At 40.9% G+C, this 144,179-nt stretch overlaps 5 protein-coding genes across 8 annotated transcripts in view; 4 read left to right on the forward strand and 1 right to left on the reverse strand.

Moving 5' to 3' along the window:
* The first annotated feature begins 574 nt into the window (after window positions 1-574).
* Window positions 575-23,153, forward strand: rif1 (replication timing regulatory factor 1). Its single transcript, XM_037109302.1, has 36 exons — window positions 575-754; window positions 1,352-1,400; window positions 2,163-2,299; window positions 2,382-2,460; window positions 2,584-2,680; window positions 2,794-2,924; window positions 3,032-3,126; window positions 3,465-3,654; window positions 3,896-3,988; window positions 5,123-5,261; window positions 5,388-5,539; window positions 5,682-5,796; window positions 5,948-6,124; window positions 6,878-6,988; window positions 7,608-7,670; window positions 8,569-8,669; window positions 8,988-9,074; window positions 9,184-9,257; window positions 9,864-10,044; window positions 10,823-10,930; window positions 11,066-11,215; window positions 11,308-11,407; window positions 11,492-11,781; window positions 11,873-12,075; window positions 12,302-12,395; window positions 12,505-12,636; window positions 13,966-14,108; window positions 14,201-14,290; window positions 14,415-14,469; window positions 15,509-18,895; window positions 19,021-19,149; window positions 19,249-19,335; window positions 20,423-20,538; window positions 20,638-20,788; window positions 20,918-21,044; window positions 22,183-23,153. Exons 3-36 carry the CDS (start codon window positions 2,184-2,186, stop codon window positions 22,464-22,466), a joined length of 7,647 nt encoding a protein of 2,548 aa, XP_036965197.1. The 5' UTR covers window positions 575-754; window positions 1,352-1,400; window positions 2,163-2,183; the 3' UTR covers window positions 22,467-23,153.
* A 3,333-nt stretch (window positions 23,154-26,486) lies between these two features.
* On the forward strand, window positions 26,487-35,469 carry LOC119025910 (macrophage receptor MARCO-like). 2 transcript variants are annotated; one of them, XM_037109934.1, is made up of 15 exons: window positions 26,487-26,645; window positions 27,783-27,869; window positions 28,340-28,452; window positions 28,623-28,664; window positions 28,762-28,788; window positions 28,880-28,951; window positions 29,578-29,643; window positions 30,688-30,714; window positions 30,798-30,842; window positions 30,925-30,960; window positions 31,038-31,118; window positions 31,489-31,585; window positions 32,491-32,600; window positions 33,301-33,420; window positions 34,479-35,469. In XM_037109934.1, exons 2-15 carry the CDS (start codon window positions 27,794-27,796, stop codon window positions 34,494-34,496), a joined length of 930 nt encoding a protein of 309 aa, XP_036965829.1. In that variant the 5' UTR covers window positions 26,487-26,645; window positions 27,783-27,793; the 3' UTR covers window positions 34,497-35,469. The 2 variants fall into 2 exon arrangements, with proteins under 2 accessions (XP_036965829.1, XP_036965830.1); XM_037109935.1 differs by lacking the exon at window positions 34,479-35,469 and adding an exon at window positions 32,713-32,778 and having other exon boundaries at window positions 33,301-33,408.
* Window positions 35,470-37,578: 2,109 nt separating this feature from the next.
* On the reverse strand, window positions 37,579-108,736 carry LOC119025839 (ras-associated and pleckstrin homology domains-containing protein 1-like). 2 transcript variants are annotated; one of them, XM_037109805.1, is made up of 20 exons: window positions 108,309-108,736; window positions 88,312-88,376; window positions 74,821-74,955; window positions 74,546-74,654; window positions 74,294-74,433; window positions 73,546-73,791; window positions 72,593-72,745; window positions 72,144-72,320; window positions 65,973-66,047; window positions 55,290-55,367; window positions 53,976-54,050; window positions 53,309-53,393; window positions 48,953-49,074; window positions 48,736-48,801; window positions 47,949-48,092; window positions 47,735-47,845; window positions 46,409-46,507; window positions 46,112-46,232; window positions 45,774-45,904; window positions 37,579-43,866 (listed from the first exon to the last, which is right to left on the reverse strand). In XM_037109805.1, the coding sequence occupies exons 3-20, from the start codon at window positions 74,953-74,955 to the stop codon at window positions 41,500-41,502; spliced, it is 4,434 nt and encodes a 1,477-aa protein (XP_036965700.1). In that variant the 5' UTR covers window positions 88,312-88,376; window positions 108,309-108,736; the 3' UTR covers window positions 37,579-41,499. The 2 variants fall into 2 exon arrangements, with proteins under 2 accessions (XP_036965700.1, XP_036965701.1); XM_037109806.1 differs by lacking the exon at window positions 65,973-66,047.
* A 6,492-nt stretch (window positions 108,737-115,228) lies between these two features.
* Window positions 115,229-131,367, forward strand: cd28 (CD28 molecule). 2 transcript variants are annotated; one of them, XM_037108600.1, is made up of 9 exons: window positions 115,229-115,480; window positions 117,337-117,476; window positions 119,556-119,697; window positions 119,814-119,962; window positions 126,300-126,612; window positions 128,718-128,932; window positions 129,633-129,789; window positions 129,892-130,055; window positions 130,218-131,367. In XM_037108600.1, exons 5-9 carry the CDS (start codon window positions 126,540-126,542, stop codon window positions 130,314-130,316), a joined length of 708 nt encoding a protein of 235 aa, XP_036964495.1. In that variant the 5' UTR covers window positions 115,229-115,480; window positions 117,337-117,476; window positions 119,556-119,697; window positions 119,814-119,962; window positions 126,300-126,539; the 3' UTR covers window positions 130,317-131,367. The 2 variants fall into 2 exon arrangements, with proteins under 2 accessions (XP_036964495.1, XP_036964496.1); XM_037108601.1 differs by lacking the exons at window positions 126,300-126,612; window positions 128,718-128,932; window positions 129,633-129,789; window positions 129,892-130,055; window positions 130,218-131,367 and adding an exon at window positions 120,246-121,667.
* An 8,136-nt stretch (window positions 131,368-139,503) lies between these two features.
* Window positions 139,504-144,179, forward strand: part of LOC119025260 — a 5,908-nt gene continuing 1,232 nt past the window's right edge. Inside the window, exons 1-4 of the mRNA XM_037108642.1 lie at window positions 139,504-139,806; window positions 140,402-140,522; window positions 141,790-141,998; window positions 142,257-142,396. Of these exons, the coding sequence (XP_036964537.1) occupies window positions 139,734-139,806; window positions 140,402-140,522; window positions 141,790-141,998; window positions 142,257-142,396 (543 nt within the window). The 5' untranslated portion in view covers window positions 139,504-139,733. The remainder of the gene's footprint in view (window positions 139,807-140,401; window positions 140,523-141,789; window positions 141,999-142,256; window positions 142,397-144,179) is intronic.

Below are 144,179 nucleotides of genomic sequence, written 5' to 3' on the forward strand. Positions count from 1 at the left end.
TTGTTCAGTAGATTATTTGAATAAATAAAAAACATCATTCATTTCTCTGGTTGTAGTTTCCCAAATGTAAGGATTTGCCTCTCTCCTCACGATTGTAAACTGAATATCTTTGGGTTTTGGACTGCTGATTGGACATAATAAGACATCTGAGGACATCTTGCTGGGCTTTAGGAATCTGTCACACACACATAGCATTATATTTCCACGGTAATTATTACCGTATATAAAGTTTAAAGTTTAATTGATCTCTACGCACAGGCATAATCACAAGCATAAGAGAAATAGAGACAGCCAATGCATCAGATTTCTTCATACAGTCATATTTCATACCTCTGTACTGGTAGGCCAACTGTATATTATTTTTCCTTTTTTTCTATTCTATGTAATTAATATTTCCCACTGTTTACCTGTCTATTGGTTTGAATGTTTCCTGACTGCCCTTACTGTCTTGTGAAAACACTTCAAATTGTTCTTGCTGTTATTTTCACTGTCCAAATGATTATTTCCTTATAAGGTAAAATGGGCGGACCTGGATGTGACGTACGCAGGGTCAAAGGTAATTTTGTACGTCGGCGTGGTGGTTTGGCGCCAGCGATTTCGCGGGGTAACAGCACAAGGAAGAGCGCAGCAGGACAAGGAAGCCCAAATATTGAGCATAAAGCTGTGCTGCACAGTTACAAACATCATAAAGTGTCGTGGGCGGCCGGTGTGTGTGTGTCATTACTGCTTCTAGCATCTCGTCCTGAACTCCGAGGTGAGCAGTCAGTGTGGTCAGCGGTGGGTGCTGTGTGTGTTGTGTCTGACAAGCAAGTAAATACTTGTTTGTTAGCCCTTTTAATTAGCTTGTCGGTGGGGCTAAGTGAACCCCTTTGTCGTGGACAGGTGAGCCAGGGGCCGAGGCAGTGTTACCGCGGTGCTAGAAGCCGTGGGGTCCACTATGACTGTGAGCATGAAACTTTGCTAGCTACAGGCTCTGCATGCTGGCTGCTAGCACTGCTAACTAGGTAAAGCTAGTTAACGTTAGCAGGCTGCTTGCTACATCAGCGCTGTCTAACAAGCTGCATGCAAGTGTTTAGTCCAGGAGTTGTCACACTTATGTAGTTCTGACTTGTCGAGCGTAAGTTCGTAAGTTCACTGGTTATTTACAGCAGGACACTGACGGACATGTTTTGGTTCCTCTGGGTGTTGAGAGGAAGTTGCTAAATAGGACTGCTGGCCTCTGGTAGCATCCAGCACACAAAGTGATCCCGTCAAATGATCATATCGAGACGATTAGCAGCTAATCCTTACGTGTTTACACACATTTGTATGGTCTTTATAACCGTTGTCTTCATTCATCCTGTGTCTGCAGATCTGGATACAGTGGAGGGTGAACGCAGCTCGACATAAAGCTCACCGAGGTATGTCCATGCATCTGTTTTCTGTCCCTGCTAATACATTCATTATGCCAGAGGTGACTATGGTGTATATCTCAGTCAGTTGAGGGAAAACAGGTCGAAACAAAATCATGCTTGATCATCAAATATATAGGATACACACATCAGTGTTTACATCAGGCCTGTGCCAACTGATACCTACAAGATATGTGGGATGGCAGTGAGTTTCTGTTCCTGTAATCCCTCTGTGAAACTTGATATGTGCAAGGTAATTTGAGTATTACCTAAAAGCGAACACAATCATATACACATCTTTTTAAGCTTGATCAAGTAGCTTAATATTTGTTGTCAGTAGGTTGTAATGTCAAGCTTTTTGTTCAGAGGTGCGCTACTTTTTTTTTATCTGCATCTGTTTAACATGTGAGGAGTTAATGTTTGATATTTGTCCTTGCAAGTGATCTAAATCTGAACTTTATCGACTGAATCATTGGTAATGTTAGCTGACCTGGGATGGCACTGTCAACACCCAGTTTCACAGTAATGGCCTACAGTTGTCTTCACATTTAAATGGCTCTGTTTAATGATTTGTGGTTGTTGATTTTCATCTGTCGATCTTTTTTTTTTTTTTTTTGGCCATAAGTGAGCAGATTGTAACGTGACATGAGATTTCTGGGGAATGCTTCCGCAAAGTCTGCAAGATTCAGTTGGAATCCCTTTTTTTCCCCAACATGGCTCCTGTGCTTTCTTTTTTTCGAGCTTTGCTTTCTGTGTCTCTTTTATCAAAAGGCCTTGAGGAGGTGAGTTATAATGATGGCGACGGCGGAGCCTCCGAGCAGCTCCAGCTTTCTTCCCCTGCTGGACTCTCTGGAGGACAGCGCCGCTGGACAGTCGGAACAGACAGATGCCTACCTCACCATCGCCAGGTATGTTACTACTTATAATCGATGGCGGTGTTGCCTCCCTGGAATATCAGTCGGGAACTAATTTTCGTTTTCCTTTTTGCAGCCGACTCAGCGGAGAGGAAAGCCGACAGTTCCTCCCTGCAGTAGAAAAGCACTTTTCTCGTTTGGGTAAAGCCACCTTGGTGAGTCGTTTGCACATCTTTGATAGACATAAAGCTGGAGGAACCTCTGAATATCCCATATTTATATTGAAGCGCATGATTTCTATGATCCTTAATTCTGTCCTTGTCTCTTGTTGTTTCCAGGCTCACGTAAGCAGTCCGAATACAGAGCTGAGCCAAGCTGCCTTGCAAGCTTTAGGGTTTTGTGTGTACCATTCTCGCGTTGTCTCTGGACTGCCTGGTACGTTACTTTGCATATTCTATACATCAGAGTTTCAGATGTGAGCTGCTGTAATTAAAGTCTGTGAAAATGTTACTGTTGCTAAAGGTGATTGTCTCTTGCCATTTATCCAGAAACATTTGTAGCAGAAATACTATCAGCACTTTGCTCCCTGGTGGTGAAGTCGACGGACAAGAACACATGCACCAGAGCATTATGGGTCATCTCCAAACAGAGCTTTCCTCAAGATATGGTTGCCAAAAAAGTGAGTATTAGCTGAGAATTTAAGCACAATTAAACACAGCTGAATATGGGGTGGTCGTAGTGCTTTTTTTGTTTTAAAAGTTGATCCATGCTACTTCATTGACTCAGGTGTCGTCTATACTGGACACACTGGAGAGCGTGTGGAGCAGAGAGGACATCCAGTCTGTGGTGATGGAACACGAAGCCTTAAATGTTGTCATCAGGTGAGAGAACAGTAGGTTATTTTCCTTGGTGTGTCATGATATTGTATGTCTCTTGTTAAAGGTTTAGGTCACTTTGAAACTCTTTAGTAATCACCTGTAGCAGTGTCATGTCTTCCACAAGCTGGAAAGTTTATTTTTGTTTTTCTTATCTGAAGATCATATGATCTGAAATAGTAGTTGGACAGCAGTCGTCTTTTTCCCTGAATTAACCCTGTGTTGGCACAAAGTTTGTTAATGGTAAATGGTTAATAAGTATTTCTTTTCTCCTTGTAATTTATCTTTTTAGTATATTGATTTTGTTTAGAAGAGCTGTTTCATTTTCTTCCTGGTGTTTACAGAATGCTGGAGCAAGTGCCGGCCCAGATGGGTGATGGAGTAGTACGGTGGGCGAAGCTCATCATCCCGCTAGTGGTCCACTCTGCCTCCAAGGTGCGTCTACGGGCTGCAGCAGCCATGGAGTTGGGTATGCCTCTTCTCCTGGAGAAACAGGTGGAGGTTGCTGCCATCATTGAACCAATGATGTCCACTGTGAGTATCGCTGTGTGTCATAGCCTATGTCCATAATGGTGACTCATTTTGTTCTAATGTTTAAGCATCATCATATTTTGACTGGTTACATTTTTGATCATAAGGATCTATGCATATTCAAGATGCAAGATTTAAGTGCAGCAATAATTGCCAACCTTTGTTGTATTGAACACCTGCCAAAATGAAAATGAGCTGAGCAGTGTAAGTAACTCTGCTGACATGCCTTTATTTGTCTTTCCAGAAACTGATCCCAGAGCTACAGAAGCTTTTCATGTCCAAGAATGAAACCAATGTCCTCAAGCTCTGGCCCTTATTTGTGAAACTACTCGGGAAGGTAATCATGTCTGCATGTTCTGTCTCTGAAATATTTGTGTATAAAAACGCAGGACATTGCTTCACAATATCAATGTATTGAGAAATAGGAATGCTAGTAAGGTACGCTGGACAGAAGAGCATCAGCATTTTAGCTCAGATTTAGTAGTTCATAGATTTTACACAAGCTATTTAACTGTTAAACATGTATAAACTGCTACTTGATGTAGATTCACTTAAAGGGTTATTCCGGTATTTTTAACCCTTGCCTTATATTTACATCATGATGTGTAAATAATTCATAATTGCCAAACATTTCAGAATCTATCCATGCCAATCAATTACACACCAGACCATGTAAATATATTATGATAATAAAGTAGGTGATTGCGTGAGTATTCACCCCCTAAAGTCAGTAGCCCCATTCAGACGGCCCCTTTTTTAATGCAAAATCATTCACCAATTGTTCCACGTCTATGTCTGTGTGAAAGTTCATTTCAGCTGGTGAAGCTTTTAGCTCCCTCAGCTTAGTCATAGGTGTCTTGGCGGCCTCCCTGACTAGTCCCCTTGCACGGTCACTCAGTTTGTAAGGACGGCCTGTTTTTGTGTGCATCCCCTGAGTTATACTTTTCAATAACCTTTTCACAGAGTTGCTTGGAGTGTCTTTTGTCTTCATGGTATAACTGTAGCCAGGAGTACTGATTAACCAGTGATTGGACCTTCAGACATAGGTGTCTTTATACTACAGTGACTTGAGCACATTCAGTGCACTCGGGTGATCTCCATTTCACTAATTGTGAGACTACTAGCACCAATTGGATGGTCCTCTGTTGAATTAGGTCAGTTAATTTAAAGGGGGTGAATACTTATGCAATCACCGTTTTAACATTATATATTTTTAATGAATTCACATTACATACTGGACATCAAAAGTTTTTGTATATTTTTGTATGTTGACAGTGATTCCATTCATAAAAGTGCTAAAATGGGGAAAACAATTAAGGGGGTGAATAATTTTTTTTATTGGCACTGTATATGCATAACTTTTTACATCAGCTTACCATTATCTTTTATCGTTTAGATTGCCTGAAAGTTCTCAATGGTCTGTATTTGCAAAGGACATCTTTTTCAGACAGATATAAATGTATGTCCACAGTTGCTGCACAGAGGAGGCCCCTTCATCAACTCTCTTCTGCATCTGGAGGAACTTGGTTTCCGCAGCTCGTCTCCCACCATCAAGAAAATTGCCTTCATTGCCTGGAAGAGCCTCATAGACAACTTTGCCCTCAATCCAGGTAAGCCACAGACTCTCACCACCATTTTTGATTTTCCCCTTCAGACTAATCCTGGTATTAAACTCTAAACCATAGCTAAGCACAGGGACTATGGCTGACTTTTGTTTTCCTCTGTCTCTCCTGAAGACATCTTGTGCAGCAGCAAACGTATGAAGCTCCTCATGCAGCCCCTCTCGTCCATCAACGTCAGGACAGAGGCCCTGCTGCTCACCAAGGTGGAGGTCTGGTGGTACCTGGTGGTCCAACTCGGGCCAAACCTGTTCCCTAACTTTGAGCAGGTTAGACATGACTCTTTTTTTCTCAACCACTGTAAAATCTCACTCAACTGTCCCAGCCAGTGCGTACCAGTAAAAACAAGATGTAGATGTCTTTTACAGAAGAACATTGCTGGGTGAGTGAACAGTGTTTGTCTCTCTCCAGGTGTCTGTCCCTCTGCTCCAGTGCACCATTGGTTCTGACTCCTCCTCAGTGCCAGGCACCCCTTCTAGAGCTATCAGTCAGAATGGTGCAGCTACACCTACCACACCCAAGACTGGTATGTTTATACACCCACCTCCTCCACACAGGCCTGTCAGTGTCCTACCGTGTGTGATGCACAAGACCAGCTAACGCAGAGACTGAAGTTGCAACAGAGTGAGAGAGTACATGGAGTCTGTAATTTGTAGTCTCTTTCACTCCTATTGCAGGCACCGCAGGCTTCAACGGCCCAGCCAATACATCTCGGATGAGCCTGAACGCCAGTTTACAGATGCCCACCACCTTCCCATCCATCCAGTTGCTGGGCCTGGAGATGTTGCTTCACTATTTTCTGGGACCAGAGGTTATTGCCACAGCAGCAAAGCACAAACTCATCCTGAGTCTTGGTGAGAGTCAGGGCTACGCATTAAATACTTGTAGACCTAACAGGCATTTATACATTTACACTGATCTGTTCTAACACTCTGGATATTAAACATCTTACTGTTATTTGAGTTAAAACTTCAACTGAAGCTGCAAAGGAAATCCTGCTGGGTATGATAAGTTCTTGTGGAGATTTTGACCACTGGTAATTCTATGAAGTTGGCTGTGTGTCCCAATTTTTGTTTGTAAAAGCATTCGGACAGTGCAGTTCACTTTCAGGTGTTGCTTCATACTGTTGCACTTATCAGTCGTTTGTGGTAGTATCACAGCAACAGAGACAAGGGAAAAAAACAGCTATCAAGCAAACTTGGATGTAAAGTGATTGTATGATTGAAATTTAATGAAGGGAAAACATTTTGGCAAATGTTTTATGAGTAAATAAATGAAGACTATTGCTGTTGTAGTTGTGCTTATTAAACAGGGTTGCCCAGGAAACAGACAACTGGGGCAGTAAAGTTGGATCAAAACAATGTTTATTTTTCCTGCCCTACATTATTCATTAACAAGCAGTAAATGGGTTGGAAACATGATGAGCCTTTTTCTAGATGTCTGAATCACTGTCTATATGTTAACTTTTTTGTTGATAAGTGATTTAAAAAAAAAAAAACGGAATAAATTCCCCAACATGATGTGACAACAACTGGAACTTCATTCTTACCATTTACTGCATGTTGATTAACATGTTTCTTATATGAGAAATTGTCTTTTCTCTCCAGAGCCCTTGAACCATCCATTCCTCTCCGGTGCTTCCTCTTTCACTAAACATGCTGCTGTGCTCACCTCCAACATCAGAGATGGATTCATCAGCATTGGCAAAGATGCTCCAGGTAAACAACAGCTTGACATGACTGAGCTGATTCGAATTAATCACATTATCTCTTCGGTCGTGTAACTGAGATGTCCTGTCTCTGAAGCAGTCTAGTCTAGGGGTTTCATAGGTTTTAAATAATTAAACGGGTTCTACCTCATCCTGTCAGCATTTTGTAGAATGTCTGTCTTTGTCACCAGAGTTGAATTGACACAGTTTCATTGTCAGGACCTCCAGATAAACTGTAGGAGCCCATGCTGACATCAATGCTTAGAGGTCACACATGGAAATGGCTGAAATACTTCATAATTAATGACTAAATATGATTGTTAAAGGGAACATATTGCAAAATCAGTCAAGATTTAGCAGTATCACTTTTTGAATGTCAAAATTCTGACTGTGGCTGAGATGTCCTAAGTATGTTTGTCCCCATAAAGCTCATGTTCATATAACTGAAACTGAAAGTATGCATGGGTTTGAAATTAAAGTTATCTATTGCAGAACAGCTGAATATAAAACATGTTTTACCGTAACAAAGTTATTTCAGTGCACATTCTGTTTTTGGCGTTTGCATCTCTAACCTGCTGTCTTGAGTTCATGTAACAGTTACGGTTCCACCTGTTCTGCTCCTCCTGCAGGATCTCTGTTGGCTATCCTATGGACCAGTCTTGTCCGTTGTGTCAACTCAACTATAGAGTCCGGTATGTACTTGGATGTTAAGCTGTCTTGATGACAATATGTATATTGTTTACACAAGCCGGGAAGAGCATTACTAAATAATTGCAAATTAATGTGGGGCTAATTTGTTCCATATTTTTATCGAATAGAATCTTATCTATTCATCTCTCCAAATCAGTCAGTAATTGGGTATTTTATACCTTTTTTATAAACAATTCATCAGAACTCCAAAGGTAGATTTTAGAATCAGACTTAGCATTTTGTTTGTAGAGCAGTAAACACAAAGGTGCATTCTGTTTTTGATTGACTCGCAAGATTATAAATTTGAGTACTGTAATATTTGACAAGAAGATGGCAATGCCTTTTTCATTTTATTTTCTTAAATAATAAAGACATTTGCAGGATATTTGTCTTATTTGTGTGGCGTTAATATCCGCTATCACTAATTACATGTAAATTACAGCACTGAACAAATAAAATGGGACAAATAAAAGTGGTCTTGCATAATGTTATCCCTGCTGCTTTTTCTTTAACTGTTTCAGTTGTCATTGTGGCTGCTGCTCAACATGGTGGGCTCTTAAAGTGGGTCCCACCTCGTAGCTCCACATAGAGCACATTGGGTCTGGGCTCAGTCTTTTGAGAGGAGGATTAGTGAGACCTCATCCTCTCCTCCTGCCCACCTCACTCACTGTCATCAGTTTAAGTCTGAGCGTTCAGAGCCTTGTGCTCTGGACTGCTGTGAAGAGAGAGAAACACTGAGGGGTCTGTCCCCAATGATGAATCTCCTCTTTTAAATTAGACACAATTTCTACTCTCAAGCAAAGCCTCAACAGAATTTAAGAAGTTGTTCCCTCATCCCCCCGTCCCTATTTGTATTTGACATTCTGTTTTGAGCTGAATCTCGTCCCTCACTGTCAACAGGCAGTAAGAAGGACCGTCAGGGCTGTGAGGTTCTGACTCTGATGCTTCAGGCTCTGCAGAGCATCGTCACCTCTGAAGCTCTGCCTGCAGACAAAGTCCTGGTAAGGGATCCAAAACTTTCTCATACATCACTGTATGTCACATTATGTCATGTTTCATTGAGACTTTGAAAAAAAGTAGAGAAGTTTGTGAAAATTCCTTTTTGTTTCACCATTTTTTTTTTTTGTTCCATCTTTGTTTCTTCATTGTTTTATTGTCCAGTGACTTTTAAGTGTCCTTGAACTGCAACGTTAAACTGACTGTGATTTGAATATCTCTGAAACATATTGCTCAGCTGCAGTTTTAAGACGACGTTGTGGCTAAGGTGGCTGAAATCCAAATGCTTCTGCTCCATTTAACTGTTGAATCTTTGACCTCAGATTCTCTTTGAGGCCACAGTGAAAGGTATTCCCCAGAGAGTTCTTGGCTCTGCCTCCTATCAAGTGGGCAAGATGGATGTGCTTAATGTGAGTATGACTTGGCCCAATTTTTTTGTTTTATTTTTTTAAACCCGTTCAGTATTCATGGAAAATGCTCATAAAAAGGATTAGTTCAACTCTGAATTTCATTCCTCAGGGAACACCAGCGCTGTTCCTCATTCTTCTCCTCTACAACAGCAGCATGCTCGCAGCATACATAGAGGATGAGAGGTTGGTCTAATGTTCATTATTCATTTATTTACATAAGATGTCAACTTAATTTGTGCCCACACCTGTAGATTACTTTGATCTTAGTCTAGACCAAAGCAAAACATAATCCCTAGTTGCCTTTTTTAGTTTCAGTCAAAATGACAATTGTGATATGACACTTTTCATTTTTTGCAGGAATAATCATTTTACAAGAGTTTACTGTTAATGTGCAATATATTAATATTTTTTACAGTATTTTACAGCCTCAGTTCATTATGTATCCATTAATACTACCTGGTATGACACATGATGTCATGATTACTAAACCTGTTTTAATCAGTTTTCCACCATTATAATTAAGTGATGTTTTAAGTACCAGTTAATGTACAGTGCTGCTGCAGTATTTAACCTGAGTAGAGTGTTGTTCCTATGGATGATGGTTTGCTGCCCCCTAGTAGTTAAAATGTAAGCTGCAGTTTGAATTAATCTTCCAGTGTGCCCCTTTTTCTGGTTAAAAAGATAGTTAATAGGCTTGTGCACTGGAGCTTTATGATTTATGAATTTAGTGCACACTCTCTGTGTTATTGTATGTCTTATGCATGTGTTACTGCATGTTTCTATCTACAGATTTTATCAGTGCCTTCAAACACTGGTGGGCTGTGGTTTGTCGGGCCCCACTTCCCCTCTGGCATTTGGGGAGGCAGTGCTGGGGGCCATCGGGCGCAGTGCTCCTTCTCTGCAGAACAAGGAGCAACTGTTGAGGATGTGGAGTGTGGTGGTCAGCCCGCTTACAGACACCATCACACAGGTAGGCAGCAGGGAATCAGTGGCATCACTCATGGGAGTGAGAATGATGACTGCAGTTGTCTTCAGTGGCTATGTGGATGTCAGCATATAGTAGAGGTTCACCGATTCATCGGCTGATAGGAGCTTTTGCAAACTATTGTTATCGGCTGAACTTAAACAAATTGACACAAAGTTAACTTCTGTATGTCAATGTAGATATGCAGCAGCCACACGTGTGATGGAATTGAACTGATGTCTTGTCTTTCAATGTTGACTAAGAGACTTTTCATGAAGTAATTCTCCACTCCATGACACACCTTCCATCCATATCTCTGGCCATAGGGTTAGGAAATACGGGTACTGTTAAATCTTTGTGGTTCCGGGGTAACGTTTAACATTGGAACAGCTGATTTTACCAGAGGGTGGCAACTGTGGCATTCAAGTCATATCTAGTCTTGCATAGCCTCTCTCATCTGACCCGTCTAAATGACCTGCAGTTTAAGTTAATGTTATCAACAGTGACACAGTGAAGAGATTGCTGTCTGCTAGCTGTTTTAAGCTGATTTCTGGTACCTTATTTTCGTAACAGTAATTTATCTTTGTGCTGACCAGTATACATGGAAGTAATACATAATGTATTACTAGATAATACACCTTCCATGATGTAAAGTAATTCTATATTTTTAAGGCAGAAATGACAGAATATTCACGTGATCACTGAACTTCAGGCTTTGATCATAGAGGAAGTGATCACAGGAACTCTCACGCGAGTAACGCTTTCAATCACGTCTTTTTTACAGTCTAATGAAGTCAACCAAGGTGACGCTCTGGAGCACAACTTCCGTGCCATGCACTCTGCCTTGTTGTTTCCAATTACACAGCTGCTACCTGGCACACCACTACAGCAGGTCTGTTTATCTTAAGATTGTATTTCACCTATAAGATGATTGTATCTTATACATGAAGCAACCAGAACGGTCTGAAATCCTGTTTTCAAAGGGAATGGCCTGATTGTGATCCTTGTTTTTTTTTTTTTAATTCAGGCGACCCAGAAGTCAATGTTGTCCACATGGTCCAAGTTGTACAGAGTGTTTGCTCGCTGCTCCTCCTTGGTGGTAACTGCTGAAGAGAACATCTGCTGCGAGGAGTTCTGTGCAAAGATGACAGCGGCAACAGACAGAGACGCCCTAATGGTGAGTAGAGGAGAGGAAAACTGCCATCATAGGGAAGCACAGATGACGATGTGTAATCCCTGGTTTGACATTTGTGCCATCTGATCCTCTAGGTTCCCTCAACATTAAATGTTGTTGCCAGTATTCTCCAAGTCATGGTGGAGTGTGTGGACTTCTCGCCGTACACTCCTCAGTTTCAGCAAAAGCTAAAGTGTAAGAGAACTTCAGCTAGCATTATGTCAGTCTCCACGCTAAGATTAAACAGAGAATTCACTTTTCAACTGTTGTTTCTTCTAGCTCCTCACACTCCAGGAAACTGGATGAAAAAGAGAAATAAGGTCTTGGGGAATCTGTCCACCTTCCAGTCCCTGCTGGTGCAGTGTCTAGAGGTTTACCTGGAGGGCCCTGAGGCTTCCTCTGAAGCCACAGGATTGGCCTTGGTCTCCACCCTGTCTGCTCTCTTTACCAACCTTGCTCTTCCCAACACCATCAAAGAAGCCCTGACTTCTCTGATTCAACCTCTCACCGTCCTTTGCAAACAAGCGAGCAGTGAACCACCCATATTCCCCCCTCATCTTCTGGGAAAGGTGGATTCTTTGTCAGACACACAGTTCATTATTTTCTCTTTTTTTTGCATTTTAAGCACTAACACTCTGCCTTTACCCTTTCTGCCTTCAGTTGGAGAAGCTTTACAGTGACGTTCTCGGCTGCCTGCAGACCCGCTCTGCTTTGGCGTACGATGGTGAACTCCTGGTTCTGCTTTCTCCTCTGCTTTGTGTGTTGTTTCCTCACAAGAACAAACAACTTCGCAACTCGGTCACCCAGTTCTGGAACTCCACCTTTGCCAACTCAACCAGCCTCACTTACCCCGATGAGATCAGGTGAAAATCTAACAGATATATTTGGGGCAAGAATGTTGCACCAGTTACAATTTTATTGCAGTGGTAGAAGGTAAAATGTACAACATGTTATTTTACATTAGTTGTCACTTTTTTTCTCCATGTGGGGATATGTGTATCAATATCACATCGCTACAGTGGGAAATATTTTTGGTCCAGTCAGGTTGGCTTACAGCATCTGATCGATGTTGTCATTATTTTTCCTCAGACCAATTTTGAGCCAAGTGAAGCAGAAGACCCCAATCATTCTTCCTTGTTTTGAGGTTGTCAGTGTTCCTGATGAGCTCAGTGGACAGTATTCAGTGAGTTACAACAAACACTAGATTTACCATAGTGCTTTGATTTTAGCAACATACACCGCTCTCTTTGTTCTCATTGTTATTATTTGTGACTGGTCTTGGTCTTTTTCAGAGTGAGAGTTCCCAGTTGGAGACCAAGCTTAGTGGGATACCGGTTTCATCTGTGGGGAAGAGGGACTCACTGCTGGGAAAGTCTGCTGAATTGAGGGACAAAAGCACCACAAAGACCTCCAAGCCAGTTTCTGTAAGTTTAGACTGAGACCAGACATGTTTCAGTGTGTGTGGGGCAACAGGCCATTGTCCTAAAGTTATTATATGCTGTGTGTCCACAATACAGATGTGTAGAAGACTTAAATCTGTGGTGGTTATCACACTGTCTCTAGGTCAGATTTGACCAGAAGTCTTTGCTGTATCTTTCTCCTCCAGATTTCCTTTCCACACAACTGTACTTTGATTTCAAAAAACAAAAAAATAACTTCATGTCTGTGTAAGTCAACATAAATGTATGTGTTAATTGATCATCTTGTCCATAAATGTATTTAGTTGAATTACTCAACATATTCTCAGGTGTTTTGTTGATTGGTTGTTCCAGCCTGCTGCTGTATGATATTTGCTGTTTGTTATGTAATTTGTTTATGAGCTGCAACCTTTGATAGTTATTAACTATTAAATTACTGCTTGGGTTTTTAAGATCGTAGAGATTACCAAGAGCAAACAAAATTTTTCAAAGTATCCAACTGCGAAATTCCACTCCCTCCCTTCAGTCCCCCATATAGATCCACTCCTCTGACTCAAATGAACGCTCACTGTTTGACTACATCGACATCATCTGCCCCATAGCTAATTTGATACGTTCAACTAGCTCTTAGATTTATGTACCTCCGTCTGAATCGGCTAACTGACATGACAGTGACTCCTTGCTGCTGTTGGTGTGTACTTTTGTGCCATCTTAAGCTACTGAAATAATCTGTCACTGCCTCACACTTGGTCTTTGGCTCAGGGTCTGTACTGTTCACACAAGGCATTATTATGATCACTAACCATGTCCAACAATGTCATATTGTACTGAGATTTAAGAAAATACTACTTATTATGATGGTAAGTAAACCACAATCATTGCTATTGTTAACAATCACTGCTATACTGCTAGCATAGTCATAGTTATTTTTGGGAAATTTCTAATTTACCACTGACCCCTTGGGAGGTTACCACTTCATTATTTGATTACAAAGACAAGATGATCAGCCATATATTAAAGGCAGATATATATGTTACACATGTACACTGAAATTCAGAATCCAAGATTTTGATTAATGGTAATTAATGCTGCTTTACCAGCTGTTCCATGGCAGTGTGAAATATTTTATTTTCCTTTTTAAAAACGGACTGCTTCAGAAGATGTTAATCTTGTTTATGTAAGGTGGGAAACCTTCCATTTTGCAACAAGAGTACACCGTGTGACCGTTCAAGGATGAGGCTACAGCTCCTATATGTTTTACTTACTTATCCTTTTGGATTTGGTTTGCTCAGGCCATTATTGCTCAACTTTCCTCATTTGTGTTCCCTTCATCAGACAAAACTGGATTTTGGCTCTCCCAAACCTCCTCGCAGAGAGGTTTTAGAGGAAGAGGCCTCCATTGACTTTGTCTTCATTCCTCCTGAGACAAAGGAACGAGTCCTGACTGAGCACCAGAAGGAGGTTAAAAGGACTAAAAGGTTACATTTGTCTGTTCATCTGTTTGCAAAATACATTTTATTTAAAAAATCCATGTTGTTAGTCTGGAGGGCTAAAGTTTTCTTTGACACAGGGTTGACATCCCTGCCATGTACAACAACCTTGATGCTTCTCTGGATACAACGGTTTTCAGCCAGTACACACAGAGCCAAGAAGAGTCTTTGTAAGTGTTGGGCATCTGCTACAATAATTATAAAAATAATAATAAAAATAATAACAAAAGAATAAACATAATTCTATATTATTTTTATTATATATTATATAATAAACCTTTTTTTTCTCCACAGGGACAAACTGCCTACTGAACAAGCTGACAGCATTAGTAAAGAGGCTCCCGGCAAGGTAATGAAAGACACATTCCCATCAGGGGGGCAAAAAGAAAAATCTACCCTGCCAGGAAAGACATCACTGGGGACTTGTTTTTCCCTTTTTCATTCTGCCAAAACACGTATAAATGAAACAAAAGCTCCTTGTACATTGTTACTTGCAGAGCTTTAAAGCCAACACAGCCCACATGTTCTTTCAGACTCGCAGTCTCAGTTTTAACTGATTAAACTGTAAAATCTGTAGGTTAAAAAGTGGTACTACAGAAATAATTAGAAGCATAAATCAGAGCAGTAGAAGAATTGTGCCATTTCTCAGACATTTTCAGTACAATCGGACTACCTAAGCTGTGGCTTTACACCAGTCTGCACACGTTAAAAGACTTTTCCAGGTAAAGGTGTGCCTTCATTGATTTATTAAAAAAAAAAAATGCTTTATCGTAGACTTGCTTCATCCTATTGGCAAACATGGTAATTTACATGAAACTTATCAAAAGCCATAAAAGATAATCCCTGAAACGGCAAAACACCTTTTCTAAAAGCAAAAATTAGATCACCCATCTATCAACTTCAGTTGCTTGTTATGGTATGGATTGGGGTGGCAGCAGGCAAACCAGGGTAGCCAAGATGTCCTCCCTCCCCAACAATATTCTCCTGCTCTTTCTTGGGGGTACTAGCATGAGCACATTAAAGTTTAAGTGTAAGCGAGGCCATACCTTAATATATTTTTGTATCGATTATTTGTCCCACTCTAAAATGTTCTATGCTTCTTTCTTGGAGCACTTAACAGCAATATCTGTCCTTGAGGATAGGAATAGCATTTCAGATTAGTTCTCAGCTCAAAGAAAATGCAAATCAACATTGTGTCACTATTGCTCAAAATGTCTGAAGAAGACTTCAAAAACACACTCCGATTTCTAGATTTACTTTTATAGTTTAGGCATCGAAGTTGCATTTTCTACATATTCATACTCGCAAAATATCTGTCTGGATTTAATATTTCTAAATTTTCTATATATCTTTGCAACAGATAATTACTTGAATTTGCTTTCCTTCAGGTTCCTCAGGAGACTGTGGACAAAGAGGAAGATGCTGAAATTCTAACAGAAGACACCCAAGACTATGCCAGCCCCAAAGCAGTGGAGAAAATGGCAGAGAACCGTGAGCAGCAGGAGATGTTCCCTGAATCAGCAGATCTGTCTATGGAGGCTGATGGCAAAAGTGATGATAGAGCAGAAGACTTGGACATGGAGTCCAAAGAAGGCACAAGTCCTAACATCTCTGGCACCTCAGACTTGGTCTCGGGGACTCCCCAGAAACCCAACAGTCGCCGTCAGTCCTTTATAACTCTGGAAAAGTATGCTGAGGGAAAGCCTGCCAGCCCCAGCAGTGCATCCACATTCACAGGTCCCCTCATAAAGACCTCCAACAGCCAAGAACGCACTAAAACCAACAAGACATCAACCTCTTCAGCTTCTCAGACATCCACTGGTCCAAACTCTCAGGATTCCCTGTCCACTCCGACAAGAAATGTGAACTCGCAGTGTCCTGTGAAAGATGCCCCTGAGTCCCCTCAAAGACCCAAAGACTCAGTGACAAAATGTGAGCCAGTAAGATTGACTGAGAGAATGCGTAGTGACACAACAGAGGATGAAGATGTTATTCCAGACACCCAGACTGAACTGGAGCAAAAGAAAAGTACAACGATGCCTTCCACTTTAGATGATCTTGAGCCATCAAGCCAGGAGGAGGAATCTGAACAGACTTTGGATGACTCTCAATCCTGTGTGACTCGGACTTCTCCAAGTGAACCAAGACGTTCTGGACGCTGCAGAGTCAAACCTCTGCTGCCTGGAGAGGACCCTAAGGAACGGGAAGAGAAAAACATGCAGGTTAAAAGGAGACGTTCTGGAGAGGAGCCTAAAAGTGATTCTGCAAACTCAATCTCAGTGCAAAGTAGACGAAGCACAAGAAGTCAGCAGGCTGCCGAGGAGGACAGTGGCAGGGACAGATTACGAACCAGGTCTCAGAGGGACAAGAGTGAGTCAAGCCAAACCGACTCTCAAGGTACAGCTCGCAAGAGAATCAAATTGTACAGCAGTTCACATGAGTTTCTTGATAAACCTGAATCCAAAAGGAGAAGCTCCAGAGGGCACGAGTCCAGCCAAACTGACTCACTGTCAGGCTCACAGGCCGGGTCTGAAAGCCAGTCTCAGAGTAGGCACAGTCGGCGGAGTAAATCCTCAGTGGATTCCAAGGAGGAGGTTGGAATTAAGAAAAAGGTTTTGCTTGATAAAAGAGAATCAAGCCAAATTACCACACATGAGATTGTAGAACAGAACAAAAAGGACGATAAACAAAAGAACGATTCTCAAGTGGGCACTCTTTCACCTCAAAGTAGTGGCAGATCCCAAGAGTTTGAACTACTAGAGCAGACAGAAAAGGATAAGCCAAACAAAGATTCACAAATGATCACTCAATCGAGTGTCAAATCCCAAGAGTTTGAGGTTGTAGAACAAACTGACGTGGATAGTAAGCCAGAAAAACATTCACAAGTGATCACTCCATCCCCTCAATCAAGTGTCAAATCCCAAGAGTTTGATCTTATAGAACAGAACGAAAAGGAAGATATTAAGCCAGGAAAAGACTCACAAATGATAACAGAGTTTGAGCTTGTAGAAGAGACCAAAAAGGATGATGAGATGACGAAAGATTCTCAAATGGCTGCTTCTTCTCTTCAAAGTAGTGGCCAGTACCAAGAGTTTGAGCTTATAGAAAATACAGACAAGGAGGACGATTCTCAGAAAATCACTTCTCCAAGTAATGACGAGTCCCAACATAGAACAAGCCCAACAAACAAGTGTGTGACTGAATCAGAGCTAAAAAATGATCACAAGATCATTGAAGGTACAAAAGACATGCTTAGCCAAGAGGGCCCTCAAGTGATTACACCATCTGATAGCCAGTCTACGCGTAGATCCAGAAGAAGCAAGGCATCGTCTGAGGCAGCGGAGTCTGAAGACAAAAATGAAAATAAGGGCTCCTTAGGAAGGGAAACCAGGTCCAATTCCCAGGCAGCATTATCAGTTGTCAGTCATGCAGAGGCCTCAATTGGAGGTAGGACCAGAAGGAGCAAGGTCCAAGAGGATCAGTCAAAATCAAGTCCATGCTCGACACCGGAGAGTTCTCAGTCACTAGATAGTGTTGGATCGACTGAGTCCTCCAAAGGCAGGGGCAGATACGCAAGACGAAAATCTTCTCAAGTATTAGTAACCAATGCAGGATCCTCAGAGTCTGAATCCTCAGAGGCCAGAGAAAATTCCCCTATGCTGAAAAAAAGAGGGAGGAAACCTCGGGCGTCCCTTCAAAGTCCTCTCACCCTTGAATGTAAGGACAAAATGAATAGTGATATGGTAAAGATTGATAGTGACACCTCAGATACACTAAGCAAAGAAGCTAAAAATGCAACTGATGTAGAGGAACCAGATTTACAGAATTCTGAATCACTTGAGCTGACTCCTCAAATTAAGCAGCAAATTAACGAATCCCTAGTAGAGGTGGAGGCTGATGCTGTTGTAGAAGAACCTGACAATGAAAACACAGTCAAGAGCAAATCACTCAGTGTTTCGCCTTGCAAGGAGAGGCAAAGACAAAAGGACCTTCAACACATTGATAGTGCTTCTTTGCAAGAAAGTGACACTGCGGACTTAAACTCTGCTGAAATCCTTGAATCGGTTGAGATCAGTACTGAACAGAGTCAAGAGAAGTTGCCCTCTGACACATCTGTGTCTCCTGCTGTGGACACACTGTCGGTGCCTGAGACAACAGGGAAGCTTCCGGCCTCAGGCTTGGCGGAAGAGAAAACTGAAAAAGTATCAGAGCTTGTTGCCAGTATTACTGAAAAACAGACGGATGATTCAGAATCACACCAACCAGTTGCTCCAGAGGTGGAGCTGACTGAAGACAGTCACATTTCCTCTTTTGGACAAAATAAGATGGAGTGTCCAAATGTCACTGATGAGGAACAGGCTGCCTCTATCAAAGAGGGCAATTCACCAAACCAGCCAACAGAGGCAAGTGCTGGTGATGACATCACACCTCTACAAGATGGCAGTGAAGATGGCAAAACCCAGGTGATGGAATGTCAGGATGAAGAGGAAACTCAGACCACCAACACTGAGAACGATGTTGCAAATTTGGATTCCGCTCTGCCTGATGTTTGTAATACTTCAGTGTCAGCAGACTCAACAAGCAAAGATACTTTCCAGGGATCTCCAGTGAAGCAGAGGGACCTGGAGGCTGTAATGGGGACAGATGTTGGCCAAAGCCCCAGCAGTGGCAGAACCAGAGGAACCTGGTCTCCTTCTGCCTCCCCATCAACCAGCATTCTTAAAAAGGGCCAGAAGAGACCACTAGAGGATGAGACTCCTTCACCTCTTGTCAAAGTAGGTGACAAGCTTGTGATATATTACGCAAAACGAAATGCAAATGTACACACACCAAAAACCCAAACTTGTATTTGTTTGTACTGTTGGTAAAAGTCACTTTATATTCTCCTTTAACCTTGCAGTCCAGGCGTGTGTCCTTTGCTGATCCAATCCAGCGGCAGGAAATGGCAGATGACATTGATCGTCGCAGCCCTGCTATCAGAACCAGCTCCCCCAGAAGATCCAAAATTAGCAATATCCCACAGCCTAAGGTAAGAATATGACCAGGGCTGTTCTGATCCAAACCAACCGATGTTTCTTCAAGTTATCTGGTTTGGTCTAAAGTAACGCCCTTCTTCTACCGATTCTAGTATGTCACCACCCCAACAAAGGCCTTGGTGATCCTGAGTCCCAGAAATCTACATAGTCCAGGTTACAAGAGCTCCAAGAAATGCCTGGTAAGCACACAAATGAGAAATCAGCATCCGTTACTTTCACCATTAGCTTTGAGGGGTTACATGTTACTTGTTAGCAAGAAATGCATAAAGCTGACACAGGGCAACATTCATTTGTGTATCTATCCACAAGTCAAAGTTGACAGTTCATCTAAATTGTTTTTCAAATTTGAGTACTGAAATCAAACATAATATAGGTGAAGATGTTTCAGACATCTTTTTTTTTATTGATTTCTTTACAAACAGGGTTTGCCTGGGACAGACTGTAGAAATGTGTTACTTTTCATAAAATTTCAATCTTTTGTTTGTTTTCAACCTGCAAAATAGTACCAAGATAAAGTCAAGTTGTTGTCATTATCAATTCCCTGTTTTTACAAAGTAAAACAATGTAAATCTATTGGACAGTTATCAGGGCTTAAAACCAAAGATTTGTTGATCTTAAAAAAAATGGCTATGTCTGTCTGTTAGTCCAGCACTTTGGTCCAGACTTGAAATCTTGTATAGACATTCATGTTTCCTTCAAAATGTTCCTATTACTAGGTCAAAATGTGTTTGTCCAAGAGTTTGGTTTGTGACCAAATACATGACACTCCCACCAGCCAACGAACATGGAACATTACAACCGCTTATCATTCGTCGTGCAAGCATCATCATTCTTCAGCTGAGCATTTACTTCAAATCACTGCCGTGCTTTAGTTCAGTTTCACAGAGCTATGTGTATGGCTCTAAGTGTTTAGTCTTGTTCAGAGCTTCGCTGTTGAAAGCAAGGTTGATCAGTTGACCAGTTAAAGGTGTTCTGCTGATTTGGCGTTGCTCTCCTGTAGCATGATCAGACTTTTGATTGACCCCAAATAAATCCTCATCTTTGCAGCAGAACCAGAGAGTCTAACACTCAAATATGTGCAGCTCCCACTGGAGCCACAAAAAGCTTTATTCATGTCTATGAAAAGCCTTCATAGAGCTGCAGAGTTGGAGGATAATTCTCTGCAGTATGTGATGCCTGCAATGAAGCACACAACCCAAACTAAAACAAGTAAAAGCTGAACTGAAGAGTTTTTATTCTAATGGTAACGGAAACCCTGAATTCCAGATTTCTGAGATGAGCCAAGAGCCGCGGCCGGTCTCCAGAGACTGTATCTACCCTGCCCTGGTTGGCTGCTCTACACCTGTAGAGGCTGTGCTGCCTCAGATATCCTCCAACATGTGGTGAGTACAGAATACAGATGATGAGAGGACAGATGTTTCATATTTGGTCATGTATTTTTCATTTTTAAATATGTTAATTCCGAAAAATTCTCCCCACAGGTCTCGTGGTTTTGGGCAGCTTGTCCGAGCCAGAAACATCAAAACAGTCGGTGACCTCAGTGCCCTTACTCCCAGTGAAATCAAGACTCTGCCAATTCGCTCCCCAAAGATCTCCAATGTCAAAAAGGCACTTAAAATCTATGAACAGCAGGTATGCCAGCAGGGAGAGGGCTGAAGTGGATTGAGATCACACAGCACAAACACAAATGATTTAACAAAAATATATAATGATGGAATTCTTTTTTTTTTTTAATTTGACATCTGAACAATTCTCCTCTAGCGTAAAGGACGAGGTGGAGATGAGCTGAAGAGTTTTGATGAAACAGAAATGTTGACCTCTGAACTGGAGGAGACCAGTGCTCCTGAGAACCAGGAAGAGGAGGATAAGACCTCAGCCGAGACTCTAGGTGTGTAAAAACTCTCTGTGTAGCGAAGCTCTCGGCCAGGGTTTTTTTTCCCCCCATAAAATGGAGAGTCCGCTGTATTTAGTGCTACAGGGATGTATACTGTGGCATTTCTTATCACAGAGTTTATTGAAAAATGTGCAATTTGTGCATGAATTTGTTTTCAACCAAAGACATATTTTTAGTTTTAGTTTATTTTCTTTCTTGCAGCAAGTTTGATGAGAACATTGAGCAAGCCAAGCTCTGTATTAGTCAACTGCCAGGACCCAGTTACTTTAAATAGGCCAGGATCACACTACAGGAGTGTCTGGCAGATTTAAGAGTAGATGACTGCGTCTCCACAAACATTTTCTCATCCAGACCTGGTTTTTCGTCTTTCTTTTTGCTCACTGCAAAGTATTGAGCCACTGTCTCCATTTATTTACATTTGCCGACTGCAGCTGTTGTATTGCTCCCTCCAGCACAATGATAATATCCTGTAGTGTGTTTGATGCGCCAGATCTTGTACTGTGAGCCTGTCTGAGATGAGAGAGATCATGTGTGATAGATCTACTTATGCGTGTGATGCAAGCTGATTTCACAGTTGTTGGGATTTTGTATCTCTTGTAGTGTTGAGCCCAGCCGTGGTATAAAGGCTGAAAACACAGGGAAAATGGTTTTGCTCAGTTCAGAGGTTACATAATCAGGCTACTTCTGAGGTTAACCAATTGTCATGTTATATCTAATTTATTTAATGTGTTAAAAAAGAAAAAAACATAGAATTGTGGTTGTACATGCAGGACTATTTCTCTAAGAAACTCTTTAACACTCTAAGAAGTTACAAACTTTCAGCTGTTTTCCAGGTTACTGGTCAAAGCCAAGAAATAGTTGGACAAGTAATGTTTATGTACAGACTAAATAAATCGGATATTAATGACTGGGCTTTAGAGTCGCTTATAGGTTGATTTTGTGACCTTTGGATGGATACAAGCGAGCTGCTCATCCCTTATTTTGGTACTGGAGCTAACCATCACTGGCTTCGTATTTACTACATCACCACAAAAGAGATAAAAACCCTGTTATCGATTTCTCCATTGATTAACTAATTCTCAAAATAAAAAACGATTCCTTAAGTATCTAAATGTCATCTTTCTATTTGCAGCAACCGAGCTGGTTGATGAGCCTGTCCCCGCAGATGGGAGGCCAGAGCAAGACGGCCCAGAGAATCAGGCCGCTGACACACTCGCCAAAGAGCGTGGACCTGAAGGGCTGCTGTCAGAGGTGCAGGCCCTGACCAGCAGGATGACGCCATCAGAACTCAGTTACTGTGCACCGGAGCAGCTCGTACAGATGCACGATCAGTTAGGAGGCATGATGAGGCGTGTGGTGGTCGAGCTGCAGACACGCCTGTGCCAGACAGATGACAAACGCTGCAGAGACTTCTGATGGATCACACAGCTGGACGGGTGCTGAAAGGCACAGATCATTCAGGTGGAATCTGGATTAAAGGATACTTACATTTTCTTTTACCCACCCAAGCTTTGTTTAGATACAAGTGTTAAATGACCTTTTACACCGGAGGATTTTACTGTTTTAACTGACAATGCTTTGTCCTTGTCCAACCTTTGATCTTTATAAATCAATGTTTTTTTATGAAACTGTTAGCAGCACTTTTATTTTTCCATTTCTAGCTGGATCTGTTGGGTAGTTTATACAATTTTAACAAACACTCAAAGGGAAGCACAGTCAATACTTTCTAAGCTGTGCCAAAAGAAGACGAATATTTTTAATAGTTAAAACCTTGACGTGGATGATTATTTTCTTATCGTCCTCGGTAGACTTTATTACCAAGGACAAACGTAAGACTGCAAATATATGTTGACACCTAATCAGCTTTGTAAATATCCTTTCCCTCATGTCACTACTTGCCCTCCATGTGCCTGTTTTTAGGCTGTTTACAATTCAACTCATCAGTCCTTTTGTACATTTTAAGAATTTCCTGCTGTAAACCTCTCATTTCTTTTCAATGTCTTATTGTGTTTTTAAAGTCATGAAACATTGTAGTTGATAGTAGACATTCTGCGCTTGTTTCTCATTTTAAATACTTCAATAAAAGATGGAACTGATCACCTATGTGCAGTTACATATCTTTGTACCTATGTGATGTAAGTTAGAAACACACATAAAGCGTCAGTGAGAGAAATCACTGATTGGCTGACCTAATCCCTACACTAGGTAAGAAACAAAAAAGAGAAAGTACCCTGAGCCGAAGGCTGTAGTATTCATACATTTATCCTTCTTTCCTGAGTCTTGTTGAAAGGCTGTTCTAGTAGCTGAATTTATAGACTGACTTGGCGATACTGAAAGGTACAAGTGAATTTAATAGATCTTCTGTCAACAAACGGTAGACACATCACAAGTTTGCAGTGTTCATGTGTGACAATTGTAGCTTTCCAATGGGAAGTCTTTCTGGAATTGTGAAACAATAGAATATATTAATTCAATCCAATGATGTAACTTTCTAGAACAGAATGTCCTACAGCTGAATGTTCTCTGTAGGAATGGAGTGTTCTCATCTACAATAACTGCTATTTACTTATTAAACAGTCGCTTCTAGAACAAAGAAATAGAATATCTAGATTATATTCCAAACACACGTTGTAGAATAGAATGTCCTGCAATGGAATGTTTGAACTCCAAAGGAATTCACTTTCACATTCTATTCTAGAATATTGAAAAATAATATCTTGGCGGTCTTCCTTTTTACAATTGATTTTTTGTATTCAGAGTGGAATGTTCCAAACAAAAATAAAATGACTAGTGAGAACTAGAGAGAAAATGTCAAGATTCAACAATAGAACAGAATGTTCTGGTCTAGAGTGACTTATTCTCTCAGAAGATTCTTTTCTAGAACACAGAGGTAAAACTTAATTTCTGTGTGCCATTTCAAAATACAACATTCACTAACAGAATGTTCTCCAGTGGAATGTTCTATTCCAGAACAGAATTTTCTAACCGATTGTTTTCTTAGTAAATATTTTATTCCAGCACGTACAAATGAACAATATGTAGATTCCATTCCAAAATGAAACAGCCAAGACTACAATGATATTATTGGTATTCTGACTCATCAAGACCAATCTAGACTGTATCTGTAACGAAACAATAAAATACATTAATTACAAGAATGTAATAAGTACACAGTTGGTAAGATGAATTTGCCTGCTGTCAGCTAACAGTTGTCACTACAGGCAACTTTGTCTACAGTGCTCAAGTCTGTGATGGCAACAAGTGTCATAAAATGGTCTTTTTGAGAAGACATGATGTTTTCTAATTCAGGATCCCATTCTAGAATATTGAAATGAGTAATGATATAACCATGATCCCAGATACACTCTAGAATAGAATGGTCTGCATGGAATGTTTGGAATGGAGTAATTTTCTTCAAGAATAATGAAATAGAATAGAATATCTAGATTCTCATCCTTCTTTTCAGGAATAGATCTAGATTATTTTCTGAAGTACAACATTGAATTAAGAGTACAACAAGTACAGGATTCTAGAGCAGAAAGTTCTGCAATAGTTTTGTTGTAGAATAGAACGATTGAGTCTAGAATGACTTGTTTTTTAAATGAAGGTTTCTATTCTAGAACATAGAAATACAACAACTAGATTCTATTTAAAATATATACTTTCAGTAAAGACTGTGAAAACATCCTTTTAGTTTCAAGCTCTTCATGCTGTACATCATTCTGCACAGGGAAGTTCAAACATTCAACTGGAGGAACAAGAGGGAGACACATTTGGACTTGAGGGGGTTCATGTGTTTTCTACGGAAGCCGAGAACGGCCATGGATTTTTCTGTTTTTAATTCACCGTTATCTCTTGATAACGACTTATCTGGTTATCTCGTTATTACAAAGGTTGTTTTCTCATGATAACAAATTAATTCATTTCATTATCTCCATACAACAAAGATTGTTTTCTCATGATAACGAATTAATTGATAATGTGTTCCATAATATTGAATTAATTAATAAACGTTTAATTATGTTTCGTATTCCATTTCTAAGTTAACGTTAGCCTTAGTTAGTTGAAGCAGCCAGATAGATGGGAGTTTGTCAGCCTCTCATCTGCTAACTGGTAGCCCCGAATTTCACATACGTGACAAAAGTGAGCACCTGTCATAGTCATAGTTCCAGTTACTTGACAGATAAAGTTTTTATAATTATAATTCATAATTTTATAAAGGAAACATTTAATGTCATAGTTTCACAGCTTTTATGTTTTGGCACAGGACCTGCTCTTTATTTTCAGATTGGATCCAGCCACTGTACGACATGTATAAGGTGTGTAATAGTCTAACTTGTTTACAGTCCTGTTGGTATTTTGTTTCCTTTGCCATAGGAGGGGTGAATTACTGACATAAATGACACATCTTCTTGAGTGCATAAAGATTTACTATGTAGGAAGGAAATGAAATTTCTTCTTGTATTTTTATGAAATTTTAATCAGTATAGAAAGATCTTCAGTGGCTGATTTTTTTTTTCTGCCTGAACAAACCAAATAAACAAACTCTCTTTGTTTTCATGACTGAATAAACTGAATTAACACGCTGACCTTAAAGGACAACACATTTTACATGTGGCGGACCCTGCCACCTTTCAAGCATCAAACAGTGTTCTGGGACCTTTTTTTCCCTCTGAGACATAGACATTTCTGAGTTTGTAATATAACCTCAGTGATACTGTAAATATTAAAATCAGAGTTTGAAATTCTTCTCCAAAACTACATAATGTCCCTTTAAGTAGCTATAAGTGGAAATCACGTCCAATCATCTCAAGCAGACAACTCGTCAGCGAGGTTTGAGATTGCAGCCTGTTGCACCTCTGGCTACACCAGATCGTGTTGTCACAGTGTCCTGACACAGCCCAGAGTGCACTGTACATTACTGCAGCATGGTGAGGGGCCAAACCACTGAGAGTCAGCAAGATCCAGGTTCCTGTTGATTAATCTTTCAGTTTGTGTGCGATAAGTGGAAAATATTTGGTGATATATTTCTAGGTATTTACTGCTTTTATCAGCTATACTTTCTTTAATAGTTCCTCTGATTCAATACATAAGGGATAAAGAGCAATATGATGAACCACCACTTATTTAGATGCGGCACTGACCTTAAACATTTTTGCCACTATTGGCTTGTCTCGGATATTTCCACCTCACTCTGAGGACTCAAATTCATAGAATTCAAGTCATATGACTGCTGTGAGGAACTTGGCAAAAAGCCTCAAACATAAGTGGAAATACAGTAATGATAATATGATACAATATGAGGTAAGATAAGGTGCCTCTGACTGCTCTCACCGCTTCACCCTCTACAGCATGGCCCGATGAGCAGGCTTCTCTTTGGCTCGGTGTGTAAGTAATTATCTGATTATTCCTGCAGAGAGCTGCCAGAGGCTGCGTTGCATTTCCACAGTTTATTGAGATCAGTCGGACTCAGCGTGCAAGCTTAGCAGATTGGGCTCTGCTGGACGATGACCAGGAAGAGAAGCAGCCCCAACCGACATCTCCACTGCAGGGACGACCGCCTCCACAGCACTGAGCAGAAGAGACGACACTGAGGTAAGACACACAACACACACCTTACAAAGCATGTGGACACGGTCATTTAACCTCCTCTCATATATTTATATATATACAGTACATTAGTGTCAATGTTGGCAGCTACATGTATTATGTGTCAGGATAAATGTGGTTGAGTTTTTTTGACAAGCATTCATATATTTCATGGATGTTTCAGAAGATTAACCATATTTGATTGTAGCGCACACCTTTAAGTCGCCTGTTGATGTGTGTATTCTTGAGGCTGATTGGCAGTGATGAACTGTCTCTGGATAACAACTCACCAGCTCAGTGTAAATTCAATGAGAATCAGTTTGGGTGAGGACTTTTCAAATCTACAGGTACCTTGTTGATATCAGTGGAGTGATCTGTGTTTTCTGCCTCATGTCAGGTTGAAATACGTTTCTGAAATTCTGATTTAAAAACTGTAAACAAGTGACACTGCATTTGAAGGCATAAAAGGCAAAAAGAAGCCCACTGCAGACTTTTATTCTTGTAAGTAAAAGAAGTAAGAATTAAAGCTGAAGGTTTTAGGGTCTTTATTTATCAAAGCATGAAGGAAACAAGCTCTAAATCTTTCTGAAAGCAAGGCTGTATGCAATAAGAAATGATACATCCCTCCAGTTCTTCTGCATTATAGATAAAATATAACATTAGAGGGAACCTGATTAAACACAGGATCATTTTCATCTTCACATTAAAGGGACACTACATGGTTTTGGGGAAGAAATTCAATCTCAGATTTCAATATTTACAATATCAATTAAGGAATAACAAAAACTCAGAGATGTGTATTTTTCCATAAGTGAGTTAACTAGCTGTTCTCAGAGGAGAATAAGGTCCCAGAACACGGTTTGAAGCTAGAAAGGTGGTAGGGTCCGCCATATATAAACAAAGTGAAACACTATGAAACTGTGTTGTTCTTAAAGGTCAGTTTGTCAATTAAGATCTTCCCCAAAACGTCACAGTGCAACTTTAACGTGCCTATCATACATGCAAATATTCACATTATGTATTTTATTGTGTGTGTGTGTGTGTGTGTGTGTGTGTGTGTGTGTGTGTGTGTGTGTGTGTGTGTGTGTGTGTGTGTATAGTTGTATGCATTTGTTTTAAACTGATTTTGAGCTGTTGCTGCAGGAGGAGCGGAGATGCTGACTCAGCTGCTTTTGGGATGGACTGCCTTGCTCGCTTGCCTCCAGCCAGCTGCTCCCTCTGTCACAACCAGTGAGTGCAAACATGAGGAAAAGAGGAAACCAGACACTGAGATCAAACTGTAACAGCCCACTGAAGGACATACGGCTGTAAACTGCTCGGAGGCTGTGGCTCATTTCACGGTGATGTAACAATGTGTTCCGTGGCGGTGTGGGGAGTGATGATGGACCTGACACCTCTCAACATTGTAAGAGGCGTCACCAGACGTGGTTGCTGAATTAATAACTTAAAACTGTATTGCCTCAGACTGAGGACCAACAGGTTTTACCGTCAAGAAAAAGCCGTCTCCTTTCAGAGCAGAGCCCACACGCGCAGTCATTATGCATCATGATTGTGGAGCTGATAAGGCGCAAAGAGCAAAATGTGTAGGGTCTGTTCAGAGTTTCAGAAAATGCCCAATGTCTGTCTGTCTGTCTGTCTGTCTGTCTGTCTGTCTGTCTGTCTGTCTGTCTGTCTGTCTGTCTGTCTGTCTGTCTGTTTAGGGTTTCCATCTAGCAGAAACAGCAGGTGGTCAGCTCGGAAATGTGAAGTCTTCATCCCTCCTCCTCTTCCACCACCTTTGTTTCCTCCAGTCAAACGAAAAGCAGAGCTGATGGTGATGAGACACACACACGCACGCACACACACTTTCACTTCGAGGAGGAGCAGGTGTATGAACGGAACAAACCCAACACACAGGGGCTTTGCATTTGAAATGAGTGTTGATCATTAAAACACATGCATGACGTAAAACTGAATTGCGCTGATTTGCTTTTCACTTTTCAGGTGGATATAACGGAACACATCACAGGAGCCAAAGGGGAAAAGGTAACGACAGACCTCAGACGGTAAACCATGACCAGTATAAATGTGAGAAGTGTCATTTAACCGCACACTAACACTTTCATGGTGTATATGTTTGAAGGGCTGCAGAGGACCCAGAGGACCTGAGGTACACTTAACACACTATGTTTTTCAGACATATGACGATGAAAGGAAACATCATATTGTGTCACAGATACATACTGTTATGTGTATTTTAGGGCCAGCCTGGTGTGAAGGGTCCAGAAGGAGATCCTGGAACACAAGGAGCGATGGGACAGCCAGGTCAAAAGGTCACAAGTATCATACGGTGGTCTCACATCTGAAAGTTAACTTTAAACACTAAGAACAATCTGTGGGAACCTGAAAAATACACTGAGAAAATCTAAATCAGTCACCCAGTTGTCAGTCCTTTCTCCAGTGTTGAGACGAGGGACTTGAGAACGCGCATATAGTCACATCCTTTCACAAAGAGGTCTTACAGTCCAGCAGCATTAAATGACTGAAATTAACCGTCCACAGGCTTGTATTGGCAAGGGAGACGGGGACGCTCTTATTTTTTAATCCACTCACATATGGCCAAATTGATACATAGAGCTCCTAAAAGTGGCCAGACCCTGAATAACACTGATGTCTGTCACACACTTCTGGACTTCTGCTGAGAAGAGAAACATCGAGCTATAAGAAAAGCCTCTTTAATACAGTGTAAACCAGATGTGTCACTAAATGTCGAAAGCCACTCATCCTGTCTGCGTCAACATAGAGAAATCCCGTCTGTCCTCTACATTAAGAGTTCCCTTTCACTACTTTTGTGATGAGTAACACGGAACACTACATGTTAATTAGTCACTAATGTTGTTAGTAACACTGTATGAATGCAGCGTAACAGTTTACATGCTGTGCCTCGATGTTTCCACAGGGAGAGAAGGGGGACAGAGGCTGGCGGGGCCTGTATGGAGACATAGGAACTCCTGGCATGATAAAGGTACCACGTGTTGTTCATTCATCCCTTTATGACATGTAGGCTGTTATATTTACACACATTATGACAGAGGAAATGAAGGTTATATGGATGTGTGTTGGATGTATTCAGATCATACAGAAGAACATGTTCAAATCCAGTGTCCCACAGTTTACCTGGAATATTTAAAGGTGCAATATGCAAGAACTTTGGTTGACTTCACTATATTTATCAACAGAAGGTGGAGGAAGAACAGTTTTTGTGTTATAACATGTTCTAATGTTTAGCATGCTAACCAGCTAGCCCTTCCAAGTCCAAAGCTCCTGGGATGTTGGTATAAGCAGAAACCCTTCCACAGTGCTCTGCGCTCCCAGAACAGGCCGCTAGCTGCACGGCTAACTAATCCAACTGGCTAATAGCAGCTACAGCTGGGCGCATTTAGAAGTAACTCTGGTGATATGCTACCCTGTATTTGTTGTGAGAATGAATTTAACTAGAGGCCAATTCTTACATATTGTACTACCTACTCATCACTACTCACATAGAGTCAGCAGCTGGAAAGCAGATGTGATTTTTGGCTTTAACAACAAAAGTGTCTAACGTGATTAAAAATTGTTCTGCAGCTGATCTTGTTTTGGGGGAATTCTACTTCCGAATTAACAAAATGAAAAAGAACGTATGGGAATTGGTGAGACTTTTTTCATACCAGTGGCGATATCAGTTCTGCTCATTGGTCTGATCATTTTTTGCCGTGTTGCCTGTATGATGTAGCAGCAGTCTGTGTGTAGTCATACTGGTATTCCTGGAACTAAACTCCATGCTGGCATTGATAAAAGGAACTGATGAGATTGGAAGCGTACCATTCCAACAGATTCCGGAAGATTTTGACGTGGTTCTTAATGGTTCTGTTTCTCCATTCAAATCCCTCATAAGGAGTTATGTTTATCCTGGGACAAACAGGATAACATCAGCATGAACAATACTGTGGCCTGGTCTGAGTGTAATGTAGTGTGAAAAAGAACTAATTAGATTTGTGTGTGTGTGTGTGTGTGTGTGTGTGTTTCTCAGGGCACTAAGGGACGAAAGGGATTCAGGGTAAGTAAGTCACGGTGCATGTCTTTTGTTTTTTTCTACACTATGAACACCACTGACATTTGGAATTTCTCTCTGTCCCTCAGGGTGATAAAGGTGCGAAAGGAAAGACAGGACCCCCTGGGGAGAAGGTGAGGACAGAGTTCCTTTTCTCTCATTTGCTGGAAATGCGACACATTTATGCAGATAACTCTAATGTGACTGTGTCATTAGGCTGAGCGGGGCACCACTGGACTGTCAGGAGAGAAGGTAGAAGACTGCCTGACATAATTACATGGATTCAAATTGAAAGGTAAATGAGTAAATGCTTTACTGTGCTGCCACAGGGTGACCCAGGTCTGCGGGGCGATGCAGGTCTGAGGGGTGAGCAAGGAACCAGAGGGGTGCCTGGAGGCAGAGGCACCATGGTAGGTATAAAGTGGATGTATTGGCAAGCCTTGTTCTTGGCGGCTGTGGCTCAGGCGATAGAATGGTCGTCCACAGTGTCTTTGGGCAAGACACTGAACCCAATATTGCTCCTGTGTGAGTGCCTATGAATGGTTATTGTTCCTGCATCTTGCATGGTAGCCACTGCCACCTGTGTGAATGCTGACTTGTGCTGCAAAGCTTTGAGTGGTTGATAAGATTAAAAAAGGTATACAAGTGGAATCCATGTACCATCTGAACTATTACTGATGCATTTGGCATGGACACAAATGGTCGTTACTGTTTACCTTCTAAACAGCTAACTGTCTGGCCAATCAAATAGTCAATGACTGAATCAATCACTGTGTGCAGGGGTTGAAGGGATCTCGTGGACCTACGGGAAAGTCAGGACGTCCTGGACCTGCAGGACTGCCTGGTCTGACTGGAGAGCCTGGACTACCCGGACAAGGTGCATGACAGCAGGTTACAGGTTAACCAAGGATTTTGCTCAGTGGAAGGTAGAAACAAACATGACACTTAATACAGCTCTGCTTCTGTGTGTGAAGTGGAAAAGTCCCCCAGTTTGGACTGACTACAGTCTTTGTCTTGTCTAACTCCTGACGCCTCACTGGAACATTATAAATGGGTGAGGGTTCACACTACATGGCCCACTTCCACAGCCTGCTAAACATATAACTATAGCAGGCCAATAAGTTTGGTCCAAATATGCTTGTTGACTCCAAATCATGGTGCTGGCAGTGTTGAAATCTTGGACATCATGTTTTACACTGACAGGCAGAGACCAAAGCAGCAAAACAGTAACCATAATCCCTCCACTTTCCTTGGTAGCTTTTAAAAAAATAACTATTGTGATCGAGCACATTCACGATAAACATGTTGTTGCATTAAAATGCTAGCAATCAAATCTATCTGTTACCATATTTACTGTGTAATTTCGTTTTTTGGGGGCAAATAAATTACCCTCAAAATATGCGTGTAATGCTGAGGACAGAGTGTCTGTAACCATTACTGGAAAATAAGTCTGCAAGAAGAAGAATTACTATCAGCTAGTCATTTACAAGTGAGAAGGCAACCAGGTGAAGTCATGAACCAAAGATGCACAAGGCTAAAAATCTATGCTCGATTATTGACAAGATATCAACATTTCATATTCAATATCATGCTTGTCCTGAATACTGTGCGACACAATGCTTACCCAGGGTAACAGTGTGTTTCATTAAGTCATCAAGAACAATAATAATCGATCAAGAACAGTATTTTAAAAGAGAAGCTCATTAAGTCAGAAGCGCAAATACTCCATTAATCTGCTGTGATACTGATGGTACTGATGGCTCTGTTGATCTTGTGGTGTAGTGTACATCCTACCTGGCCTGCAGGGAGACACAGGAGATCGAGGTCCATCAGCCAAATGCAACTGTTCACCGGTTCAACCCCCAGAACCAGTGCTGGACAGAGTCAAGACGGTCAGTGTCACACACACACACACACACACACACACTGTTAATGGAAAAATATTTCCTCATTTTGTAATTTGAACTCATCACTGCTTTGTTGTGAATGTTTTATAACCAACAGATCGTCTTGCATGATTGTTGATCTTAATGTCCACCCCAGTTCAGCTGTAATAAGATGGAACGACAGGTGATAAATAGACGGACAAAATAACAAAGGCACACATATACAAACTATGGAAGCCCCGAGGGGCAAGTGAGGGAATTTCTTTTTCTGGTGAGTCATTTTCAAGTCTGGTCTAAAAAAAAATGTTTTCACACACGAAAGAATACGTTTTCTCCTGACACAAAGAATTAGAGAGATTATCCTGGCAAAACTTTTCCCCCCACTAGTTAAGTTATGATCACAGGAGGGAAAACAATCTAGATCAGACTTAGAAAATGGGTCACCAGAAAAAAAATGCCTCACTTCTGTGTATGTCTGTGTACATAAAACTTGTGACGGGTGGCTCAGGTTTTAAACACTGCAGTGGCTGGTGATGTCCTCACCTGTAAGTGCTCAGGTGAGGTTCAGTGAGGACAATCATCTGTAGACTGCTAAACATCAGACTGTGGGGGCCTTAGAAGCTACTTCCACGCCTCGGCTGGATGGGAATGATTTTTGTCTCACGTGTTCACTGTGTAAATGAGTCTGGTGTCTGCCCCTCTGCAGGTCTATATTGCAGATGGAGAGAAACAGATGAGGAGGCTGCGGGGGGAGAACGTGATGGTGCTGAGGACAGACCGAAGAGCTCTGTACATCTACACCGAGTCTCAATGGATCAACGTTCTGGTAACTGGAAAAAAAAAAAAAAACACATGGAGGGAAACATCATGAAAACAACTAAAATATATGTATATGTGTACATACTGTTTAGGTATACAGTAATAGTTGGCTTATCAATTTTGATTCAATAATAACAGTGTTCCTCTTTAGTTGATACACAAAAACATTCATGAGTTGAGATGCATGGATAACATGCTGTTGATGAGCAGCAAGAATGTTTATACCATGATCTCCATATTTAGCTATCAAGCAATAAACACAGAGTGCGGTTTAGGCCGATGGGAATTGATTTTTCCAGGTGTCAAATTACGACACAAACTTGATTTTTAATCTGATGATGGAGAAAGATGAAAAGTCTGTAGATCTCCAAAGATATTCCACTTTATCCAGAGGGGCTCCAGAACAGCTGTTGAAACATTCCATTCAAAACCACTGAAGTCGACCTCATGGTGGCGCAAGAACAAAAGTCAGAGGCTCACCAGAGTTTTAATGATACATTACCTGGGATGTAAATGTGGAGATACTTCACAGGACGAGTGTGAAGTGAAAGGATCACCAAAGTCATAGAGAGCTGAAGTGGAACCAGAACTTCTGGGTTCTGCTCTGTAAGTAATTCAAAATGCTACTGACATTTGTGTCATGCTAATAACTACACATCTACACAGTGGAATTGAGCCTTCTCTACAGTGTGTTTCATGGCTCACTTTATATGGACGATTAAAAAAAAAAAGTCAAATACTGTTTTTATTTATTTATTATTCTGTGTTTAGAGACTTTGAACGATCACCATTCCCCAAAGGCTCTAGACCACCACGGGTGAAACATCAGTGTGAGACTCAGTGTGCCAGTAAAAGGACTGAACACCGCTGAAATGAGTGACAGAGTTGTGACACATTTTAAATTGTATCTGAATTTTTGAGCCATTTCCTTTGAATGTGCACAGAATATGGATGTAGAAACGCCAAAGTGAGTGTAACAGTAACACAGAAGAAGTAGCAGAGAATCAGATGTGTGGTGTCATCAGCTCTTCTTTCTGTTTACATGCTGCTTCCTGTTTGGACCAGGAGGACCCAAGACACTGACCCCTGTCCATTCAACACAGGCTCCAGTTCCCCTGAGCGAGACCCTTAACCCCACCTGCTCCAGTAGAGGTGCTATGTGACCGGCAGCTCAGACTGGTTACACTGGGAAGCTTCCAGGTGTGAATGTGTGTAACTTACTACTACAGTATATCTGCTCCTGTTAAATAACAGTTAGCCTGTCCTCTGTACAGCTCCTCAGAGATGTATTTTTACTAAACTGTAACAAGTCTGAACCCTTGCATTACCGTAATATGATTTACATGCATGTTCACTGTTCTAGGATTTGATTGCATTAACAATCCTCATCCATTTGGTTTATTTTCACTTATACAGTCCTTAACTGTATGCTTTTCCTCTTGTAAATAGTTTTATTTTGTGAACACATTGTTTATTTCATGTACCAACACAGTGCTGCAGTGACAAATACAGTTTGATTCCTGTCTCACACTGATATCAGACCATTGTTCAGTCTCCTCCTTGAGTGCCCAGTTGACTAAATGGAATCCTCTCACAGTTTATTAAATACGCCTATTGCTGCCCGTCTGTATGCAATCAAGTATCATTTTGCATTTTAACCACAAATATTGTTGCTACCCTGCACTGTTTTATTTCATGTATTGACCCTCAACCTTACAGTTCATTACACCTTCTCGCACTGTGAATTATGACCTGGCCTAACTGAACTGTTTGTCTTAACTTTATACAGCGACCTCGCTGCTTTATGTGAAAGTGTTTGTGGACAGTAGCGCTCTGTGCTCCCCGGATGCATGCCGGGTGTTGTGGGTACATCCGAGGCCGTCTGGCCAGCTGGATTGTTTTGGGAAAATCTCCCTTCCTCAAGGTATCTCAGAGCGTGCTGTAAACTGTGACTTTGTCTGTGACTCTTGGTCAGTCTCTGCCAGAGTTTGCCCGCTGGATGAGGCTGGCCTTTCAGCTGAAATTGGTTAACTCTGTTTGCTCTTTGCTTTTACCACTTTATTAAATTACACAAAGACAACCTTGTGAGAGTCATCTATTATTTGTTCACTTCTAAATAAGAATTTCCACTACATAAAGATATTGTGTTCAAATATTACTTTGGTTAAAGGGAAAGTCAACAGTACAGATGAAAACTTGAATACAAGTATATATTACATGATATTATATTGTATTGTGTTGTATTATATTATTATTATTATAAAATTTATATTGTATCATATTATTATATTATTATATTTTACATAATGCACATGTATATTCTGTCGACTCATTTCAGGCCTGACTCAGTTATCAGATCCAATACATTTTTCTGATCATCAGAATAAGAGGTATTTTGATCCGAGTGTCAACAAAATAAATTAATTTAATTCAAGTGCCACTTTGGCTTTGATGTAACATGCATAATATACATCTACAGAGTAACTAGTTACTAAAGTTACCCAATACATTTTGTAAGAAAAAGAACAGTATCTGGCTCCACAATGGAGGTGCAGTGAAAGTATAAATTAAAAGAAAAAGGAAATATTCAAGTAAAGTACAAGCACCTCAACATTTTACTGAAGTCCAGTTCTTAAGTAAATGTACTAAGTAACACGCCATCACTAACCTTAATGTTTCCAACAATGTTTAAACCGGGAGAAGTTTGATTGAGGGACTAGAGGCTGAGATGACATGCTGTGTTTTCAGTAACTTAACCAACATGACAAACAGCCAGCTCAGAACCCTGACCTGTTGTCTTGCCAACATCGGCTAATCACTCTCAGCATGGTAACACACTGCACACACACTTTTAAAAGCATCTGGTTTTCTTGAATTGGAAAACAAGCATCATTTAGAGTATGCCAGTAGTAGTTATTCATTCAGTGTTTCTGCTGGACTGGAGATGTTGGATGGATGGACTGTACCGCTGGCCAGCTGGCATCTCAACCAAATGTTTGTGACAGGTTATTAATATTATGAATGCAGGTTAACAAATATCACAAACTGATGCCCCAGCTAACCTTACAAAATTTTCATTCAAATTTCATTCCTATAACCTCTGTGAACTCCTTCAACAGACATGAACAGGTGGAGAGCTTTAGTGGAAAGTTTACTTCCTGTTAGAGAAAGGGGCCATGGGCCTGATTCTGATCCCTTTCCACTGTAAGTCTGGAACACATGGGCACCTGCAGCAAAGGCATGTTTGCATGGAAGGTCTGTGAACTACTCTGGCAACTACATAAAACACCTATAACTAATAACCAAGTAAAAAGTGATGAAAAGATTGGAGGCAATTGTTTATGCTGGCATACTGCTGTGATGTCATCTGCGTTTATGTTAGCTTTTTTTTTGTTCTCAACTTGGATTACTGTTCCATTGAATTTTTCCATGTTGAAAGTTGAATTTTCCAAGCTCACTGAAATACAACTTACTGGAAATTTTAGCACAGTTCATCCACATTCAGCACCAGAATATGCCCAGACAGGATTCAAGTATCCTCAAGACATCATCTTGTAAATTGTTTTCTAACAGTGTGTATACTTTCTCACAGGGGATATTTTCACTTGTCCCAGCGTAGCAGAAACTCAGGTGTTAATAATAAAATGAATGATGGTTAATTCCCGAACCATCGATGTTATCACACCTGCGCCCTTCCTGTTTTGAAGTCTCATTCTGATCTGCATCCAGATGTTGAGTGGACATTTCTCAACATTTTCTCTTCATCAATATGAAGATGATTTCCCACGTATGACACCACAGCTACACAACGTGGAGTTGGTTTAGATTTTTTATTTAACAAAAGCGTTTGGGCAAGTAAATAGGAGCGGATCCTTGTTTTTCTTAGTGCCTCACACGTGTCTCTTCTGAGAATTATGGACACAATGAGTCTGTCTGACCGCTGACCTTTCTAAAGTTTAACACTCATCTAACGGCGCCTTCAACTTATAGTGCATATAACATAAACAAGCCTTAAATATTGTATTCAGAACTATGTAACTTAATAATTTTTCATAGCTCACAGTAGTGATGTACACTTTTCAACCCACAGCCTCTCGAAACCAGGAAACTCTTCTTCACACTTTCAGTCCCCAGAGTCCTGGTGTAAAAACTTTACAATCTGCACTTCAGTTTGACTCCTTTATTTATAATGCAACAGCAGGTTTGACACCAATAACAGCCATGTGCTCTGCCAGGTGTCCTTGAGCAAGACATTTCAAGACATTGATCAGTTTGAAACTGTATGTTGTTCTTCAGTGTCAATACACCATGATGTAGGCCCTCGTGATTATTATCCTGCAGCGCAGCGGGCAGTGGAAGTACTTCTCTCAGGGGAATTCTCTCCTTTCAACAACATCACACAGACAAAGTTGATGTTTAAACTTACTGAAATAATCTGACCATAATTATACATTAACAGATAAAATAAAATTAGAGTACTTCAAAATCAAATGATTGCACATAAAAAAAAATCAAACTGGGGCAGTATAATATCACGTTTTTTGGCATCTGTGCTGTTGCACTGGTCTTGTCATGCAGATAAATTGAATCTAGTGACAGTACGGATGATTAAAAACAGGAAGGTAGAAACAGACCTAGGTTCAGCTGCGCACATAGAAAACTATGATCAGAAAATGTACTTAGCAAGCCATTATCAGCTCATCTGCACACAGATAAAAGTGACAGACTGTATTTCTGTAGCTATACGAGTGTGGAAGGATGCTTGGTTGGAGCAGCAGACTAACTAGTGAACTGACTGGGTTTATCCAGCAGGATATCTAATCTGATGTAGCCGCCTACTGACAGATACTACTGTGATTACCTACCTAACTGACAACAACATTTGCCTGAAGTAATGTACTATAGTTAACTGCCAAAGTGACTGGAGGTATCCATCTGGCATCTCTTCTAAATGCCACTGCTTTTAGAGTACTGGTACCAGATTCTGCTTTTTTTCTTAAGAGTGCTCTTTTGTGTTTTTTGTGGTGTGGTTATCTGCAAACACTTGATGTTAATGTCATTTGGCTCAAAATTCATGAACAATATGCATTACCATCCCAGAGCACAGGTTGTTTTATTTGAAATGATCATTTTGTCCAAATAACAGTCCAACCCCAAAGGTTGGACCCCAGAGACGACTACTGAAAAGCAGTAACTTTTAGTATTCGGGATGCTGCAACCAGTGATTAATTTCCTTCTGACTAATGAATCAGTTGATCACCTAATTTCAACTTCAAATTTCTTTCAATAGGGCATACATATTCACAGATATTCATTTAGACACCTGTCACAGTGGAGGAGTCACAACAAACAATTGTATTGTTTACCACAGCGGACACAGAGGCAAAACACAGAAATGACCCCAGGTAAGGAATGAAATAAAACTGGATATGAAGCTCATGAGGGCTGCGGCAGTAAAGAATGTGACAGGAGACTCCTGTAAATGTCTGGTGTACCTATTCTCAGAATCAGTGCTCCAATAATGACGATTAAGGCATACAAAGGGGTATTTATCAGTTGTCTCGGCCTTACTATTACTCATGTTAGTGCTCGATGTCCCACATCAGCTCCTCCCAGGCTCTCTTCTTTTTACACATACCGGTACTTGAATTTCCTGGCTGCAGTATCAGACAAAGATGGCTGTGTGTGGAAAACTCCTGGTTTCAAAATGTCAGAAGATTAATGATCGACATCATAGATGTTACAGTCAAGTCCGCAGCCCATGATGTCACCACACACCTGTGAGCAGTTTGAGTGTTTTGTTTTTCAGGCACTTGTTCCCCAGGGCAGTCCTTGGGATTTTCTCTGATCATTTCAGATGCTAAGTGGACACACACCTTTAATGACTAACCAGTGAAGGGATTGACCAGCTGTTAGGGTGTTGCTCAGGCTGAGCTCAGATCAGAGGAGGCGCTTGTTGACTATCCTAATAATAATGCACAACTGATGGATGTTAACATTTAAATCTGAATAGGTTATTTAGATGGTAGAGATGAGGAAACGGCAGGTCTGTATGAACAAATTTTCCTTCTTTAGGCTAAAGGCCAATAGATATGATTTACTCGACTGTCTTCTATGAGTATAAGGATAACACAATGTGCCTTAGGCAAACTTATGTAAGCATATTTTCTGGTTAAGATTGCAATTCCCAATGGAATCCTTACATGTTAATAGGTGAGTGATAAGTTACCTCACTTGATTTCATTAGTCTCCCAGGTCTGGTAAGGTTTAAATTCTCCTTTCAGATTTATTATGCCAAGTTTCCTGAACTGTCTTCAGTTACAAGTGGACCCATTCACATGAATTCCTTCACAAATTAGCATCACAAACAGGATCTAAACAACAACTGGAAGTGCAACATTTACTTTATATGACCTTGCCATGTCTGTCTTTGATCATAAACTAACTGACATTTTACCTTTAGCCTCAAGAAACAAAATTCCATCTCAGTCTTAATGCACAAGCTGTATGCTCATGGCCTTCAAAGCATCCAACTTTACAGCAGTAAGTACAGAACAACCTGTATATGTCCCTCTCGTGTTATAATTGTAATAATACTGTCTGATGCAAATTTGATTTTAAGACTGGTTAGGATGTCAAAACACCTGTAATCTGAGCAAAGCCTGACCTGTTCATTCTGTAGCTGATTTATGAGAATTATTTATCAGTATACATTTAGGTAGGTAGTCTTATCCACTGAGAGTCTCCAACCAATCAGCCACGAAGCTCTGAATTTAAAGAAATAGAATTTGATGAAATATAATATCAGTAAAAGTAGCTTCCTATGCCTTATTCTTGTCAGCTTTTACACAGGAGCACCCTGACTGGAAACATCACAAAGTGGCATGGTTCATCATGACCCACGACAGGAAGGCTCTACAGTGGCAAGACCCATCTACGGAACATCAGTGACATCTGTGAACTGAGATGTCTGCACAGAAATCAAAGATACTAAAAGACAACACCCCCCCAGCCACAGTCTGTTCAACCCGCTGCCATCTGACAACAGATACAGAAGTATCTGCTGCTGTACCACCAGACAAAAGAGCAGCTTCATCCCTCTGGGGCTTCTAAACATCCTTAGCTCCACCTTAAAAATCCTAATTAATTTTTAATCCTGATTATTATTCATTGATTAGTCTGAAGTGTTTTTTGTGTATGTATGTATGTATGTATGTATGTATGTATGTATGTATGTATGTATGTATGTATGTATGTATGTATGTATCTTGAGGAATTATGAACAGAAATTTCCTCATACAATCGTGTAATGCATGACAATTAAATTAATCTTGAATCTTGGTCACCCAGATCAACACTTTGACATATTTTGACAATATCGACCCATGTCCAGTCGAACTCCTTCTCTCGTGACACTTCTTAAAAACTTAAAATAATTATAATAACAATATCTTTCCAGTATTAAATAATCTTATATAAAAACACACACAAAAAAGTTTGAAATAAATGGCAACACTCCCAACCCCCTAGTTCACAACATACACACAAAAAACACCATTCCACTTTTGCATCTCTTTTTCCTTCCATTGATCCCTCCTTCCCTTCATCAGTAATGCTACTTCCATTGCCACGGCTCCATGCAGTACCAGTTATTTTGCAGCAAACTGTCTCTGTTGCCGTTGTCGTTCAAGTCTTGTCTTTGTATATTTCAATGCAAAGCTGCACAGACATTGTGAAAAAAGCTTGATAGGTGATTTTTCTGGCTTGCTTGTATACAGATATATATATATATATGTATATATATATACATATATATACTTTTACTCATGTCATTGGATTAAACATGTATCGGTAATGATAGTAATGATGAGGATGATATTAATAATGAGGATATTAGGAACAATCATAATCTGAGATTAAGAGTAGGAAAGACGTCTTGCTACTTGCTCGGAATCCAGGGGGGGGTGGTTTAGGATGAGGAGAGACGGACAAGTCAAGACAGACACTGATTACTTTTTCTCTGTTGGAACAATGAGGCCTAAATAGTCAGTTCAGTTCTTTAGGCTCCACTCAGGGTCTTTACACCCTACCAGTCACTGGTCAGTTTGGTGCTTTGGTCCCGTTTTGGAGGAGCGGGAGGTGGGCCTCGCCGCAGCGTTGCATAGCCTGAGATGTTGGCATGTTTGGTGGAGTGGGAGTGCGAGTGGTGGCGAGACAACGTTTGGGAGTGTCCTCGGACACCCTGCTGCTGCAGGAGCTCAGGGGGAGGTGGAGGAAGGAGTGCCATGTCGTCCATGGTGCCCACAGGCTCCATCTTAGAGGAGGGGATGAGGCTGGAGGAGGTGAGCGAGCCATGGCGGACTACAGACTTCCTCTTAAGGGTGCGGTTAAGGTCTTCCAGGAAGAGAGGCTTCAGTGCCAGGGAGCCCGGCCCTGCTGATTTTGGGGATGTGGGGGGGATAGGAGAAGAAGAGGAAGAGTAAGAGGACAGGGAGGGAGGTGGGGTCTGGGATAGAGGAGGTGGAGACAGGGGCATTGAAGTTGTATTGTCATACTGGGCTGTGGTACTGGTCCGCCGATTTAGTGTTGGAGGGGGAACTGCTACCCCCTTTTTCAGTGAGCCTTGTTTCCATGACGATGACGACAAGGAAGATGTTGCTGACTGTTGAGGCTGGGGGTTCACCACAGCAACCTTTGGTGGGTGATGGAACTCTGATGGGTGGGGAGGTGGAGGGAAAAGCTCAAAGTCACTAGGGGGAGGTGGGAAGTAATCAGGTGATGTATCAACATGAGGAGGCTGGGAGGGGGGAGGGGGGGGAGGAGGGGATGGGAACTCAGAGGACTGACGTTGTTGGCCTGTTTGCAGCCCCTGGAGTGCCAACGGTAGGTTCGCCAAGTTCAGCTTGCCTGGCTTAGGGAGTGGAGCAGCAGAAGAAGATTCTTTTGATGGAGACCCCGTCACTGATGAGGAGCTGGACGAAGTACCTGTTTGTGGAGCTTGACCAAATTTGTTGACCAGGCTCTCCACCTTCTTTGGCCTCTCATCCTGGGTATCACCTGAGCTGCCCCGGATGGAGGAAGCTCTCTGTGGGGTTGGCGGAGGCCCCCTTTTGCTTGATCCTGTGGAAGAGGTGGATGGTGACTTCTTTATGGGAGAGCCTGTCTTTGAGGAGGACGAAGTGGGAGGAGGAGGGAAATCTCCATGGGAGTTGTCAGCAGGGGGTGGAGGGAACTCTGGGGACTGTGGAGCCATGACGCCTCCTGGCTGCCACTTTGGCTTGGCCTTGACCGCTGGAGGGGACTGAGGAGCAGAGAATTTAGATCCTTCCATGGAGTTGGAGGCAGGCAGAGAGGAAGGGGCAGAGTTTCCAGGGAACTGATTGACAATCTGTTTGACCAAAGAGGAGGTAGCTGCTGCAATGGAGACTGAAGAAGAGGAGGAAGAGGGAGAGATGGCCAGGTTTTTGGAGGATAGGCTGTGCTGCTTTGGCAGAGTGGGAGGTGGCTGATTTGGGGAATGTCCTGTCGAGAAACTTTGCTGCTTTTTAACTGGCCCGTGGCTGCTCTGGGGCTGTGTTGGTGACACAGGTGAGAGGGCAATTGGAAGGGAAGAAGGACCAGAGGGTTTGGGGGCAGTTTGAGGTGGAAAAACACCAGTGAATGTTTTGGGAGGTGCAGGAGGGGGTGCATTGGGGGACAGAGGTTGGAGAACTTGTAGGGAGGTAGGAGGAGAGAGCTCAGCTGGAGGTGGTAGAGGAGGAGAATTATTGTCATCCACTGGTGGGCCGAAGTCGTACACCATGTTGGGAAATTTCTGTGCCAGGAACTGCTGGAGGCCACTGTTGGAGAGTTGAGCGCAGGGGTTGAGGATGGGTTCTGGTGGCGGGGGTGGAGGCAACCCATTGGCCTCCAGGCTCTCCGGTGGAGGAGGTGGGAGGTAGTGGATGTCCTGCACGTCCTCCTCAAGTGGGGGTGGAGGTGGGAGACCAGAGGGGCTTGGTGGACCAAATTTCAGTGCGGCCATAGCTGAGCCAGGAGCTGGCACCGTAGGTGGGGGAGGAGGTGGAGGAGATGGGGGTAGTGGAGGCGAGGTGCTGTAAGCAGCTGGGAGGGTATTGTAGTTGGGTTTGGAAAACTGTGTTGGAAGGCTAGGTGGGACAGCTCCTGCTGGCTGCGTCCTGGACTGGTTCTGGCTCTGCAGGCGTGCCAGCGTGCTGTACTTGATGTACGAGGAGGTAGGTGCTGACTGATGGGCCACACTCGCGACAGGTGGGGGAGGCGGCGGTGGAGGAGGCGACGGTGGCGATGGGGAGGAATCGTCAGATGGGATGAGGCCATCAGTGTAGCTGCTCCGGGAGGGAGGAGTCTGAGGCTGAGAGAGAGGGAGGGGCTGGGGCGAGAGGGAAGGTATCTGGAGAGGGATAGGCCTACTGATAGGGTCGATCCTCATCATCTGGAGAGAGAAATGGTGAAGAAGGAAGGAAAGAAAGAGAAAGTGACAAGAAAGTAAGGTAAACAAAGAGAGGAGGGAGAGGAACCGTGTGAGAAAGAGGAAGCATATAGGTAGAGAAGTTGAGAGAAAAGTAGAAAACATAAGAGAAAAAGGTGATGAGATGGAGGGAGAAAGACACAATTAGTAAAAACAGTAAAACAAGTAAAAAACAGTTTGACCAGTGTCATGTTTGTGAAACCAAACAATCCAAGACAAGATGCAATAAATCAGTCAACAGTCAACCAGTGCAGTTTGCAACTCCAAACATGTAAATAAGGTGAATTAGCAATCAGAACATGAAACCTTTCCACTCTACTGTCCTATTATCATTTATCAATAATCATCCTCACTTCATATTTCTCTTAGGACATTGTCAAATGTTCATTGGCAGCTTCAAGAAAACTAAAGAAGGTACTATGGATCAGCTGAAGTTAGTCCATCTATCCATCCATTTACTGAAATGTTTAACCAAGCTTAATGTTTAACTGATTTAAAATGTTGGCAAACACATTTTGAACAGATTCTAAACCAAAGAGGGATTTTGGCTGTTAGCTTAGCTGCACTTTATGCAGACTTAAACCCATGTTATGGGTCTCCACATCCCATAAATCCCATTGCTGTGCCCTTTTAATAATAATTAATCAGACAATTATCATGTTGTGTTCTCAGAAACCCTTCATTGGATCTCATGGCACCTTTATCATAGTTTTGATTTAGCTGCAGCTAGGATGCTAAATGACAGAGCACCAGCCTCTATCAGACTGTCTTTAACTGGTATCAAACAGGTTCTCAGCTATTTGGTGAACCGTCAAACAGTTTGTGAACAAGATGCCAAATAGCATTTAATTGGCTATAATCTGACTCAAACAGGCTGTGAACTGGATCTTGAATGTAACACAAGTTCACCTAACCATCCAAAGTTTTTGTTATATATCACTTCTTGGTTAGGACATTCATTCACACCACAGGGTTAGAGAAAATAAACAGTTCAGCTGCAGCCATTAAAAAGACCCACTACACCAGACAGCTCACACTACATATGTACAGACATCACCTCGGTGGTCATGACATGAAATCAAACCTGAAAAATACAGGTCAAATCTTTGTGACCAGAAGGGATAGGCTTTTGTTGTAAGAGCCGTAACTCCAGAATCCACTTCCTGTAGATATCTGTGTGTGTGTGTGTGTGTGTGTGCAACTATATATTAATTTGGATATAGCCAATATTTGCTTTTATTATATTCTTTTACTTTTCTTCTATTATACTGTCATTGATCATTTTTGTGCAGCTCAGTTTTAAGATAATTAGAACACCTGAAAGATCTAACAAAAATATCCCCACAAAGACAGGTTTTTAAAGTGAGTATTTTATCTAACTGTTCTAATGTAAACCGTAAAATAGGGATCTGTATGTCATATTCTTTAAAGAGAGTCAAAAGTTAATTTGCCTCTTGCAAACAGCTTGAACGGTTGGATGTGATCATAGCAGTGTTTTTGCTCAATGTGAAAATAAAGAATGACATTACTAGCCCCTGTGTTGCTACCTAAAGCACTAGACCATGAGCACATCTTACACAAACTGCCGATGGGAAAAAGTAGTGGTTAGGCAAACCCTGGTCACTTCAAAACATCGGCACAAACAGCTAAGCATTTCAAAGGAGCAGCCAAACTGTTATCATGCCTGTTACATCACTTCCTGTCTAACCTCCACTCCCTCCTCCTCCTCCTGCACAAAGAGGAACTGGCATACGTCCCTTCATCTTTGACCGCTGACAGGGAAGCAGAGGTGAAATATGGGAAATGTAGTCCACAAGTAAACAGGACAATGATAGGAAAGGATGGGACAGCGTGTGTGTGTGTGTTCACACCTCTCCTTGCGTCCCTCTCCTCCATGCATCGGAGAAGATGGAGCTAACGACACTCTGGGAGCGGGTGTGGCTTGACGATGTCATCTCTGAAACGCCACTGTCTGATTGGCTGGAGTGGTTGGACTGGGACTCTGGGGGTGTGAGGCAGAAGCTTCATTTGAATTTTTACTACTGATAATGCTTATTCATTTAAATTAATAAATAAATATAATTTATTTGAAAATGTACTGTGATTCATTTTTGTTTACATGTTTTTCTGTATAACCTGTAAAAAGTCTTCAAAAATCTAACTTGGCATTTGAACATAGATTTATCTCAACCAAAGCAGACAGACAGACCTGGAAGGCTGGAGGAGCTGGATCCTGACTTGATGGAGGATGAAGAGAGGGAGGACCAATCATAGGCCGCCTCTGTCCTTCTCATCGCCTCCTGGAAATTGATGTACAGCTGCTTCCCATACTGACAGACATAAGACAGACAGACAGACAGTAGGTTTTGACAGATAGATGGAACTTAATGAACTTAATGGAACTGCATGTTCACCACACTAAGCGTAGCGCGTTCCTACAGCGTCAGGCATTCACAGATGATACAAACAGCAGCGTTTCATGTTTTACCACTGGATGAGTTACTACCTTGGTGATGCGAATACTGTTGATCCACTGCTGGAGGGTTCTGATGTCATCACAGCAGAGGTACTTGATGTACTGAGACTTCTTCTGGATCTGAGGGTGCTACACACACGTGCAGAGTTTTACTTGAAAGAACACTTTGTTTATGAGTACTGTTATCACGACTGGCTCTGAATTGTGATTTAAATCTAAATATTTTACCTGACAGAATGGTTGTGTTTAATATCTTGGGACAAGTGTCATCTTGACTCCCCAACATAATGTTTAAGTGTGTAAATTTAAAATGGCATTAACCCATTTTGGATTTTGGTCCACAGTATGGCACCATAAGGAATAAAAAAGAGATGTGTTGTAATGTTGAAAGATGTAATGTTCCTTATTACAATATCTACATGGGGTGATTGTATAATGTTAAAGATGTTGATTATCAGTCACAGTAATTTTGCAGAATGTCATTCATTAAAGGATTCTGGAATAATAACTATTACTTTTGGAAGTACTGCTTGTACTGTTACTACAACACGTATCACCACTGATGCTGCAAACACTTTAGTAGTGTTTCTCAATGGGGGGCAGTGTGTTGACTTGTCTGAATACATAGGTCTATATGCATTATAAATATAAAGAAAGGTTTATTAGCAGACTAAATAGCAATATATAACAATATCAGAATAGGACAGTGTAAAAATCTCTGCACAGAGAACAGTTAGGGAAAGGAAAAGAGTCAAAATCTGGAACAGCCCACGTCTCCTCCTGCTTTTTCCCCCAGTGGTATCAGACTTTTTCTTGGTATGCTGTTCTGATTAACACGACTGCTCCTTGTTTGGCATTTCAGACTGGCTGCTGTTCTCGGTCACTGAGACCTACTTAAAAACATTCGTAAACAGAACTTCTATTCACATCACCATTTTAATCGCCGGACAACTAATGATGGGCCTAATGATACTCCAACTGTCTGCTTAAACCAAATCTGTTTCTGGTATTCAGTGACATGTTTTTTCAATTAAATAAACAGAATGACAACTAACATTATTTAGGGATAGACAACTAGCCTGCATTTTTAATGACAGGGGCGTAATGTGACTTGGATAATGTAGTGTAGGGGGAGTTTTACCATCTTTAATCAAAATCAAAACAAGGTCTATAACAGTTTTATCAAAAATATTATTGTACTACCTATTACCTTTTCTTTCAAAAACAAAGCTATCACTGCTCTGTCACACCACTAGGAGGCAGTGTGAGGACACAGTGCCACAAACCAGTCAGCAGTCATTCATCCCAAACCTCATTCCTCTGTGATGTGGTTTGGGCTTGTGTTTGAGAGCGTACCTTCAGCACCATGCAGTAGTCTGTAGGAGCCTTGTACTTGCTCTTGTAGTCCTGGCCAAGATACACATTGACATGATCCAACTGGAGGAAACACACCAGGTCTCTGGATGCCTATGCAAACACAACCATTCAATTGAATATTTTTTTTTTCAAACAATACACAAAATAACATCATATTGTTATATACACTCCTGACAGATTTCATAACACCCACCTTGGCTTTTCCTTTGGGGACATAGTAGATGCCAGAAGCCCTCAGCAGGAAGTAGCGTTTCTTCCACGACTTCTTCCCGTCCTCTTTAAGCCACAACACTCCCTCCATCTCCGGGACGGACACCGAGCTGCCGCCGAAACACTCCTGATCCATAAAGACGAACACACACACACACACACACACACACACACACACACACACACACACACACACACACACACATAGAGAAACAAGTTCAGCCTATACCACACAACACCAGCTGAAGAACATGTAGGCACCTTTTTTTGACAGGCTGACTTGTGCAACAGCACAGTGAATAAATGTTCACCACTGTGACACAAGTTTGCTTTCTAGATTTACTACTAATTCAGATAAACTCAGATAGAATTAATTGTACTGCTTTTCCTATATCCATACCAACAGCTCTGATTTTCCATATGGCTGTTAAGCAAATGCAGAGTGGCAGAAGTCAGAAGTCAGACCTTATTTTAGGAAACATATGCACGGAGTCAACAGCAAACAAGTTAACAGCATGATAGTGAAAGCTGAGGGCTGCAAGGCCAAATATGGTATGTTCGGCTCAGACAGAAGGTGTTACTAACAGATCTACTCCAGCATCTACATGATGAGTATGCTTGCTCAGGATGAAAGTGAATCCCGTCAGACACTGTGTGTGTGTTTGACTTGGACCTCCACTTCAGGAATATCAGCACTGGCTGCCATTCTCAACACTATGAGATGAGGATCTAAGGAAGCACCTGTGTGCAAGGGCAGAAAACAAACTGACCTCCAACAGAGCCTCTTTGTTTCTTTCAGCCATCTCACAGGTCTCCTTCCGCCCCAACAAATAGTTCTGTAGCAGACGGGGAGCAGGTATGAGACAGAAGGAACAGGACAGACAGACACACAGCTGGTTAGCAATATAAAAACATCTGTATTGGTTTTATTATACAAGCTGCCTTTTATCCCCCCCCTCCATATTAGTTTGTGTGCATCCATCTCACCTGTGGGTTTTTGAACACGGCATACTTCTCGATGCGTTCAGTGAACATCAGGCGATTCTGGCTGTCTCTGGTCCAGTTCAGAAGGTTCTCCACCAGGTTCTCGTGATCCTCAAAAATCCGCTCTGCAGACAGTGATTTGGATATTTTTGTTCATTTAGAGTTGAGTCAGTTAAACCAAGTTAATACACATAGAACAGTGAAATAAGTGTTACCTGGAACATACTGCCAGGTACAGTAATACATTAAAGTACATTTTTTTTCCACAGTTTACTCAACACTGCTCTGTAGACTACGTGCATATGTTTCAGCTAAACTTCAATTCCCTTCTGTTACAGACATTAACACTAGCAGGACTCTCAAACTGAAGTACCACCACATCAGCTATATCCAGGTTGTGTTAGTCAAATATGAAGATTGTACAAAACAAAAAGTTTAAATCCACAAATATCACTTTTGGCTTTGCAAAGGCTGATTTGATCTGTCTCTCCTTGCGTCTGTGTTTTCATATAATAACTTTAAAAATACGATAAAAGGAATTTATTTTTCGAACCACTATTTCTTATCAAAAAGTAACAGTACTACTATATGAGTGCAGATATTAAACACTACTATAGTGTCCACCAGTAAGAAGAGTTTTTGTTTCTAACAAAAAAAGCAAACGTGAATGTCTTCAGATGTTCTCAGATGTCTCGTCAGCAGCAAATAACTGCATCACATCCAAAATCTTACAATAAGCTGCTTTTAACTGTCAGCTGGGTTCAGTCTCTTACTAGAGTGGAGTCTGAGTCTTATTCGATGTTGCCAAAATGCATCCTGTGACTTTTGAGCACATATTCTAATTTGTTTGGGAATGAGAAAATGAGAAAAATGGAGAAGCCTGTTACTGCAGCGACCGTCACATCCCTGCATTACCGAGAGGCAACACTGCTTGCGGCAGTCTGCTGCCCTTATTCCCTCTCTTTAGAGCTCAGTGTCTCCCAGCCCAGCTGCCTCTCAGTAGCTTTCAGATGTTTTGCCTCTGAGGACTGAAGTGGACAAAAACCATGTCAGCTGTGACCTACATTCAGTTTGTGGATGACTGTGTTGACCTCACTAATAAAGAAGTACCTTTTTTAACTGGGGCAAGATGTATATAGTCAGTACCTGTGTAAGTATGATGTAGTGTCACTGTCGCAGAGCTCATTTATACAGATCTACACCTTAATGCATCTCAACATTTAAACACACAGTGACTGACAGAGGTTATTGTTTCTGACAGTTAACTAACCTGCTACCATACACCTGCTTTAGGCGGTTACACCACTTTCCTACTAATCATTACATCCAACTGCATCAACATCACCACATATTTCACAATAACAACTTATTTAAGATTGTGGCAGTGTGACAGAAATTATGGACATAATACACAATCATATATTTCTATGTAACCTTCAGCAAGTCATGCTGAAACAACTGGTTTTGCATTCTAGCAACACCATCCACTCCATCATGTTTTCTCTATTTTGAATGTCCCAAAAGCTATGGATCAGAACTTTGTAATATATATAATACAATGCATTGATCAATGAAAAAGAAAAAGAAAAGAATGGCTGGGATACCCAACAGAATACTGGGTATTTTGTATGATAAACACATCAATGGCACAGAATAAGAATATGTTTCCCTGATAAATTTTAATTTAATGTGACACATGTATCAGTTACAGGGGGTCATCATTTGTCACACAATATATACATCAGTCTGGGAGATTCACCACTTCATCTCAAGTACCACAAATAGGTTTAAAGGATAGGTTCACCCAAAAATGAAAATTCAGTCCCAATACCTATGGAAAGTCATATTTCTGGAGCCCCAAGATCTCAAATTGACTGAAAAGAACTCCTTTAACCCCTTTTTTTTAAGATGAATTTTCAACATTACCCACAACCCATCTGAAGCATGTTAACGGATTAAATGATGTATTTTCAAATCAATTTGGGTAACTGGTACCCTGTTCACTGGACAAACTGTATGGAGTATTTTTTTCAGTTGTTTAATAACATTTTGAACAAGTTCCCATCTACTTCAATTGTTTAGGAGAATGCTACCACGCTTTTTTTGCTGTGAAGCTCGTGAAATATTTTGTGGACTACAAAACTTTACCTGAATTGGAAAACATCAGGAATTGCTCCCTCTTTTAAATTTGAGCGAGTGTGGAGTGATTTTACCAGAGCTGAACGAAATTTTAGGTGAGTGGAGAGCGGTCTTCGAGTGGAGCTGTCTGATATAACTTCGAACGATGGAGCGAAGGAGTGAACACCCATGTAAGCAGGGAGCGGAAATTCTCGCCGCTCAGCTCCGCTCACATGCCCTGCTTCAAGTCATAAAATGCTATTACCTAGTTAACAACGCTAACCCCTGTCTATACGCCGATTGGTTATAGAAGCGGAGTGTGCTGCCATGTGATTTTTGTGCTTCTACCATGGGTGAATAGGCTACATACTTAAACATAAATGTAACTAAACGTTCGATGTAGTGAAGTGAAACAAGATCCCGAAATGGAGCAGCAAGTTTTATTTTGAAAATTGACCAGATGCACTATGCTGGTCCTGCATGTGACATCCTGCCTGGCACGGATCTGCTCTGCTCAGCTTGACGCGTCTTCGTCTGTCTACATAAAAAACAGGCTCGCTGCGTATATTCTCTGCAGAGCAGAGCAAAGAGCTTCTGGGACAATGCTGAGACATGTCGTAGCACAGCTGGTGGAAACATGAGCATGCCGTGACGCGGTCGTGACGTTCCCCGGTGGAACCTAGGGTTAATGTAACACTGAGGCAGTCCGCCTTCTACTGCAGGTACCAAAGAAGACATCAACGTGCTTTATAACTCAGTAATCATGAGGAATAAAACACCAGTTCTAACACTGATTAATGTGGTCATGTGGTCATGGATAGGCTTGAAATACTACCACACTATTACCAACAGTAAATAATGCAGCTTATGAAACTACTACAACTATCACTTCTACTCATAATACTGAAAGTATTAGTTCTTATTATGTTATTAGTAGACCTAATTCTAATGTTCCATTGTAATTTCCTGTAGGGTAGAGGTTAGCATCCGAGAGGAAGTCAGTCTCTTGCCAAAGGGCACTCAGCAGGGTGCTGGTAGTGCTGGTGGCACTGGTTTGTTCATGAGTGTATGTGAGTGCGGGGGGGCTGTCCGAAGGTTTTTCGGCCCTCTGCAGCTACAGACACAACTAATTCTCTTTATCAACACTTAGGCCGATCTAAATCTTGCCAAGGCCACATCCTGGCCGCCAGCCGAGGTTTCAGAAACACACGTGGAGCAGATTTGTGCAGATGACGAAAGGTTTACGTTTGGCCGATCGTGGCAGACCGAGCTACTCTTCACCTCCTCGCTCTCTCTTTCATAACGATGTGGACTGTGCCGTTCAGCAGAGGCCCTGAAGATGTAGGTTAGATCACACGCGTCACCGCACAGGACCTACATAAAGACTGTGTGTGTGTATGTGTGTGTGTGTCTGTGTGTATGCATGTGTCAAAGAGTGTTAAGTGGAGTTGAAGCTCGTAGTACAGTGTGTGTTGGCCAGCACACATCTCACTCCCCACAAGAGGTATGTGTGTGTGTGTGTGTGTGTGTGTGTGTGTGAATATCTGTGCTGTGTGATAGTTGCTGCTGGGCTCACTAGTTCTGACTACAAGAACCAGCGTGCTCAACAACGGCCTTCCCTCATCACACCTGGAAATGTGGAGAAGTTCGTGTTGACTAGGCTGCATCACAAAAAAACACTGCTGTCCTCGCAGGTTAAATGATCAGATATGACTTTGATCTGTTGTCACAAAACATCTTTTACAATATCAGAGCACGAGGCATCAACACCGTGAACACTGACATCACTTCAGCTGTTTGAGCTACAACTGCACTTCAGTGGAAGCTCACCGTCTCATTCTACACTTTACAAGCTTTCAAAAGATAGCCACTCATGTTACACATTAATTATTCATTTAATCAGCTGAAACATGCAGTCTGTTTGAACATTAACCTCCACTCTCTCTGAACCAGTGACATAAAGATTTCGGAATTATCGACGTAAAATAGTCTAAGTACGCCTCATTTGCTCAAAATCAGACTAAATTCCACAAACGTGTCCTGAAAACCTCTGCAACAGCTACTGTAATGCACTTTACTCTGGCCTACTCATGACAGCAACAAAGGTCCTCACCTGATCTATGAAGTTTGATTATATAAGACCAACACTTTGTACAATGGTTATCGGTTTACACAAGAGCTGATTTAAAAAAAAAAAAAAAAACCTCCTGTGTGTGTTCGTGTGTGAGTTTGTGCACTCACCCATCTGCAGCTCGCTGATGGTTTCCACCAGTGACCAGTCTGGACTGTAGCCACAGTGAGATTTCTCCAGCAGACTGTCCAAAACCTAAAAGAACAGGAGACTGTGAGCACAGCACTGAAATAGCAGCACTACTGTGAACGATGCTACGTGCTACCACTACTGCTAATAGAACTGGAACTACTGCTGACTAACGCAAATACTATTACTACTACAGCTTAGACACTACTTACTGTAAAACTGACAATAATTTTACTACTACTACTATTAATATTACTACTGCTACCGCCATTTATTAATACAACTGCTATTAACGATAAACCACTACTTCTCATAGTTTTTACTCCTTCTGCTTTTACTGCTGGTATTTCTACTACTGACAATGCAGCAATAGCTATTGCTAATGTACAGATACTTGTAAATTAGTTATTATATTAATACTACTGACAAAGCTGCTATTACTTCTGCTGCATTGTTTGTCAGTCCTGTTCCTGGCTGCCCTCCTGCCTGCTGATCATTTGAATCAGGCGTGTTGGGGGCAGGAGGCAGGAGGGCCTCCAGGATCACTGTCCTACTGTAATAACTACTACTACTACTACTACTACTACTGCTCAAGCCATATCAACATTGCTGCATCCCTGCTGTAAGTGTGATGTGAGTCAGTCGTACCTGTCTGACTGTCTGCCTCTCATCCACCATCATGGTTTTGGAGCTCTCGTCTGACAGATGGACGCGGATCACCAACTAAGAAGAGAGGAGACGGTCATTCAGATTGTTAAAGTTGAGTTGTGGCACATCAGTCCTCATTATGTGGCTACCTTGGTTTGTGCATATTTTGTGCATGTATTTATATGTACACACATACACACACACAGATATTGAGTAATTGTGCCTCAATGTATTGTGTATGATGTGCTAATTTTGAAGTGACTGTCCACATTATCACAACACATTGTGTTTTCGCAGCCTCCACACACCAGTCAAGTTGATATTTCTGAGCTGTGGTGTTGAATAGTGATCAGAACGGTTTTCGTTTGACCTTTTGGATATAAAATATTTTTTATCTCATTAGACGTGTGTTAAATATTTTTTTGTCATACTTGTGAATTGTTGAGTAATGGCCAAAACTGTGTGTTTTGTGAAGTCACAGTTCATCCTTGAGTGGACATTTCTTCCAAATTTGGAGATATCGCGTTCACAAGAATGGAACGGACAACCACAAAACATAAAGCCTCCTGCCAAGGCCATCGTTGGCGTGGAGGCATAAAAAATGTTGTATTTGTGATTTTTGCATCATCTATACATCCAGGACCTAAAAATGTAACAACTACAAGCATATCAAATTAAAGAATTTCTAATGTTGATAGTATAAATGAGGTTGTAGGTCGCATGATATTAATTCTAATATTACCTTTTGACCATAATATTGTTCATCCCTTAAATGTTTGTTTGTGTGTGAGAGAGACAGAGATAGAGAAGGTGCACACAGAGCCACTGTCACTTTTTGGGGGCTTATTCCAGGATCAACATAGAGACGATTAGACTTAACAGACAACACACAGACAGACAGACAGACAGACAGATGCAGACACAGACAGGTAGCTGAGTTCTGTCTCTCTGTTTGTGTAATAAATCCAGGTTGTTAATCCAGTCCCTCTCTCTCTCCCCCTCGCTCTCTCTCCGTGGGATAGGGACTTAACTTGCGATGGTCATTATGTTGAGTGCTCTGTGTGTGTGTGTGTGTGTGTGTGTGTGTGTGTGTGTGTGTGTGTGTGTGTGTGTGTGTTGACCCCAGCTGTTATTGACCAGGGCTTTCAATGTGGAGTAACACTGACCTGACCCAGAAAACTGAGTCCGCTGGGCACGTGCCAGGCGGACATGCATGCAGTTCACACACACATGCAACACATTTTTCTGCAGCCTCGCTCTCATGTGTGTGTGTGTGTGTGTGTGTGTGTGTGTGTGTGTGTGAACCACGCTCACCTTTTTCACCTGGGCCTCCTTGATCTTCTCAAGGGCGACTCGGATATTGTCTGCCTTCAGCTTGGCAGCTTGCTCCTCCTGCGCACACACACACACACACACACACACACACACACACACACACACACACACACACACACACACACACACACACACACACACACACACACACACACACACACACACACACACATTGATGACAACAACAGAGATGATACACCAGTCAGTCAATACGAACTGATAGCGTTGACTGGTACATTCCTACATTCCAGCACTCGCACGCTCTCAGTGTCTATTAAGGACACACATGCTGTCCTCTCACCCACCTGATTCTTCCAACAGGAATTCATTGTTTATTCTCAGTGGATTCCTCTCAAACAACCAACGCTTCTGTGTCTGCTATGCATCAAACAAAACCACAAATTTTGATTGAACAAAAAAAAAAAAAAAAAAAAAAGAAAGTCCAGAGAACCACAGTGTTTATATCAGCAGAGTTTGGACAAAGTATCAGTGCAGTATAGTCAGCTGGCTGTCCTAACTCATTACTCCTTTTTCTTCAGGCTTCTTCCAGGCAGATTGGTTTCCATCATACTAATAGTTTCCTGACAGCGAGGGAAGAGCTACGCGAGGATGATGTGAAAGCAGAGGTTATTCCCGTAGAACAGCAGTCTGAGGTTAGTCCCAACGAGACAGCGGTGCGCTGCCCGACGAGCCCCAACTGTGAGGAATCAACAGACACGTCTGGTTGGAAAATCTGCCACTCCTCCTCCTCCTCTTCATAATCATCATCATCTCCGTATTATTATGACTGCAGGGGAATGAGATTGGATTAAAGCTCGGACGCTACATGTTGAGAGATAGTTAATGTCTCTCTGAAGGAGGATTATCCAGATTTCCCAAACACACACAGACACTCAAACTGCAATCGGTGCCAGCGTTTGTCTGTCGCTGCCGACGGCGGACCGGAGGACGGATGGAGGCGTGGGAAAGTGAGAACGTCCAGTCCGTTTTCCTCCGAGCAGTGGGAAGCTCTGATCTGCAATGACAGCTTCTATCTCTTTCAGTTCAATTCCGCACAATCACAAAGCTTGTCAACCTTCAACGGGACAATGGAGCCAAGACAATCAGCTGGGGACAATAAAGAGTTGAGCGACGAGGCAGTGGAGGAAAGTAGTCAGATTCCAGCCTTAATTCCAGATGAGCAGAGCGCAGGCAAGAACACAAGATCTGCAGGCAAAGATGAGAGTAGAACTAGAAAGACAAGTAGATACAAACAGAGCAAGACTGCCTGAAAATTAAAAGAGAAATGCTGAGCAGACGACTCTCTGACTGACAGTCTACACTGTGACTGAGCTGCAGGTTGACTAATCTAGTTATCCACTGATTTACAGACTGACTGACTCGTGCCTTGACTGAGCACCAGGTTTGCTGGACTAATTAAACAGGAAACCAACAGACTGACCGGCTCACTAACTGACCCTGCGATTAGTGATGCAGCCGGCCGCTCGGGTTGGCGACCACCTCTCTAAACTCACTCGCAGACTGACTGACCGACTGATTCCCCGACTAGCTGGTAATTCAAAGTGAAAGATGCTACCTTGTCCTGTCACATCCTCCCTGGCCGAGCGAGACAGAGGCAATGCGAGGGAGAGCGAGGGAAGGAGAGATGGACGGGGGTGGGGGAGGGGCGCCGTTGCTGTGCCAACTTACATGCAGAGGCACTGATCTCTTTATCTCAAGCTCTCATGCCCCCTCCTCGCAGCCTCTCTATTCCTCTCTCGCTCCACGCAGCGCAGTCCTCTCGTCTTCCCACTTCTCTTATCAGATTTGTTTTTCCTCCCCGCTCTGTCCTCGCCTCACTCTATAATTCACTCGTCGTCGCTCGCTCAAACGACCCACGTTTTTAAGGGGGATCTTTTCCCAGTCACTTCACATGACTGTCTGTCTGAATGTCCGTGCGTGCCCTTGCGGAGGTGCTCCACTTTAGCCAGTCAGCTTACACATAACACACACACACACGCGCGCACACACACACACACAGAATCCGTATTGTGAACGAGTGAAAGGGCAGAATGAAATGAAGATGGTGGGGAGGAGGAAGGGGAGATTAGCAGCCAATCTCCTTATCGGCAACCCCCAAAAACCCCTCAAGTACGTACACACACGCACACACACACACACACACACACACACACACACACACACACTCTCAAGCAGCAGCAGCAGAGGATTCTACTGTATTAAGCTCATAAACAGCTTCTTAATGACGAGCCTATGTTTTGCTGGTTGGGGTTAACGCCTGCAGCTCAGGCTGATGGAGGTTTAGCTGGGGCTGAAATTATTGTGATGTATAGATTTTCACACAAAAGATGTCATGATCAGCTTTTTGTAGTCACTTTTATTATGATTTAGTATCATCATTATTCAGAGACGTTACATGGGATTTGTGTGGAAAAATAAATCACATTAATAATAAGTTAAAAAAAGTGTATCAAAGTATAATGTATAGATTTAAAATGGTCAATGTTGCCTTAATGATAGGATATAAATCTTACAGTTTTGTTGACAATAATACACGTTATAATAAAGATGAGAGACAATATATAATTTTACATTTTGGATATGGTTGTATGGCCACACGACATAAGCGTCGTTTTTTCCCAGGTTTTGAAAGCACCATTAGAGTAAAGTGATGTCATTTTCTGATCTTACTGAGTGCAACATCATTACCATTATGTTCTAAATAATTTGCTGGTATTTTTCATGGCTTTATTTGATAGTGTAGCTGAGAGTGACAGGACATGCAATGAGAAAGATGGAGGATGATATACAGCAAGGAGCCACCGGCAGGCTTTGGATACTGGACGGCTGTGGCGAGGACACAGCCTCTGTACATGGGGTGCACGCTCCACCAGCTGAGCTACAGGGGTGCACCGCAACATTATTTCAAAGCCATATCGGTCGGTCCAATATAGCAATAGCTGCCAGCAATGTCAACTACAATGTAATCTGACAAATACATGTACATGTATGTTTTGCCCTTGGCAATTTATGAGTGACTGTTAGAATTTACAATGGGGTAAAATGAAAAGACAGCAGGGGTAAAGGGAGACAATATTACAGTACTCAGTCTCAAACTTTTCCTGTTATTGTACGTCTACATTCATTTACATTACATAACACCGTCAATTTGCATTTGATAAAGTACTTGTGATGCAGGCATTTGACTTGCATAACACCCATTTGAGTTTAAACACATCTATAATTAAAATGTGGAGATTTGAATCCGACAAAGAACAAAAAGGCAGAGGATTAATTATGACAAAATATATTACACAATATCACCATCTGCTAGTGCTATTTAACATTTGAACTAAAGGACTTACTGTGAGAGGAAAGTCAACATTTTAATGACCCCTAAAAACATTTGTTAAATGTTACCATTAGCATTTTACGATGTAAATCAGATAATGGAGGTAGCTGGGGATTGTAAAGCACCAGTCTGTGAATTAGCATTGGCATTTTTAATGTTAGCTGACAATGACATTCAATGTTGTGTCAGTGATCATTTAAGCTTGCATTTGCAGTTCCTAATCAACAGAATATCATGTGCCTGAAGCAGCTAGATTAGGAGTGTCAGTTCTCATCATCATCACAGCCATCACAATCATTACTGTCCCCCTCATCTCTGCCTCCAACATGTTCACCATCACTCACAGAGCCGCTAATGCAAGGCACTGACCAGGGTTGCCAGTATGATTTCCACATGTAGGGTAATGGTGTAACCAACTGTGAGGTCACGCTGGATCATTCTGACTTCATCACCAAAGAACTCTCGATTCTTTACTTCTGAATTATTTCAAACCTTTTACAAAAATCCAATCTAAAAACAAGACTAATGGTTGTTTTTGCTTAACATCTATTGTTTTCCATCCAGTACTGTTTCCCACTGGCTAATAGAAGTAACAGCTGTAATTATCAATAATCGAGTTGATAAGAGTGAAATAAGCTGATAGCTGTTTATCCGATTGCCATGACCTTAGCTACAACAAGACCAACTCCAAATTATCCTACGTGAAACTCCCATTTTCAAAAAGTTCCTTTGATGACAAGATGTACATGTGAAGCTCATGAGTGAACTCCGGTCAGCTGTCAGCTGGTCAGCTGTTGGTCAGCTGTTCTTTGTTACTTTATAGACTGTGACATGTTGTGGTTTCTTTCTTGTGACAAATGTACTAATTGTAAGTTGCTTTGGACAAAAGTGTCTGCTAAATGCCATAAACGTAAAGGTATTGGAAAAAACAAAGCACATGCTAACGTTTAAGGGTCACACAGTGTGTTATGTGACATTGTTGCTAATGATGTTAGCAATAAAGGAGCCTCGCTGACTTCCCTGAAACTCTTACATCTTGGCTCCAATACATCTAGATCTGATCTGTCACATAAAATTTAGCGACCGTGGATGAAATAAATTGTTTCCCCAACAGGACAGCTGTTCCAACAGAGCAGCTTGAGATGCAGATCTGGCTATGCTTATATAAGTATTACTACTTGTCGTTTTAAAGCCTAGAAGTAACTGCCGTGGTTTCCCCTCAACAGATTTCTGATGTGTTTCCCCCTTGAGGAGTTTAATTCATGCAGAAAATATGTTAATGATGCTCCAACATAAGCCTGAGTTTCTCTTTAAGAGACAACTTACACCTGTTTTGGTCTCAACTGTGATTCTGAACTAATGTAGCGTGAAATGTAGCAATGTTAAGTGTCTACTTAGTCAACAAGGCCCTGTTCAGACCTGCTACCCTGCTCTACATGCAAATTAGCATAAACATCACTGGAATGGCAGACATGATGTTTGTCACGCAAAAATAAATGTACCCACAATAAAGTGTTATCTTTCATAAATCAAGCAGCGCTCAAACCTGCCCTTAAAGCTGTCCACTAGTAAATAGATGACCTAGGACAGATTAATACCAGGTCTGAACAGGGTCCATTATGCTCAACACACTGTGTCTATTAATATGTGAAAAACATTCTTAATTTATGCAAAACCTCTATCAATATGAAAATGAACCTCTTCATTTTTCCTCCCCAAAATACCATTCATTTAACCATTTACGTTTACATTAATGTAATTCAAGTATTTTAGTGGGATTTTAAGGAGTAATTCATCAATTGGTCACTTAAAAAAATTGATCCATTAATCTATGCATTAAGCCTGAATCTGCCTTTACTGGCCTCTTTTCACATGTAGCACTCTCTTATGGCATTGTATTACAGTTTAATTAAGATGTAAAATGCTCAGTTTGCGTTAGATATAAAGGATTTTACTCTGCAGTGTCCCTGTACCACCCACCACAGTCGTCACAGTCATCACCATAATTTCCAGCTTGCAGTGTAAACTTTTCTCTCCATCTCGTAGATATTCAGTTGACCTACATTATCAAACCACTGAAATTAGCTTCTGCCTGGATAATATCCTGCTGCCTTTGAAGTTAGAAGAAATGTGTCCCTCCTGAGCAGCCATAGGCTCAAAACAGCGCGGAGCGATGGGACTTATATAGAGGCAGCAGAAGTGGGCCAACAGTGTGTGTATGTGTGACGGGAAAGTGCGTGGGTGGATTGTATTTATTGCTGAGGCAGTGTACCACTGACACAGAGAGAGAATGCTCCATGCACATCTACACACATCATATTGCATGCAAATGGCTTCACATATATTGTATACACACACACACACACACACACACACACACACACACACACACACACACACACACACACACACACACACACACACACACACACACACACACACACACACACACACAGCTGTGCCCTGGTGCCAAGTGCATTCATATGATAATTAAACCCGCAGCCTAATCACTGCTGCAGGAATTAGACTGGCCCCGTTGCTCGTAAGCTGCCTAGAATCTCGGGGCCCATTGAGGCCCCACCCACACTGGGAATCAATCTGGGACCACAAATTAAAACAAAATCAGGTTTTCAGAGGCAGCCCAGAATTGTGTTATGCCATGAATCGGTGAAGTCAGAATTACTGCAGGATGGAAACACTGCGAGGCGATCAGATGGGTCATCTGGGCTTGTCCCGCGGCAGAAAAGCTGGATTTGAGGCCAATGGCAGCTGCTCTGAGATAAATGGATCTTAAAAGTACAGCATTAATCTGACTATATTCACTTAATTTGGACCCACTGAGCCTAGACAGATGTCTGGAGCCAGTATTGCGCTGTTACTAAAAATCCAACACTGTCTGGTACAATGATGCATCAGTCCTGAGAGTACAATTTGTTAACTCAGGGATGTCTACCAGATCACATCAAACTATGGTAGCTTTGTGGTGCAGTATGTGCTTCATCTAAAACTCACCTCCAAACTGAAACTGGCTGCTAAACGAGGACGACTTGGAGCAGATTTATACGTCTTTATGCTTCCTTTACTAAGACAGCCAAAGCCGAGGATTGCAAGCAAGACAGCCCGTTGCCAGCCAGCTGCTGTTAGTGTGTGTGTGTGCACGTGTGTATATATATATATATATGATGCTACAGGGAATCACCCCCTCTCTGCACCAAAGAAGATTATCCTCACAGATTTGGCACATTCCTATAACATCCAATCAAACTGCCTCATCCGCTTTATCATCCAATCAAATCACGACATCGCCGATCCAATCACAGTAAAGCCTTGTTACTTACTCTCCATCTAATGCCCCCCGCCACTCACACACACACACACACAGATAAATAAAACTTTGCTCTTAGCCATTAAGAAGCCTACAGCTTTAGTCCAAGAGTAGCCGACGCTTTAACCAACATTAATGTCACATATTATCTCTCGCAGGACATTCATGGACATTATGTAGCTGTCATCAGACCGAGCCCATGAGGTATTATCCTCTATACAGTCATGTCATTCACAAAGTGGTGAAACTCAGCCCATCTTTGCTTTCGAGGATGCCCGTTTTCGTTTCATTCCACAACTTTCTCAGTCTTTTCTCGCAGCTGTTCCTACCTGTTTCAGACCTGTTGTGGGCATCACATTCAGAATTAGCATACGTTTTCAAAAATCAATCTGTAGTACCCTTTTCACTATGTAAAAAAATGATCATCACGTTTGTTTCTATTTATGTTCAACAGAACACCCCAACCTTTTTGAAACTGGGGAATGCATTCTGTGAGATTAGCTATGAGACATTTATCATCAAGAGACCTGAAGGCTGATTTGCACCACTGGGTTGAACACCACCACCACCACCACCAGCAAAAGCAAAAACAACAACAACACCAATTACAGTAGTAGCTAGTCCCATTAGCTGCATTGATCGGTGTTAGCCTGCACCAGGATCACCGACTAAGCTCCATTACTGCAACTGGCTGAGCTCCAAATGTTCATTACTAAACAGAACAAACCAAGGCTGCTTAACGACTTACTCTCAGGTCCCTGCTGCACGCTGCAGACTACACACTGAACTAAATGATTCTTGGGGGAAGAAGAATCCATTGATATTCAGCATACTGTGTCTGACAGTTAAGCAAAGTTATGTCTCCCTTTAGGCTCAGCTTTACTGTTTAGAAAAGAGTGCAATAAAAAAAGACCATGGAAAAGGAGTCATAGTTTTCCATCACAGAAAGTGAACAGAGCCAAGAATGCATCATATTTATATCACATTTCTTGTATGTTTTAACAAGGAAACAAGGAAATTATCAAGGAAAGGCTGTATGAATTACGGGTAGACCAATTGCTTTGGCTGACTATCAGGGCTGATGTTCAGCATTTGTTCAATTATCCATGTGTTGTGTCTGATTACCAATAAAATAAATGCATTAAAAGGCAGTACTTTCATTCTAATGCAGCATCCTTTATGTTAATGATCAACACTCTGTGGTCTCATTGTCCACAAGACTATTTTGAGAGTGCAAGCAGCTGAGTAAATTGGAGTTGGTTACATTTCATTACTGGTTATTCTTGACATTGATACTTAGACTTGGATTTTTCCTATAAATGTAAACCGGTTCCAGCTATCAGTTATCAATATTTGCCCTGAAAAAAACACATTGGTCTACCCCTGATCTGAATGCTTCCCAGTATATTTTTTGAGCACAAAATGTGAGCAAAACTAGAACTCCCAACAAGTCAACACTGCAACAGAAGACTAGAATTTCTAGCAATCAAGTCGAGTGATCATATGGCTCCATACACCAGTCAAGCTGCAGTCCATGTCTGTCCAGACTCATTTAAAACCCACAGAAAAGACTTTAAAGGAATTCAACAAAAGGTAAATGCAGTCCCTTGTGAAATGGAAGGTATCACAGATATCTTTTTTTTTTTTTTGTGTACAGATGAGTACGGGGGATGATAGAAAGCTTCATCACATGGTGCAACAACAATCAAAAAACAAATCCTTAAATATCGTCTTCACAAGAATGGGACAAAAATGAAGTCAATTTGACCACCAAATTCTCATCTGTTCATTCTTGAGTCCAAATGGACGTTTGTACCAAACTTCAAGAAATTCCCTCCAAATGTTCTTTAGATAAAGTGTCCTGTAGGAAAGACAATATGCTCTTAACACTGATTACTGCACTGTCCAAACACATACTCAGATGTACATATGAAGAATTGTGTTTGAAAACCTATTAACCAAACATTCCACACATCTTTCCGAATGTCAATCTTTGATTTGATCCGTTTGTTGATATAGTTTTCATGTACAACAGTAAATGTACGGGCATCGCTCAACTGGTGTTGGTGAATACAAGCAGACACAGAAGCGCTCGCTGACCGTCACACTTACCTGGACTTAAATTCATAAAACATGAGTAAATAATTCGACTTCCAAGTGTTGTTGAAACAGTCTTACAGCAATATCACAGAGGGCATTTGTTAGTGAGGTAGACTTTCTCTTGTGGTTTGCAATGTATGTTTCAGAAAACAGTCTCACCAGATACAAGACTGCAGTGAGGTTTATATGTACAACAGTTCTGTCTGGCCTTTGCGATTTAATATGCAACTCACACATATATCGAGAGGGGTATAACTTTTGGTGAAAAACGTCTACCTTATGTACAATGACTCCTGTGTGACTGCGTTGCTGTAAGACTCTTCAGTTCCGTCAGCCACTGGCACATGATATGAATGAAAGTGTCACACATCACACACAGTGCATAGGAAGTCGGGAACACTTTCAAACACTCCTTTTCTTATTCCTCAACAGAGCAAACCTTCATGCCTCACAGAAAACAAGAACCAAAGAGGTGCTGGGGAAGATACAGGCACAGTATCATGTAGTGATGGCATGTGTTCACAAAGCTTTACAGAAAGACGTCAGAGCGATAACTAATGTTTTTCTGGTTCTAATGGTATCAAATAGATGGTCTACAGCTACACTGCAGCTATGGTTTTCCAAACTGTATCTATGTTTGGACACTCTACACTTGACAGTAACCCTAGTAGTGCTGGGACAGTGCTGTGGAGATGGCGGTGTGAGCTGGTCATGCTATGACCAAAATGGGGGCATTTCTTACACAACAACTGTTGGAAGGAATAACTGTCACAAGTCACAGTGTCAGTGATAGTGAACCACTCATGGTTATACTTTGTGCTACTCTCATTCCTTAAACAAGGTGTTTTAAAGGTAAACTATCATCTGTTTTGACTCAAAATCATAGACATGAAACTGCACATTTATCAGTCTGTTTTGTGCTTTACCTCTGCCAAGGAGGTCATGTTTTCACTGTGTCCATTTGCTTTGCTTTGCTTTGCTTTGGTTGGGTATGTCAGCAGGATTACACAAAAACTACTAAACACATTTCCGTATAGATCCCACTGATTTTTTGTGTTGATCTGGATAAAGGGATGGCTCCAGGATTCATTTATTTTGTAACTTTCTGGGATTTTTTTTTATGTCAAAAGCAAATATCCTGTTGAAATATTTATATGGATCTTGATGAATGAGATGTTTTTAGGTGGCTGGTCTCTGTGAGTGAGTAGAAAGTAGGAATGTTAGGCTTTGGCTGAGGTATGCACTCTACTGAGTGTCAGACCAGTTACAAATAAAACCAGGTGCAAGTTCAACAAAGGCAGAAGTTGTACATTCTATTGGCCATGAAAGGAGCAATGTGACGTCATCACAGTTTGCTCATGCAGGGAAATCAAGTTGCTGTTCCATTTTATGTTAGAGACATTAGAAGTGTAATGCATCAGACACTTCCAGAACATTTCTACCCTGCAGGCTTTCACACCCTCCACATCATGACAAACCAAACAAACACAGATGGGTTGTTTTAATTTGGCTGCATTAGTGTCATATATTACTGTATACTGGTTCAGCTAAATTAACTTGGAAGTGGGAGTACTGTTATACAGCACAGAGACACTGAGCTGTATCGCTGTCTCTGTAAAGCTTTGGGATCATACACTGACATAGTGCTGCCAACAGGACACGTCATGGCACTGTGCATTACGTTGACACACAAACAGAAGGAGGGGTCTCACTGAAGAGGGAGGTGGATAGAAAATAAGTTAACATCCCCAATGGCCATGATTCAGCGTCACAAGAGGACATGCACGCTCCTTTTATCGTTTTAGAGAGAATGGGAGAGAGAGAGAAGGAGGGTGTTGCCATGCAAGAGGAAAGGAGGGGTGTGCAGAAGTGAATAGAGTTTCACCTTGGTCAGCAGGTGGGAAGGTTTTCCTGCTATGTTTCTCAGAATCAGAGAAGTTTCCCTGTCCAGATAGGAGTGCTTAAAAGAGAGACAGGGAGAGAGAGAGAGAGAGTCCTGGTGAATTAATCTGGTGTTTGATTGGCTGGAAGTGGCAGTTTAGCAGCAAGCTGTGTGGCGAAGCAGAGCTCAGCAGCAGAAAACATCATCATCACTGATTAAGTTGTCAGAGACTGAAACCTGTGGAGGAGAAGTGTACACATAAAACACATATCACAGCAATGATGTACAGTCGGTACACTGGGCTGCAGAGGAAATGTTAGGACACAGTCATATAAAGTACCTCACAGCTTGTTTTCACCCAGAACAGATAACTAAGATCATTAGCTGCCCTGCAGGACTTCAGGAAGAATAACCACCTGATCCTGTCAACTGTTGCATGTCATCTGAGACGTTCACCACACTCAAGCAGTGTCGTGATGATTTCATTTTGGGAAGCTCACTTATCGTCATCCTGCCCATTCTACTCAGCTTGTATTCCTGTTGTTTTCCTAGAATGTGCTTTAAAAATCCATAGATGAGGAAATGTCACTTAAATGAGACCAAAAACACATCTTCCTCAAACTGAAAACCCATTTTGATAAAAAAAGGGTTTGCTTCATGTAACCTGGTCAGCCTCTCGAGCTTGTGGACATTTGGGGCCTGCTTATATTGATCAAGACCAGATCTATTTACTGCTAACTTCTGCAATTTTTGTTGGTTACTGGATCCAGATTATCCCACTTCAAATGGGGTAGAGCTCGAGAGGAGCTGAGGTGGGGCGGCCAGGTGGCAAGCACAACAACAGAGAGTGATCAACTGAGACTCAGTCAAGCAAATAACTTCCCGGACATATACCTTGTTAAACCTTACTGAAGATTTTTCATAATTCACCCATAAAATACAGAACTCTCATTACAATATGTTTATATTTCATTACGTTAGCAGACTAACATTCCTGACAAAAAACAAACAAGAAACACAAAGGTGTTCACTTCAATTTAGTCAACTTTTCTTGGCACTGACATCTAGAGGCCAAAAGAGGAACTGCTTAAAATGTTTGACCATGAAATTGCGGTGCTTGCAATTTGCTTAAAACCCAACTCATGTTAGGACAATCTGGTCCAGTAAAAGCAGCTGCATGACATTAAGTATAGCTCTGACTGGGCATCAGTGCAACTATTTTGCCACAAAGACACCCATTATTAAAAAAATTATTTCAGATAAATCTTGTTAATCTAAAACAAGACTCTGCGTCGACATCACTGGGACTGGCTGATCGTGGTAAGCTGGCGGTCGGAGCTCGACACTTTGCGGCAAGCCCACACCATACACTTCCATCCAGCCTGTTCCTTATGCATGTGTAATCTGGAATGAGCTTGCCCTAGACACTAATTCATTCTCATAACAATGTACAATTGCCTGAAGCTAAGAATTGTGTGTTTTTGTCACCTAAGAATGAGCCTTTTATAACTACAGAGGGAGCAGGTCCTCTTCAGCACAGTCAGACACATTAGACTGCCGTGTTTCTACAGCAGCCCAGAACAAACCAAACCAAACACTGACTCTAGAGAAAGAATTTCACGTTTGTTTGCCACTGTAAGGAAGGGTAAGGTGAGGGCTATTCAGTTGGTTTCAATCTGCCACCTCACCACTAGATGCTAAAAACTGGACCTTTAAAATGAGTCTCGATTTTGTCTTCTGGAGATACCTGGAAGCCCAAACCAGCTAAGAAATGAAAGAATGTAGGAAAAAAAACAACCAGCTTCATGGTATTTTAAGGAGTTTTATTTAACTCCTAAATTGCCGTGTAATCAAATGTATAAATGTCACTTTCAAAAACAATTACATTTGGCCGTCTCCATATCTAGACACATTCATTGTTACGGTTTCCTCTTTGGCAAATAGTGAAACTGCAAACTGTACTGTCTCAGTGTGCTGAGATAAAGTGCACACAGATAAAACCAGTGTGGAGACATGTAAGGTGTCCCGGTGAAGTCTGTTATCTCACTGTACTCGAGACTGAAAACTAAAGTGGACTGGAGCCTTTTTCTTTCGTAAATAAAGGTTAAATAATTCAAATAGGAAGAGGCATAGAACTACTACTGTACAGGGTTTACTCGTAGGAGACTGAAGGGCTAGACAGCCAGGATTTTAGCTCCATACCAGCAGGATACCAAGCAGACTTTTATTCATTATTTATTTGTTAAATTATTTAGTATATTACTCTTATTTGCTGACAATGTGAATTCCAGAGACATGGGCCAAGTCCAAGGCTCAGTGAGCTGTATATAATCCCACATCGATGCACGTGAGCAGTGCTGTGAGTCACCAGTTCACCACGAGCTGGTTCCTCGGGTCTGAGGTCAAGAACAGAGCCACAGTGGTTCTGCTCTGTCTAATGGACGATGAGAAACAAGACGTTAGTGGTGGACTGTAGGGCTGTGGCTGTCAGGCTGGAGAAAAATATTCTTTTTTGTTAAACCTTTGTCCAATTCCAGTTTGATTGATCAAAATATCCACAACCTCAAAAGACTCATTTAATTGAATATATTTCCATTTTAGATTCCAATTTTGTTCCAACCAAAGATAATGTTGAAATCTGGCACCCGTTAAGAGAGACAGAAAGAACAAACAAACAAATCTATACTCACAAGAGATACTATCATCATCTCATCTTTCAATCACACAAGAGTGTGTGTATGTGTGTGTGTGACTCAATCACTAGAAACCGTTTTATAGAAAGCCTTAGTTTTAGCTTGATAACCACAGATTAAATATAATATTCAGGTCAAACATGCATACAAAGATGCACATACGTGCACGCGCACACACACTCACACATAAGATTACTGTGTGTGTGTGTGTGTGTGTGTGTGTGTGTGTGTGTGTGTGCGCGCACATATATGGGTGTGCTGATCCTCTCTAGGACACTGAGCTGCAGAGAGAACTGCTATATACTGTACAGAAAGACTTTGCTGGTGTGTGTGTGTGTGTGTATCAGCCTGACACACGTGGGGGTTTGTGGTTACACTTGTAGACATTGTATGTTGAGCTGTCATGCCGGCTGCAGTATCAGAAACAGTCTAGGTCGGAGCCAGTGTTTCTTCAGATTTGTTTGACATGTACTTCAAAAAGAAAAGGTGCCTGTAAATCTCTCAGGATGAAGTTTCAGACCTGAAAAAAGGATGCTACATTAAAGCTGGGTAGCTAGGTATGATGCAAAGTAGGCTTTCCATGTAACAGTGGCCATCGACTATGTGCAGGCTCATTAGTAAGATGTCTAAACCTGTCTGCTAGTTGAACAGAGGTGAAACAAAGATGGCGGCGAGCAGTTAAGCCACAAGCGTGTTTCCGAGATCAGATGGATAAATACTTGTTTGGATTTAGCTCACTTTTTTTTCCCAAACCTTTTAAAATGATATGGATATCAGAAACAGTTTGTTGTCTTTTCTCTACCATTGCTTGGCATTGTCGTAAAAGGCAAATGTTAGAACTACAAATGGAGCTGGGAAACAACACAACTCCCTGGTCGCACTTCAAGAAAGCGTCTGTGACACAGCACTTCTCTGAGCAGAGAGCGGATATCCAGAAATTATAACTGTTATTACATATCTAACCTTCATTTCTGCAAACAGTTCCGTGGACATTAAGCTTTATTTTCTTTATTTTGACTGTAATAAGCACACAGAGTGAGCGTGTGAGGGGGAAAGAGACGCAGCGATTCAAACTGCAGCAGTCCCAGTTTCTAATGAGCTCGACTCATGGGAGCAGAACATCCTCTCCTCTCATCCCTCGCTTTTTTTGTTTGATACTCTGTCCCTCTTTCTTGTCCCTTCATTTGTGTCACTCTCTGCTTCTCTCTCTGTGTGCCCTTTAGTTTATAGCATCGCCTTCCCCTTGTTCCTTTATTATCTATGATCACATGCTGACTCACTCCTGCCTCTCATCTCATTATTCTAATTTTATTCATTCCTTCACTCCCTCTCTCAGATTTGCTGAACTATCTGTATATGCACTGGATGAAGTGGAGCAGTAACCCAGTTTTCCTCCTCACTGAACAGTGTTTATGTTTGCACTGCAGCTCACTGAATCTCTTTTTGGGGGGTGATTAAGCACTAACATGGACATTTAGGGTTGAGGGGTTTAATGTCCTCGGCAGCCGCCAGTGTCAGAAATGAATGACAGATTTAAATATACTAAATTCCCCCGAAAAAGCTTTGTGAAATTGAAAATACAATGTGAGGAACAATCCCTCTAATTGTCTGAGCTGTTTTTTACATTTCATCCTGTTCACATTTTTGCTAGCACAGCTGTAAATTGTTCTTTCTGACTATGTAGGTGATGCAGGGAAGATTATGACCAGGCTTTTTTTTTTTTTTTTTTTTTAGCGTACTCTGAGACAGAAACACGGAGCAGTTTTGATCTTCAAAGAAGCGAGGACACAGCCTGAAGCAGCAGAAACTGTCAGCGCCGCACAGCCAGCAGTAGCAGAAAATGCCAACCAACACAAACCACCGCTGCAGTAAAACAACCTCCATACACTCTACAGCAAGGAAGGGTGGACTGTTGGAGAGGACGCGATTTACAGCCCTAAGAAAGAATGGGACATATTTACCAATAACATATACTGGTGAAGTAGGGGAGAATTTAACTTGATGCTTAAAAAAAAACATCGAGTCAATGATGTGTCTCTTTGGAAAAGCAAGTTGTTTTAAAACCTCATGATTAAACAGCACATACTGTATGTTACAATACTGGAACTGAAAACCTTTTAATTGTGTTTCCTCTGTTTAATAATGACTGGAAATCAAAAAGCAGACAACGTGTGTGTGTGCATGTGTGATTGTCACATGGTGATGCACATCAGTTAGAAAACGTTGTTACTTCATCACAATTTCACCAAAAGTCACTTGGACAATAGTACATTGTTTCTGCAAATAACTTGAAGATGGGAAGTCTATCTAAAAACTGTTCACAAACAACAGGCGGTAAAACTGTTTTAACCTTGTGGTTTTGTTTCCATGTAACACTAAGTTGCCCAGTATATTAGGTGCAACCCTCTGAAACTAATTCAGTCTAATATAACAGTCCTGAAATAAATCTGTTTCTGTTATTTAGCCCACTGTCACTGACATATAGTGGACAGAATAATAGAAACACCTCTCAATAACATGATACAGTTCAACAGCATCACAAACTGCAGCACCCAAAATGATCAGTTAAATCAACACCTCTCAAAAATTGTTTCTAACAGAGACTCTAACTTTCGTCAATGATGGGTTTATGACAAGACTGTTTAGATAGGTGTACCTAATAAACTGGCAACTGAGTTTAAAATAAGATTAGTACAGATAGTAATTTCTACAGGGCAACATATGTACTGTAACTTTCATTGTGTTCTCACAATTTCTGAAATATTAAAGTGGTAGTGGGGGTCTTTAATGTGGGATTGTATGAGGTACTTATCTCTGGTCAGTGTCTGACCTGCAGTAGATGACCGTCAGCTCTCCCCCCTGTACAGAGAAGGAGAGCATTGTGCTGCTGAACGGCACAGACTGTAAGATGCATTTTAGCCACCAAAAAGAAGGCCCACCTGAAAATATACATATTTCTTTAAGTCTATGCGTTTGTCCTTTCAGTTGCCGTCAGACAGCTGCTTAATGTCTGAACCAAATAGCTGATCAGCGGTGTAATACAATGCATGTGTAGGAATACGGATGTTGTATGATTGAGGGAATATAATTCAATAGTTCTTTTAAATGGCTAAAATCCATCAACGTACAGCACAATGCTCTGCTTCTCTGTCAAGGCTACATGTTGCTTCTCCACACAGGGGGGAGAGCTGACAGTCATCCACTGCAGGTGATACACTAGAGATGAGTACCTTGTACAACCCCACATCAAAAGACCCCAACTATCACTTTATGAAAAAAGATTTTTTTAATTATTTGATTGCTTCCTCCTGTAGACCTATAATGGTAACATTACATATATGTATTTATGTATATGATCACAAAGATGGTACCTGCATGACATATCAGTTGCATCATAATGTTAAACACATTTAGGCACAGTGAGGGCCAGCCACACATACAAATCATTAATTCATTTGTTTGTAAAAAAGTGGGCGTGTACCTCTGTGTTGGGGTGACCTTGACTGGCTCCAGCTGATGGAGTCCCTGACGGCTGCTGGCTGTCTGACTCATTGGCACGAAGAACACTGTCCAGCGAATCCATGGAGGAAGCAGAGTTAACAGAAACCCCGGATGCCGAGGTGACGGAGGAGCGCGAGGAGTGAACAATGGAACGCGCCTGATGAGACACAACAAGAGACAGAGAAGAGAAACCACAGCTCAGAGTTAACAATCAGGTGTCGACGTTAGGGTTCCAAAGAGGTTACATTTCAGCAATTTAAAGCTGATTATCTAAAAATACTGACTTGGCTCCATAAAAACAGGGTGTAGTATGCAAAACAATTTTCCAAGCTTTGTGGGTCAAACTTTTGATAAACATTTCACAGATTTGACCTAATAACAAAACCACACAAAATGAAAAGGCTGAGGTCATTCTGAAGTTTAGTTCACCTCGTGTTCACTGACTGTGCCGACCGATCCTGTGCGTCGATGCTGCCGCTGAGAGGATCCGGGCCGTCGCATTGTGGCGGACGTATAGGAGGAGGCGGAGCTAAGAGAATGGGAGGACGTCTGACGAGCAGCTTCATCCATACTGAGAGAGGCCTGTTGGGTGAGAAGATACAAGGTAAAGGTTGGGCTCATAGAGAAAAAATTACTAATTGATTAACAACATAATTGGCTTTCTGCCAGGAGCTCAGCTTCCCCACCTGCACCTCCGACTTGGGTTGCTGCCGTGCTGTCACGGCCTGGCTGCCTCAACATTTCCCCACGGCAATATTTGCCAAACTGTACTGACCTTGTTGCAAATCTTTGGTACTATTATCAGTCTAGCAGTGCATAACCGCATGTCTTTGAATCCTCCTCATACAGTTCTCAGTGAGCACAGAATGTGTTGCTGTAATTATGTGGTAATGCAGATTTTGCTCCTTGGATCTCTGACAGCGATTTGAACACTGTAATATTTCAACACACCACTGTTTGTTCCATTTAAGAACTGGTTTTAATCCCAGACTAGTGCACATGAAACAAAAAAAAACAAAAAAAACATCTAGTATCCAAGAGTTTGTAGCAAAATGTTGACCACAGCTGGGAGGAAACGTATTGTTCCTTCCTTTCCGAGCAGCAGCGTGAGGCTCAGCTTGCAGTTCTCTCTGTCCTGTTTCTGTTGGTCTGCAGTATTGAGAGAGCCCTCTGTGGCCCTTTATGCTTGGATTTTTCTTCCATTAGCCTAATGAAGGGCTGACTCTTCTGACAAGTTAACTTACAGTTTGAAACATTTACCTCTGCCTCATAGCACCCACTTCAGGCAAACATCACAACCCTTTGCATCAGTGATATACTGTAAAAACACCATGATACACAGTATGTCCCTCACACACATTTATATTCATAATAAAATTCACCTTCTCCAGCTGGGCAGTGATGTCATCCAGGCTGAAGTTGGAGGCCAGCGGCGGTCTCCCATGATGCCCGGTGGGAGCTCTGATAGTTCCAGCCGGGGATGCTCGAGTGCTGCTGCTGCTGCTGCTCGCCCCGCTGCTGCCCCCTCCTCCACTGACACTGTTACTGCTGCTGCCACCACCACTGCCACAGCTGCTCCCTGCTGGCTGCTGCCTGCTGCTGCGCCCTGCAGGAGGCTTCTGACGGACCTGGACCACAAGAGTAAGCACACACCCAGTGAGAAGTGGCTGATCGCAAAGATGATTATCCCGCATTGATTCAAATGAGTTCCTTACTGAGCTGGGACAAAAATCTGTGTTTAATATTTGGAAAATGTCATCATGGACAGCAACAGCATGTTCACTGAAGCCTTTATGTACATGAAAGACTGATAACAGAGAATAGATTACTGCAAACACTGTGCAGCAACTGTTAATGAGAACACACGCTGCAAAAGTGTTCTTATGGTTTTCTTGAATGTTCGGGACAAATCTTAACTCCACCCAGTGAAAAAGCATTTAGTGAATCACAAAAATTATTCCATTTAGTGCAGAGGGCATATCATAATATTCATAACAACAAGTATTTGGACTACAGCTGTAGGATTTTGTGAGGTCCCATGAATTTAATCAAAGTTTTTTTCACTTTTGTTGTTGTTGTTGTTTTTTTTTTTAAAAAAAAAAGAAAATCCAGGACAGGAACTGTGTTTACCTTGGTGTCGGTCAGCCCCAGACGAGCCAAGCTGCCAGCGCTGTTGGGTTTGGTGTTGATGGTGCTGAGCTCCTGTTCAATCGAGCAGAGATCGGCCATGAGAGCATCGAGATCCACGTTCTCCCCCTGGTTCAATGCCTCTGCAGCCACAGAAACATCAGCATGTGAGACAAGACCCGCAAATGGAGCAAGAGAGGAAATATGTTTTGAGGTCAGACTGCCAGAGACTGTGTGTGTTTGTGTGTGTCTGACCGTTGATGTTGTAGATGGAGAATCTGTAGGAGAAGTTGGCCATGTTAGTCTCTTGTCTGAGGGGAGCTTTCTGCTGAGGGGGCTGCTCCGGGCGTCCATCATCCAGACTCTGGTGGACAGAAGAAGGCGAGAATTCATGTGTGCATCACCGCTTTCATGTCTTAGCATGTTTCCATTTTGGTACAGCGTGGCAGGAGTTCATTCATCAATGTATTTTTTCAACGGACAACGATCACATTTTGGTGTAACCTGTTACATTTAACTAAGCACAGTACCTGCGTGAGTTTGTCCAGCTCTCCCAGCCAGGCTCCAAACATCTTGTCCAGGTCCTGGTCCTCCTTATCACTGTCCTCCTCTTCCTCCTCCTCTTCCCCCCTGACCTCCACCTCTTCATCTGACACTTGTTCCATCTAAGCAGGGAACGGAAAGAGGAGGAGATGAGAGGGTAAAGGGGAAAAAGACATGCTGGTTATTTTTATTGCAATGATCCATCATCTCCATCTAGTGGCCCACAACTGCATGACACCACATTTTACATTCTGATTTCATGTGATGTCAGTGTGTCTCTCTGAAGTAAGCATCAGAAGGTGCTTCACCTCCTGGATCAGCATCATCACAAGCAAACACAATTGGGAAGAGAATGGTCACAGCTCCTGACACACTGAAGCCAAACTGAAAACCTCAAATTTGAAAACAGCACTTAAACAAAATCAAAGACAAGAATAAAAGCCTATTTGTGACCAATCACAGCTGGTCAAAGTGATTACAGTACAATACATGCACTGAATCGGAAAACAACAGCAAGAATTTAACAGTAAAAGAGACAAACTCCAGCTGTATTTGGCAAATTGGATAAGATTCCGATGAGACTGATATCTCTGAACAGTTACATGACCCATTAAGGCATGTGACACTTCACATGAGGAACATTTCCAGACATTCCAGTTACTTGTAGGAGATTTTCGGAGGAGTACGAGACAGAAATAAGAGCTGAGCAGAGACAGTCTCCCGTGACAAGGATGCCAATTTTGGTTTGTCCATCCTTCCAAGTTGTACTCTGTTCCAGAGTTTAAAAAAACAACTGAACTACTCCCAATATTGTCAACATTCTTTTGGAATATTCTTGATCTCCAAATGATGGTTCCCAATGTTTTGGTGACCTCTGACCTTTCCTACTGGCAGGTGTGCTCATTTACAAAAAATACTAGAATCAGAAGACTACCATGAGGTTTACAGACAATATTTAAGGATTGGTACAGCTCAGTAAACTAGAAAAGCTAGAAAAGACGATGAGGCTTTTAACTATATGTTAATATTAGACTGTTGATATTTGCAGGAAGACAGAGCGGTCTGCTCCAAAGTCTAAAAATAATAATCATAAACATGATTTATAATAAAAGAATACAAGAGATATGGCAGGGGAAAGGTTAGGAAAGATTAAGACTGTGTGTGATAGTTTGTGCATGTGTGTGTGCGTGTGTGAACCGTTTATTTATATAACTACACTGAGAACATGTCAAAACACTTTTGGAAAAGTGTTGCTGTGATTAATGACACCAATAACAATCCTTCACACACACACACATACACACACACACACACACACTCACACACACACACACACGCACGAGTATTCCAGATTGAGCTGCCACATATATTCATATCAGAGACAAAGGCACGCAGCAGCTGCTGAACTCTTCTCTGTGTTTATAACCAGTAGCTAACATTTTTCCAGGCTTTTAAATGATTTATCAAACTATAAACACAGGGCAGCACCAGGCACTGACTTATCAACTCTGCAGTATCAGTCTATACAAGGTATTCAATCAATGAAGGCAAATAAAAATGTTCATTTGAAAGTTTAGTGCATGAAAAGCAAACAAGATAGAGCCACATTTACCTGGCAGACTGCCTTTTTTTTTTAAAAAAAGAACACACCTTCATTAGCCGTGAAGCGCTGTGTTAATTTACTGTTGACACAAACTGAACATTTCCTACTGCTGCAGCTTCACATTAAAAGCATTTTGACTTTTATTTTGAAGAAGGCTAGTCACAGGAAGTGCATTGTGTTCAGTTAGCGCCGCTATCATTCATCAAAATGTAGCTACAGAGAAAACAGTGGGCATTTTCAGGATTTGCTGACGGCAGATTCTAAATGTAACTTCTCCCTTCATCATTAACATTATCAGGTTTTCTTTATCGGTGGGACTGAACCTGAAATGCTACCAGATTCACTTTGACAACAAATCTCAGTTGTCGTCTTGTAGGTCAGCTCTTTTCTTCTCCTGCCGTGGTTTGTAATTGCAGCATCCAGAATTGACTTTTAGAAATACGTCATAATTGAGGGGGAGAAGGGACAGTAATGTAATCTGTATAGTCCCAGCCACCATGTAACACCGTGAACACCGACTATCAGGACAAGCCTAAAGACAAGTCTGTCATCATGTTGAGGATTTGATTTCACCTTTAGATAGAGCACAGCTTGTTAATATCATGTTTCTAATCTTTTGGAGAAGCTAAGCTAACTGTCTCCTGGCTGGACAGACATGAGAGTATTTCTTTCAGTTCAATTCAAACATGAGACATGAGAGTAGTATACATCTGATTTGACTCTCGGCATGTGAGTCAATAAGAGCATTTTACTAAATGTCAAACTGATTCTTTGACACAAAAGCACTTCAAAAGCTTCCCTCAGTCCCTGTTTCAGTTGTTCTAAAACATCTCAGTGTATTATATATCTTTTTTGTGTCCTTTAAAAAACTAAATCCATCCTGAATTTGTCTAGTGCTCATCCCAGCCCAGTGATTCAGGACAACCAGCTGACCTCCGCAGCCATTAAAGTGCACTAGAGCATTGAAAAGCGTGTGAGTGTGTGATAGTAGCGAGTGTAGCCATATTTTGGGTTAGAAGTGTGCTCAGGATATCAGTTAGCAAGAATGTTCAGATTTCCAAAGCAGCATGGTTACTACAGTCTGATCAATAATGTAATCGATCTCATCAGCTCCCACTTCCGCACATCCTCCCTCCATCCTCGTCTCCCCTCCATCCTCTCTCTCCTGTCTCACATCCTTCATGTTTGCTCTATTTCTTGTTACTCTCCTCCTCATCATGTCTTCCTCTCTCTCCTTACCTCCTCCTTTTCCTTTCCTACAGGTCTCCACCCAGGCGACCCCAGAGCATTGCCCAGGGCACAGTGTGCTATTCCTGGGTAGCCGCTTTGTCATCGCCCCCCTGTCCCTCTCTGGGGAGAGACGGCTAGCCAACACACACACAAGATTAGAGAGCAGAGTGTCACACACCCACATGCAAACACATTGAAACACAAACACACACTCGCACACACACACACACACACACACACACACACACACACACATACCGAGGAGCGGTGCTACAATTAGATCCCTGTGGTTAGCAAGGTCTGTCATTTAGACCGGAGGATAAGGCCAGTGTGTTTGTGTGTGTGCGTGTGTGTGCATGTGTGTGTGTGCATGTGTGTGTGTGTGTGTGGTTTGGGGACTGCTGAGGTACTAGAGGAGCGTTGTGAAAACTCTCACAGCTGCGCTCTTGTACAACAATCTGCTGTTTCCTCACAGGCCGACAAATGGAGCTTTTTTCTTTGCGGGCTCAATCTGAAGGAGAACTAAATTCCCGTCACGTTTCATCTGGACTCAGTTTGCTTCCTGGGTGAGAGAGAGCATGGACGCTCCGACCTTTTAAACCTGCTTCCAATCCATATAAACTGATAAAATCGTAATGAAATTGTGATCCATAAACGGCCACATATTTCCCATAGGAGTAGGTGGAGGAAAAAAAAAGAGCTAAAAGTACAAAGCTGGCCATTTGTGCAAAGTTCCTCAAAGCGCTCTTGACACATTGCATTAACAAGAATGGCCCAGATGGATGTATGACAAGATAGAACAATTAAACAGTCTTCGTTTGTGGTAACTCCTTCTCAATACAGCATAATTCAAATAGGGAGGGTGGGAAAAAAATCACAAGAGAATGAGCCGAGAGACAAACCCAATGCAAGGTTTCTGAGAAAGAACCCATAAGACATCAGTATGTGACCAGCAAACACAACTAAAAATGAAATATATGAAACTTTGGTCAGCTTTAGGAGGTTCATGCCATGAAGCAACTCCCTCACAAGGACCTAGCAGTGGAAGAAGTATTACAATATTTTACTAAAGTCAAAGCAGCAATACAACAATGAACTAGTACTCCACAACTGGTAAAAGTACTGCAATCAAAAATCCTGCTTCAGTAAAAGCACAGTATAATCAACTACAAGCATCAAAATTAAAACTTGCTCTGTAGAATACTGGCCCTGTGGCTGATATATTATTAAATCATTTATTATTAGCTTATCAATATTGTCATCAATTCTGTTGTAGCTGTAATTACTTTAAATACTTCGAGGTAGTTTCATCCAGTGGTTCCCAACCTAAGGGTCGGACCCCTCCAGAGATTCACAAGATAAATCTGAGGGGCGCTGAGACTATTAATGGGGTAGACAACACACACAAAAAAAGTTCTGCTCCACAAATTTATATTATATTTTTCCAGAACTGTAGTCTAATCTGGGCTCTTTTGTGAGTTTTACCTCTAAGAGCCTCAGATATCTATCTAAACAACCACACTGTGTCTGTCCCTGTTAAATGTTTCAAAGACCTCATCAACACATGATGATGTAGTTGCAACCAGGGACCTCATGGACACTCTGGTGTCTGCAGAAAATGTTAGGGTCAATTTAACAGTCAGATAATCCAACATGGAAATTGTAAAAAAAGGCTCTTTTCTAATGTGACCATCTCTTCTTTACATTGGCGGCTGTTCAGCTGTAGATTCAGTTGGACGCACCAGCAGAGAGAGCCTTAAAAGCAGCACTCTGTCAAACAGAGCTGAGACAGCAAGTCATAGTGATGGGATCTACATCCAAGTGTGCTGTGTGTGTGTGTGTGTGTGTGTGTGTGTGTGTGTGTGTGTGTGTGTGTGTGTGTGTGTGCCCAAAGTAAACAGTAATTACTTTACTGCAGCAGCCACACTCCTCCTGTCTGTCAGACTCAAACCATGCAATCATACTCCCGTCCTTCATTCCTCCTACCGCTCCCCTGTTTTTCCTTCCCTCCATTTCTCTCCCTTCTTCCTGGTCACTTCCTTGATACTGTTTTTTTTTCCCTCCCCCTTGTCACTCCCCCTCCTCCCCTATCCTCCACTGCATTGCCTCTAGTTTAATCGGGGGGAGTGAGACAGTAAAGACAAAATATATTACTGCAGTTTCTTTACCTCCTGTAGCAATAAAGAGTGGAGAGGAGAGAGGAGAGAGGAGAGGAGGAGAGGAGGAGAGGAGGAGAGAGGAGAGGAGGAGAGGAGGAGATGAGGAGAGAGGAGAGGAGGAGAGGAGGGACTTAAAAGAACCAAGATCCTGTACTGCTGGAAAGTGTTTCTCCTCCCTATTGACTCCACCAACATCTGCTGCTTTAGTGCCCTTGAGCAACACACAGCATCTGTAAACTGCAGCCTTCAGTTTCCCACAGCACAACACAGAGCCTCAACTGGTCCTCTGCCAGAACAAAACAACAACAGAGAAGGCTTTAAAGTTCCTTCGACTGCATTCAGCGTGGGCCCCCATTCCCACGGCTCTATATCAGGACATCACACACACTTTCTCTCTCTTTCTCTCACACACACACACACACACACACACACACACACACACACACACACACACACACACACACACAGAATGGTATTTTTAGGCCTGGTTGTTGGGTTTTTGTGAAGCAAAGCTATAAATCACATCCAGAGGAAAAAAGAAGTAATGAGTGAATCCAGACAGTATGTTGAGATGTTTCTCTCACACCCAGAACACACAAACCCAAATACAAGCACACCCACACAGACACACACACACACACACACACACACAGACACACACACACACACACACACACACGAAACTCCATATCAGCAGAATATTACACAATGGAGCACCATTTGAACAGATTTTGTTCTTCATCTGAAACAAACAGATTTTCTTTTGTTTTATTATAGAAGGTATCTCAGCATGTGACCAACATAGTCATAAATTATAGCATTGTGTTATCTATGGACAGAAATGATTCCCTTTTTGCTAGCGACCCCATGGAACCCCCTCAAGGGCCAAACTTGAGACCTGAGAAGGACCGCACTAAAGAGCTTCATCACACTGTATAAAATGACTACATTTGCTTTAGTTTCAGAAGCAAACATTATACCATATCCAAGGGGCTCTCTGTAGATTTAGAGATGAAATACAAAATTACTATTTTAATATTTACAATATTAAAATGATTAATTTTTATAAATGTTTTTCCATGACTGAATAAACAAGCTGTTCTCAGAGGAAAAGAAGCTCCCAGAACACTGGTTGAAGCTAGAAAGGTGGCAGGGTCCGCCACATATGAACAAAGCAAAACAGTATAAATTGTGTTGTTCTTTGAGGTCAGTGTGTTAATTTAGTTTATTCAGTCATGACAACAAAGACAGTTTGTTTATTTAGACAGTTAATTAAGATTTGTCTCTTCTCATTAACATTTATTCACCAAAACTACAGAGAGCTCATTTAACAGTCAGCAGTTGAGTTTGATTTTTACTTTTTTTTTTTACTTAATCAAAATCTTTCTGATGTAATTCATTCAGGGGTGTTTTCCACTTCAGTTTTTTTATTTTTTCTACCAAAATGTAACAGCGACTGAAATCACATCTGACTTTAGAGAACAAACCAAGGAGGAGTAAATGGTTCCACCACAACCTTCTTTATTTTATTTCCTCAGACACTTTAACTTTTAATGTCATCTTTCACGCTCAACTAGATGCTGTAAATAAACCACACACAGAGCCTTGTGTATGTGTGTGTGTGTTTGTGTCTCGCCAGGGTACATAATTAGCCCGAGGATTCACACTGTGACATCAATTACAGGAGCTAGCCTGTGTGTGTCTGCGAGGCCTGAAAGCCTGCCAAGTCAGACAGTGATTCTGCAGTGAAACCGTTTGATGCCTCCTGGTCTCTCTTTCATACAGGCCACCTGCACATTACAGGAGTCTCTATGATCGTTTAACATATGATAGTAGTTTTGTCATTTGTATTGATGTTTGTTGCTTTTTAAAATACTAATTGGGTGAAATATTACTTTATAATTAGCCTCTAAAACCACATGTCCCACTGTCCGCCTAAAATACCTTAAACACACAACTTGTAATTTCTGGTTTCTATCAAAAAACAAAAGACCTTCTGGAGGGATAAACACTCCAGTCACATCAGATCCTGTTCTCATCCAGAGAAGTTCACTGACAGGACTACAACTCAGAGATTAAGTGGATTTATCTTCACTCCTGTTTATCTGCCTGAACTCAGCAGATCGACCAACGATCCATTGTGGGGTGCTTGTGTCTGTAATGTTGACTGCTGACTGGAGCTGGAGGGGATACATACTCTACTTCCTGAACATAATGTTATAGAGAGGAGAGGGGAAGAAGAAGAGGTAGAGAGAGAATCAGAGTCTCTGGTGAGTGCTGAGGTAAATAAAAGTTGACCTGCATTCAAACATGCGGACACACACTCTCTGTGTGTGCCATTATTCACCTGCTCACAGTGGGTGCACACTCAAGTAATCTGAATGTATGTGGTGATCACTGATGATCCTATAGTCAAACTTGCTCGATGGTGGTGAACAGATCTTCAAACGACCACCATTGCTGATGAAAATCTCTCTGACATGGCCAAGGCACAAATGCTCACAGCTGAGGATTTTTTTTTTCTTTAATTCACATCACATTTAGTCTCTTTCGCTAACTTCCTTTGTCCTTCGTTGACTCTATCCTGGAAGTTATAGTGGCAGGCAACCAAATGAAACACACAGCTACCTTGGGCCCAAAAAACGTTCCCTCTGCTTCTGAAATTGGTCATCACTGATGTCATTTAAAACATTTTTTTTTAATAGTAAATGAGGTAGAAAATATTGAAAAAACAAAACAAAAACATGTTTTTTTCTTTTCACTCACACTTAATCACTTATGGTAATTTGAAAGAGGTGTAATTTTGGCACAACTGAGCAGAAACATTATGCTGGTATCACACAGGAAGAAGAGAGGCAGAGGAAGCAGAGGACGAGCGTGGAGCCACCTGCTGATCCAGCTACAATGATATCACTTCCCCTGAGAGCAACAGTAGGGATTACATCATTTCCTTTCTGTTTGCCTGCCTTGTATCGACATCTGCCTCCGTCTCTCAATACTAGGAAGGGAGCTTAATACAGAGAAAGAGTGGGAGGTAGCGACAGACTGTATGCTCCGTGCTGCTCTTATTTGACTCTGCTCGACTACACTGAGCCGTGTTGTGCTCTGAATACCTCATACTACTGTAACCTGCTGCTGACCTACATCGCTGTATATTTTGAGTCACTGCCTCAGTGTGTTTTCCTTTGTCTTCTAACTCCCACAGCTGACAGCCGGGTACAACTAAACCTGCTGAATTAACACACACAGCGATAGGGTCACACGCACGCACACACGCACGCAGGCGCGCACACACACACACACACACACACAGTGCACGGGGGCATGGGCACCAAGGAAGTTATTACCAGCTGCTTATAATGTTCTACATGTTATTGCTTTGGGCCACATCATATGAAGTTTGTTCCTGTCTGTAGCTCTTTTTCATTTTTCATCTTTTTCACATACACATGCTTAGGCACGAGCACTATTCTGAGAAAAAAGATACCAACAGATATGTATGTGTATCTGCATGCAGGCGAGTAGGCCCAAATCACGCTCCATTGCATGTGTGTGTGTGTGTGTGTGTATTCCATTGGACCAAGCAGATCCCAAGGGTCCTCAGCTGCTGCTGTGTAACATGATACATGAACATGAAGCAACACACACACACACACAGTGGTGTGTTCCACATTTAGAGACAGAACAAATGAATTCTATTTTTGCTTCAAAAGAAACAAACAAGAGGCAGCAGGAAGTTGATTCTACTGTAGCTGAATGGATTTACCATGGGTGTATTCAAGTTAGGAGATTAAAGTCATAAAATATGATGCGGGAGAGTCGCCCTTGCTGCCAATTTGCTCCTGTTGCCTGAAACATTTCCCTTGTACGCTCGAGGCTGGAAGTTGACACTACTTGAGTGGCAGAACTTTACGAGCCGCCGCACATGTAATAGATGGAAAGGGGAGGCACAACTCTGCTATTCTGAGGTCCTTACAGTAACACCACTGGGGACAAAGACGTCAGAGCTGTCCTGAGGGTGGTGTCAGAGGATGGATACGGCTCACTGGAGAATCAAAAAGACATCTTTATTTGGTAAGCGATAAATGTTTGGAGATTTACATGAGATACATCCTCATGAGTGGCCATGATTAGTGGATTCTCTCAGGACTGAAGACTTGATCGGCCTCGCCACTTAAGATTGCCAAACTGTCTTCCTGACTGTGCTGACCTGTGATGGAAGAGAGAACTGGAGAGTCCAAAATGGGGAAAGCTTTTGTAGCTTTTTAACTGCATGATTCCCTCCACCATTGTTTAGCCTTATCCGTCAGAATATAAACAGCTTCCCATAGAAGAGGAATGCGTTGTCAGCTGTGATACAAGAATCAACTGTACATGTGCACCTGTGTTACTATAGCATGGCTAAAAACGTGATGTGTGTGTATGTATGTGTATGTGTATCTGATAGTATCCTCAGCGTCACTCAGACAGTTTTACCATGGTTGGACATGACTTGATATATTTTTACCTTCCTATATGTTGCCAAACCCATACAGCTCCTTATAATAAACATGGAAACACCAGCCACTCCTTCACAAATGCCCACAACCACACGCTGCGTATATATAGTGTGTGTATTTATACGTATACTTTGATATGATCATCAGTACAGCACACGCGGTCAAGTATCTGCAGCTGTGTGTGAGCAGCTCAACACACTTCAAAACTGAATGATAACAGGGCAGCATCCCACAGCCCCCCCCCACCACACACTTTTCTGAGCAGAGTGATCTCCACACAAAAAACAACATTCCCAAATAATGTTACAAACCACCATCAAGCCAAAACAAAAGTAAATTTCTGTTTGGCATAAACGTTCATTCATAATCTTGGGAGTAGGATAGGACACGTTAGGATTTATGCAGTAGGGTAGTACTAGACTCTGAGTTGTCCCTTTGGGCAGAGTAACACTTGGCTGCTGTATTTTGATTTGATTCTGAATTGAATTAACTTTAGGTTCCTATAGAGTACCTTTTGTTATCCTTATGCTCTGGACTCACAGTAGATTGTCCATATAGTACTGTGTACACACTTAATAATAACAGTGATATTTTCTAACCCAATATACCTATTAACAAATATAACAAATATATCATTATTCATATGCCTCTGCCCAGTTACGCTGGAGTTCAGGGCACCTGCAGAGCAACAGCCCCGCACCAAACAACTGTCAATGTGCAGTTCTACTAATAAGCTTTTTAAAGAAATCCGATGGTGGATTCAACCTGTTCAAGCTTTAACTAGAGTTGTTTCATACAAGTATGTGCAGGTTGTGTAGAAGGAAACATGTTACTGTAAACAGGTCTCTGTAGAGGCTGATCAGAAGAGCAAACCATGTGAAGGCAAAAGACTCTTTCTCTGTGTGGCGCTAAAATGCCATAGCATACTGCCGGGCTCGAGATAAACATAAAGCACTGCTCTGAGCACTCACTACAGACTGCGTCTTCTCTTGCTGTTACAATAGTTACTGTCACTGACTGGATACTCAGCTTGAGCCCTGCAAAACTTAAGATTCTGAATTGGTCAGTGGAACCGGTCCATCTGTCCCCTCAGACACAAACTGCTTTCTTGCAGGACCTGGTAAAGATGTTGCGTTGATTACACAGAAATGGCACTGCAAATCCATACTGAAATCAGCAGTAGTAGATGTAGCTGGCTGTTAGCAGCAGAGACCTGCAATGTGTTTGGCTAGAGGAGCTAACAGCTAGCAGAGCTAATAGCTTACAGCAGGACAGTTTAGAATAAAGGCCTTTGCACAGCGGGTCTGTTTGTTTCATCAGAAACTGCTGCACGTTTAAAAATAAATACGACCTCATGTTGTGTCAATCATGTTCATATGCTGACTCAGACTTTCGTCAGTCAACTTGTGGTTCCGGTACGGCTCGCAGAGTATCAAATCGAACCACTGACATCCTGAAATGCACCTGGAAGGGATCAGGATAATTTCACAGCTCCTTTATCACTCAGCATGCAAGGTTTCTGTGTGAAACATTTTTTTTTTTTTTGCTTGACGGATTCAAAAAATGCATTCGAAAAAAACAGACTGGTGTGCAAAAGCCTTGACATGAAGTGTTAGACAGTGTGACACCTCATGTGAAAAGAGAACAAGTTTACACTGAATTACAGTACTGAAGCACTGAGTAGAGCTTGGTGTTACAGACATTTCACATCATTTCACCAAACTGCTGTCAGTGATGAAAGTAACCAGATGCAAGCTGTCAGCAGGTGGTGGAGTCGTGGCTTCAGGGCACACAGACCTCAGTACAGATGAGACTGACACACAGTTGAGAATTCTGTGTCCTATTATGTTTTCTTGATTCCTTTTTAATTTTCTTTTTTTTTCTTTTTTTTTATTACAGTTTACAGATGAATATTTTAGTTTTAAACCTATTTCTTCAAATTAAACACAAATACAGACTAAATATGCATTGCCCCTAACTGAGAAGCATGAAATTATAATGTCTAATGTTCACAGTGAGCTGTTTTTGGTGTCAGAACAAGAAATACTGTGCTGTCAGTAAGACAAACTCAAATTCCAACACACAAAGGGTATCATGTGACTTTCCACCACTTATACCAGAACCCTGAAGGCTGTGACTTAAAATGACACGACTTCTGTCTTATGCATCCAGGAATTAGTTTGCACCGACCACAGATTTATAATTCTGGCATTCAAGAGTTGGCCGTGGATGAATGTTGGAGCCTCTCACCACAGAGACACTCGGTTTTCAACAGAGCTCAGTAGGGATGAAACTTAAGCATAAAGACTACAGGAGCCCACAAGAGGCTTGGAGTGATTCATAGACAAATTCACTCGAGGAGCATTTATTTTGGAAACCTTTACATAGCTTTCTAACCATCAGCTGAGTGCTGGCATGATTGTTTTTTTTTCCACGACTGCGTTTGATATTTACGCACTGAAACAGAAGAGGTGACGTGCAGGCCATTAATAGGAATATATCGTATGTTGTACTTTGGGTTCGGCTCAACTACGAACCTGGTGGGATAATAACATATATTACACAGTGTGTCTGAACCAGATGTCAGAAAAAAACCTTTCCAGACACCAAAGGCCAGTTTAAATAATTTTACAGCCAAGACATTATATCCATATTTGACATTATCGTTGAATATCTCCTTTTCCAAAATGTGGACATTAATCTCCTGCTATAAGAGCCTTCAATGCTTCCAGGCTTTCCACGTGATTCTGGAGGCTGTCTGCAGGGATATGCTCACATTCAGCCACCAGAACATTAGCAAGGTCACTCACTGACGTTGAGCCATAAAGCCTGGATTTACTCAGCATTCCGGTTCATCTCAAACTTGCTGGACTGGGCTCGGCGCACAGCAGTGAAGTTCCTCCACTCTAAACTGGGAAAACCATTTTTTTATGGACCATTCTTTTTGCAATGGGTTAGTGTCATGCTGATACAGGAGAGTGGGTTCCCCAAACTGACAAAGCCTCATCTAAAATACAATTCTGTATTGTATAATTTAAGCTTCCATGAAACCGTAAGTGGAGTGCTATTTGATGGCATATTAATGTGCTTCCTCTAAAAACAGGCAGCTAATGGGGACTTGTGGATTCTGATTTTTGACTCCAGCAGCCAGTAGTTTGAAATGTGTTTTACATCACCTCTCATGGAGCTAGCCGAGAAGACAAGGGCCAGTTTAACACCAGGGAATACAGGAACGAGGTGTTTTTTTCTTGCCAGGTTTGGCATTTGGCATCCCAGGTTAGGGCTAGGGTTAGGGCAACTAAAGTGCTTTGTCGCAGTTAGTGATCTCTTTAGCAACAAAAATAATGGGAAAAGTCCATTGGAAACCTCCATAAATCGCCTTGGTACTCTAACTGGTCAGCAGTACATATCAGTTAATTTAGCACAAGCATAACAAGTAAAACTATCTATCCTGAGCTGAGGCAGAGCAGCTGGAGAACATCAGAAAATACTTTCTCCATTAAATTATGATCCAATTTCACCCAAATGAGTGAATAAAGTTCTAAATTTGTTTTTATATGTAATCGGAGAGGCCTGGCTCCCAGAAACACAGGGAAACAGTGCAGGATGTGAGTTAGGATTAGCTTGTAATTCTTTTTGTTTTTCAGGAAGAACTTTTTTTGCCTGATATTGTGCGTAGGTCCAGAGCAACACATGTGATAAAACACTTAGACATAGATTTTGACTTCATGGGAACTTGAAGACTGATTTAAGCCCAACCCAAACCAACCCAGAAAGCTGCAGACAAAAAAAAAAATACTGGTAATATAAACCATATTTAATGGGCATATAGTGCAACAGAAAAGCTGTTAGGACATGTACAGAGCACACGTCTACACAGGTCTGTAAAGTGAATACTATCAAAGAATCCAGCACAGACCAGCACACATAAACAAAGAGCAGAACTTTCCACGTGACAGCGAGATATGAAATGATAATGCTGTTTACCTTTGGTCTGCTAACACTGCTCAGTCCAGTTCCAACACAGCACAGAGTGGATGAATTTGATCACCCTGCAGAGACACAGAGAGGGAGAATGTTTCATTATACATGATCAGATTTCCTTTGGAAGGACACAGAAGCAAACACATACGCTTCCTTCATGCAGATAGCAACGGAAGAAAACCACACTGGGCCTCAAACTATTGGCTCTGGCCAGATTGATACCAAAATATTGCGGACTGAAAGTAGTCATAGTTTTTAAAGGGACGCTCCATCATTTTGGGAAATGCATATTTGGTGTTTCACACAGAGATCTCTCTATTGCATAACTTGTCTTATCTTAGTACAAATGCTGGAAGAAGGGGCGGCCTGTTAGCCTAGCTCCATTAAAGGTAAAAAGGTGCAACTTAGAACAGCTCCAAACACACTCCAGCTAGCAGCTGTCTACACCGAATGTACTGTCAGCAGGTGGCACTAGTGTTTGTGTGGGTTTCTGTCATGCTGAGCAGGCTGGATGTGTGTGACCTAAAAATAACTGACAGGCAACAACATTTAAATACACTGCTGTAGTCTCTCTCTCTCTCTCTCTCTCTCTTTCCCAATATGTCTCAGTCTCTCTCGACCCATTGCCCCCCTTCACAGTAACTCTGCACCCTTTCGCTCCATTTTCATTTTCTTCACTCACTCCCCTTCAGTGAGTCTCTCTTGGTCTGGATTTGCTGATATCAGCACAGTTATTATCATAAATCCATCCAGTCAAATTCAGTCATGCTGAAATCTGATCTGACCTTTCTTGGGAACTCATACACACAGCGAATGAAGAAAGAGCATATGTAAATGACTAATGTGTGTGTGTCTGTTTTTTTTTTAATTTTATTTTAGTGTGTATGACCTCATCCATCACATGGATGTGTTTGTGGGTAGATTGATAAACCATGTGCAAAAACACAAAAATGTTAATACATCACATGCACAGAAGAAAATAACTGTGGTTCAAACACACACACTCCAATCCTTGCTTGCATAAGATCATTAGCAGCTCTCATATGATCAGTAGCTGATGGCTGAAACAACAAGAACAGTGTTGTTGGGACAAACGCACAGCTGTCTGCCCTTTACCAGTGAAATGCTCATGGGTACATCAGTACACCAGTGTTACTACTGTTATCTAAACCAGTACCTGACCATTAACAAGCAACATCCCAAACCCAGACAGCTGACTGCAACATGCAATGCTGGAATTATTTAACTATTTGTTATTGTCAACAAATCTTATAAAAAAGACTTGATGTAGTTTTTGGCCTTGTGCCATAGCCCTTCATTGTTGACCAGAACCTATTACATAACAAAAGTATCCACTGTTAAACCTGAAGGGCTTTACTAAGTAATAAAAAGATCAGACGTGGATACAAAGAATGGCTCTTCTGCCTATAATACCTCTAAGTGCACAGCTATGCAAGCCAAACACAGTTCCACTGAAGTTTGAAGATGGGTTGGCCATTCAAGGTTTCACTCAAACCAATGGTGAAAACAGTACTGAATAAAATACCCGAGAATGACTACAACAATGACAACAAATATATATATATATATATATACACACATTCATAACAGTCCTAAACATTACAGTAACATACATAACTTAACAGTTAGACCAGGAGTAAACTGATCATTACCAAAAATATTGTAATGACAAGATGAGCCCCTCACTGCTATTATGACTAGATTACACAAAACTGAACACACACACACACACACACACACACACACACACACACACACACACACACACACACACACACACACACACACACACACACACACACACACACACAAAACTTATTTACTATGTTCTGTCAATGTGACAACCATTGCATGTCTGTCAGTCCTTGGAGAGGGATCCTCCTCTGTGGCTCTTCCTGATTCTTTCATCTTTTTTCCACCTGTTAAAAGGTTGTTTTTTTTTCTCCAATATGGCAAGTTTATCCTCGCTTGAATCGAGGGCTGAAGGACAGAGGATGTAATTCACTGTACAGATTGTAAAGTCCACTCACACCGATTGTGCTTTTGGGCTATATAAATAAAATATATTTGATTTGATTAGGAGTGCCAAACTCAGGCCCCTTCAAGTGGACCTCATCGGACCTTGTTTCCGAGTCAAGAAAGTCACAGTTTCTCATTAATTAAGTAAGACATCATCTAATTTTTTGTTAAACCGCTCAATGAACTACATGGTTGTGCATCAAACAGGATTGATGCATTATTTGTCACTCTTCATTCACTACCATACATCTATTTTCTGAAATAAGGTCCAGAGGAAGGGAAACCGGAAGGGGTGAAAATGGCCCTCCATAAAAGAAGGAAGGGTGATTACATCAGTGGTACCAGACCTGTTTGCTCTCAGCACAGTTACTATAGTGGTGAACGGGCAGACCACTAATTAATCTCTCCCTTCTTCTTTGGTGTGTTGTCATTTAGCTAATGTTTCATGTGTTTTAGGGGAACTATTTGATTCATGGCCTGAAGCTTCTCAGTTTAAGTTTTTCTACAAGTTTCTGATATTGTTTACCTTTGTTGTTTGACAGCTAAAGGCTAGTTTATAACACAATTAATAATCAAAGGAGGTTGGTGAATGTTTCATTTGAATATGTAATATCCCATTACATCAATCATTCTTAGTATTTGATCATTAGTAGTTATTACTGTAGCCCTGTCAATCAACATGAAGTAGCCTTGGATTCAGTCTGCTTCTCCATGCATCTCCCCTCAATGGAGCTGCCATCAAAATCCGGCATCAAATGTTGGAACCATAACGTGATGCTCCTTCTTTCTTTTAAAGGTCCATTGTAGTTATATGGGACCTGTGGGGGTTACTATAGCAACATTTTATTGAAATAGAGGCAACTTACTGTGCCAGAACAATTTGAACCCTACATGATCTGTCGTACTTGATGTGTCCTTTCTTGATGTGGTGAAGTTCAGTTGGACTGATGCGGTTGTGACACACAGCTTCACATTTCCTTCTCATTCCAGGAATTAAAAAATGATTTAAAGCAGTTCCTCATCCCGCTGTGTTGCAACCGATTACTTCACAGGGAAGTGTTAGGACAAATTAGCCAACAGCAGTGTTTCCAAACAGCTCGTGGTTGACCATCTGCCCTCTGTAAATAACTCTGAGGGGATTGGTGTGCTTAATGTCTTTGATTGTGGGTTAATCACAATGTCTTACTTCTATAAATATCATTCTTTTGCGGTTGGTCCCTCCTAATGAATATCATTGACTCAGGGTTTTCCCAGTATCTTTGTGAATCATCTTTTCTGCAAATGTTTATTTTGTGGCTTGTTAGTTTGGGCTTGTTTATTGACTTTGTCAACCAGGATTTAGAGTTAACAGATAATTGTACCAGTCTGTTGGGTTTAACTAACTCTAAAATTACACTGGCGCTCATTTAAAGAATAGGAACAATTGTCAACCCAAAACCCCATTTTGTGTTGACATTGTTCTCTTCATAAATTCAAAAATTATATTCAAAACCAGACAATACCCTGCCATAAACAGATGTCACTTCAGCATTTTTCCAGTTTTATAAAGCAACCGATTTTGCTAATTTCCACAAAGTGTAGTTATTACCTAACTTATGTTTTAATCTCTGATATCAGCTGAGAAATGGCTCACAATTTAGTTTCTTTAACTTTGTACCAGCTGACACTGAAAGCAGTGCTAGGGACTCCGGTCTACCTTACTTTCAAACCTTCACAGCCCAGACAGGAGTTCATAATTGGACTTAATGTGCTGGCTTAATTTAGTGCGGTTAGTGGTAATGTTTATACTACTAACCAAGCAATAGATTTTTCAAAGGTCAGGTCAACACTGCAGGATCACTTGATTTTCTGGGAACAAGGCAAATAACTGTAGTTACAATATTCTCAATAGAAAGGTCTGGGATCAGTTGAATAATAAATTGCCTTTACATGTATTTACTGAACCTCAAAAAGGTCAAATGGACAATGAATAGGGAACTTTAAGAAACCTAAGCATTGTTAGTGCAGTCAACAGCTTGCATGCAGGTTCATTTATAGATGGAGCTCCTGGTAAATATTGCTGCTCATCTGTTTTTCAGAATTTGATAACTTGGTTGGTAAATATTATAAACTTGCTGAACTTAGATTTTAAAAGGGTGCATGTGTGATTTTTTACTTCGTCTTCTAATCAAACCTTTTTTTTTTTAGGCATGTGACTAACTTTTGTTGTTACTGTTTATTAATCTGCCAAGCATTATATCTAAGATTAATCAAATCATCATTTGGTCTAAATATCAGAAAAGAGTGAATTGTTATCAGACAAAATATACAAATAGAAAATCCTCACATTGAAGAAGGTGGAACCAGAGAACATTTGGCATTTTTATCTATAAATGATGTAAACAACTGCAACAACAATGACCCATTCTTTTACTAACATTTTATTGTTGCAGCTCTCCTCTCTTTACTTCTGAGCTTAGCTAACCTCTCATGGTATATATATTCATATTTCAATGTTTGAGATAATCTGCACCTTTTGAATAATGTGTTTGTAATATGTTGGCTGAGGCTTTATGATGCTGAAGCTTTGCTTCTCCTTCCCAGCAGATTTATGGCTCCTCTGTTGCCCAACAGGCCGCATTAAAGGATATTATGAAACACCATGGCCAGCCAAAACAGAGGCTTTAAAATCTCGGACTGAAAACAACAGCTTTACCTCTCCATTATTTCACTCATAATGAGACTTGGAACCCCGATTTAAGAGGGCTGTACAGTTAATATTGTGTCTTGACTGTCATGATTATATTTTCCACAATCAATTGTCAGAATAATTGGCAAACTGGGAAACTTTTAATTAAAACAATACAGGCATTGTTTCCTGCATTGCTTCAACATTCAACGTCCAGAGAACTAGTCAGAACAGTGTGTCAGTAAGAAGTTGACCAAGTCAGTCTGAACTCACTGTAAAAATATTTTGGGCTGTATCCACGTAGCCCATGTCCAGGGAGGTTTGGGGGTAACTGAAAATAAATTCCAGTGTGCTCATTGTGACTCCAAATCTCTTCATTGTGTTGAGAGAGAGAGAGAGAGAGAGAGAGAGAGAGAGAGAGAGAGAGAGAGAGAGAGAGAGAGAGAGAGAGAGAGAGAGAGAGAGAGAGAGAGAGAGAGAGAGAGAGAGAGAGAGAGAGAGAGAGAGAGAGAGAGAGAGAGAGAGAGAGATACTTGCAACGAAGAAGCCTGAGTAATATGGGCAGTAAACTACCACCAACACACCTATTCAGACCATCCTGTCTCTGGAGTCAGCAGCAGCTGAGGGCTGCAGACATACATAGACAGGTTGACATTTTAAATCTGGAGCCACCTCCTCCTCCTCCGCAGTGTGTCTCCGATGCTGTAAATCATAGTTAATAGTCAAATTATGAGATGTAATTCCTGAAGCAAGCTTTAAAAACTGAACTCTTCTTTGCCACAAGTACATAACACTACAGGTGGGAATCAAACCCTCAACCCTGCCAGAGTCAGCGCCATGCTGCTGTGCCGCTGTGCTGCAAGAAGTTACTATACACTGGTCTGCCTGGTAACCAGCTAACACACATACTCACATCCCACAGCACGGCCTACTGCACTGACACACACATACCCTCGGGTTAAATCTGCAGCCTGATTTGTTTTATTCAAATGGTGCAAAAGCTGCCAGCACCGGAGGGCCGGCGAATGGAAGATGTAAAATGAGACTTTGTGCTTAGTGAGCAAAACGTAAAATGAGACCACAGTTTCACAATATTGATTTTGTAACTGTTGGGTGTAAAACATCTCCAAAACATAAACTTTTCAGGAAGTGAGTAGGCATTCAAGCTGAATTAGCTGATGTGCTATGGCATGTCCTCCCTGTCCAAGCAAGCATAGCAGCTTCCAGGAACCTCTGCTGACACGTCAAATTGTGCACAATATTTCTTCGTCACAGTCTATATGTAAAACTTTCATCAGCCGATAACAGTTTGTGAAAGCTCATATTGTCGATCTCTACATCTTGTTCTGTATATTTATGTTGGAAACTGCAAAAAGTTCAAATTTGCTGCATTTCCTCGTCTTCTATGATGGAAAACGATATATATTCTTCAAAACAAGGAATTGGTGTATTAAATGAATAGAATCTGACAGTAGGATCACCATTGTTCACTTTTTATGACATTTTATGACAAAATGACAATCGAGAATATAGTGCAACCCTGTGTGAATTGGCAGCTGAAATGATGATAACTGTAGTCCTCATATTAGCACAGCCTGAGTAAGGGCAAGGAACTTAAACCTTTGTCCCTGGCAACACCGCAATATCAAGGATTAGCATGGCGACCCCCTGCTGTGATGACGGTGACATACTTAATGTGATGGGTGACTGCTGATTGAGTCTTGGAGTGAGAACACAGCAAAACTACCTGGTTTCAGGATAGCCTGCATTACTTTGAGCCAACACGAAATCCTTCAAAACCAAGGCTGTTGTTAAAAGGTTTCCCTCTTAATCACTATTACGACAACAGCAAAATGAATGGAAGGCAACACACATTCTCTCTCTCTCTCTCTCTCTCTCACACACACACACACACACACACACACACACACACACACACACACACACACACACACACACACAGGTCTACTGCTGCTGCAGTAGAGTCGGTCGCACTGCAGAACTGTCAGGAACAATCGCAGCACTCTGTTTTGCTGCCTTGACACACACACACACACACACCCGACCTCATGCATTCTATCATTCTATACAAGGTCAATGAGCTACTGGGTTAAACTGATGTGAAGAAGGGGAAGGGGAAGGAGAGCAAGGAAGAGAAAGATAGTAAGACTGACTAGGTTGACTGCGTATGTGACCCTATCCAGGACACACAGCATACATGATATCAAAATGTAACGATGGGTAGTATGAACCAATCAAATACAGCAAGCCCCATTCCACATGATTGTGACTGGATTCAGAAATACTCTCAGTCGCTGTTTGACTGAGCTTTTATTGTGAAGAATCCAATCTGATCTTCTCCTGACTTACAGAAAAACATATCGCTGTTTGCTGTCATGGCAGTCTATTTAGTGACAACATGCACTATACTAGGACATGGACTATAGTAGTAGTAGTTAACTACCTAGCTAGCTAATGTTACATTGTTACTGCTGACATATTTAATTTCATTTTGCATTCCACGTTTTTGTGGTATATGATGCCTGAAATTGAACCTGAGTTCAGAAGCAAAGTTGCTGGACTTGGTCGAGCATGTAATGCTAATGGTAGCTAATGTTAGCTTGACTAATATTAAGGTTACAAACTATTAAGTGTCCATGCTTTTCTATCTCCATGAGATAAATGGCAAATAGCATTGTGATAATACCAGGTTTGCCACAATAACACAGAAAAATCACAACAGCTGAAGAAGGCATGCTGAAAATGAAACATCTTAATGCCATCAAAAGATTGGAGAAAGATGACGTATTATGTTTTTGAACAGTGTCCCTTTTCATATAGGGTCAGCTTTCAACCACTACCCTATATAACTCTGTTCTGAGGGGCACTTGAGAAATGAAGGTTAAGGGTCAAAATTGGAAATGGGATCGAGCCCAAGCACCAACAGTTTGTTTCAAACACCCACTACACTGCCGACATTAAACAACCCCACCAAAAACCTCCAATAACAGACCAATTTTAGCTCTTATTACATGACCGTGGTTGAAGAGTAGAATTTTCCTTACACACACACACACACACACACACACACACACACACACACACACACACACACACACACACACACACACACACACACACACACACACACACACACACAGTGACACCCAAACTAAATTCCTCACAGTATGAAAATGTAAAACTTTCCACTTCTCTCTTTTCGTCTGTCTTCACTTGAAACGTTCATTGCCAGAAACAACATCTGCAGTAGGAACCAATGACAATCTTTTCAACACAAGAGAGAAACAGGACAAGGGTGAACAAATAATGACAGAAAGTGTTCCGTGGGTAATTTGTATACTTTTTTTTAATAAATCTGAATTTGTGCACGAGCCTGACTTTTTGTGTCGTTTAGAAGCAACACAGAAGGGCACACACACATACACTGCAATGTTCAGTTCATGATCTCTGAGCACTGCTTGCACAGCAGGAAAGGGAGAAATAGATGAGTAATAAGTCTAAAAACCTGCTCAGACACATAAACCCATTCACAGAAATGACACACACACGTGTACAGAGTTATGGAGCTAATCGTATAATGACAGTGCAGAGAACGAGCAACTGGGCCTGACTCAGCTAAAAACCATCAGAGCAGCTCCAGTTCTAACAAGTCCACAGCTTAGACCATCCCGGGCTGGCTTCACCTACCTGTCATAACGAATTAAGGTACCCAAACCCACTAACCTCAGCCTTGTACGCCTCCTACACACCAACAGCATCAGTTGGTTGGGCCGATGGATGATGCCATTGTTAATTGTCGATGACTGACGTTCATCAACTACCAAATCCTGCTCCATTCATTGTGATTAAACAGGCCCTCCACCACAGAGCATTTAAGTCTCCATCCCCGCTTATTATTTACTTATTAAACCAGCCAAGATGAACGCTAGACACAGAGCCGGACCAAGCCATTTGGGGGCCCTAAGCAGAATTTGATTTGGGGCCCCTCCCACCCACGAGGAGTCATCAGTGCAGCAGTGCATCACATGATGATGTAATTACTCGATTTGGCCACTAAAAAAAAACTGCCTTCAAGGCCTGGTGCTCTTCCTGGGGGCTTGAGTGTCAGTGTTGATCAAATTCAGCAACATAAAGAAACCCCCATCTGCCAACAATGATGTCATCATCAGTTACAATGTTTCACTGTGGACCCTGTCATATGCCAGTTCAGTAGACATCATCCAAACCTGGTCCAGACTGCAGATTTCCCTCAGCCTTCAAATAGTTGCATGTTGATGTTGCACTCATTTATATCAGTTGTCTTAGTTAGAAACCATCCAAACAAGGATGTGGTGATATTACATGGTGATATGAGACCATCTGTCATCTTGGACTCCTTTATATCATGATATGTCATAATTGATGTCTTTTTCTGGTTTTAAAGGCTGCACCACATTAGAGTGATGTCATTTTTCTGAGTTAACCAGACTGTTCTACCTGTTCTCATACTTGCATTTACCCATTTAGTCATTATATCCACATTACTGATGATTACTGATCAGAAATATCATTGTATTCATATATTGTGAAAGTGACAACAGTCATCCCTACAATACTGTCTCAACATTGAAGGTATTTGGTCAAAAATCGTCCAAGAATTAGGGAGGTGCTTATGAGGAGGTTTCGAAAATATTAAGATCCATATAGCCTACAAATATTTAAATAATATCTGAGGGCCATGTCACCCAGCCCCAATCCAAGCCAACTTGAACTTTATAGCTAGAGACAACCAATTCAGTCCAGCTACCAATACACATCAGCTGAACTGTCATACAGATATCAAACCAAGAGAAAAAATATATTACTATGTTGCTGCTGGATAAATCTGGATATGGAGCCACATGGTCAGCTCCATAGGCCTATACTTGGCTGGTTTACCACATGAGGAGGAAACATAAGCTGAACTGCTGAACAGGGTCTGAATGCAGTGCAACTGTCTTGGGCTGACTTGCTGACAGACACCTACACAGTAATTGCTGAGGTAGGCGAGCATATTCCTTATTCACTTTCCATCCCCACATTTTTCCAAAATGGCCAGAGGATTTGAGCTGGCAACCCTCCAGTCACAAGCCAGCCACACACGCACACACACTTGACTACTGCAATTTCCCCAACTAACAAGACAATTATGTAGATTAATTTCTGTATCTCTGTGGGCGACAGTACAGATACTGCCATGAGTGGTGTCACAGCCCATCCCGTCTCACAGCTCAGCAGCACTCCACTCCATACGGAGAGCACAGAGAGCCTTGCAGAATAAATCCACAGCCATACTGTTTTGATTCACACTGGGACAAAAGTCAGCAGACAGAAAGAAGGCTCACATACTTTCCATCTCCACTGGAGAGCTGTCTGGATATAGAAGGTATCTGTGGTTTGGTCTGGACTAAGTTCACGTGTGAGTGTGCGTGTTTTCATGTATGAAAGAGCCAGCAGAGAAAAACAGTAGCTGTTCCAGGCGTACTCCAAGCCATAACATTAACACACATCCAACCACATCCACACACTCGCACACACAGGTTCAATGTCTGTACTTTTCTCTCTTCGTATGAGCAATGGAAAACAGACAGGCTTACAGTATCAACAGCTTCTTCAAGCCAACGCTCACCCACACACACACACACACACACACACACACACAGACACTCACAACTTACTGTGTCAACAGTTACTTCAAACCAGACTGACCAACCAACCGACAAACCCCAAACACACTCTCACTTTGTTTCGCCCTCTCGCACACATAAACACACCACCACACACACTTTATAATAACATCATTTCCTTTAAACGTCACCGACACACGCATTGAAGGTTATGTGGCAGCGCCCAAGACATAATCTGTTCGCCTCTGTGACTTGTTTTATTTCTTCGTACTATAATGTCCTTCTAACATCTGTTTTGTCTTTTTCAGAACCACAGAGGTAACATTTTTTAAGGGCAGATACTGATATTGACTATTTGAGACTTAAAAACTTGGACAATGTTATATCCATATTATTTGATTTAAAAAAATAAACACAACATAAGCAAATTACAGAATCAATGAATACAAAATAATCCACCAACAGCATGAAAAAGCTGGCATGACAGCTGCTAACAACATGCTAGCTAAATGAGAACATGCTCCTAATGTCACATTAGCTCTCTCAGCTAGCTAGCAAGCTAACTTTTAGTTAGAAGCAAGATGGTTAGGGCAGTTCAAGAAAAGTGTTTCTACAATTTACTCCTCTATCATTACTGTCTACAAGCATGCTTCTTTTGTGGAGCAGTTTATACTCCAGGAGGTTCAATAAAACAGTGCTAATAAGCTACAAGGGCTTCCACCAGTTTTGGACTGTCTGTTCAAAAGTAGAGACTGTCAAATTACAATCCATTACATTCTTCTTCTTCTTCTTCTTATACAGTTGTACAATTTGCTGTTGGAAATTAAATATGTCAGTGCCCTCTGGTGGATTGTGCCATTTTTTGTGCTTCAGTTACTAATTGGCCACTGTGTGTGTGTCGGTACCAATATTACTATTGTAAGTAACAGTTGACATATACCGTCAACTTACACATATGTAATAATAGTGAAATGCAGCAATTCTGCCTTCATAAGTACATTTACTTGTTACACTTTCTCCTTACATTTTTCTGTATAACAAAAGTACAATTTTGAATGCAGAATCTCAAACTTTTTTTTAGATTTGCTTTTTAGTTTGTGGCATTTTACCTTTCACTGGCTTCACCATTTGTTTTTCTTCAATTTGGATCTCAAGTAAAGGATCTTCCTCAACTGCTATGGCAGAATATTCATGGATGGTATACAGAGGGGAACACAGTCAGCCTCCATTCAACACAGTCAAAATGACAGTCCTGATCCCCAGCTGCACAGCCTGCTCCTGGATCTCCATGAGGGCCGAGGTACACAGACACAGAAAGACAAAGAAAGAGAGAGGGAAGGAGCGAAAAAGTGCCTTGGCCAGAGTTATGCAGCTGAGGAAAAACACGAAAGGGAAAAATAAAAGAATAGAAAAAAAAACAGAAAAAAAGAAATGAGATTCAATTTTCCAAGAACGAAGGCTGTGCAGTACCACAGCAACGGCAGCCAGAGTGACTCTACATCTGTCTGGAATTAAAGAGAGACAGAGACACACAGTGCTGCTGCTGCTGCTGCTGCTGCTGCTGGTTGAAAACTCTGTTTGAACTTCGCTGTTTTCTTCAAAATGATGATGAAGGGAGTCTGTACAGAATCCTGTCCAAAGCTTCCTGCCACAACAGATCCACACTAAGTTACTGAAGGGAAGTTTAAAAATCAAAGTAAAACCATGATGTGGTTATATTCAGAAGATATATTTTCTCAATGCACAACGGTCAAATGAACCTTTTTAAGGGCACTAATAGAATTAATTTAATTTAGATAATTAATGACACAGACGTGAGGAAACACAACATCCTTACTGCTGAATGTTCAAATGCTGGCTGAGTATCAAATTTAAATTTTTTGGGGGGGGGGTAAGAACTGATGTCCAGTCATGGAGTATCGGCCAACATTGGTCCATCACATATCAATGTTTGTGCATGTTGTCCAATATGCACCATGGACAACTAGTGATGTTCTAGTGATGTCACTTTGGACAACACATTGTTTTTGGTTTTTTTTGCCTCTGTTCCATATGTACCCTTGTCACGCGTTATAACCACATCTGAAGGATCATGGCAGAAATTTGCGTTCACGTATATTGTGTGTAAGAATATTGGACGTTATATCGATATCAGAATTTTCCCTAATAAAAATCCCTAATATTGAGTTCAGCACCAGCCCCAAAAATCAGTTGGGTTCGTATTTGCACACTCTTTGATCCGATCCACAACTTTACATTCTAGTACATCAGTTATAACATCTTCTTTGTTAAATACCGATCAGATTTGAAAGAAAAGCAAGAATGCAGTACTGTTTGAGTTTCTATAACTCATATGTTTTTTGTCTTTTGAACTGTTTGCCTGTGTTTTTGCTGGCTGTATGAAAAGCTGACTGGATTTTTCACAGTGACGACTGCACCCACCAGTGAAACATCCAGTTCTTTTAGTTTGTTTTCCCAGATTTCCTTGTTCTTAACCACGTCACTGAGACTATTACAGGAATGTTCTTCAGACCAGCACCAGCTTCCTAAATGGCATCCCTGACCTCTGGACTCTGATGGGATTCTGAGGGTTTCCCTGGTGCACATACCACAATAACAGTATCACAGAACCAGTGAAATCCTATCACCTCGTCAGTGTTTGTGAAAAATGTACAAACATTTTAAAATACTATGTAGTGAACACACCACCAGGCTCTTGTATTGTTCCACTGTTTGTTCCTGGTGTTTAGTTTACAGAGCAGTTAACCAAGGGGAGACAGAGGAAACTTGAGTACTGTTACCTCATCTGGATACTCCATTAATAGTGTGTTTGTCACTGTGTGTGACACACACACACACACACACACGCACACACACACACACACACACACACACACACACACACACACACACACACACACACACACACACACACACACACACACACACACACACACACACACACAGGCTGAGTCACAGCATTCAGCTGCCAGCTGCCTGTTTCAACAACAAACAGCAGAAAAAGCATTCATTGTTATCAGTGCGCACACACACAGACACACATGCAGATCAACATTAATATGAGATGGAGAGGATACAAGATACAGATGCTAATCGCACACTCAAACACACAGCTTGTCTCAGGTTCAGTCTGCACAGAAAGCACAGTGTTTGAAATAACACTATGTGACCTTAACATGTCCCGAAATGTCAACAATAATAATCACTTATTTACGTACTGCCGTCTGACCTCCTTGTGGATTGTATGAGGACACTTTTTTAATAACAAGTTAACTTTAATGCATTTGTTACTGCACAGCTCAGCTTTACACCTTTCACTTTCCTGATTGATGCTGTCATTGATCAGATTTTTCCTGTGTTGGATTTCAACTTTATTTTTAAAAACAATTAAACAGCTTCTTTGTTCAGCTTCCATTTCACATTTAATCCAATATCTGATCTCAACCCGACTGAAACTAGGCCATTTTTATAATACATGTGAATATGGCTGTTAATCTACCTAGGGTAGACAGCTGGTTCAGGCTCATGAAACTCCATCAAGGTGATTTAGTTATCTGTGTCACCTGCACCTATGGCTCTGAAATGCTGAGCCAGAACCAAAAGTTCCAAGCAGCCAGAATTTCTGATTATTTTATTCAGAATGATTACTTTTTTTATTGGTTTGCAGAAATACAAATGGTACAAGGTAGTAGACACATGGGCAATAGAAGATGTGATGGATAATCACAAAAAACCCCTCAGAATGCTTGGGCTAGGCTCCAGTGCAAAGGTTACTGTAGTCCATTAAAATAAGAGAACAATTGGCTAAAAGTTTAAGAAAAATCTGTACAGGGGAACATGACCAAACACTTTATCAACACCACTAAAGGTCCTACACTCCCAACTGCTTCAACAGAGTCTACCCTCAATGGAAATATCAAAATAAATATCAGAAACACCTCTAAACGCAATAATCACACATAACACTTCAAAAAAACAGGCACCAAGATGAGCATAAAGCTAAATGAAGTCCCTTCTAAAATGGTTTCAATAGATACTGAAGATTCAAATTCAGCTAAATACATTTTAAAGAGGCACACCTAATAAACTGGTAACTGAGTATCAAAATTAGGAGCATCAGTGAGCATGGGGTCCTGTTTGTTGCTGTGTGTCACACATCCTCAGCACTAGTCAGCCCTTGTCTGCAGCTTTCAGATCAGTGCACAAGAAGAGAATCAGAAGAAAGGGACAGCTCATTGAGCCCGGCGCTGCAGAATCCAAGACTTCACCCATTTAGTGCAGTTTCTCCAAAATTGTCTTCGTCACCTCTTTGCTAGTGCCATTTGCAACTTTTTCTCAGACAATTCCTCGCTTAGAAGTGGATAGATTACAGGAGTGGTGTGAAAATGCAAACACTGCTCCATTAAACCACAATCTGTATATCTGCAGTCCTGAGTCTTTCGGTTTGTCACCCTGTATACCCGTTGGTATACAGAGTTAGTCCCTCTCATGCAGACTGTCAGCTGTAGTCTTTGCGGCATGATCAAGTGCAGCTATTCGTCGAGACACAGGTGATGTGAGGCGAACGCAACAGTCAGCCTTCTTCGCAGCAAGATCTTTGATGGAGGTTTGCCGTGTCTGGGGCCTTGAATTAATCCGCCCAGAACGTGTTGCAACCCTTACCATAGCATCGAAGTAAGCAGATAAGCACTCTACATCGCTGCCAACCAGACAAACTGGTCACAGTCCAACAAACGTAGCCATGAATGACAAACACACTATATACACACACACACACCATCTCCAATTTCATGCTCCAATGTTTAATGTGTGAGTGTCTCTGCAGGTTTAGCACTGATGCAGCAAAACAGACTGCACTATAGACTACTACACAGTAGTGCTGCATTACACTATAGTGTAATCTACAGCTTAAAACACTGCACTCAAGGTTAGAGCTATTTACATATATGTGCTAAGTTTACATAGAGACACATGTTTTTGATCTCATTTGAGGTAATAATCAAGTGAAATCATGTGAAGACATTCGTTTCACACATGCTGTCTTACAGTGACGACTCTTCTGTGCATTAAACTCATGGCTTTGTAGAGGCCAAATGTTAAATCCCAAGTGTCTGACAGCCTTCTTGAATGCACCGAGGTTGAAAAGTTTCATAACAGTCCTTTTTTACAGCTGTTTTAACATGCTCAGAGACAGCAACCAAATAAAAGATGCTGAAGATGAATAAGAAAGCGAGGCCTGGAGTGTCCCTCTGAAGCAGAGCTGCTCTGTTGCTCCTTCACACCCTCTCCTTCTGTCTCACCCTTGGGACTAAAAGGAATTTCCTGAGAGAAGGAGGGATGACTTTTCCATACACTTGGCAAAAAGAGACACACAAAGAGAGACAGAGAGGGAGAAGAAAACAACATCAGATGGTGACCTGGGTTGACCTCTCGCAGCCACCAGTGAGAATCTTCTGACGAACTGCACCAGAGCAGCTGATACAGATGTAACCAGCGCAGTGAGTCTGGTGTTTACAAGATGGCTGCAGAGCTGCCAGAGGAAGAACACAAGACCCACATGGTCCGTTCATGCTCGCAGGCCAGCCTGGAAATGCACATGTACAATTCCCACAGCAGTCGTGTATTTAAGTGTCTGACCATAGTTGGGGATTATCCAAACTGAATATTCATATTACCTTGACTGTAACTGTAATAAATTGTTAATATCTTGATCTGTGGCTCAATCTCTAGGCGATGTCAGGGATTTAAATCATCCTCTAGGAAGCATGATTGCCCTTATTCATTTCATGTCAACATCTCAGACATTTTGATGATATTTCCTGTGTATTAGTGGACGTAAAAGGCCAGCAGGGGACAGACAACAGTAAATAAAGGTTCATTGGACTATTTTGTGTCCTTATTCTATACTGCATACCGACTCTTAGTAGGTGGTCGTGTTATGTTGGAAAGATACAAAACACGACGCTCCAAAATATCAGTATTCATATTAATAAATACTTTTCATATTTTCCCACATGCAAACAGGACATGGAGGAGCTGCAGGAGAATCTTGGAAACAGAAATAAACTTCAGTTTGTTTGGAGAACTGTCTTTGACATTCCAAAGTCACACTTTGATTGACATCCGCTCATGACATTTCCTGTTTGTGCAAAACACTTTTTGTTTTACCCCGTACTAGAAAAAAAAACCTGTTTACTATAAAATCATAGTACACACTACATATAATTAGTATGTGGTAAGGAAGTTGGCCACAGCAGATGAATATCTACTGCTATGCCGCAGCCAAATTCAAATAAGGTCAATTTTAGTGTTCACTGGAAGAGTCCGTACGAGTCTGTATTGTGGTTTTCATGACTTTGTCTGTTGAATTTTTCCGAAAGCTCTGAGTTCACAACTTGTGACGAGTTGGATCATGTGATGATGTTTTGAGAAATGGCAGAGGCCATTGGTCACGTATGTCATGTCCATGAATTCCCATGTCATAATCACCAGGACAACTGTTCCATTAGACCACAGCATAGCAAAACTTAAGCGGTTTTGAGATAACTTGTTCTGAGCTGCTGGTGGGGTTTTAAAAACTCTACTCCATTATATCACCATGAGGGGACTGCAAATACTAACAGCAAATTGCAAATCAATCTGTCCGGTTGCCACGATATCTTGAAGCACAGTGGCTGCACTAGCATTGCCACCTTTAGGACCACATGTGACCAGCTATCTCTAGAAAAGTGTCAGATGACAATATTACTACATCATAATGGATGATTGGCATTTTCAGTAGTCAGCTTCAAATTCCATTAGGATTTCTCTGATCATTCACCTTCTTATGAGTGATAACCAGCTGCTTAAATGACATCAATGTGAAGAAAAGAACACCTTTGACAACACAATCAACAGAAAATCCAAAAGCTAATGCCCCGTTGCTGGATCAGCATGAGATGGGTCACTGGGAGGATGAACACCATGGGGTGAGCAGTGAGGGATACTGGATTGCTAAACCAGGACCCTGCTGGTCTCAGACATGCTCATACTAACTGGCTGGTTGGATACAGTAGGAGCAGCCTTCAGTTGAAGTAGGGCAGCAGGGATTTTTATACTCCAGTTAACCCTCAGCACTACTGCAAGATAGTGCCCCACTTTGCTGCACGCAAGTGTGTTTTGGAGGTGGTACGCCTCAAGACTGTCCGAATGATTACCGTTCGCCTCTGATGGGTCTGGTTGCAGACAACAGTGTTGAGAGAGGACGTCTCATCACCAGTGACTGTAAGTAGATGATGTTCACACACAGCAATAAACGCCGGAAGCAACAATATTCTGCTTTGTTCAAAATCACACTTGAGGTCACAATGCAGTTCTAGATATAACATAAATAAAAATGTGATTATTTACTGTGCTCTTGTATACAGGGATGTGTGTTAATGCGCGGAAAGATTTATTTTCCGTGCCCACTTCCCCTTTTCAAAGGCCACAGAGAGGTCAAAGACTATTTCAGTTTGCTTTGGACAAAAGGCAGAGAAATATGTTCAAGGGCCACTTTCAATGGAAAGAGCAAACACTCTCACATATAACCTCAAAAATTACATCAATTTCCATTAATGTGGGTCAGGACTGGGTGTATAAAATCTCCAGATTTCTTTGGTGCTGACCTAAATGTGTTTGTTCTACATTAAAGAACCGTCAGGTACTGAAAGATGCCTTCAAATCTCTGGTTACTAATTTACTCATCAGATAATTCCTGAGTTAACTTTTTGCAATGTAGCATTTAAGAACACTTGTCTTTTAGGCAAATGAAGGAAACTGGCGAAGAATTACATATTTAAAACATCCAAGTAAGATTTTCTTCATTACCACTAAACGGTTTAATCTGAATGAAATTAGAGACAGAAAGAGGTGGATCAAAACCTAAACGGGGCGCTATGATCACAATCTGCTGCTCACTATACCTGACTTGCTGCTCTTTGGTGTAGCTATCTTAAGCTGTAGCAGCTACCTGCCATCAGTCAGTGGCTTTGTTAGCCTTAAAGCTAAGTGGGTTGATTGGCCAACTGGAGTCTGCCCGCTCAACAGGGCTCAGCTGCCTTCCAGTTAACACGACCGGACACCAGACTGGGACTGGACACAGCCTCTGAGGCAAAAATCAAACTCATCTCAGTTTGGTAACAGAGAGAAAACTTCAATTGAGCTGGCGGAGAGTTGTAGCTGTCAGACTGTCGACTCCTGAGGTACACAGTGGTTTTCAGAGATGGAACTGGCCGGGGCTAGCTGGTTAGCATGCTAACTTCAGTAGACATGTGTGTAACAAAGAACGTCGATGCCTTGGACACAATATGGACACTGTTGTCTCTTCACACTCCGTTGACGTGGCCTTGTCTTGAAAAGTGCTAATTTAAATAAGAGGGATCAACATTTCCCCAGTGTGGAAGGCTTTGAAGCAATACCAGACCCTGCAGAGGGCTCTGCTGCATCCAGACTGATCCAGTATCCATCATGTATCCAATCCAAGACTGTTAACCCAACATAACAAAGTGATCTAATAAAGCCTAATGCTCAGCGTGGCAGAATAATCACAATATTTCTACCAGTGACCTACCCTGTTGGAATTCATTATTTGGACACAGAGACAGGTCTGCCAGCAGGAAGACAGGCAGGCTAAACCTCCTAGAAGTGAGACAGTGTTGAAACAGTGTACAGTACACTGTAGCTGGAGGACAAGAGGGTGAGACAGGCTGACCAGCAGGGAGACAGACAGACAGACAGACAGACAGATGGCAGGCCTGCATGTCTGATAGTGCTGAATTCTAAATGCTCCTTAAATGAGGCTTGAGGCAGAACTGTGGCCTGGCTGCTCATTCAATACGATAAAATGAAAGACGCCGACGCCACACCGACGATGACGTCACAGGTGCGGGCTCACGTCAGCGCAATTAACGACTGATTAGCGTATGGGACATTTTGTAAGTCAGTCAGTAGTGTGGCAGCTGCGGGGGGAACACGCCCATGGCTGTGTAATGCTATATGAATGCCACGCCTTGCTTGTGTCAGCTCAGCACGCCCGGCCTCCGAGCTGCAGCGCTCCACGCCAATGCTCCGGCTGGAGAGGCGCTGTCAGCCGGCTGCAGCTCCCCGGCCGACCTGCGCATCCAGGCCGGGAGTCTGTGCCCTGCAGGCCCCGCGGCGATTAACGCAGCGCCGCAAAACACACACATACATGCACAATGAGAAGCGGCCACGGACCGAGCCTGCGTGTGCACATGCAGCAGCCGCCACTGGAGAGAATTCAGTGAATCAGAGCCGCTTTTCTGTGGTGCTGGTGTTTTTTCTCCGTCACCCCCACCCCTCTCCTCCTCTCCTTTCTCTGCGTACACATGCAGCCTGACGGGATATTAATTGGTTTTTATTCCAGCGGATGTTAATTAACGGCTCCGCTCTCCGTTATTCACAGCATAATGGTGCGATGTCGAGGGTTTTAACCGCGGCCAGTTTCATCCCAGACATGAAAAAGAAAAAAAAAAAAAGACAAGAAAAAGCAGCGAGAGGACGAGAAAGCGGGGTGAATGCGGGTGGGATAGAGATGCGTTTAGGTGAAGGGGAATCGGGCTACTTACCGTGCGGATCCAGGGAGATTTCTTGGAGGAAAAAACCGCAGCCAGCAGCGGGAAGACCGAGGAGAGGTGTCCGGCGGGGAGCCCCGCGGTGCGACGGTCAAGGCTTCGTCGGGATATCTGCCGGTTTATTCCCGGTTTTCACCGACTCCGCTTTCCCAGATATCCCAGATTTCCCTGATTTCCCCTGCTGCCACACTGAATCCCAACACACTGGTGTCAAGCTAGAGGCAGGCAAGATGGACGACTTCCGGGCAAAACTTTCACAATAAACCATCGCCTCTGCTGTATGAAACAAGCAACTGTTATTCAAGAAAAGTACAGAGAAGAAAAGAAAATGATTTATGATATAAAAAAATATATAAACATAACTCTTCAAATTAACGCTATTTGTATTTATTTATGTGTATTTTTATTGAAAGCCTACATTTTAATATAAAACCACAAAATTATTAATATTATAAAAGTAATGCTTTGAACATCATGGTGCTATGCATCAAGCTCGGATGTGCCTTCTGTGCCACATTGTACCATTTCATGCTTCCTTTCATTTGTCTCTGTGCAACATAGTCTTACATTATAATTGTCACTACAGTAATATCCTTCAGGTGCTTTTCTTCATTAACTGATTGAAAGCCTCATTGGTTCCTCAAATCCTTACTGCATCCTGCAGTGAATGGACCTCAATGGAGCCGGGTGAAATAAGGTGTTTCTTTTTTATGTTATTTTTCTGCTTTCCCACACCAAAAATAATATCCCATGGACAAACCAGCATGTTGAGACAATAAAAGCCAAGAGCCTTTTTTTTTTTTTTTTTTTTTTGAATGACAAACCCTTTTAAGTAACAGGGTGTTGCTGTTGCGAGTTGGTGTCAAATTCTTTGTTTATTGTGAAGCTTAAGTTGTCCCACTTCCGGTCTTCTAGAATCTGGCTTGACACAACTCCACACACACACACGCACACACACACACACACACACACTCTCTCTCTCTCTCTCTCTCTCTCTCTGTCTCTCTGTCTCTCTGTCTCTCTCTCTCTCTCTCTCTCTCTACACCGGATCCCCAAATCTCTGCCGGGAACGCGCAGGGCATGGATACGCGTTCCCGGTGCCATGTTTCCTGTCCTGCCCAACCCAGAAATCAGCCTCAACCAATCAGACTGATGAAGTCATTCTATTCTATTCTATTTAGTAGAATATCGTTTTATTAGAAGCTATTATAAAGGTCTAGTATGTTTTCATATTTCGGTTAGATGAGCTCTGTCTCTCCATCTCTCTGTCTTGCTCTCTCTTTCTTTCTGTCTCTCTCCCTCACTCTGTCTCTCTTACTCTCTGTGTCTGTCTGTCGGTCAGCACCTTGTTCAGTGTATAAGCTGCTTTTTACACCAGTCTGACCTCTAGTGGTGTGAGGCTGCATGTGCAGTTAACAGTAGCAGCGGCCAACCCTCTGTGCCCAGCCTCCCTAGTAGAGAATGCATTTCATTTATGTCATTTGATCAAATTAGGAATGAGTTTGCCCTACCAGCACACCATTCATTCTGTTATTCAGTTAGTCATTTATTCAGTTTATATGAAGTCAGTTTACTCAGTTTCCCTCTTTACTGCTTTTCAAAAATGTTCCCTGAGGTTATTTGTGACACAAAACAACCTCCTGCTGGAATTGATCATATATTTTGGTCATGTCACAAGATAATAGCAATCTGGTCCTTTATATTTAAAGTTTATTTAGACATGGTATGTTGGACAATTGAACCATGCCCTTTTCTTGGACTATCAGTGTACCATCATAAGATTTTAACCTGACAAACCACTGTTGAATAGCACAGCCTTTCCAGCCCTTCTGGCTGGCGTCTCACTCTTTCATGAATTTTCTCAAAACAGAAAAAATAAAAAATAAAAATACATGTAAAAAAAAAAAAAAAAAAAAAAAATATATATATATATATATATATATATATATATATATATATATATATATATATATATATATATATATATATATATATATATATAAAATTCTGTCTTGTGGATGCCTTTCAGTTCCCCTTATTTTAAAATTTCTCCTCTCAAAGAAACGTAGCACAAGTGAATATACTGAACACATATTAAACAGTTATAGGGTCATGTTAGTTATCATATGCTGTGTTAGTATGAATGTGTATGTGTGTGAGTCATCTCTGCTGTTTATCTAAACTGTATATGTATGAAAAACTGACCAAAACCAATTAGCATGCCTTGACATGTAGGACAGTATCAAAATCAATAGGCATCTATAAATATTATCAGTCAATAATAATAGTAATCCAAATTATATGTTTGTCATATAATAATGTTAACAGCACGTCATTTGTGCGGGAGGTGTTGCTTTTCCACATTACACTTGTGTGAGGTGTTTATAGGTGTATCATGCCGCAATGACAAGTAATGACGTCAGGAAACTATGCTCATACACACATCTTGGACTGAGATTTAAAGAGCGCAGAGAAACTTTCCACCTTCAGCAAGTCGAAGTCAAACAGCCTTTTGATGTCAAACTCTTCACAGACATTATTCTGTCTGTACACTGAAGCTCAAACCAAACCACATTTTTGAGGGGAGGGGGATTTAAATCACAGTGCAACAAACTCAGCTGTGACACAGTTGTGTCATTTTTTCCGACTGCTTTCTCAATTGTTGGCACCTGGCATCACTCATAGCACAATTATTAAATTTAATCCATTAACTTTGAACATCACAAAATACTTTGATATTGATGTACGGGTATACAGATTGGTGTAGGGATGACATATTTTTGTTGGTCAACCCAGAGGTCAACATCTCCCTGGTTCCCTTCACAAAAAGCCTATGGGATTTCTGAACTGGATTTTTAAATATCACCGAAAATAATCTCTGTGACAAACACAAGTTTATGATCCAACACATTTTGTTCATCAATATCATCTTCAAAGATGTACACCACTTTGTGATTTTGGAAACTCAACTGTAAACAGATGACATCACAATCACATGACTTGAACATCCCCACCACTAAGCGTCCTACTACACAATTACTATACACATTTTCTGTAAATTGACCTAGTTGTAAAGTAAGGGTTAGAATAGTTTGTTACTAAAGTCAGCCTGTAAAGATGGACTAGTGAGTAGATGAGTCTCTGTGGTGACATTTCATGTTCCAGACAACTTTGGAAGAGGTTTATCATTAAACTGTAGGACATTTAATGATAATTTTGGAGAACAAAACGTATAAATATCTTTAGCATGTGGTAACAGACCTTTTTTCCGGCATTTCACTGAAAACCAAGTAACCAAACTCACAGACTTTGACTAGATGGAACCGTAAGTGCTCAAATGTTAACTGGTTTCCAGGTTTTAGGACTGCGCTCTATATAGACTGTATTTGATTTCCTCTGTCAATGCCAGCAATGTACTAATTGTACACTTGTATGTGTTGAGGTATACACCCGAACAAAGCAGACAGCAGAGAGGAAGGAAGAGGAGGTGATACAAGCTGCACACAGAAACCACAGATGAACAAACCATTTGTGTGTGCATGTGAAAATTTGCTTTGCTTTGCACTGAGGAGGTGGGGATAATAGTCATTGTTGCCATAACCTCATTGGTGTTGACCTTTTCCCTGGAAATTTATATGAAAGCTATTCAAATCAAAACATTCAACCACCTGTGCAGCTCAGCACAGCTTAAAATCACCTTGATGTTTCAGTGCAAAGAGACGCCGTGTCAAAAAAAACCTTAATTTTTCCATCATTTCAAAACCCAACACTGAGTGTGAGGAGCCGCAGGTTCTACAAGCAGACAGACACAGAGGTGGGTGGACACAAATCTGGAGGCGCAGTAAATTGAAGCGGGACGTTCCCTGTGGCTTACAAATAACTGAAGGGTGAAGGAATGAAAATTGTTCCACCCGGTTGTCTTCTGTAGAACAGAAAGCCTTTAAATCAGAAAAAATATCAGCATGACGTATCTCATGACATTAGGTGAGTATTACTATATTTTTTTTTTGCCTTTCTTGGTTTAAAAATAAGCTTGAAACAAAAAAAAAGGTTTAAACAAAAGCGTTGTACTTCTTAAGAAAACTGAAGCTGCTACAGAAAGCATCCTTCCTGGAAACATCACAAACTGACATGGTTCATCTCGGCCCAGGACAGGAAGGCTCTACAGCGGCTGACTGAAACCACCAGAACATCAGTGGTACCATCTACAGAGCAGAGTAACAACAGTGAAGTGAGATGTCTGCACAGAGGCCAAAGATACTAAAAGACAACACCCACCCAGATACACTCTGTTCACCCTGCTGCCATCTGACAACAGATACAGAAGTATCTGCTGCTGTACCACCAGACTATAGAGCAGCTTCTTTCCTCAGGCTGTGACACTCCTGAACTAATCGTCAACACTCCACTATTTAAAATGTATTTAATTTTCAATTTTTGCATAAAAAGGACTATGATTACATTTTTGGTATAGAATGCTGTGTTGTAGAGTGAAATCAATGAGACTTGAGCTTATTTGAGCCTTCATTTGAAAGGATAGGCCACAGTGACAGAAAATGGAGAAGAGAGAGGGGATGAATGCAGCAAAGGGGGTCCTTTGGAACTGTTGGAACTGAACCCATGCCACTGTGGTAATGACACAGTCAACATGGAGCACATACTCTACCAGGTGAGCTGCTGAGGGCACCCTCAGGCAGCTCCATATGGCCCACACATTAAACCTCTTCTCATTGGAAATATATGTAAAATTATCCTAAAACGCCTATCCCAGTCTATCCCAAAGTAAATTCAAAGCTGTTGTTGAACCATTTGGAGTACAGATATGTTTGAACATACTGAATTATTTTGGTGAAATTCTTCACCTACCCATTAATGCAAAAATAAGCCTACACATAACCTGTAACTGCCTCCATTAGCTGGAAAACACAGACGGTACACATCATATAGTCTTGTATGGTCCAAGTTAAAATTTACTTATAATATAATTACAAATGGATGCATAACACTTACAAATATACAGGCACCTTAATTATATTATTCAATTATAGTTCTTCATTTTGTTATTTACACTAACTTCATGCATATAAAATTGTCAAAAACAAGAGCTTATATGGAAAAACAGTTGACTCCAAGAACAAAATGTATAAAACTTGCATAAACTTGCATAAGTTCCAAGTTGAAATTCCAACTGAAATAAACTATATATTACTGGATTAAAAACCTCATTGGCTACATGATGCATTTATCTTTCGGAGGCTAGAGTGAGAGTTGGGTTACTTTTCTACACACTCCTTGACTGATTTATACTCTCGGGCCGGGATAGAAGCTCATATCAGAATAATGAGCTGCAGAGGGTGTGGACAGTGGTTATATCAACCAGTAGATGGCAGCAGAGCAGGATTTTAACATTTGTTCCCTGAAATTGTAAGGATTTGGCTGAAGAATAAGACTCACAAATCTTTTGAGAGAAAATGCATTCGTTTTCAGTTAGTGTTAAGTACTGTAAGTGCTGTCGATGCTAATGTTGCGTTGTTACTCTTCATAGAGAAACATCCTTACAGCCTAAAGCCTAAAGCCTGCAATCCCATACTTTAACTTTTATTTCTTTTAGTATAATATTTGCAATTGCCCTACAGAGTACGTACACAAGTCAATCTTCAGTAAAAGTAAAATATTTTGTTAAAACATATCACGTATGCATACATCCTTTAAAAAGTCTTAAAGGTTTAACATGTACTTTAGTCTCTGATGTACAAGTAAAAGTAAGTTAAACATTTATTATATGTATGTATATACTGTGGAATAGCCAATTAACTGCCTGACTTATTATCAAATCAGATATTCACAATTTTAACGATGGTTGGAATTTTTTTTTTGTTTTTTTTTTCAATTTACTGATTGCTGATAAATTAGTAATAAAATGTGCTACTTTGGCTCAGATCCAGCATGCATCTGCAAAGTAACTAATTTAAGTGATGCAATAAATTTAATGAAAGAAAGTGCAGTTCCTTAAAATTGTTATGTATATAAGTGAATGCACTTAGTTACATTCCATCACTGGCAGTATATATACAATTGGGGCATCCTCCCGGGTCATGACATCACACCTTGTCTGTGTTGCAAAATCTATCCCTTTGTTTAAACCCCATTCAAAAATGACAATAAATGTAGCATGTGCTGTCTGCAACATAAACCTCCACTTGCCAAAATCAGACAAGGTGCTTTGGAGTATTGTTTTTACTCTCTCTCTCTCTACATTATTTTGCTTTATTTTCCTTTCTCTGGAAAGAATAAAAAAATACAAAAAACACCCCCATCACAGAGAAATATTTGAGTCTCAAAGTTCATCCTCCCACCCAACACTTGTATCAAATGTGTTATTTTTTTAAGGCAACAGTTAAGAAAGAGTTAATGGTGTTTGCACAATGACTAATTCAAAAGAAAAACACATCACCAGGCTCAGGATGGTTTTCTTGTAATATGTAGTTTTAAGCGTTAAGCGATATTGTGGTTTGTAACCCCTCTCACCCACTCCCTCCCTCTCGCTCTCTGTATGTGTGTGTGTTTTCAAACTGAGACTGTGTTTGTATGTTTTGCATGCACATTTCTTATGAACATTAATGTGCTGGCATGCATGTTTGTTTGTACATGTATATAGATGTGTAAATGTATATCTTTGTGTGTGCCTGTGCCTGTGCCTGTGTGTGTGTGTGTGTGTGTGTGTGTGTGTGTGTGTGTGTGTGTGTGTGTGTGTGTGTGTGTTTGTGTTTTTGTTTGCAGGCTTACCTGTAAGCATGTGTGTGTGTGTGTGTGTGTGTGTGTGTGTGTGTGTGTATGTGTGTGTGTGTGTGTGGGTGTGTGGGTTTCTGCCATGGTTTTACAGTTTCATACAGGAAGTGCCCCCGCCAGACTATCAGAAGTGACACTCAAATCTCACAGATCTGTAATGTTGAACAGATGTTATCCGTTGTCCGGCTATCTTTATACAGAGGGGACAGTTTCTACGTTATTGCACCTTTGCGAGAAAAGAGGAAAACTTCCCTCCACGTAGACAACTGTCAAACATAGATAATCAATAGCAGACGAGCAGAAGGACAAGATGAGCGTGGGGGTCCTGGTGATGATGATGGCATGTTTGAGTGATGGACAGGTCCCTGGATGTTCGGGTAAGATTTGCACATCATTGGTGAGATTGCTTCTAAATTAAGACTGTTAAAAGTGAAACTGCTGAGATGGAGATTTTTAACTTCTAAACTTTCAGAATGACTACAAGGGCTGTCATGTGTCCCGCTCAGCAATCTGCAGTCAGATCAACATACCGGGAAAGAGGAGCTGGTGAAATAAATCCCGACGATTTAATCACTTCTCCGTTCGCTTCAGTAATACTGAGTGGATCCTTTCAGTGCTCTGAGATCTGCACTACATAAACCTCAGAAACAGAGAATAATATAACTTAAATTGATATAGTAGTTAGGGGATTCTTTAAACCAATAATTTAATTGCTTCTCACTGCAAAAAGAAACACGGAACAAATTCTCCACACTCCACTGTTTATGATTGTTGTGAAACTATACAATGGAAAGCTGCGCGTGACTATAACCTCCACTTCCGTGCTTTGCATTGTTGGACAACACTATCAATAAATACTACTCAGGAAGTTACAGAGTTAAAGTTACAGTTCCGTTAGCATGGCTTGCCATTACAACGATAACATATTTTTGTGAATATATCTATGTGGTGACAGCGAGCGAATTGGGGTGCTCAAGGAGACCTGCAGATCAGACTGTGTCTCCAGCCTCTCTTCCCTGTTTTCAACTCAGCACAGAGAGACATTCTGACCGACAGACATCACCACAGGAGCAGCACAGTTTCAGTTCTGCTCCCATACAAACGTCACACAACCATCAGCTGCAGTCACAGTGCTACTTTATATTTTTTTATATTTTTGGGGGGCAAGAAACCTTGGTCCCCAATTAGAACTTAGGCAACAGTCTTATGAAGTGGCGCCTCCTCTTCTCCCATTAGTGTGACTTAGATTGCACGGCTGGTTAGGAAGACTCGACACACAACAATGACAAATGATGTCATTCTAGCGAAAAAATGAAAAAACGCATATGAGAAAAAACACTTTGTTGAAATGCGCACCCCAATTGCACCCCTATGGTAGATAACACATGATAGAGTGCCTTATATAGGGACAAAACACAGTGAAGTGTCTTCTAATCTGGAGTTTCTACATGTCTAGAGCTTGAGCCCATTTTATTTATTTTTTTGCCCTTTCCCCTCAAACATCTTGAGTCTGCCTGTGCATTTCATCTTTAGCTCCAAATAAAGTGGTTTATATAATCTGACAGTCGAAGCTGATGGTTGGTTTTATCCAATCATCTGAAGGGCTGCAGTTCTTGCTTCATTGGACTGCAATGTTTCCAGACATTAAATTTGAGAACTTGAAAATATAATCTTTTAAGGTAAAATATGGCCAAAAGTTTGGTTAAAAAAGTGAAGAAACATGGAAAACAGAATGTGAAGACACAACAGTGCTGATGTTAAGACATGTCTGTACTCTGTTGTAGCAATGTCTATTGACATTAGCATGCTAAACAGCTAGCCCTGGCCCGTCCTGTCTCATAAAATATCTTTGGACTTCAAGAGGTGAGAGTCTGATCTTTCCCGTACTTTTAACTCAAAATCAGTGACTATAGTACACCTGAAGAAGATGTTCAGTGTACATGGAGTACAACACTCCGCTCTCACCACTCACATGCACCCATCGGCAGACACACTGATAACCTCACGTTCACACCTCATGGCATTCTTATGATTTGTACACTTAATTTAAATAAATATTGTTAATTGTTACGGTTATCCGCATCTCACTATCTATTGTCATGGCTTTTTGAGCCGGTCATGACACATGTAAGAAATAGTTGTTACAGTTGTTATATATATTGGACAGTGCTGTGCTTTTTGATTTCTTCAGTATTTTAATAACACACCTATGTGCTTCTTTTCTGTCTGTCAGTTGATCAGAAGAAAATTATCACGGTGTCAGATCACAGAAAGGCATCTATCTCCTGTCCATCCATCAAGGCCAGCAGCTCAGAGATCAAGTACCTGCTGTACTTCAATAACAGCTGCATCAATGAAATACACCTGAATAAGGTCAGTCAGTCTGTGTGTGTGTGTGTGTGTGTGTGTGTGTGTGTGTGTGTGTGTGTGTGCTGATACACATCTGTCTTCTGGACTTTTTATAACCTTTCACATATTTTTTATTGTATCATTCCAGTTTCATGTATGATGTCCTCAGTTTTATGTGTCATGTCATGCTAATGGGGTTTCTGCCCATGTGAAATGGATCATCAGACTTTCTCAGCCACTGCCACAACTAACACATCACAGGTTTATACTGTGCATTTTGCATAGATTGTCTGCTCAATTTCTTTTATTGAAGCAAATTTCACTGAGCTTGAGTGACAAGTTAAAAGACACGTGCTGAACCCCGACAAACAGAAGGAAGCCACATTATCTCACCTCTGCTCCAGGACTGCAATGCATTACCATTTCATGCTAGTTGGGGTTAGTTGTACAAACTGTAAAACCCCCAAGGGCAAATGTGTGAAAACAGACTTGCATGGCCTACAGAAACTCTTGCATACAGCTTGACCGCACTGGTCCTCATGAATTATGAGGTTTATCTCTGACTACACACTCTGTTACTCAGTGGCTGAGTTGCGTTGTGGGTAACATAGGCACCAGGTTTTAAAAGCAGAAGAAGAATGCTTGAAATGGAAAAAAAAAAAGTAATAATGAAATAAAATCCCTGGATCTGCTTTATCGATTTTGACATGGTTGTAAACAAGGTTAAAGATGAATTTGAATAGTATTCTTTGTTTTCAAATCTTCTATAGATATCATGATAATATTGCCATTGTGAATTTGTTTGTTTGGCCCTAATGATTATGGAGAGAAAAATCTGATTAAGTCACTGGAGCCAATTCATCAGCTTACAAGCTGCTTCCTCTGGAGTCACTAAAGGCGTTATACTACCTTTTTTAGGTATGTAGTAGAACTCCCCGACACCTTAAAACACACTTTGATATGTAAAACTGGTGTTACCCTTTAATGTCAACCTGCAGCTTGCAGTCACGTGTTGCCGACAGTAACAATGTTTCTTATGAATACTGACTGTGCTCATTTAAAACATTCTACAGCTTCAGCCCTAAGTCTTTTTTCTTTCTCTGTCTCTAACCTTTTCATTCCACATTTTCCCTTTGTTCTTTTTATGTGAATTTTCAATGCATACTCTGCTCTTTCTGTCTTGTTTATATTTGATTATTTCCTGCTTGACCTCTGATATTACATGCACGTACAGATCCGCTTTAACAGTGGACGGAGGTGACGATGGTCAGTACCACCTCCTGCCCCTGCCTCACAACATACTGTAGGTAGCCTATTGACACTTTTGCGATAGGGTAACTCCAAAAGGATGGTCTCTGCAAAATCAAATGTGCTGCAGCTTACCTCGCAAGGCAGCTGAATTCGCGAAATCATGTGATCACGTGAGGTTAACCCCTAACCCTAACAATTTTCCAGGTTTCACGCTCTGTGCTTGGTGCTGAACACACAGTGGTGGAAATAATCAGCATCCTTTGAAAAACTACTGGCAACTGCAGGTGTGGTTGAGATGCGACGGCCAGCTAGAGAAGCTCATTTGAAAACAAAAATGGAGGCTCCACAAGAGGTTAGCATAGCTGCTGTAGCATTAGTAATATCCAAACTGGAGAGTTTATATCAGTTAAAGAAGAGCAAAGAACAACACCGTTTGCCTCTATTGAAAGGATGTCTTCATTCTTCTTTTGACTGACTTTAGCACTGGCAACTGGCTCCAATGGTGCACTGTTGATCTGATTGGTTGAAATTATCTGTTGAAAGACAGTGATGATTTGTTCAATCAATTACCAAGTGCCTGCCTTTTTCCAAACAGCCTAGGCCACAGCCAGCAGGTCAAATATTTTATTCACCACACTTTCAGTGGGCTGGCCCATCCGCCATTTGGCCAAATTGCCAGATTGTGTCTGAAGTTTGCGGCAAGGATGAGGACATGTTCTCATGATGTGGTCAAAACACCCAGACCTCACACTTTGGCGTGGTTACAGGGATCAACAGATGCATCAAATCACAAATTGTGCACCAGTCCCTCCATATAATTGACTCTCTCCCTCTCTGTCCACCTTTACTTAGAAGTCAGCCTCTGCAGAGGCTCTGTTCTCCGGTCAGTTTGAAGTCACAGCCCGCAAGAGTGGCATGTACATCTGTGAGAGTCATGAGATTTATCCTCCACCATTCGCCGAGGAGTGTCTCTCCACTGAAGTCATAGTGGCAGGTAAAATGCAAGACCAACAACTCACATATATTCAGTTATATTACATTCTGTGATATTAATCGATACAGTATGTGATTTATTAAAGTACAATGAATTGTCTTCTTTTGAATTCATAGAAAATCCAACAACCAGTGACAACAACTCAGTTGTCCATCAGAGCTGTCCAGTCAGGTCTCCATCCATCCTAGATGTGGTGTTGTGGGCAGGATGTGGTGTTTTATTTGTCTACAGCCTGTCAATCTCCTGTGTTACCATTGTTTTATGGGTAAGAAAAAAAAACATGGATTGACTTCATGTATTCTCCTTTATTGCACACATCATGTAAACTACCTGCAACTATAAGTGAAACATAATAGTCCTGAGTTTCATGGAGTTTTAAGGAATTTCCTGTTTTATGTTGAAAGCCTCTCCCCATGAGTCATGTTTTACCTCCCACTTCCTTACTACTGAATCTTTTCCCCATCTTTTTTGTATCTGTTCCCCAGTGCTCATGCGTGCTCTAAACTGCAACATGAAATGCTTTTCTCTTTCTCTCATGTATTCCTCAGAGGAAGCTGAAGACATATGAGGAGGATACATGTGTGTATGCTAACACCAGACCGGGAGAGATCAGGAAACCCGCCAAAGTTTAACAGCTTACAGCAATTATAAAGAAATTTCATGTCTACTGGTATTGGAAATGTGCTATGAATGCGGTCTATGAAAAACTGGTAGTTAGTAGCTGAAGAATAGTTAGAGAGCTTGTGATGACTGTAATAATTAATCGTACTGGATCTAAGTAGTTCCGGCGAAACTGTCTGTTCGCCATTCTAATTGTGCTACAGTCTGTATATAATCAGAATTTCTTATTCAGAGTGTAGCTATTCAGAAAACAACAGGCCAGGAAAAAAAGGGCAGGCAAAGTAGAATCCAAGAAAAACTAAAGAGGAATACAACAACTAAAGACAAACCAGAAAGCCACAGGGGAGCGCAGCAGCACCACACAGGAGGACAGGGGGAACAGACACAAGACTGCTCATACTCTGAACACCACATGATGGCGCCTGCAACACACAAGCTGCAGGAAGTAGCTGACACTGTCCCTCTGAACACAAGCATCATCTAGCATCACATGAGTCAGCTCTGTACTTCAGGCTGTGACCCACAACACACACGGCTGACCATTTCTTGTGAAAGTCGGGGACAGTGACATGGCCGGCAGCCAGCTAGTCTTGTACTTAAACATACCTTCAGATTAGGTTCACAGTGAGTGAGTTGCATGAAGTGTTATTGACTGTGATGTTTGCTGGCATAATGTTAGCTTTCTGGATAGTAGCTGAGCCAAAGGGTACTATAAGCAGAGTAGAGTAGTTTATCTCTTGTTGAAGTTGTACCTAAGGATCATCCTATTTGGTGGAGAAGTGAACAATGTTTTCTACATCATTGTTCCAGGCACTAGCCGCACCCTCAGGTGTTGCAGGGAAAGTTAGTTTCTGAAAAACTTTACTTTGAATGCAAAACATGTAAAATTATACATTAAAAGTTTTTTTTTTTTTCAATTTGTAAAGTGACCATGGTGATAGGTGATTATTACTCTGTACGTGTTTTAATTTCTTATTTTACTTAGTTTTTATATCAAAAGTGATAAATACAATAAAAGAATATTAAAAGAAATCCTACTGCAAGTCAGCATGAACTTAGTGTGTCAAAGGGAGCAAACGTAGGTAAACGTCAGTGTTTGGTGTTAAAATTTAAAAACTGTGATAGTTAAAATCTGATCAGTTGATGTTTGTGCTTTCAGTGAGCTAAACTGTGTTTTTCCAGAGCTAACTGACCTTTATTCAACGCTGAAATGTTACTAACAATGATAATTATATGCTGCCTTATTAAGGTATTTGATTGATCACAGTTTTGAGCTAAAGATGCTGCTTTTGTATTATGTGTATGCTGTATTATGATTGAGGAATACAAATATAAACATGTTAATCTTAGTATCAAGCTGTTCTCATTCTTATACTAACATTTTGTCACACCCCGTCACAACAGGCTTACAACTTCAATGTTAACCCATCTGTGGTAATATAAGACATTCAGTGCAAGTCAGGTGATGACGTATGAAGAGCTATAAAGTTAATGTAGGAAGAAGGTGGAGGCAGGTCATGGGTCAAACGCAGGACTCTCTGTTTTGCTGACTTTTGCTATGCATGTCTTTGGCTTACTAGCTGATCTCAGAGCATACATATATATATATAATATTATCTATTCTTTATATATATATGTAAGCAATGCTGTGTAATTGACCAGACTGATGTGTCTAGTAAGTACAAACATGAAGTTATCCTAGCAACAGATGTGGAAGGTGAGAAAATCAACTCTGAACTATATTGATAATGTGGCTTCTGTAGAACAGAGGCTATGCTTCTGAAAATTGACTCCCTTATCCCCTGCACATCACTTACTGTATGTAACATAACCATGGGCGGCTGTAGCTCAGGGGGTAGAGCCAGCAGATTGTTATGGGAAGGTCGCTGGTTCGATCCCCCTGGTCTGCATGTTGAAGTGTCCTTGGGCAAGATATTGAACCCCAAACTCCTTCTGATGTGCTGGTTGGCACCTTGCATGGCAGTAACCACCGTCAGTGTTTGAATGCATGTGTGAAGTACTATAAACTTTGGACAAAAGCGTCTGATAAATGCAACTTGATGATTATGTACTAATTTTAACCCAAACCAACATGTTTTATTTGACCTAACCAGTTAGATTCATGGCTTAAACCTACCCAAACTGGGAAAGTTTCACAATATTAAACAACGTGACAACAAAACAGCTTTGCTTAACTGTAAAGCACTCACTATACCTTTCAACGTTTAATCCTTTTTAGGATTCATCAAAAAACATCTTCATTCTTGAGTAATTGCAAAATGGATTTAATTATCTGGTTATCTGGTTACAGTGAGTCATGACTCATTTTCCTTCATGTTTAGTCAAATCACGACTTGAACAGTACAGACATGTGTCATGCGGCACTTTACTTAGAAATGATTGTAAGAAATTTCGTGGATGATGAAAATGCAGATTGGGTGCAATAATGTGCAAATTATCTCTGTTCTCATGCCTCTGCACGAAATGAACGGATGTCAAGCTTCAAGCTCAACACAGAATGAATCCAGTATTGCTGGTCTCTCTTAGAATGTTTACTAACTACATGAGGAAAAGTGGCTAAATGGATTATAAGTAGGAGGAATGTTTTATAATTCAACAATGCAATGAGCCAGTGAAATGCTGGCTGGAAACAGCTCACTACACCTAGACATGTAAAGTACCAGCACCCCATGCCAGTCACACAAATAAAATGTTGACATTGTATGTTTCTGCAAAGCAAGGATACAATGTGTCATGTACATGTACACATGGTTGCAGCCGATGAAAGGATCTAAGGTTTTGAATTCTACTGAATTAGTGTTACTAAAAACATATATTTCAAGTATGTATCAGGTGTCAAGTGTGTTAGGACAGTTTTGGGACATTTTGGGACAAAAAATAGGCAAGTGTCTAAACCTAATCAGATCATAATCAACCCCCTTAAAACTGAGCATGTAGAGTTTCAACATATCCGTAGTTTGCGCAAATAGTCCTTGTCAACATTTATTTTGCCAATTAGGTAGAGCACCTTATTATTTTTCCAGCTGCTACTTAGCGTTACATGCATTTGCCCTCATCACAATTTCCAATTACGCATGGCTTCATGCTTGAAGGCATTTTTTCTTGATATGCTTTAAATTCAGTTCACAACAACCAAGCATTAATGCAGAACGTTAACATGAGAAACGCGTGCTTTGGCCGTTAGATTCTTGTTTTTTTTCTCTCTTTTTTTTCAGATATCAGATGAATTTTCCACATGTACAGATAAACTTAGTGACAGCCTCTGATTAAATTTGTGCTTCATACTGAACCATACTGAAAGAATGACAGCAGCAAAAATAAACCACTGTTTTCCGGCTGAGTGAAGACTGTAGTGCTGACTGCAACTTCTGCAAGTCAGCCCTGTGAGAATGGGGCTTAACCCCACAGAGTGTTTCCAGGCAAAACACAGATGTGACGTCAGGATGGCGCCAAATATCATAACATCAGCACTTCCACTGTGATCTATCTGAAAACACAGTGACTAGAATTAGCTATTTTCCACTGCATGCAAATGATCATTGCAAGTGTGACGGATGAAAGACCAAGAATGATTGTAATATTCCAAAGATGATCAGTAATTTAATAACAGAAACTGTTTGATATACAGCTTGTGACGTACCATCACATTCAAAGATGTGAAATAAGCTTTGATTGCGTCACACGCGCAAATTACACAAAAGCTGTTTAAAGCCTTATAGGAGGTCTAAATGTAGTGAAATAATCCAGCCTATCAGTAAGTGGCAGCTGATGTGAATTAACAAATATAAGCAATAATGTTAACATGTGGGTATGTGAAGTTGATGGAGTCCAACTTCAAGACATAAGAGGGCCCTGCCAGTCCTGTCTCCTGAACCTGTACCAGACCCATGAACAGTGTTGCCAGATTTATAGAGCTGGGGATGATATGACCATCATCCTTCAGCCAGCTGGTCTTTTTCTTAAATTGGCATTGCTTTCAGTTCATATGATGATCATTTGTATTTGTCTCACCAGTGCATTCATCGTTTATGTCCACTGATGTATTACAATCTATTGCTTTGTCACATGTGCAGATAAAACTTGTCATGGCCCGCTCCCAGAGCCAATGGTATTTTGAGGGGGATCCCAGATGTATCATGTGACATTATCATGGCATAGTCCCTTTCCTTACTTTAAAACAACATCAAGTTGTAATTTTTATTTTGTGCCACCACTTCTGAGTGCAACACATCTGTCGTAAATACAGTTCCCAGGTTCCTGTGACAATCTGTCAGATGTAATGTAACATTATGTGCTTTCCATAAACAAAACTTGGCACGCCATAACTAGGTGATGTCTCTAAAGCAGATGCACTGGAGTAAACATGCAGTCAGAGGTGTTGCGTAGGCCTACAACTCAGAACCATAACAGCATGCCGAGAAAATGTAACCTGAACCAGAGACATTAACATCTGGCTGTTCCATGCCACTAGTCGGACCTCAACTTTGCTGACACAGCGAAACACCAAGCAAGTGTAACAACACAAGGCAGGAAACTTCCTAGATATGTATAATGATCAAACATCCAGATTCCTCAAAATCAGTGATAGTTGCACTCTACTACCCTACTCGAAGTCCCTGTACCAGCAAAATGATTTTTAAAGCGGTCATTTTCAGGTAAAACGTTACACACTGTTGCTCCAGGTTTTTAAGTAATTTAAGTTTCTTGCTTGTGACAAGCTGTTTCTGACGTTTCTCAGCCGCAGCAAGTGACTGTGGCATAGTGTAGGAGTTCTGCTGTACATCACACTCAAAGCATTTTGTAATCACTGTACTACCACGCAACTTCTCTCTGCTCAAGCTGAGGAAACATCTCATTCTGCTCCTTTGCAGATCTGGTGAATGTTTCCCTTCTGTTGAATATCAGGCCTCTAGTTACAGGCAAGCAGGGATTAATATTGATTCACATTTGCTCTGGGAAATACTGATTGAAGCGAAGATGCATCCATCTGAAAGAATCCTGACTCACCTTATGTACTCAAGAAGAGGGATGTTTTAATATATACAGATATATTTGTTCCAACCTCAAGATGAAATCACTGGAAGATTACAGATGTGTTGTGGTATAATCACCACTACACTTCAGGAAGATTGTGCATTATTCACAACGTTGGCAACAAAAAATGAAAACTGATGTAAATTGTTCAGTCAAAATCACTGTGAATTATAATGTGTCTTGTTATATATGCACATTTTCCATTTCATCGCAATCTTGCAACTTTCACAGAGATTCAGTCAGGTGACCACCAACTAAGTATTAACGCCGCAAAAGTTTCCACACAAACAAGCCGATACATCTCTTTCCACCTGGTTCCAGGTTGAATAGATGTCTTTCGAAGGTACGCTCATGAAGTGAGGTACATTTCCGCTCCATTCAGAGACAGTATTACAGCACATGACAGTGGATTTTGCTGCTGCAGGCACACTCAGAAACAAGAGTGAAGATAAATCCACATTTTATTCCCAAAAGTAAAAAAAAAAAAACAACAAAAAAACAAACTCTTGTCTCTGGGTGTTTATTCTTTCAGGAGGCCCTGTCTCTGCCCGCAGCTGTCTCCTTCACAGTACTACAACAAGTAACGTTTTTAACAAAAAACTTAGCCTGCCGAAAAGTTTCTGTACTGTGCAACAGTTTTAAGAGATTTTTCAGTGAGCATTGTTGAGGCATCTGAATAGAACAAGAGATTGAAACAGCACTCAGCACTTTGAATGAAAAACCTTTGTCCAAGTGGAAATGTTTTGGCCATTCTTTTTGTTTATTTATGTGACTTAATATTATTGATATGAATGTATGAATAATACTTTTTGACATACACATTATTTTTAATGCGCATTTTGTTTTAAGCTGCTTGTTTTTTTTTTTTTGTTTTTTTTTCAAGACTAAACTGGTTTTTTAAAGTTACTGAAATTTGTCCTTCTCAGGTTTCCTGCAGAACTGCAGCCAGTTAAACTTGCCGTCTCTCTTTACCGGCAATCATCATCATTTCCTGTGATGGCACAGAGTTTCCATGACAGCTGGGAAACACACCACTATAAAGCTTAGTTCTACTGATTTTGCTGTATTTTGATGAAATTTGTTCTTTGTGAAGTTGTGCGCTCACCACATCTTTGTGAATTCTGAGTGTCTGTGGCTTTTTGTGTAACTGTGAGAGTGACTATAGGATGTACCTGGCTCACTGTATGATGGAATGGACTGTGTTGACAATCCTCAGCCTCTGCCTGCCTGTGCTGTGTGGTAAGTATAAAAAGACTTTTCCTGCTGTGACAATAGTAATGTGACATTGTTTTCGCTCTGTTTTAATCCACAACTATCACGTGACAAATGGAGTATGGTCAACAAGCTATTATCAGATCATTTTGCTAGATAGCTGCAGGCTCATTCAAACTAAAGGGTGACTTTTGCCTGAAGTTAGTCTATTCCAGAACCTCTCAAACACTCAGTTTTAGATGAACTGACCTTAGCCAAAGCTTGATTCACTCTGAATGGAGTTCATTTCTAAAAAGATTTCACAAATAATATGTAGAAACTCGGATCATTTTTTATATTGAGTGCTTATAAACTTTTCTGTCTCGCCAAACTGCTTTTCACCTGAACAGTATTGTTCAATCAATTCAAGATGCCATATTACAATTTACTATTGGTCTTTTGGTGGGCATAGTTTTAAACTGTCCTACTATGGAACTGGAACCTGGGAGCACTGCAGTTCATTGCCTCAGGTTTGATACAGACCAGTGATTTAATGCTGTACATACTTTTTCCATAAAAAATCCCTACGCCGTAGCCTGATGCAGACGTCTCCAGAATTATAACTGCACGTTGTAGCGACGCAAAACGTAACGGCCACCTTTTGCAGATTCTGGGAATGAGAGTTGTCACCTGTAGCCTCCCCAATAAACACACTGCACCCTTTGGCTGTTGCAGTCCCTTGTTTCTGGTCGGCTGTTGCTCTGCTTATATTAAACTTCTCCTCCGAAGCCTCTTTCACTGCCAGAGTGTCTCAGGGCAAGAAAGAGTGGACAAGCTGAATGTCTGCCCCCCCAAGGAGTAGCCCAGTGGCAGGCTTGATGAAACCAAGTCATTCAAGCTGGGTTTGTATGGAGAGGCTGCCCTCCCTGCAGACACTCTGCCTGTCTGCTCTGGGAAAAGAGCTGCCTTGTACCAACCTTTAGCCTACATTAAGGAATCTCTCTCTCTCTCTCTCTCTCTCTCTCTCTCTCTCTCTCTCTCTCTCTCTCTCTCTCTCTATATATATATATATATATATATATATATATATATATATATATATATATATTTGTAACAAGTGTGTGTGAACCCTTAGATTCACGGTGAGAGCAGGACATGTCATGCCACGTTGTTTCATTTTTATTGTCTACATGTATTAAACATTTAGACCCGTAGGTGTTGGGAGTTTTAGGGTTTCGAAAGTCACTTTTGACAGAGCGAAGAAAGTAAATGAATAACTTCTGCTGTTGAGTAATAAGTTCAGTATGTGACTACATTTTCAATTTGTAATATCTAATGATTGATTACAATTTTGAAACAAGTGTCAAAACACATTTTTCACTGTGCACCACTCTCTGTGAACTTAAAAAGTGGCTGTGATATCTGCTGCCATCTGGTCTGTTCTGTTCTGTTTGGAAAGGTAACTCTGGCTGAGGTGATTCATGAGATCTGAGGTCTTGTCTGTCTCGTCTTTTGGATTGATTACATACAAGTACAATGGTGGACAGAAGAGAGCATACCTCCACCCAGGCCCAACACTCCCCTTTTTTAATTGCTTATAGAAACCTAAATAAGATTTTTTTTTTCTTTATTAAAGGGGTACTATGTAGTTTTAGAGAAGAAACTCATTTTTTTTTTCTTTTTCTTTTTCTTTTTTTTTTTTTTAACAATATTTATGAGGTAACGATACAAACTCAGAAACATTTTTTTTTTTTGCATTACTGAATAAACAAGCGTTTCTCGGAGGAAAATAAGGTCCCAGAACACTGTTTGAAGCTAGAAACATGTTAGGGTCCACCACATATAAACAAAGTAGAACAAGGTCAGTTTGTTTATTCAGTTTATTCAGTCATGAAAACAAAGATAGTTTGATTATTCTGGTGTAAAAACATATTTCAATAAAGATTCTCCACAAAAATCCTCCTCAGTCCTACAGAGTGCATCTGTAGGATCCATGCATTATCACCTGAGAAATCAACAAAATGTGTAAAAGTTAATGTGGTCTGTTCTGGGTTGAGACCCATCCTCCCGTGTAATCCTGCTGTGAAAACTTACCAACGTACAGTTAGTCCAATTCTAACTACCTCCACCCAATTCTCCCTCTCTCCTGCCAGCTGTGGAGGTGACCCAGCCCTATAGAGTAGTGAGTACTGATGGTACGGCTCAACTCCAATGCTTCATCCGACATCAACTGTCTTACCTGAGCTTCGAAAACCCTGACCTGGAGGTGCTCCGCGTGACTCTGCTCAGAGGTCTCCACAGCAGCCAGGAAGTCTGCTCGTCCAACTTCACACAGCAGAGAGAGGGAGGTGTGGAGAGAGAGGGGAGGGTGAGTTCTGTTCAAAGTTTAACCATTAACCATTGCACCAATCAGGATTTTGCAGAATTGAAATCAGAATCTGGTTAAACTTGTGTGGTTGCTGTCAATCCAATCTAATCAAGCAGTTTCGCTGAGTTTTTGTGATTAAACTGTATATCATGTGTGTTAATGGATCTGCTCAATAATGTTACAATATAAAGCACAATCACTTGATAATAACAATAAAAACAATAACAACTATAATAATAATAAAAACAATGATAAAAACGACAATATCATTTATGTGATATATTGTATTATTATCATAATATTATGATGAACTAAGGTTAATGATCATGACTTCACCATAATCCTAATAGTTGATTCAGAAGAAGAAAGCAAGAGATTTATAAGAATGATACATTTTTTTTAAATAATATGATGGCAGAATGAGGACTGTCAGGTAGGGTCAACTTCACCTCCATAAGAGGCCTGGCCAATCATCTGATCTGATATTCAGAATTTGATCGACTATCTGAATCTGAATTTTTGTGCCAATAAATTGATTTATTTGAAAAATGCTCCTCTTTGTCAATGATTTGGCATCATCTGTCTGTCTGTAGTCACCACTGTGGACTTGAATACATAGATATATGTCATGACCTCAATTTATGACAGCATTTTAAATCTAAATCAGGTTTAATGTGTTTTTTTTCCCCGTGTCTTTCAGTTGCAGTGTTCTGCTCAGGTGAGGGGGGGTGCTGTAGAGCTAACAGTGTCCGGGCTGAAAGCCGAACATACAGATATGTATCGCTGCAAGATAGAGGTCTTCTACCCACCACCATACCTGCATCTCACTGGCAACGGCACACTCATTCATGTCTTGGGTGAGACCCCCACACATGACATTGGGACGCTCTGCTGCATGTCTACACACAGAGCTCACGGCTCACTCACCTTCTGCCCTCATTCATTTCCTTTTACCACAGGAAGCTCTGACTGTCATGTGCAGGAGGCTCACAGACAGACTGCACCCCAAGATGATGAAGAAGAGGATGAGGAGGACAAAGAGGAGATGGCAACATTTAGTGTCCCTGTGGGTGCACTGATGATATTGATCATCATCGTCCTCATCATCATCATCTCTTTCCAGGTCAGAGAATTATTATATTCTTTATTCATGTCATAAATGTGGTGATGATTTATGTAGTGAATAATTGGTAGTAGTGAAGTCAAAAAGTCTGGTTATATAGAAAAAAACATTTTATCATCTTTTTTTTCACTTAATTGAAAGCTGTGTGTTTTCTATTTACAGACTCTCCAGTGCCAAGGAAAGAAGAGGGAGATGGTCTTGCCTGGTGTGCTTCACAAAGCGGATGCTGCTGCATTTTCATGCAATGAAAACATTGCATGAAAAGCAAACTGGTATCATGCCAAACAGTGTAATAGCCCCGCAGGTCCACCTGTTCCTCTCGTCAACCCCCCAAAACAACACAGTCATGGCACGGTCAGGCTAGCAATAACAAACATGCAATATCCGGTTACACTTTCAAAATAAAGGCACCAAAAGTACTTGGTTAAATCATGGTGTTGCTTTAAATAACTGCTTCCTCTAAACAGTCCCTGGGGACTTGGCTTCACACAGGACTCAGATGCTGGTTACCCAGAGGAAAGTCCAATTGATAAACCTACCAACCAACCAACCAACCTCTGATCTCCTCCTCCTATCACATTCATCCTCTCTCCCTAATCATTAAGCCTCCTACTGACAGTGCACCTTCAAACACACATGTACTTTTCATGCCTCTGCGAGGAACTATCATACTCACACTGTCCTCTAGTGGATCAGTTGGTCTATTACACACTTTGGCACGAGACCGGGCTGGAAACAAACTGTGCGTCTGTGCTTTCCAAATCTCTAATTAGTCACCTTGGGGCCAGCATATTCAAATCAGACTTGTATCTGCTTTGAAGCATTAGAACACCATTGATTTTAAATGGAGAATTAGAGGCCTGCAGGTCAGTTTGCCATAAATTGAAGTCATGACATATGTCTATGCTGTTTGTGATACATCACCTCTGCTATGATTAAGGTTCTTTTATGGAGAAACACCAAAATGATACTTGAGTGTCTGTGAATATTTTACTTATTAAGTATAAATATAATGTTTACATTGTCGTAAACACAAATTCTATTAAAAGCTGAAGCTTTTGAGTGGACTTGAGTTGTGGAGGCACCTATGAGCTCTCATCCTAACTGCAGCTAGGAGGGCTTGTATGGCTGATATAATATACAAAATAGTTGTTTGATTCAAGACTGAACAGTTTAATTTGGCTTCACGCTCCAGCTTTGAAAGTGTAAATACTTCATATCATTGGGATGCATCATAGCACTAGAAGCAACTTGCCTGTGATTGTATATTGATAGTTACCTTTTTTGTATTTTTTGTTGCCATTGCAATGTTAGGCAAATATTCATGTTGGATATTTTCTTGAATTAAAGTTTTCTTGACTTTAAACTGTATTTTTGTGTAGTCTGCTATTATGTGTTAAAACACAAATACCAGAACCAAATATCAACTTGCCCAGGGATGAACCACACAGATCTTAAATCCAATCTAGACTCTTGGCCATCATTTGTCTCCTGCTCATGGAACATAAAGCACGACTTGAAGATACCGTGGACAGAGTGATTTCAATTTCAAAACAGCAGCTGCAGAACATTTGTAAGGGTTGTGGATTCACAGAGTGCAGCTTTTGCTCACCGTAAGGTCAACAGACTCGTAGGAGAAGACCGAAGGCTGACAGTATCAGGAAAAAGACTCCCGCATACTGTCCACATCACTTGCAATGAAGTTTATTGACAAAAAGATTTTGGTACTTACAGTAAAAAGACCCCAACTGTCACTTTTTTCTTAAAGTGACAGTTGGGGTCTTTTGATGTGGGGTTGTATGCGGTCCTTATCCCTGGTCAGTGTATTACCTGCAGTAGATGACCATCAGCTCTCATCTGTGTGAACAAGCAGCACATAGCACCAACAGGGAAGCAGAGCATTGTACTGCTAAACGGCATGTAGTTTCTGGGCTTTCTCCTCAAAGGTGTCGGCGTGTAGTTTGATGATAAAAGAATTCTGCGGAGGCAAGGCTGGGTGGAAAGATAGAGCACCTTTATTAAAACAGAATCTAGAGCCTTGAGTCCGGATCGGAAGCGGCAGCTTTCTGATATTATCAAATCTGTGGACAAAACAATGCCAAAACGCTTTGCCCTCTGCTCTATCAAAAACTCCTAGCAGCCTTTGCTCTCAGGAGGTCTACAAAATGCCACCCCCCCTTGTTCTTACTTTCCATTGGAACTACATTCCCTCAAGCAAACAATGTTCATATCTCTATACACTGTGTTATGCCGCAGATCAGCTGTTTGGGTTGGACTTTCAGCAGCTTTCTGTATACAAAATCTCAATACATAATCTTTAAAACACAAAGTAAAGAGGTGTAACCATTTATCACCTAACCGAGTGATTCAAATAAGGAAAAGTTCCCTGGAAGATAAGTATAAATTCTCCCTGTTGGCCACAGCCAGCGCACCTCCACCACAGAACAATGACATGTTTCACGGAGTACAACTCAGTCGCCTGAGTTTAACAAGGGCTCAGTACACATAAACAAATCTGACTGTGAAAGGAGGCATGCTGTAAGACAAACTTGACCCTAATCTATTTCCACATTGTTCAAAAGAATGAATCATTTTGATCCTGTCAATAAAGCCAGAAAAGGCCAAAAAAAATATATTAAAAAAAAAAAAGAAAATGACCCCAAGAACTTTCTTTTATGCTGCCATGAGTAGAATATGTTTGACTTTGCAAGTAGTCCCTGTGTGAAGGCTGCTGCATTAGCTGGAGCCTTCCTGTCATTTGTGTGGCTTATCAAGCAAACAGCACAACACTAGTCTGTAACTTCTTTGAGATAAAAGTATGAGCCACTTCCTCTGAATCGACCTCAGACGTGAGTTATTCAACCTCTGCTGTTTTTTTAGCTGATTAAAGTTTCCCTCTTTATGTTACTGACGTGACTTTCTGGTTATTGACTCGATGGCTGTTTACCAGCCACAGTGATTCTTGTGTGAATGAACTTCCTGTCTTTGGGTTTTAGGCCATACCAAAAGTATGTCAGTCTTGTATTGCATTAGAACTGGTTCATGCTGTCCGACATCAGAAATTTAAAAGGTCTAGGGCCACACTCGAAGGTGGTGTGAAAAGAGGAGTAGTGGTATAGTTAAAATAAGGATATTATTACACATTGTGAGACTCTGAGAGAGGACATTCATAGTGTCAGTTTGTCACATCAAAAAGTGTCAGGAAGAGTTGCAGTGCTCAGACCTTGGCCGCTCTCTCACCTCCAGGTCGAAGATATTTGACCATCAGCAAGCACTGAGGAAACACAGGTCAAGTCTTGATTTTCCAGTCATGAAAATCATCAGTACGGTTTACCAGCTTTGTTCTCGAAATAAGATCATCGGAGGAGACTGAAACACGAATCGATAGGAGAGGAGTTTCCCTTTTAACATTTCTGAAAGGAGCATGTGTAAAACAAAAATAAAAGGTCCAAGGATTGACCCTTGTCTGCCTCCAGATATTTTCACTTCAACAGTTTTAGAATTAAAGATGATGATAGAAACTTACATATTCTTTGAAAAGGAACACATTTAGTGAACTGTTACCATGGTTATGTCAAGAATATGATTATAAATATTACAAATATTTGTGTTGGAAATATATGATTCAGACTCATTTGCAAAGGACTTGGATTCACAATCTGGGATATAGAACAATCTTTGTATGAAGTCTGCCAAGCAGACTGTTAATCTCTCCCTCTAGTATCAGGAGAGCCCACAACAATGCAGCTCAAATCAACACCATGATGAGCATGCTGGCAGCTGCTGTTCCATTTGTCATCATCTTTGGCTATAAAGACTTCATGCAAACCAAAGACTTACCAAGCGCAACATTTGCATCATCAAAATAAAGGATGCTGGTTATTAGCATCTTTGGATGGTTAGCAAATATGTTTAGCTCAGCATGAAAAGCTATCAAAGGTTAGCGTAGCATGCTTATCAAGATTGACATTCAAGTGCTGAACACTTTGAAAAGATCAGTGTTTGCTTGCCACACTGGGTGGTGGCTTTGCCATGACTGTAAAAATGGTTAGGTAATTTAATAGTCCACATTCTGCTGCCACCATCTGCTCGCTAAGTAGCTACATAGGACCTCATATACTACGTACTATAGCTGTATGTTCATGTTAGAAGGCACAGTATAGTTATGAACTCAAATGGACATCATTGTGTTTTTTTCATATTCAAGTGCAATACACCTGTTTAAAGTGATCATGTCTCAAAAAACTGATCATGGCTGCATGCCATTAGATAAAGGACTGATGATAACACAGTACAAGCTTTGAATTGCTTATATATAGTTATGCAGTGTTCTAAACAGACCACATGGCATACAGCAATAACAGAATGCCCATTACAATCAAGAGACTTGACTGTGAACACTTTTTGCAATAACAATGCTCACAATTGGCAATCTGGCAAAGGGGCAGAGGAGAAAATAGGGAGAAACTGAGCTTAATGGGTGAAATCGTGGATACTATGAAAGGCTGAAGGTGCTATTCCTTTCTTGTTCCGAGTCCCTGCTCATGCACCGATTGAATAAATCCGAACATTGTGATACACAACAAATACTTGAGCCACAAACGCTGACTGCCGGCCCTAGCACGAGTGGGTAAGGGCCATAAGCTGACAACCCTGTGATCAGTAGATGTCATCGAGCCCAGCATCACTGAGAAAATACTCATCAGTGGTTATGTCCCTCCAGCATTGAATTTGTTTTATTTGACGTGCCTAGCAATGGAAAATTGGCACGGTAATCGAAATATAAAAAAAAATCAAAAGACAGTTACAAATAACCCAGTGATGGACAATGAAGCACCGAGAAGAAGCAGGCTCCTAAACTGATAGTGTCTGTGGTTTTACTTGTCTTTGACTCTCACGAACAAAGACTTCACAGAAGCACAAACACTGAAAAACAGGATGTTAACACTGCTGACTCTAGCTACCCCAGATCATATCAAAGAGCTCATTTTTAAGACATTTTTTGCTGATACAGACAGTAGACACATACAGATGCCACAGATTGCAGTGACAGATTGAGCAAAACAACTGAAATCAAGACTTTTTCTGAATACATTCAGTTTCCTTAGAGGAAAACTAAACTGCAGACAACCAAATCAACAGACAAACAAAAACTTTTCTTCACACTTTTTATCCCATTTAATAATTAATCTCTAATTACAAAGCCTGCATACATTTATTTTAAAGTAAAAATGACTAGTTATTTTCAGACTGAGATTTTCAACAGCTACAATAAGATCAACACATTTATATGCATTGGAGTGCAGTAAATTTATAAATAATTCCACCCCAAAGGGTTAGTGCTTGACAAGTTGGGAATTCTAACAAACTGGACCTTTAAAATAATAAAAAAAAGATGTCCTCTAGATCAGTGAAAAGTTCATTGCCAGAGTCTGTGCGCTGGAGGTTTCAAGTTTCCACATCGAGTTTCCACATTCCACATACTGTAAGTTCCGTGATGAACAACTGGCCTCCAAAGTACTTGCGATGTCACAACACATTCTGTTTGTAAGTACCTGTTTTAAAGTGAGACGTATGGTTTGCACAGAGAATCTTCTATCCTCTATCAGCAGAAGAAAGCAGCCTTCTAGTGTCAAACTCGTTCAGCATTCTGCTCAGTGAAGCTCAAACATCCAGGTGATGGGACAACAAGCACACTCATGTTTTTATATTTAGTTCAAAATAGGGCTGACAGGACCCATTCAGCCTGTGTAGTAAGTACTTTCACTTTTCCTACTTCCAGTACACCTTTGTTCATGTAGGAGAGATCTTTTATACTGGAGTACATTTAATTAAAGAGCAATTCCAGTATTTTAAACCTGGGCCTTACATTTACATGTTTTGGTGTGTAACAGATTGGGCTGTACTCTGGTACTGTACTCCAGTAGACCACCTCAGCTGACCGCCACAACACCAGAAACACCACAAAGTCTCGCTCACAGAGAAGTCTTGCTATGAAAGATAAGTTTTGTTTCAGTTGTTGCCTCATCTAGACCATCAAAACCAGTTGACTATTCAGCCATGAGTTTGGAAGTCATTTTTTAGCCCGCAGTCCTCGAGGTCAACTCCATACTCGTCTCTCCAACTCTGACTCGCATTTTTCCACCACTGACTTCCTGCAACAGCGTACCTCTTGTGAGATATCAAAAGGACTCACTAACAAAACAGATCACTTATATTAAACAAAAATGTCTGTCTCCAAATTGTTTCTGTAATGTTGTCACACACTTAGAAGACACTTAGATCTTCAGTCACTTGTTTAGTTTAAACTACATAACAAAAATTACATTTAACAGAGACTTTTTTTAACAGATTTTTTTCTGTGTTCTTGGCTGATATCATGCCCAAATATGACGTTGTCATATATGTTGCCCTGAAAACCATTTGGTGCGAGACTTTTTAAACATCATTGACTCTTTTAATCTCGTGCAGTCTGTAATTGGGCCTACACATAAACGTAGTCACACACTTGATCTTGTTTTATCTTATGGTTTGCCTGTTCTTAACCTGGAGGTCTGTGACGCTTTTTTCTCGGATCATATGCCTGTAGTTTTTGAAGCTGCTGCTTGCTGTCGCACAGTTAAACCTCGCGCTGCAGCTTGCAGAGTTCGAGTTATTAACCCTTCCACTGCTGCTCACTTCTCCGCAGTTTTCACTCAGAACTGCGGCATTCCTGAGTCTGTGTGTGAGGATACAGAAGCTCTTAACTCATGGTTTCTTGACACCTGTCAAACTGCCTGTCATTATCAATCCACTGTGAAAGAGGCTTAAAGAAAATATTTTTCTGATATTGTTCTTTTAAACTGTCATCCTAAGCCTTGTGTGTTGTTTAAAGTTATCAACTCTGTTCTGAATGCACCACAGACTGGAACTGAGGCCTCCCCTGCTGTGTGTGAGAACTTTCTTCACTACTTCATTGATGAAGTCACTTCTATCAGAGCACTTATTTCACCTCCTGCCTGTTTGACATGTTGCCTTTTGTGCAGGATATCGTGGGTCATTTGAAGCCCTCAGGTTCTCCAGATGATACTGTCCCGCCCCGATTTTTTAAGGAGGTTTTTCCCACTGTTAGGCCATCGTGTCTCACTGTTATCAATAGCAGTCCGTCCTCTGGAGTAGTCCCTGTAAATCTTAAACATGCAGTTGTGCAGCTTTTATTTAAAAAAAAAAACCTGGGTCAGATCCTACTGTTTTGGCAAATTACAGGCCTATCTCTAAATTGCCTTTCTTCTCCAAAATCTTAGAGAAGATTGTTTATTCCCAGCTCATGGACTTTTTGAATGAACAAAATATTCTTGAGATTTTCCAGTCAGTTTTTTTTCTTTGGCACAGTATCGCAAGCCAATGTTGACCAATTTGGGTGTAAAAGTGGACTCAGCTGTGGTGAAGGCTAGCTTTTTACAGTTAAGGCAGCTGGCAAACATCAAACCAGTCCTTCTGAGACAGCACTTTGAGACAATAATCCACACCACTCGGCTGGATTACTGTAATGCACTTTAAATGGGGGTTAGTGGGTCCTCCATTGCTCGTCTTCAACTGGTACAAAATGCTGCTGCACGTCTTTTAACTGGCACAAGCAAGTATGAGCACATTTCACCTATTTTAGCTTCACTCCACTGGCTGCCCATCCATTTTAGGATGCATTTTAAAATGATTTTATTTGCTTATAAAGCCTGATTTTATGTGTATACATGCATATTTTTATCTGTTTTATTTTTTTGTGCAGCACTTTGTAAACCTTGTGTTTGTTAAAATCGTGCTATATAAATAAAGTGGACTGGATTAGATTGGATATACAGTAATTTAAGTAATTTACAGAGAGAAGAAGAAGAAAGCAAAGAGTCACATTTTAGAACCAGGACTTTGAAATGTTTAGCATGTTTGTTTCAGGATCTACTTGATGATGCTGCTGATGATGATGATAATCCAATACTGAAGTAGTTTCAAATTCACTTTCTCTTGAATCAATTGACTGACTGATCATTTCAAATCTGGATTGACAGTGCTTTTTTTTATTTTATTTTTTTAAAATCTTTTTAGGCTCTTTTGGTTTATGGATATTCTAAAATATCCCCTGTAGTGGCAACCTTTTTGACAGACCATTTAATAAAATCAGGACTAATGATAATTGATATTCCAGGCATATACATACATCATACACATTCAGGGTTTTAATGACAAAGTGCCGAATAAGTACTCACAAAAGTCATATACCAAATGTGAACCTGAGATTTCTTAGAAAAAAAAAAAAAAAAAAAGCTTTTACATGTAACATTGTTGATAAACTGGTAGAGGCAGATAGTAGATAATAATACAAATAATAATAATAATAATAATAATAATAATAATAATAATAATAATAATAATAATAATAATAATATATGGTATGATATGATGTGATATATAAAGAATTAATATGATACATACATACATACATACATACATACATACATACATACATACATACATACATACATACATACATACAGACATACACATAAGTAATTTTGGGGCCCAGGGAAAAATAGCCAGATTTAAAATCAGTCCCAAAAAGGGATGTTAACTTTTAAATGATAATATTTACCTAATATTTAACATGTAAAGCCAGTGAAGGAAAAGGAAATGAATGCGAGCACTGACATCCTGCTGAGAATTGTTTCTTTTTTTGCCCGTGTGTGGTGACTGAGGTTTACTGGACAGCTGCGGTTTGGGTGTACTTTTGATTTTTGCAGTCTTTGCCAGGGACCTGCATGTTCTGCTTTTGGTTTAAGTGCAGGTTTCATTATTGTTAGATCCATGTGGTGGGGCCCAACAACATGAAATTGTGACTGCGTTAACAACGCTATTTCAGCCAGGAGACCGAAAGAAAAGGAAAGATGTACCTTTTTCAAAGAGTGATATAAATCATAATCATAATCTCAGTGTTCATAATAACAGTAAATAAAACAAAGTTTTGGACTATGGGAGAACAATGAATAATAAAACAAGTAAATATTAACAAATCAACCATCCAAATGATATCAACAACTGGTTGATATCTCTCTCTTAGTAGAACACTGAGAGAATCTAGGCACTCATGCTATGGGAGAGTGTTATAGTGTGTTGTGGTTAATTATTTTCTGTTTTATTTTGCAGTTATATCCAGGTAGTGCCCACTGTTCTGTGTGCCTCCTTTGGTCCTTTGCTCCTCCCCAGCCTCCTCCCCGTGAAATCTGCGTAACAGCTCTTATTCTCTGAATACGTGATTGTGGTGATTACTCTCAGTTGCAGGAAATCTGACACACCCCGCAGGAAATTGTGTGATTTACGCTTTCCTCTGCTCTTAAAAAAAGACAGAACATGAGAAGCCATTGCATGACGAAAGTTAGCAACAGGAAACAGTGCCACCCACAGAAACTAAAAAAACAAGCTGAGTTCCAGTTGATAACTGTAGAGTGAGAGATATGACAGCAATTAGGAACAGGCACCACAGAAGCAAAGACTGCAGTGAGATCAGCATTTATTCCAACCTCACAGGTTCCCCTTTCCTGTTTAATAACGAGTTCAGCATCAGAATGAGCTGTTTGTGACTTATGTAGGGTACCACTGGTGTCTGTGATCCAGTTTTGAACACACCGCGAGTGGAGCAGAAACGCTGAGATGTCAGGTAGCAGCGTCAACATCTTCATCATCTTCACAATTCATCTGAGCTTCATCCTCCACCCAAGCCATGGTAGGATTATTCATCTTACCATCTGCCAATAGGAATTTACATAGTTCTTTTCTCTTTTTTATATATTAGTAGGACCAATAATAGTATTTTATCTAAAGACTGAATGTGACTTCCCCAATCACCCATTGCCTTAAATATGCGTTTTTCTTTATACAAGCTTTATTGTGAATTAATTTGTAGTCATTCTGACACACAGCAGCCACAGCCAGTACATTAACATACGCTGACAAAGGGTTCTCAGTTATTCAGTTCATGGTAATTCTAAGTGCCACGTTGCAGGCAAGTGGACTTGTTTCAGTTTCTTGAAGACGTTTCATCTCACATCTGAGAAGCTTCTCACTGAAGAAGCCTCTTGGACTAGAGGTGAAACATCTTCAAGAAACTGAAACAAGTCCACTTTCCTGCAACGTAGCTCTTAGAATTACAGTATAAGTCTTGACTCTGTTCAGTCAGACTTTGCTCTTCAATTTCTTACACAGACTGATTCAACTTCATAAATTAAATCTTAAACTATTCTCTAATGAAAATTAGTGAACAAAAGAAAAGTTAGATAGATATGAATGTTTTGATGAAATGAATCATTCTCATTCAACAGGCTTTGAGGTGATTCAGCCAGACTACCAGACTGTAAACTCAGACCGGTTAGCTTCCATCAGCTGTGAACACACCGCAAACGTCACTTCTGTGGAAGATGTTCGACTCAATGGAATACCACTGTATGTGTCTTGGTTTAATTTAATTGATAGTATTCATGGAATGGTTATGAATTAAAATTAAAGGAACAGTTCACCCAAAAGTAAAACACTCAGTCATTATCTCTTCATCCCAATTCCAATGCCATATGGTTTCTGTGTCCACGAAACAGTTCTGGAGCCTCACGGCAAAACAGCATGCTCCTAAATAACTGAAGTAGAGGAGGACTTGTTTTAAAATGTAGGATAATGACTAAGTTTTTATTTTTGAACTTAACTTATACTTGATGAACTTATCCTAAAAATGAATGAATGCTTTTCCACATTGAAGTGCATATACTGTTTTTTCTAATTGTGTTTTATTGTATTCATGTCCTTTTGAAAGTCCAAATGTTTTCCAAGATTGATACCACTGTCATGTCTGCACTCAGCTAAAGCTGCTAGCTCAGCTTAGCGTAAAGACTGGAAAGTTCATCATTTTATGGGGGGTTACTGAGACTATTTCTTGATGGTTGAAGAACTTGTAAGATCATATTCACACTGTTCATTGAAGTCAACTAATACAACTTAATATAGAAGTTTTCATTGGTTTAAGTTAATGAAACTCAATCTTTTTTTAAATTTTCATACCACCTCAGAACTTATAAACATGAGTTCTTAGCAAACTTCTAACTGGAAATTTTTTGATTTGAATCTAAATTTTTTGAAGTATGAAAACACTGGACCGAAACATGGCTACATTCAGATCAGGCTTTTTTATGCAATGGGAATGTGCATGTGGAAACTCTGCATTTTACATCTGAGTCAGTCGACTCTGCAGTATATACAGGTTTTTATCACCTTGGCTCCACTTTGATCTAAACGTTAGACTCGGATGAGCAGGCTAATTTCTGCTGGGCGAAGTGAAGACACATTGTCAACATCGGGTGGTGTGTGTAAATAAGTAAGAATTTGAGATGTGGTCTATTGTTGTTTTCTCTTTGCCTTACCTGCGAAAGTAGGAATGCGGTCATAAATATAATGGAGTAGAAGTATAAAGTAGCATAGAATAGAAATACTCAAATAAGAGTATGTCAGAATTGCACTTGTACAGCTGTTGAGTAAATGTACTCAGTTATGTTTCACCACTGAACATCAGTTTTCTCATCAAAAAATTGGCAAGAAAGTTAATAAGTGTATTTCCAAAAATATTGAATTATTCCTTTAAATCATCTTCTAATCCAATCATAGATCAAAGACTGGGCCCTTCTGGTAGACGTACTCTGTCTAATAAGTCTTTATTTATTTTCAGGACAGGCACTCAAAAAAAGTTGCTCTGCCAGAAGGGAAAGGATGACTGTGAGAACATCATCATGCATCTAGAGAATCCCAATAAGTGTCTTTTCATCATATTGAACATCGGGCCAGAGGCCATGAAAATGAAATACCAGTGTGAGTTCACAGTGAAGGAAAATGGTCTAGATCGCACCGAAACTGGGGCACCAACCACACTACTGCCAGGTATGTTTAAACTCTTTGGAAGATTTGTACTGTCTCTGTAATACAAATCAATCAGACAAAAATGAAAACAATATGTACTTCCTGGTTATTAATTCATGGTTAAAAAATCCTCTCTGAGTTCACTGTTTTTAAATGATACTAGAACTGAGTTTGAGATTGTGCTAAAAGTAAACAATGCATCTATCAAACACATTGTCAGTGTGTTTGTGTAAAGTGGTAAAGCATAAACAGGAAATCACGTGACTTTGTTTTTATTAGGTGACAAGGAAGCGGTCTCTACACCTCATCCTTCTCCTCCTACTCCTCAGTTTGATCACTTGAGGTGGATTCTGATTGGTCTGCTGGCTCTGATACTCCTGTACAGCTGTATCGTCACCTCCTTCTACATCAGACTGAGGGTGACTATCTGTCCCTCTCACTTATTGTCATTAATCATTGTTTTCTATTTTTTCTTTTTTACTTTATGGACAGTGATATGTTGTGGGTTCTTTCTTGTGACAAATGCACTTACTGTAAGTCACTTTGGACAAAATCAAATATTATACTTAAAATGCTTAACTTTTCAATTTTAAGCAACTTGATACTTCTGCTGCACTCCATATGTAAATACTACTAAATAATACTACTGCTACTTCTTATAGGTTCAATATATGACAATCACTAAGTAACCATCAACACCTCAGACCAAAATAAAATTAGAAAAAAAGAAAACAGCATCTGAAGACACTGTTCATTAAACACAGATCAAACTTTCAAACTGTATAGTGCTTATAAATCATTATTCAGAAACATATTTTAGGGTTAGGGTTCAGCTGTTATATATTAAAGTTTGTGACTCAGCTGCCATGTTGTAAAAGGATGCTGGAGGACAAGAAGGGACAACAACTGGCGGGTCATCTTGACAACGTCAGTTCTGCAATGGAACTTTCTATTTCTTACAGGTTCAGTTTTCAGTTTTATGTCGTGACAATGCTATGCCTATAGTCTGGTTCGGTGTAGGCACAAAAACTCATTGGTTAGTGTCAGTAGTGGAGCTGGATTATGGGGGGTATGGAGCCAGATCAAAGCCAAAATGTTTGTTATTCTGAAAAAAAAAAAAAAGTGATTGAAAAATAAAATATGAAACTGAAAGTTTTCATCTTGAGCCAAAAAAATCTTAAAAATAAACATATTTGTAGGAAAAGGTTCATTTCAATTCAAATATAACTTTGATTTAATTCTGATGCTCTTTTGAATAACTTATTCATTTAAAATGTTCACCTCTATATCATTTCATAATTGAGGTCTTATTTTTTTCAGTTGCAGATTTTATGTTTTCAGATTCAAACCTTATTATCTTATTATTATATATTTTTCACTTTCACTTTCAGATCCTATTTTCTTTAAGTTTCAGAGTTCTGGCCCATAACAAAGAAGGCTCAGGGCCCTCTCCAATTATGTTGCTTTCAGGAAATGACTCAACGCTTTCTCTCCACTGTATTCACATGATTAGCAGTGAATTAAATAATGCTCAGGACAAAGTTACATTAAACAAGCTGTTTTAGACCACTCTTGGCAGTTGTCAATATATAAGTGCAGTAAAATATGCCAGATTGTGAAGTTTAACAGCCATGCTTTATGATTATGTTTCTCAAAGTCCCCACATTTCCTAAAGGTAACATAATAAAGAAGGGCCTTCTTTATTATGTTCCCCAGATCAGTGCCCAAACTCTGAAACTTCTGAAAGTGAAAACATGTGAAAACATAAATCTGCAACTGAAAAATATAAGTATTAAGTAAATATGAAATTATACATAATTGAACATTAAGAATAAATAATTTCATGATCAGAATTAAATCAAAATAGTATTTAAATGGAAATAAACATTTTCCTGCACATTTGATTTTGAAAATGTTTTTTTATAATTAAACTTAGAGTTTCCAATTATTATTTTTATCATTTTCCTATATAAGTCAAATCATATTTTCGAATTAACAAACCTTTTGGCCTTCATCTGGCTCCATACTGGGGCAGGGGCAAAAAAAAGGGGTACCATTGTGTAGACAGTCTAGATTTAGTTGGGGCACTTTGTCAAGTTATTTTTCGCTGGAAAGGCACTTCACCACATTTTGTCCACTTCAAGGGCACTTTATCACACTTTTCCCACTGAAGGTTAGCCTAAAGGGCACTTTATGTCATTT

Source organism: Acanthopagrus latus, chromosome 9, assembly GCF_904848185.1.
Source record: "Acanthopagrus latus isolate v.2019 chromosome 9, fAcaLat1.1, whole genome shotgun sequence".
Lineage (NCBI taxonomy): Eukaryota > Metazoa > Chordata > Actinopteri > Spariformes > Sparidae > Acanthopagrus > Acanthopagrus latus.

What these genes read in the sequence shown, in the direction of transcription:
- rif1 (XM_037109302.1), top strand. Translation starts at nt 2,184, where the DNA reads ATGATGGCGACGGCGGAGCCTCCGAGCAGCTCCAGCTTTCTTCCCCTG. An exon ending in TTGAACCAATGATGTCCACT is followed by an intron (nt 3,655 to 3,895) that starts GTGAGTATCGCT and finishes TTGTCTTTCCAG; the next exon opens with AAACTGATCCCAGAGCTACA. An exon ending in CAACTCAACTATAGAGTCCG is followed by an intron (nt 7,671 to 8,568) that starts GTATGTACTTGG and finishes CACTGTCAACAG; the next exon opens with GCAGTAAGAAGGACCGTCAG.
- LOC119025910 (XM_037109934.1), top strand. Translation starts at nt 27,794, where the DNA reads ATGCTGACTCAGCTGCTTTTGGGATGGACTGCCTTGCTCGCTTGCCTC. An exon ending in CAGGAGCCAAAGGGGAAAAG is followed by an intron (nt 28,665 to 28,761) that starts GTAACGACAGAC and finishes ATATGTTTGAAG; the next exon opens with GGCTGCAGAGGACCCAGAGG. An exon ending in CTGGAGGCAGAGGCACCATG is followed by an intron (nt 31,119 to 31,488) that starts GTAGGTATAAAG and finishes CACTGTGTGCAG; the next exon opens with GGGTTGAAGGGATCTCGTGG.
- LOC119025839 (XM_037109805.1), bottom strand. Translation starts at nt 74,955, where the DNA reads ATGGAACAAGTGTCAGATGAAGAGGTGGAGGTCAGGGGGGAAGAGGAG. An exon ending in AAGGTCACCCCAACACAGAG is followed by an intron (nt 66,048 to 72,143) that starts GTACACGCCCAC and finishes CTCTCTTTTAAG; the next exon opens with CACTCCTATCTGGACAGGGA. An exon ending in AGGAGGCCCAGGTGAAAAAG is followed by an intron (nt 54,051 to 55,289) that starts GTGAGCGTGGTT and finishes CTCTCTTCTTAG; the next exon opens with TTGGTGATCCGCGTCCATCT.
- cd28 (XM_037108600.1), top strand. Translation starts at nt 126,540, where the DNA reads ATGTACCTGGCTCACTGTATGATGGAATGGACTGTGTTGACAATCCTC. An exon ending in CTGCCTGCCTGTGCTGTGTG is followed by an intron (nt 126,613 to 128,717) that starts GTAAGTATAAAA and finishes CTCTCCTGCCAG; the next exon opens with CTGTGGAGGTGACCCAGCCC. An exon ending in TCATCATCATCTCTTTCCAG is followed by an intron (nt 130,056 to 130,217) that starts GTCAGAGAATTA and finishes TTCTATTTACAG; the next exon opens with ACTCTCCAGTGCCAAGGAAA.